General features: G+C 35.2%; 1 protein-coding gene and 2 non-coding genes across 5 annotated transcripts; all 3 read right to left on the bottom strand.

The window, feature by feature from the left end:
- Positions 1-30,929: 30,929 nt before the first annotated feature.
- On the bottom strand, positions 30,930-115,938 carry Slc30a9 (solute carrier family 30 member 9). 3 transcript variants are annotated; one of them, XM_046455732.2, is made up of 18 exons: positions 115,649-115,938; positions 107,512-107,679; positions 95,790-95,849; positions 93,341-93,440; positions 91,540-91,632; positions 90,763-90,845; positions 77,671-77,729; positions 70,828-70,895; positions 67,769-67,871; positions 58,309-58,364; positions 55,493-55,628; positions 52,583-52,622; positions 51,499-51,570; positions 50,943-51,050; positions 48,454-48,619; positions 43,687-43,816; positions 40,813-40,926; positions 30,930-32,380 (listed from the first exon to the last, which is right to left on the bottom strand). In XM_046455732.2, exons 1-18 carry the CDS (start codon positions 115,758-115,760, stop codon positions 32,336-32,338), a joined length of 1,713 nt encoding a protein of 570 aa, XP_046311688.1. In that variant the 5' UTR covers positions 115,761-115,938; the 3' UTR covers positions 30,930-32,335. The 3 variants fall into 3 exon arrangements, with proteins under 3 accessions (XP_046311688.1, XP_058438644.1, XP_058438657.1); XM_058582661.1 differs by having other exon boundaries at positions 95,790-95,846; XM_058582674.1 differs by lacking the exons at positions 55,493-55,628; positions 58,309-58,364.
- Positions 68,979-69,109, bottom strand: LOC124075264 (small nucleolar RNA SNORA38). The gene has a single exon (XR_006845992.1). It is a non-coding gene; the product is annotated as a small nucleolar RNA SNORA38 (small nucleolar RNA).
- On the bottom strand, positions 86,159-86,297 carry LOC124075322 (U11 spliceosomal RNA). The gene has a single exon (XR_006846005.1). It is a non-coding gene; the product is annotated as a U11 spliceosomal RNA (small nuclear RNA).
- Positions 115,939-137,327: the final 21,389 nt, after the last annotated feature.

Below are 137,327 nucleotides of genomic sequence, written 5' to 3'. Positions count from 1 at the left end.
TAAATGGGCAAAGGGGCTGGGGATGTGGCTCAAGCGGTAGCGCACTTGCCTGGCATGCGTGCGGCCCAGGTTCGATCCTCAGCACCACATACAAAGATGTTGTGTCTGCAGAAAACTAAGAAAAATAAATGCTAAAATTCTCTCTCTCTCTCTCAATCTCAATCTCTCTTTAAAAAAAAAAAATGGGCAAAGGAATTGAACAAACACTTAACAGAAGAAGAAACAGAAATGTTCAGTATCTCTAGCAATAAGAGAAATACAAATTAAAACTACACTGAGATTCCAGCTCTAGTCAGAATGCCAATTATAAAGAATACAAGTGACAATAAATGTTGGTGAGGATGTGGGGACAAAGGTACTCTCATATATTGTTGATGGGGCTGCAAATTGGTGCAACCACTCTGGAAAGCAGTAATGGAGATTCCTCAAAAAATTTAGAATGGTGGGGCTGAGGTGGTGGCTCAGAGGTAGAGCACTCACCTAGCATGCGTGAGGCTCTGGGTTCAATCCTCAGCACCACATAAAAGAATAAAATAAAGGTATTGTGTCCACTTACAACTAAAAAATAAATATATAAAAAAATTTGGAATGGAACCACCATTTGACCCAGTTATCCCATTCCTCAGTATATACCCAAAGGACATAAAAACAGCACACTACAGTTAAGCAGCACACCAATGTTCATAGCAGCTCAACTTACAATAGCCAACCTATGGAAACAACCTAGGTGTCCTTCAACAGATAAATGGATAAAGAAAATGTGGAATATATACACTATGGAATATTAGCCACAAAGAAGAATGAAATAATGGCATTTGCTGGTAAATGGATGGAACGGGAGAATATCATGCTACGTGAAATAGCCAATCCCACAAAACCAAAGGCTGAATGTTCTGATACGTTGATGCTAACCCAAAACAAGGGAGAGTGGGGAGGGAATAACAGAAATCCATTGGATTAGACAAAGGGGAACAAAGGGAAGGGAGTGGGGAGGGAAATAGAAAGGACAGTAGAATTAATCAGACATAACTTTGCTAGCCTTGTATTTGAATACACGACCAGGGTAACTCCACAACATGCTCAACCACAAGAATGGGACCCTAAATAGAATAAGTTATACTCTATGTATGATTTTCCAAAAGACATTCTACTGTTAAGTATAACTAAAACAAATTTTAAAAAAATATTGAATCTAAAAAATAAAATTAATTAAAAATATATATATTGAAAAAAAAAGTTCTGGTTCAGTCCTAAAGCTCCATAGAGACAGTCTCATTGTCTATGCCAACAGTCCAAGATAATCAGTCCTGATGTTAAAGAAACATGCTTGCATTTTATTTTTAGAAATAAAGTTGACATGAAAAAGGAAAAAAAATTGCTGCTTTAAGCCGGAAGTGGTGGCATACACTTGTAATCCCAGCAGCTAAAGAGGCTGAGGCAGGAGGATCCCGAGTTCAAAGCCAGCCTCAGCAACAGGGAGACGCTTAGCAACTCAGTGACCACCTGTCTCTAAATAAAATACAAAATTGAGCTGGGGATGTGGCTCAGTGGTCAAGTTGCCCCTGAGTTCAATCTCCACTACCAAAAAAATAAAAAAATAAAAAATAAATAAGTGGGGAGGGATAAAAGATACCTAAGATAGAATCTATTAGTTTTTGTACATAAAAATTGTCAGTTTTATCAAATTGGGTTAAACTGTGGTTTAAAAATAAACATAAACATTTTTAAAAATTTTTCAGACCAGATTAATTTTTGTGGTTTAAAAATAAACATAAACATTTTTAAAAATTTTTCAGACCAGATTAATTTGGGGTTCCCCCCTCTCTCATTTTTAGCATTAAAAATAAAAATTTATCAAGGCACAAAAATGTTTAAGAATATCAGTACTTAAAATGAAATCTAATAAAAAGTAGGCCAAAAGGTTTAATAGAAGAGAGACCAGAAAAATAGAACTATAGATATAGACTTCTTTCTCTTTAATTGAGGATTCACTTCCTAACAGTGTGGTTTAAAACAGACTTTTCACTGTCCACTGATTCTAGGGAGAAATCTGAACCCTGCTGAGATGCGAGGAGCCTGGCTATAAGAATATCTAGTCTGTCAGATATTTTTTTTCTCCTTCCTGGCAATACAGAAGGATTTTCAGCTCACTTGAAAAACATAATTATGTGTGATTGTGGCTTATGTTATGTTTTGAATTAACATTTTATGCTAAATAATCACCCTTTCAGTTTCTGGTGCATTTGGGGTAGACCTTTTCTGCAAGCACAGAAGAATGTCAAAGTCAAAATTAGGCATTGATGTGTGAAATGCATGGTAGCTTAAAGTCAGTAAAGACTGGGGCCTTTCCTCATCCTTTCACATTTTCCTGTAAAGATATGTCAGTGGAAGGAGTCCCCATGAATCTAAGCAAAGAAGTGCATAATCCTGGTGAAAATTATAAAGGAAACCTTTTTCTTTGCAGTATCATTAGTAATTGTGTGAGAAGTTGTGGGCAGAAGAAATTTGAAGATCTTCTAATTCAACAGATAACTACTATCACTTATGGGAAAGTAAGGCACAGAAAGTTCTAGTAACCTGCTCAAGTTTCTTATAAACTACCTATTTCTACATGGAAATAGTTGAAGTTGAGATTATTTCAGAATGCTTCCTAGAACATAAATTGTAGCAGTCAGATTCTCAAATTAACTTCAAAAATAAGACATATCTGCCTCTTCCTGCCACTCACCCGCAAGACGCTAGCAAAAACATTTCAAACTATTTCTTCCAGTGGATCCATCTGAAATCTATCTTGTTAGTCATGCTAGCATCTTCCCATCTTCTTTGCTTGCAGTAAGAATGAGTCTGATAAGGAAAAGTGAGGAACTTGCTTAGAGGTGAGGACCTGTGAAGTTTTAGACCTGAACCCTCCCTCTCTGTGTCCTCATTGAGAGCCTTTGAGCAGAGCAAGCTCTGAACAAATATTTGTTATCTAATGTAAGTTGGAAAGGGAAGTAACTATTTTGTGTGTATGTGTGTGTGTGTGTGTACTGAGAAATGAACTCAGGCACATTCAGAGCCACATCCCCAGCCCTATTGTGTATTTTACTTAGAGACAGGGTCTCACTAAGTTGCTTAGTGCCTCTTTGTTGCTGATGCTGGCTTTGAACTCACAATCCTCCTGCCTCAGCCTCCCGAGCCGCTGGAATTACAGGAGTGAGCCACTGTGCCCAGCTGGGAAGTAACTGTTTTTTTTTTTTTTTTAACTGTTATATCAGTTGTTTTTAGGAGTGATTTCCAGAAGTTGAAATTTTTACACATTTGCTTTTGTTATGGCTGAATTTCAATATTTCAAGAACTCTAAGGCAGTATTTTGTTTGTGTGAAAATTTTTTCTTCATTGTGCATATAGGCAATTCTTCGCCAGAGGAATGATAAGTTGTGCTCCATTTGTGTACAATATGTCAAAATGCCTTCTACTGTAAAATAAAAAAATAAATAAATAAAAGCAATTCTCAAATTTTTCTAGGGTTTGGAACCTAAAGAATTTTAAAAAAACAAATGTTCAACAACCTAATTCCTTCTGCCATGTTGAACATGTATATTAGTCAGCTATTACCACAGAACTCTTAAATAATTGTGTAACGATTTACCCACAAACTCAGTGGATTGAGACAATTACATTAATTTTCACAGGTCTGTGGATTGACAGAGGTGACTGAACTAGATGGGTGTGGTCGGGTGGTGCTGGTGGTCTTGAGAGTGAGAAGTAGCCGTGGTTTTAAGATACTGAGGTCTCGGAGTTAATTCATCACTAAGTATAATGTAGTCTATCTTGACAAACAATGTAAGAATGAACTTTTGAGTCAAGATCAAAACTAAGAACTCATTGCTCATAAAAAAAAAAAAAAAAAACCCTAAGGATTTTTCTAAGAAATTCCAAGTTCTTCAGTTCCTAAAGAATTGGTCTGTGAAAAAATACCTTACACAAACAAAGTAGAAAATGTTTATTTTGGCTTATAGTTTCAGAGGTCTCCGTGCATGGTAAGCAGACTCCATTGCCTCCGGCCTGAGCTGAAGTAGAACATCATAGCAGAAAGGTGTGGTAAAGGAAAGCTGTTCACCTCATGGCAGCCAGAAGCCGAGAGAGTTAAGTCCTTCCAGAGCATGACCCCAACTAGGTCCCACCTTCCAGCAATCCATTTAGTCAACAGTGGATTAATCCACCTGTGTGATCTGAGCCCTCATGATCCAATCATTTCCCAAGAACCCTGCCTCTGAACTTCACAATACTGAGGACCATGTTTTCAAAACGACTTTGGGGGACATTCTAGAACCAAACCATAACATTTTCCATGTTGAGAACTCCCACTACCCTCTTTGCACAAAATCACTTTTTCCCTAATGGTGTATCTTAATAGTTTTTCATTCTTCTTAAAACACTTGTCTTTATAGAAAAGCATTGTAGCAAAACTTATTGTTCCAAAACGTTAAAATGAAATGCTCACATTATTAGTCCAGAAAGAGAGTATCAGAAAAACAAAAGGATGAGCCTGTTCCAAAAATGAAAATTCTGCTATTAATAAAGCATTGTGCTATAATCAATGTTACAATGAAGCCGTTTGCTCCCCAAAATACCCCCAAAATTAATGCAAATGCCTTCTCAAAATTATGCCAAATTTTAATCTGGCATATTAAATATTTTAAAACAGTAACTAAAAAAACACTTATAAGGAGACATTTTTAAAGGACAATGGTTCTGTGCTAGAAGCAATCTTTCCCATTCTGCTAGCCAGACAAGCTTGCCCATTTATATTGCAAGCAGGCACATACTGCAGGCTCAGCCACCATCATTCCCTGCATGTCCCTGTCCTCCGCTCCCTCCCCTTTGGTCTAATCAGGAAAGCAAATGGAATTGTTTGAGTGTCTTTACTCTGTGCAAGGATATCTGTGCAGTGAGCAGATGTCTCTATTGCCTAGGTACAAAGTGCCTAACCATGAAAATACTTCCAGAGAATATTTAAAATGTGGCCATTTAAATTTGTTCCCAAAAATAAAGCTATTTTTATAAATTTAAGTGACCATAAAATAATCAATGGCTTTGTATTTCATTTTATTTTAAACATCTGAAGATCACTCCTGGGCCAATTAAGCAAGTGGTCACTCCTGGACCCTGACCCTGTGACCCCAGATCCCTATCACCAAGAAAAAGATGCGATATAGAGGAAGAGTATGAGATGATTTCCAAAGAGCAGCTAGGGCACATTTCACATCTGCTGCAGCTGGTCCCTGTGTTCCCACAAGTGGCCTCTGGTTGGAGAGAATCAGAAATAGCCCCTGTAAGGACAGGTCCTGGTGAAACAGGGAAAGGAATCTTGGTACCAAGCCCTGCTTGATTTCTCCCATGAACAGCTCACAATGAATGTGAGAGAATCTTAGTGTGCCTCGTAACGGGCTGTATAGGTTCCATGGGTTCCAGCTTATCTTATAGCTTTTAACAATGGTTTACATCCATTAAAAATTGGAGTGCCTGAAGAGTTGGTTGAGTTGTTTTTCCTATGGCAAAAGACTGATATAATGAAAAGTTCATAGTAAATCTTCATTGTTAAAAATCACTCTTTTAGAAATGCAAATCAAAACCACCCTAAGATACCATCTCACTCCAGTAAGATTGGCAGCCATTATGAAGTCAAACAACAACAAGTGCTGGCGAGGATGTGGGGAAGAGGGTACACTTGTACATTGCTGGTGGGACTGCAAATTGGTGCAGCCAATTTGGAAAGCAGTATGGAGATTTCTTGGAAAGCTGGGAATGGAGCCACCATTTGACCCAGCTATTCCCCTTCTCGGTCTATTCCCTAAAGACCTAAAAAGAGCATGCTACAGGGACACTGCTACATCGATGTTCATAGCAGCACAATTCACAATAGCAAGACTGTGGAACCAACCTAGATGCCCTTCAATAGACGAATGGATAATAAAAATGTGGCATTTATACACAATGGAGTATTACTCTGCATTAAAAAATGACAAAATCATAGAATTTGCAGGGAAATGGATGGCATTAGAGCAGATTATGCTAAGTGAAGCTAGCCAATCCCTAAAAAACAAATGCCAAATGTCTTCATTGATATAAGGAGAGTAACTCAGAACAGAGTAGGGATGAAGAGCATGAGAAGAAGATTAACATTAAACTGGGGTGAGAGGTGGGAGGGAAAGGGAGAGAGAAGGGAAATTGCTTGGAAATGGAAGGAGACCCTCAGGGTTATACAGTGGAGGGGGTAGAGAGAGAGGAGGGGAGGGGAGGGGAGAGGTGGGGAGGGGGGAGGGTGGAGGATGGGAAAGGCAGCGGAGCACAACAGACACTAGTATGGCAATATGTAAATCAATGGATGTGTAACTGATGTGATTCTGCAATCTGTGTATGGGGTGAAGGTGGGAGTTCATAACCCACTTGAATCAAAGTGTGGAATATGATATGTCAAGAAATTCATAATGTTTTGAACAACCAACAATAAAAAAATTTTTAAAAAAAAGAAAGAAAGAAAAAGAAAAAAAAAATCACTCTTTTAGGGCTGGGGTTGTGGCTCAGTGGAAGAGCACTTGCCTAGCATGTGTGAGGCCCTGGGTTCGATTCTCAGCACCGCATATAAATAAAGAAATATATATTGACAACTAAAAAATATTAAAAAGAAAAAAAATTTTAAAAATTCACTCTTTTAATAGTGTGGAAAGAATGAATAACTTTCAAAATAATTGCAGATAATGGCCCTTCCTGCTCAAGAGACCACCCTAGAAATATTTTGTGAAAAAATAAATCACTTGTTCCAGAAATAGATAAGTAGAATTTGACATTGAAAACACAATACCATTTATATTAGTAGTCCCCAAAATTACACACTTAGGTATAAGTCAAACAAAATATGTACAAATTCTATATGAGGAAAACTACAAAACCGGCAAAAGAACTCAATAAATGGAGAGAGATTCTGTGTTCATGAACAGGGACATTCAATATTGTGAAGATGTCAGTTCTTAATTAGATTTATAAACTCAACAAAATCACAGTCAAGACATTTTGTGGATATTGACAAATTGATGCTAAAGTTGACATGGAGAGACAAGAACAGAGTAACCCACTCAGTATTGAGTATTGAAGGATCAGAATAAAATCTGAGGATGGACACTAACTGAATTAAAGACTTCAGCTGCGCGACCAGCACGCTGGCTTCATACAAGAGGATCGTAGCATAGAAGTTAACTAGTGAGATCAAAATAAACACACAAAACTCAATTACCTTTTTCTTTGACCAGGTCTGAGACGGCCCTCCCTCTGGCTCCTGCCTCTAACCACCCCGGGGGGGCGGGCAGCAAGGCTTACTCAGGACTAGCAGGAGAGAGAGAGTGAGCAAGCCAGAGGATGGCCTTTTATTTGGGAACAAGAAATTCAGGGAAAATTCCATCCAGTGAAGGTCGAGGGGGACAGCATTCCAAGGTCAGGGTCAGTGATTGGTCTCAGGGTCAATGGTCAGTCACACCCCCACACGGAAGGCTCTCGCACCTAGAGAGGGTGGGGATTAGTTCGACACAGTTTAGCCAGAACGCCTCACACCCAATCAGGGAGGTGCCCAATCACGTGCAAGAATGGCTTCCCACAAAGACTCACTATAAAGTTTATAGTAATTAAAGCAGTGTGTTATTGGCAAAAAAAAAAAAAAAGACAAATACATCCATGGAACAGAATAAAGAGTCTAGAAATAGACCCACATAAATATAGTCAACTGCTTCTAACAAAGGGACAAACATAATACAACGGGGAAAAGTAGTTATTTCAACAATTGGTGCTGGAACAACTGAACATCCACATGCCAAAAAAAAAAAAAAATGAATCTAGAAACAGACCTTCCACCCTTCTTGAAACTTAACTCAAAATGATCAAAGAACTACATTGTAAAACTCAAAGTGGCAGTCGGGAGTGCTAGTTCAGTGGTCCAGTGCTTGCCTAGCACATGCAAAGCCCAAGTTTCAATCCCCAGCACACACACACACACACACACACACACAACTTCTACAAGATAATATTTAAGAAAATGTAGATGCCCTTGGGTTTAGCTGTGACTTTTTAGATCTGATACCAAAGGCATGATCCATGAAAGAAAGATTTGATAACCTGGACTTTATTAAAATCTTGTGTTCTGTAAAAGACACAGTCAAAAGAATAAAAATACAAGCTATAGAATGAGGAAAAAAATGCTTGCCAAAGAAAATGTTTGCAAGAATACACAAATTACTCTTAAAACTCAGCTATGAGAAAACAATCCAGTTTTTTAAATGAGCCAAAGACCTTAAAATATACCTCACCAAAGATACACAGTTGGTAAATAAACTTATGAAAAGATGCTCCCCAGGAGAGGTCATTATGGAAATGAAAACTAAAACAACCATGAGATGTCACTACCTACTTATAAAAATGGCCCAAATACAGGATACCTAGGGCACCAGATGTTGGGGAGGGTGTGGTGCAGCAGAAACTCTCAGGCATTGCTGGTGGGACTGCAAAGTGGCATAGCCACTTTGGCAAAACATTTGGAGTTTCTTACAAAACTAAACATACTCTCTGGCATTCATAGTCATGTTCTTGACATTTACCCAAATAAATGAAAACTTACCATCCACACAACCTGCACACAAGTTATACACAAATGTTTATAACAGCTTCTCTCTCTCTCCCCCACCGCCCCCCTCCACTAGAGATTGAATATAGGGGTACTCCATTGATGAGCCTCATACTGGCTCATCTTATTTTTATTTACTTACCAATAAATTACCAGGTTGGCCTTGAACTTGAAATCCTTCTGCTGATTTTGCTGGAACTACAGGTGTTTGTCATCATACTGGGCAGTTTTATTCTAAATTGCCCAAATGTGGAAACAACCAAGGTGTTCTGCAGTTCATAAATGGACCAAAAACTATAGTCTATTCCAGAAAATGGAATATTATTTAGCATTGAAAGAAATGCACTATCAAGCTATAAAAAGTCATGGAGGAAGCTTAAATACATAGTACTATGTGAAGGAGATGATCTGAACAGCCTATATGATATCAACTCTAATACATTATGGAAACAGCAAAACTATGGAAGCAGAGAAAGGGTGAGAGTTTGCTCAGGGGCTGGGAGTGGGGCATGGATAAAGGGAGCATAGAGGGTTTTTAGGGCACTGAAATTACTCTGTATGAAACTAAAATGATAGATGCCTGTTTATTTACGTTGGTAGTTTTGTGACACTTTCAGAGTATGGTAAAACAAGAAATAGTTATTTACATTAGATATGTGGATAACAATGAATAACCACAAGAAAATTCCAGAAATTTGAAAGGAAAACAGGTAACATAACTAGGGTCACCATTCTCTCAAATGTTTGTGGGGCAGGGGAATTCCTAGTTCTCCTCATGTTGTTCCAGATAGATTATCCTATTTTGTATCATGGTATTCCATTCCTACATAGAAAATGACAATGTTAGAATTTAATATATCTGTGTGGTTCTTTTATTTTTTAAGACAGGGTCTTGCTATTTTCCTCAGTCTGGCCTCAAACTCATAGACTCAAGAGATCCTCCTGCCTCAGTCTCCTGAGCAGCCAGGATTACAGTTGCTGTTATGTTTTTGATGTGAGGTGTCCCCCAAAATCTCATGTGTAAGACAATGCAAGAAGGTCTAAAGGAGAAATGATTGGGTCATGAGAGCCTTAACCCAATCAGTGAATTAATGGCATTCACTGAGTGGGAATTGAAGGCAGGCAGGGTGTGGCTAGAGGAAGTGGGTCATTTGGGGGTTGCCTTTGGGGTATATATTTTGTACCTGGTAAGTGGAGTCTCACTCTCTGCTGCCTGATCATTATGTGAGCTGCTTCCCTCCACCACACTCTTCTTCCATGATGATCCGCCCCACCTCACGCCCTAAGGAATGAAGTCTGCTGCCTGTGGACTGAGACTTCTGAAACCACGAGCCCCCAAATAACCTTTTTCTCCTCTAAAATTGTTTTTGTCAAGTCTTTTAGTCACAGAAGCAAAAAAGCTGACTAAAACAGGTGGCTCCACCCTGCCAGGTTTTGTGTGATTCTCTAATCTGTATCCCCCACAGACTCAGCTCTAGTCCTGTACTTGGCATATTGTGGAACTTATTATTGTTTGAATCTGGAATGTCCCCCAAAAGCTCATGCATTGAAAGCATGGTCTCCAATGCAGCAAAGTTCAGAGGTGAGACTTTTGGACAATGATTAGATGACCTCATTACTAATCTAATGGATTAAGCCATTCATTGCTGAATGGTCTACTGGGAGGTGGGGCCTACCTGGAGGAAGTACTTCACTAGAAGAAGCACTTCTTCTACCTGCTTCTGGGACTTTTCTTCTACCTGCTTCATCCTCTCTCTCTTTCTCTGCTTTCCAGCTGCCATCAGTGAGCAGCATTCCTCTCCCATCCCCTTCCACCAAGATGTTCTGCCCCACTTCAGGCTCTCAGCAACGGAGTCAGTCATCCATGGACTGAGACCTCTTTAACTATGAGCCCAAATAAACTTTTCCTCCTCCAAGTTGTTCTTGTCAGGTATTTTCATCACAGCAACAACAACAACAACAACAACAACAACAAAATGACTAACACAATGCTATAAAATATTTCTCACATTTTCATAGTATACTATACTCAAATATATGTATGTAAAACAAACAAAAAAAAAGGATGCACACAACAAAAAGCTTTTAAAGATCTGAAGAGGTTTGCTGGAGAATGACTTAAGACTGTTCTAGCTATGCTCCATGGGACAATGTGGTACAGCAGTGTTTCTGGTTCCTAACAGCATCTCACTCTAGTCCCTCACTGTGGAGAATCTAGGCATATCCTGTCCTGTGAAGACAGATGGGAAAAACACTCAAATAATTCTCTCATATAGCTTCAATGTAATTTGAAAAGCAAAAATATTTTAATTATATCAGCACATGCAAATTTAAATGTCAATCATATAAACATTCAATGAAGACAGGTTTCAATTTTTCTACACAAACAGCTAAAATTCACACTTATGCAAGCATGTGCACACGCACCTCCCCCCCCCCCAACACACAATCATGACAATATGTTCATCTTAAGGTGTGTAGAAGCTGAAAGACATGGAACCTAAATTCAAATCCCAGTCCTAGTACATTCTGGTGTATCATCTTAGAAAAATTATTTAAAGCTGTCTGTTTCCTTACCTGTAAAATAATTCCTACCTCTTCAAATTAATATGAGAATTAAAACAAACATCTTGTTATTGTGTTTGTCTCTCTGTTCCATTTTTTTTTCTTATTCATTGATTTGTTTTGGATTAATTCAAGATTATGATGATTCAGTTTCCTCTCCACTATTGACTTATTTACTCTGTCTGTGTGTGTAATGGTTGCTGCATGATTTGTAGTATACATCTTTAACCTATCCCAGTCTACCTTGAAATATAGTCATACCACAATGCCCTCAGGACTAGCACATGTGAGGCACTGGGTTCAATCTTCAGTGCCACATAAAAATAATAATGATAAACAAATAAAATAAAGTTATAACTTATAAAAGTTTATAAGTTTTGGCCAAGCAGATAGTCTTGTTTTTTGGCCAAGCAGATGGTCTTTATTGGTAGATATTTCAAGTGCCTTTCAAAAGATTGTTAATTCTACTGGTTTTGGAAGGAAGGTACTATAAAATGTCAACTAGGTGAAATTAGTTGATAGTGTTAAGTTAGTTGATAGTTGATAATTATTATGAAATGGTTATTTTGTGGATTTATCAATTTCTATTTTTAGTTCTGTCCCTTTTTGTTTTGTGTATTTTGAAGCTCAATATTTTGACAGAAAAATACTTAGGATTATTATGACCTAAAAACTTTACCTCTTAATCATGAAATAGTCTTTCTTTACCCCTGGTAATTTAAAAAATATATACTTTGATATTGATATATCCATTCTAACTTTCTTTTGGTGTTGGAATGGTGTAAGTTACTTTATCCTATTACTCTTAACTTATGGGCATCATTATAAATAATCACTATGATTTTTTATAGGCATTATATAATTGGGTCTAGCTTTTAAAATCTAATCTTAACAATCTCTGTTTTTATGTGTTTAGGCCATTTATATTTAGTGTGATTATAGATTATTGTTAAATTTAAATCTACCACATTGCTGTTACTTTCTATTTGTTCCATCTCTTTTTTTCCCTCCTTTTCTTATTTTTCTGCCTTGCTTTGAATTTTTTTATTATTCCATTTTATGTCCTTTGTAGGCTTATTAGATATACCTCATTTTCTCTTTTTAGTGGTTGCTTTTTAGAGTTCATAAGTTTAGAGTGTGTATCTTCAACTTATCACAGTTTGCCTTTAAGCAATAGCATGCTGCTATAGGTATAAAAGCTCTTTTGGTGTTTTTCTCTTTTTGATAAACACCACCTTCTATTGTTAGTTTTGCTAATAAGGTAATTTTTTAAATAAGAAAATATTTTTATAATTTAATTGCATATTTCAGTACCTTCATCCCTTCTGGTTTTTAAAGATATCATTCCATTTTCCTCTTGCTTGCAGAGTTTCTTTTCCTTTCCTTCCTTCCTTTTCTTTTTTCTCTTCTCCTTTCTTTCTCTTTCTCCATCTCTTTCTCTCTTTCTTGTACTGGGGATTTAACCCAGGGCCTCACACATTCTAGGAAAATGCTCTAGCACTGAGCAATACCCCCTATCCCTTTATATGTATGTATGTATGTATGTATGTATGTATAATTTTTAAATATCTTTATTTATTTATTTTTATGTGGTGCTCAGAATCAAACCCAGGGCTTCATATGTGCTAGGTGAGTGCTCTACTGCTGAGCTACAACCCCAGCCCCCTTTTTATATTTTAACAAGACAGGATCCCACTAAGTTGCCTAGGCTGGCCTGAAACTTGTGATCCTTCTGCCTCAGCCTCCTGAGTAGCTGGGATTATAAGCATGTGCCACTGGAACCAGCATGGCTTGTATAGTTTCTAATGTGAAGTGTGAGAGATAATTTTAGGTGTCAGTTGAATGAGGAGTGAATACCTAGGGGGCTGGTAAAGCATTATTTGTCCCTGTGTCTGTAAGGGTGTTTCCAGAGGAGAAGATGATTCAGTGGACTAAGTGGGGAAGATCTAGGGGGGTGTCAATCAGCTACTAGTCCATATGGAACAAAAGACAGAGAAAGATGAATTCTACACCCTTTCTAGCAGCTGGGATACCCTTTTCTTGCCTAAGACATCAGAAGTCCAGGTTCTGTGACCTTTGGTCACCAGCAATCTCCACCCTCCCAGGGTCTTAAGCCTTTGGCCTCAGACCAAGAATTACACCATTGGTATCCTTGGTTCTGAGATTTTCAGACTTGGACTAAGCCATGCAATGAGCACCACAGAGTCTCCAGCTTGCAGAAGATACGTTGTCAGAGTTCTCAGCCTCCATAACCATGTCAGCCAGTTTCCCCAATAAATCACATCATCTATATTCTATCATCTATCTCCTATTGGTTCTGCCACTCTGGAGAACCCTGACTAATACAGGAAGTTTCCTGTATTTCATATTTAAGGGTCTCTTTCCTGAGCTTCTTTGTACTTGTATCCTTTTTATCTCTGACTGCTTTTAAGTTTCTCTCTTTATCGCTGTCTTTCAAGTTTTTTTATGATGTATCTTAGTGTGGTTTTTCTTTACATTTCTGCTTGGGATTTGAACGCTTGAATTGGTAGATCTATATTTTAATTTTATTTGGAAAAAATTCCAGTCCATATTTTTTCAAATTTATTTTCTATCATGCCTTCCTTCTCCTCCCCTCTGACACTTTACTTACAAATTGGAAGGCATCTTGGAAGTCTCACCCAAGATGTTCACATGGGAATCCTTGCATCTGTGGCCATGTTAACATACAGAGAAGAGGGGTTGGGGTTATAGCTCAGTTGGTAGAGTGCTTCCTCGCATGCACAAGGCCCTGGGTTCAATCCCCAGCATCATGAAAGTAATAATAATTAATAAAATACAGAGAAGAGGACCTTAAAGCAGGGAGATTATGGTGGTGATGATAGATCTGGTGGTGGAAACGTGGTGGATTTGGTAATAGAAGGTTTTAAAAGCAGCAGAAAAGGGCTAGAGTTCTTAGCAGGAGAAAAAGCTAGTTGTTGTCAGGAAGGCTTCAGATTTCTTTGAGATGGTTGTTCCAAATATTAGGTGAACTGCAAAAATTTGCTACAGAAAGAATAATATTCCATAGTCAGAAAAATTACTGCAGCTTAAACAGGAAACTTTTTTTGTGCAGGATTGTCATAGCTAATCTACAAAAAGTGCAGCTATTGATTAATGCAATGTAATGTCAATTGGTGTATATTCCTGAGGTCCTTGATTAATTGTAGCTTTTTTTCTTTTAATTACATCATTTCATTTACCTGTACATAGTGGTAGTAGCACCAGGGATTTTTTAAAGGAATTTATCATTATTACTACTACTACTATTATTATTAATTTTGGCACCAGGGATTGAACCCAGGGGCGCTTAACCACTGAGCCACATCCCCAGCCCTTTTTACCTTTTATTTTGAGACAGGTCTCACTAAATTGCTTAGGGCCTTGCTAAATTGCTAAGGCTGGCTTTGAACTCGTGATCCTCCTGCCTCAGTCTCCTGAGCTGCTGGGATTATAGACATGCACCACCACACCTGGCAAAAAAGGTATTTTTGACTTAAAAAAAAAGCAGGAAATTTCTCCTGGAACATCTGGGTGGTCCCAATGTAATCACAAGGGTTGATGATTTGGATGATGGAGGAAGGAGTCAAAGAAAGGAACACAAGCAGCCTCCGGCCTCCAGCAGCTGGAAAAGGCAAGGCAATGGGCTCTTCCCTGGAGTCTTAAGAAACAAATGCAGCCCAGTGAAAACCACATTAATGAAACCCTCATTGGACTTCTCACCTATAAAACTGTATGACAATAAATCTGTTATTTTTTGAAATTTTTTTGTAGTTGTAGATGAACAGAATACCTTTATTTTATTTATTTTATGTGTTGCTGAGGATCGAACCCAGCACCTTGCACAGGCAAGCCACAACCCCAGCCTTTCTTGTAACTTTTTATGGTAACCATAGCAATCTGATTATTTCCCCACAGGTTACATAGATTCTGCCTTTTTTTTTCTATATGTGCTTGATTTTGGATAGTATATATTGCTCCAACTTCCACTCAACTTGTCTTTTGCAGTGGTTAATTTGCAATTAATTCCATCCAGGGCACTTTTTTTTTCAGACATGGTATGTTTTAGTCAGTTTTTTCACTGCTGTGACTAAGAGGACCTAACCAGCACAACTGTAGAGGAGGAAAAGTTTATTTGGGAGCTCACAGTTTCAGAGGTCTCAGTCCATAAGTGGCTGGCTCTGTTCCTCCGGGGCTCAAGGTGAGGCAGGACATCATGGCAGAAGAGTGTGGGAAAGAGAAGCAGCTCACGAGGTGATCAGGCAGCAGAGAGAGACTCCAGTCTCCAGATACAAAATATACACCTCACAGCCACACCCCCAGTGAACCACTTCCTCCAGGCATACCCACCTGCCTTGTCACCACTCAGTTAATCCCATCAGGAATTAATTCACTGTTTAGGTTAAGGCTATGACCCAATCATTTCTTCTCCAAGCCTCCTTGCATTGTCTCACAATGTGAGCTTTTGGGGGATACCACATCTAAACCATAACATGGTATTTTTTATTTCTTGGAGTTCCATTTTGAAATTGTTATTTTATACACACACACACACATACACATAACCCTATATATGTATGTATGTTTATTTTTTCACATCTGTGCTCATTATGTTCATGTTTTCATTTACATTCTTGGAAAAATTTGTATTTATATAGCTGTTCTAAAGTCTCTGCTAGTTCCTTCATCTCCATCATTTTGCTTCTTTCTATTGATTGCTCTTTCTCTTAGCTATGGATCATTTTCCCCTCTGGAATTATTGATCAGATCATAGACATTCTGAACTTTATGTTGTTGAACACTAGATTTGGCTGTATTCCTTGATAAAGTATTGGATTTTGTTTTGGCATGCAATTAAATTACAGATCAGTTTAATTCTTTGGATGCTGGCATTATGTTAGGAAGGCCCAAAGAAGGCTTTATTCTAAGGCCAATTTAATTGCACTATCATGATTCTTCCAAGGAATCTACTAAACATTTTCCCTCTTCTGATTGAAATAAAACAATTCTCAGATTTGTATGACCTCTGGAAATTTTTATCCACTAGTATTCAATGGATGTTTCCCAGTTTTGAGGAGTTTCACATCAAGACTCAACCAAAGACTCATGGGAATCTCTCTCCAAATACATAAAGCACTCTCTCTCTCTGTAAATCTCCTTCCTTTTTAATACTATAATACTTCCTTTCTAATACTGACAAATTCTCTCTCTTGAACTCCAGTATAATTTCCACTCAGCAAGATTTCTAGGCTCTGTTTGGGTTAGTCACCTTTATCTGTGCTGCAGCCTAGAAAATGCGTCCAGCAGCAGACTCTCGCCAGGTCCTAGTTACCTCTTCTGTTCTCCATCTTCTCCCAGGGATCCTGCACTGCCTACTGTTCAACATCTGAAAACAGTGTTTTACCTATTTTGTCTCATTTTATTGTTTACAGTAGAAGACAATTCAATAGAAATTCATTTTTCATATAAAGAAATGGAAGTATAAGAATTAAGATATATGTAAAAATGCCTAAGACGTGCGCAATGGCACACTCCTGTAATCCCAGCAGCTCAGGAGGCTGAGGTAGGAGGATGGTGAGTTCAAAGCCAGCCTCAGCAATGGTGAGGCACTAAGCAACTCAGAGAAAACCTGCTTCTAAATAAAATACAAAATAGGGCGGGGGATGTGGCTCAGTGGTTAAGTGCTCCTGAGTTCAATCCTTAGTGCCCCCCGCCAATTTCCTAGTGTGAGAAGGTACACATTAAGTGATTATATGAATGAATGAATGATTTGAAATACTTTCAATAATGATAATAATATCAGCTAAGGCTTATTGGGCTCTTATTATGTATATATAAAACAATATACTATTTTATATGTTATATATAATATATATGATCCTGGGTAATGTTATTATCTTTATTTACTAGCAAATTGATATAAAACAATTTAACTAAGGGTCACACATATAGAGTAGAATTTAAAAACAAATATGCCTTAAAGCCCTATGACCTTTATATATATGACCTCAAGAAGGATGTTTCTTTTTATGGTGGAAGAATATTTAAAATGAGCCAAGATGATAACATTTAAGACTGATTTCTTTAATCAACCCATCAGAATTTATATCTTCAGGTGAGTATTATTCTTAAAAATAGTAATCACCTTGAAAGAACATGAACTTATTTTAATAATGTTCAAGAATGATTAGGGCTCCTCCTACAAAATGAATTGATGAGCCACAAACATAAAATAAATATTGTCATAGTATTCCCTATATTTGACCCCAAATAATAGCCCGCTTACCCATCTACCATATTCATCAGTCTTAGATCCAACTCTTTTAACTGCTTCCGAAACATCAAATTTTTCTTCAAAAGATGAAGCTCTCAATCATTTCATTGATCCTCTTATACTCATACTTTAAGCAAGTAGCAAGTGTACCAAACATATCCTAAGGATGGTAACATTATTAGAATAATTTTAAATATTTATTAAAATACTATTGACATTATTTTTGTGGCCATACTGTGAATACAATTCCAGAGTTATTCTAAAGTAAAGGAGGTAAGAATATATTCCTTTACAGGAGAATTTACAATAACTTTTCTTTACAAAGCTGCTTCAGTTTTACCACCACAATCGTGATCCATACATCTTTAGATCTATTGTAAGATATGAGATATACCCGAGCCAGCACACTGCAGAGCCAGACATCTGAAAATAATCTTAGATCTTGGTACCCAAAGTGTGGTTCATGGGCCAGCAGCTTTAGAATCATCAGTAATCACCAGGAATACAGGGTCTCTACACCCACTGAACCACAAAATCTACATTTAACAGGATTCTCAAGTGATTTGTATGCATGTTACTATTTGAGAAGCAAAGCTCTAGAGAATCTTATGAAAAGACAATATAATTAAAAATGCCAATGAAACAATAATAATGAATTTATTTTTATTTTTTATTAATTTTTTTGTATTTGTAGATAGACAGCATGCCTTTATTTATTTTTATGTGGTGCTGAGGATCAACCCCAGTGCCTCACACATGAAAGGCAAGCACTTTGCCACTAAACTACAACCCCAGTCCATATCTGTCTTTTTAAATTCTTATTTTTTAATCCAGGAGCTTGTACATGCTAGGGACACACTCTACTCCTGAACCACATCGCCACACATTTTCATTTTTTATTTTGAGACAGGGTCTCCCTAAATTGCTAAGGCTGGCCTCAAACTTGCAATCCTCCTGCTTCAGACACCCAAATCGCTGGGATTACAGGTATGCACTGTTAGGTGCAGAACAGGCTGAACTATGTTATCTGCAGGACAGGCTGAACAAATGTTAGCTGCAGGATGGCCCACGCACTCAAACCCCTCTCTGTCTGGTCCTTTATCACCTGTTTGCGTCAAAGCTGAACATTCAACCCCCACTCAAGGCTAAACACTCAACCCCGCCTTGTGCCAACAAGGCAGCTTGCAGACCCAGAGGCCCCGTTAGATTTGGGCTATAAAAACTCCCTCCTGCTGGGCCCCTCTCTCTCTTGCTCTCTTGTTCTCTTGCTCTGTCTCTCTCTCTTGATCTCTCCCTTGCATGCATGCTCTCCCCTCCCCCTCTCTCTTTTCTCCTCTGTTGCACTGCTGCAAAAAGATCTCTTGGTCGCTCCGAGTGTTGTGGTCACTTTCCTTTCATGCACCACCTTATTTGGCAATGACTGTCTTTATTAAGGAAAAAGTTAATCCCAAAATTATTTTGTAATATACATCTTCAAAAGCATTTTGGCAAAGTGTAGTTGGATCAGAGATAGATATCATAAAATTTAGTAAATGAAACTCAATCTGAGACATGGCTAAACCTCAGGAGGGTTGGTCCTATTGCCATGCTAGGCCTGTTTTCAGAACACGGGAAGTCCCAAGGGCCTCAGAGAAGCAAGGAGGGCTGGAGATCCCAGAAGAAACTTGGCAAGTTTGTGGGCAGTTCTAGTCCCATGGAACAAATAAGGTGGAAAACAGCTGTGATATCTATTTCTTTCCTTCTGCAGGTCCAAACTTTTTCCACTTTAGAATAAATGGAGAAATTCTATATCAAATACAACTGCCTATAAATTTTTAAATTGCTTCAATCTTAGTTTAACAGCCACCTTGCCTTTCATCTCTTACCAAATCATCTTCAAGCTACAACTAAAATTCAATAAGAGAATTACAATAAAAATCAGTTTCAGAGTTTTCTCAGATTTATTTAATATTTCTACTGAAAATGAATAAATCACAATTCAGAACTACAGCAAGGAACAATATTTTGAAGCCACACTTAGAAGGAAACAAGTTAAATATGCTGAACCACCAGAGACACTATTTATACCATTTCAAAATGGTGTGAGACTCTTATCTATTGTGATTCTTTAGATCCAGCAGAAGTGTAGCAAAATGGAATTCATTTGTTATTGAAGGCTGAAGACAGTTTGTTTTATTTAACACCAAGGGAAGGGTCCTCAGGAATGAAAATGCATTCTGATACGCCTGTTGGAGTAAGATTCTATCAGCCTAATTAGACACAGCTATCAACTGAAAATCAGCAGCCATATTTTTATATATACACTGTCCCTATTGCCTAGAGCACTCTTCACTCCTGTCCTTTATCTGTGCCTGGCTTTTCAAGGGCACTTCCTCAGGGTGACTTTACTACCCTTAATGCTTTGGTAGTTATCAAGTAGAGCTGTCTAGGCATGGGCACTCAAAAAATTATGTTGAGTGAATTCAATAATTAAAGGCTAAGTTCAACTGTTATTTTTCAGTTCTGCAATTTATTAAGATGACTATCCTACTCTTCTTTGACAAATAGATCCTTTCACTTTTATGAGTCATAGTGAGATCCAAGATCATTTCAGATTAAATAAAGAGTTAAGCAAATGACCATGTCAAGTCTCAACAATATATGCCCTTATTACCAGAGTTGGAATTTACCATGGGAGGCTTTAAGTCCAATGGTATTAAAAACAAATTTTAAAGTTCTTTAAGGAAACCTGTTCTTTTTGTCTTTTCCCTTTAAAATTTTTGGTTCTCAATGTCCAAGTGAAAGGAGGTAAAAGTTAAGTCTGTAATTTATGGATTCTCACACCTTAGTTTATATACCTCTAATGTTTTTAATTATTTCAAGATTGAAGAATTCTAAGTCCTTTCAAATTCTTATTATAAAAAATAAGTTCATTGTAGGAAATCTGTAAATGGTAGAGAAAAGAAAAATTGCCTATATATGAGCATTATTAGTATTTAGTATGTTTTCTTTCCATGTGTTTCTATATGTATAACTGGGATTATTGTGAGTGTAGTAGTGTATCTTGTTTTTATACTTTTACTAAAAATGAATCTTGAGTACTTTTTAAAATTAAAAAATAATAACTGCTCATAAAAACTTTTCTTGGTGTCCCATTCCAATCCCAAAACTTACCAGTAACATTTTGTGAAATTCTTACATTTTTCTCTATCATAAGCATTTTGCCACAGTACTAAATGTTCTGCAAAACAAAAAATGCTTAAAAAGAGTATCATAGAGTAATCCTGCCTTATGTATAGGGGGTATGTTCCAAGACTCCTTGTGGATGCTTGAACCCTCAAATCATACCAATTCCTATACATACTGTTTTTTCCCATACATACATACATACGTGTCTTTGATAAAGTTTAATATATGAATTTGGCATAGAAAGAGAATAACAATAATAATAACATGAAATTTTAATAAAATAATTTAATAAAATTGCCAGCATTACTATTCCTGTGCTTTGGGACCATTGTAAAGAAAAATAGGATTTCTTGAACACAAGCACTGTGATACTGCGACAGTGGGTCTGATTAACAAGATGTTTGCTGACTAATGAGAGGCTATAGTGTATATGGCATGGATATGCTGGACAAATAGATGATTCACATGCCAGGTGGAACAAAGCTTGAACAGTGATGTCATTGTGAGATGGGATTTCATTCTGCTTCTCCCAATAACACTACTTAAAACTCATGACTTATTCCTGGAATTTTCCATTTAATGTTTCTGGTCAATATTTTTGGAAAAGAAAACCACAAATAGGGGGGACTATGGTATTCTCTCTTACCAATATGCCCTAATTTATTCAACCATTCTCCTAAAATTTGATATATTGAAGCAACTCTATCTTGTTAGGCATCATTTCTATAAGTGAATGACTAGTTCAAAGGGTAGGGCTATTTTCCAGGATCTTAATATCTACTGCAAAAATACCCTCTAGGCAGATGACCCCAAGTCAGCAGTGTATCAGAGTGTCTAGCTCATAAATCTGGTTTTACTGTGTGAAGATTAATCCACTTAAATGATAATCTGAAAAGCATGCTGTACTGTAATCATTTGTATGGTCCCTTCTTAAAAACTAAGGAGGCTCTGAATGCCTCAGTAGGCCAAGTCAGCATTTTTCGTCTTTATAACCCCTAGAGACTAGCATCATGCATGAACCACACAATACCTTGTTGAGTAGTTATTTATTAAGTGCCTACTATGTGTCTTGTTTCTAGCAGAGATAAACAGAAAATAAACAAAAGTATGGTATATCAGGTAATAAATGCTGTGGTCAAAAATAAAGCAAGGAATCTTCAACAAATGGTGCTGGGAAAACTGGAAATCCATATGCAACAAAATGAAACTGAATCCCTTTCTCTCGCCATGCACAAAAGTTAACTCAAAATGGATCAAGGAGGTAGGGATCAAACCAGAAACTCTGCGTCTGATAGAAGAAAAAGTTGGCTCTAATCTCCGTCTCGTGGGGTCGGGCTCAAAATTCCTTAATAGGACACCTATAGCACAAGAGTTAAAATCAAGAATCAACAAATGGGACGTACTCAAACTAAAAAGTTTTTTCTCAGCAAGAGAAACAATAAGTGAGGTAAATAGGGACCCTAATTCCTGGGAACAAATTTTTATCCCTCACACTTCAGATAGAGCCCTAATATCCAGAGTATACAAAGAACTCAAAAAATTAAACAATAAAAAAAAACAAATAACCCAATCAACAAATGTGCCAAGGATCTGAACAGACACTTCTCAGAGAAGAATATACAATCAATCAACAAATACACGAAAAAATACAAATTAAAACCACTCTAAGATACCATCTCACTCCAGTAAGAATGGCAGCCATTATGAAGTCAAACAACAAGTGCTGGTGAGGATGTGGGGAAAAGGGTACACTTGTACACTGCTGGTGGGACTGCAAATTGGTGCGGCCAATTTGGAAAGCAGTATGGAGATTCCTTGGAAAGCTGGGAATGGAACCACCATTCGACCCAGCTATTCCCCTTCTCGTACTATTCCCCAAAGACCTAAAAAGAGCGTACTATAGGGATACTGCTACATCAATGTTCATAGCAGCACAATTCACAATAGCTAGACTGTGGAACCAACCCAGATATCCATCAATAGATGAATGGATAAAAAAAAAATGTGGCATTTATACACAATGGAATATTATTCGGCACTAAAAAATAACAAAATCATGGCATTTGCAGGGAAATGGATGGCATTAGAGCAGATTATGCTAAGTGAAGCTAGCCAATCCCTAAAAAAACAAATGTCGAATGTCTTCTTTGATATAAGGAGGGCGACTCAAAACAGAGCAGGGAGGAAGAGCATGAGAAGATTACCATTAAGCAGGGATGAGAGGTATGAGGGAATGGGAGAGAGAAGGGGAATTGCACGGAAGATGGAAGGAGACCCTCGTTGTTATACAAAATTACATATAAGAGGATGTGAGGAGAAAGGGGAAAAAAAGAGAGAAATGAGTTACAGTAGATGGGGTAGAGAGAGATGATGGGAGGGGAGGGGAGGGGAGGGGGAATAGGAAGGGGATAGGAAAGGCAGCAGAATACAACAGACACTAGTATGGCAGTATGTATAAATGTGGCTGTATAACCAATATGACCCTGCAATCTGTACACGTGGTAAAAATAAGAATTAATACCCCATTTGAATCAAATTATGATATATGATATATCAAGATCATTGTAATGTTTTGAGCAACCAATAAAAATAAATAAATAAAGCAAGGAAAGAGGATTTGGAGGAGGGAGTGTTGAAATGGTTTGCTGTTTCATAAATGGTGGTGGGAAAGGCCTCAATGATAGGGTGATGCTATTTCGTCAAACAGATATTTGACAAAATAAGAATATTTCAGAAAATGCAAAGAGCCTGAGTTGAGAACAAGCGTAGAATATAGGAAAAGCAGAAATGAGGCCAGTCTGGCTCGAACAATAAAAGAGTAGAAAATAAGGTCAGAGAGCAGAGGGAAGATTTATCATGGAAGAGCTGGTAAGTCTGGCTGATACTTTTGTTATTCTGTGTGAGATGAAAAGCCATAGGAAATTTTTGAGAAATGACATGGTTGGATATATTTTCAAAAGATCATGATCTGCTGTGCTGAAAATAGAATATGTGGGCTAGGTTCATGATGGAAACCAGTTAAGAGATTATTTCAGTAGTTCAGAGAAGAAATGATAATAACTGGCATTAAGATAATAGAGATGACAAGAATTATTTTGGAGGTAAAGCCAGTGAATTTTGCTAAAGTGTCAAACATCCATTGCATGAAAATCAGAGAGGATCCAAGCATGAATTCAAGGTTTTGGGCAAATGAAAGGATGAAGAAGTCACTTATTAGGAAGGAAATGTTTTGGAAAGGAAGTGTTTTGGAAGGGGAGGTGAGAAAATTGGGAGTTTTGTTTTTGGATATGTCAAGTTTGACATATTAGTCTGCCCCAGATCTAATGCTCAAATGGCATTGTTTATGGGTTGGTCATTTCATGTCTTTCATTCAGCACCTAGTCTGAAAGAATAGCCCCTATGTAGAACACGGCATTCTCATAGAACTGCAAAAACACTAATCGTAGAATTATACAATAGCTCTTAAAACATCTGTTCAGATGTACATATGTCACTTATGCCCTCACTCTGTGGGACAAAGTCTGTTGCATGACTAAACCCAATGTCAGTGGGGCAAATAACTGTATTTTGCCCACAGAGAGTTAACTGCAAATCATATGGCAATGGAATGATTATAAAACAGAAGTACATTTTTACATAAAGGCAGTGAATAATTGGGAACAACCATATAATACAGACCCCTCCCAAGAGATGTCAAATAGGCAATGGGGTATGAGTCCCAGATTGAAGGTAGAGAATTCAATCAGTGAATGAATATAGACAAAGAAGAGAGAGAGCACCAGGACACTCTAATGTTTGGAGTTAGAGAGAATGAGGGACTTGCAAGAGACTAAAAAGGAGCATCCAGAAAAGTAGGTGGACAGTCCAGAAAACAAATTTCAGGAAACAAAAGATTTGCTATGTCAAATGCTGCTAATATGTCAAGCAGAAAGAGAATTTAAGATTGACCATCATATTTAATAGCAAGGAAGTCAAGGTCAGATTAGTGCAGGGACACTGACAAAAACCAGATTGGAGTGGGCTTCAGATAAAGTAGCTTGTGATGTCCCTGCAGAGATATCTGACATCTGTATTCTCACACACATTTATTATGTATATTTCCCATTCTATGAAGATGGCAAAATAAAGTACACATTAATCAACTTTGTAATTTACCTTGCAGTGTTGGGTATCAAATTCAGAGTATGGTCAACTCTTCTTTGAGTTTTGCTACAAGGTAAAGTACATAAATAGAAAAGTAAGTGAAAGACATTGTTGCATTTAAGTTTGCTTTGAAGGATTTTTTGTTCTTAGGTTTGATTTTTTTGTGGGGGGAGGTGATCGTCGTTTGCCTTTCAAAGATGTGAGAATTAAGTGTGTTTATTAAGACACAGGAATTCTGTGAAGATCTACATAATCAAAATTAGGAAGCTTAAATGATCCAGGAAAAGCACATGCATATTAGTTTTTTATGGGCATTGCCCAGGATACTTCCCAATAACTATCTTCTCAAAGTAGGACTGCAACATCTTCTGTACCAGAAATAGCCTGGCCATCTCTGGCTTGGTTTGATCCAGGCAGGTATTAGTGATCCTAAGGCCACAGGCATGAAGTAACACTGCTGATCAGTATGGGACATCCACCCCCTTGACTCTCAGGAATAACTCAGTTTATCTGGCCGACAGCTCTGCCTTCAGCTTCCTTCTTCCAGAGGTTTTAAACTGGCATCTAGAGGAAATCCCAGGTGGCCTATTATAAGTACTCAACAAATTTTGACACAGTTTTTTAAATACACACAGAGGGTGTTATAAGAAAATTGGATCAATTTTAGTAATTCCTTGGAAGTTTAAGTGGGGTCTCTGTCAGGTCATCTATCACCCAATCCCTTAATTCTTTACTGATCGCAATATAATCTAGTAGTTCTAGGAATAAACTAGAGTCAATTTCTTTCAAACAGGACTTAAAGCAGATAAAAGCATATTACAGAAAGATTTCTCTAGATTGTGAACTCCTCTTACCTTTAAAAATATAGATTTAGAAATACTTACACTGTTAGGTAGATGGCGGCGACTTGGTGGAGACTTAGTGGCAACTTAGAACAAAGCAGCCCGCGCAGGAAAAGAACATCAATCAGATGCCATTGGAAATGCCTGTCAATTAGCCAGATCTCCTGACTAACACCTGTCAATCAGCAGGACCCCCTGGCCAATCCTGGAGTTCAGCCAACTCCCCTGACCAACTCCAATGGGGCAAGGGACCCTAGAAACACCTTTTCCTGTCCCAAGCCCTTCCCTTCCTGCTGTAAGCTCCATAAAAGTCCAGTCCGGTCAAGCTTCCACGCGGTTTCTCCTCAGACCCTTCCCCTGTCCCCTCTGTGGGTCTGATCGAGTTCCCCCCGGGAGTGATATCTCAATAAAGCCTGTTCAGCGGCCCTTTTAAATCTGCCTCCTTTGGCCATTGCCTGCCCCGACTGATCTGACATACACTTCCAGGAATTTATATTTTGTGAATAACTTGAAGCTTCCTCCTTTCTCACCACCTGGGCCCACAAAGCCCATATTTTCATCTCTGAATTCTTTTGGTGATGAATGGTTTCATGCTTATTTAGTCATTTGCTCAACAACCTAGTAAGCTAACGTGAACACTCAGAATCACAAAATTTATCAATCTGGGTAAGAATTTTTAAAAATATTTTTTAGTTGTAGATAAACATACAGTATCTTTATTTTTATGTGGTGCTGAGGATTAAACCCAGTGCGTCATACATGCGAGGCAAGAGCTTTGTCCCTGAGCCACAGCCTCAGCCCCCTGGGTAAGAATTTTTGTTGGATCAATAACTTTTTTAGAATTGACTTCTTTCAGGGGCTGGGGATGTGGCTCAAGTGGTAGCGCGCTCGCCTGGCATGCGTGCTGCCCGGGTTCGATCCTCAGCACCACATACAAACAAAGATGTTGTGTCCGCCGAGAACTAAAAAATAAATATTAAAAAATTCTCTCTCTCTCTCCCCCACTCTCTCTTTAAAAAAAAAAGAATTGACTTCTTTCTTAATATTTGGTATGTTGATTATGAGAGATGAAGTCACATTCAAACACTTCAAGATGAGAAATTTACTTTTTACTAACCAGCTGGTAACCTTAAGTTAAAGCCCAAGTACTAATTATTTATATCAATACATTTCTGAAGAGCTAAACTATAATTTCTTTCCTTGTCTTCAGTAACAAAAATCTGGGCACTATTTTTTGGACACTATAAAGATGATCTCAAATATTAGATTAGTATTACTTTAACCTACCACATCAAAATAGTCCTCAATAGAGAACAGAAATGTTCTCTTATCTGCAAAGTCCAACATAGTAGACCCTAGCCATGGGTGGCTGCTGAGCATATGAAAATATGGTTAATGCAACTAAAGAAGTGGATTTTTATTTAATATAGCCCAACATTAATAGCGGCAAAGCATAACATTATAATGTACATCTTCTTAAATATTTAGTAATATTAAGTGAATGCAAAACTCCGGAAATTGTGTACTTTATGAATTATGAGACAGAGATTAGAGATTTTGCTCAGTGGAGAGCACTTGCCTCCCAAGCATGAGGCCCTGAGTTTGATCCCCAACACTGAAAGGTAAATTATGAAATTTATTAATGTATGCAGTATTTTGCCATATTCATAGAAGAGGGGAAATATACGTAACAAACGTGTGTGAGAATATTGATGTCGAATATCTGTAGGGATACATCACAAAATTACAATATCAGTTGTTATTAGGTAAAAAAATGGGTAGCTGGGGTCAGAGTTGGGACAATGTGAGAAGAATCTTAATTTTGAATCATGAATGTTTTATCTATACAATTTTATTTTTTTAAATTTTGGGGCTGTGGGTGTAGCTCAGTGAGCAGCATGTGTGAGGCCCAGAAATCAATCCTTAGTTAGCATCACAAAACTGCAAAATTTTTCGATTAATGCTATTCCACATTTTTCCTTAATTTTTTTTCTTCCTGGTTCAAATCAATGACTGACAATTGAACTAAATATAATCTTTAGCCTATGGTTTCTAGGATGGCCTATAAATAATTCTTAAATGACTGACAATGCCTTACCTTCTATTAACATTTCATTTCATATGCTTTGAGTGAGAACCACACTGAATTCAAATCCTGACTTGTCCCTTAACAGCTGAGTAGTCTCAGACACTAACTACTTTATCTGTTTCCTCATTTGCAAAAATGTGAATAACAGCCCTTCACTGGCTCTTTGTGAGGATTAAAAGTGTTGGTACACATAAAACAGGACCTGGCATAAAGAGCTTAAATTATCCTATTGGTAACTATCTTAATACAAACAGGTGTGTTTTTACTTTTAACTCTTATTTTAAAGCTTCTGTAGATACTTGAATACAAAGGATTCTGTATTTGGCTAGGCAAATTCTAAACTCTTTTGCTTCTATTTTCAATAGATTTTTTAATATAAAGAGGGAATTATACCCTCCCCAAATGCCAAATTACTTTGAATAATTACTCTTGTTTAGTTTCTCTGGGAAAAAAATATAGTTGGAATTCCTATAGGATTAGTATATAATTCAACTTGAACTGCAGTATAGGCTGGCTCTAGGATGTACCTTTTGGTGTTTTTATTTAAATATAAGATATTAAACACATCTCAGAAGAAATAGCTTTGTGGGCTGGGGGTGTAGCTCAGTGGTAGAACACATGCTTAGAATGCAAGGCTCTGGATTGATCTCTGGTTACATATACACACAGCTTAATTAAAATATTAAGCAATCTAATTTTGTCAAATTGCATAATACATATCACTAAGGGATATAACTTTTTAGATTTGTATTTTACCAAACATATGACATCATAGAGTATATTAATAATTAAAGTGTAGTTTCGAAAAACCAGGAAAACCTTACAAATTAACAAGCATACTGAATAAAAAAAAATCTGTTCAAAAAACATAGGCATGAGTTTTAGGGTAAAATGTACCATATAATACAGTTTAATTCTTAGTACATGAGGTAAAGAAACATCTATGTTTAACAAATCTTCATTTATGGGGGGCAGGGGGGGAAGTGTCCTAAATTACTGAGTTGTTCTTATTTACATATGATGTTTTATTAAGGAAAAAAAGCATCCTGAGGGACCAGTACCATCTTAATCTGCCAATGAAATCAGACAGATGAATTATAATGTAATAGAAATGAAAAATTTCTTTTACCATAAAACCAAGTCTAGGGATGCAAGTAAAAAATGCAAATATAAAGGCTGTCAGACCAATCTTCTTTATAAATGCCTTCCAAAGTTCCATTTTGAAGCAGGGATGAGGGATTTAGGGGAGACAATCTTTGAATCAACATTTTACCTTCAATTCCTTGCTTCACTGACTCCTGACAGTTTGGCAAATTGGGGGTCATCACATTTAAAAGAAATGCTGCCAAGGCTTGACAAATGCAATCTAAGAAGATAATATAAATTCCAAATGCCTTTGCAATTTTCTCTAGTTCCCAGCATTCTACCTCAAAAGTTATCAGATTTAAAACATAAGCCTTTCTTTAGAAGGTGTAATTTTAGCAAAAGCATTATCCAAATTATGAGATAATTATGAGAACAGTGAAAAACGTATGTTGAAAAACCTGACTTATGACATTTTGTTACTTTGGGTGATTTGGGGCAAATGAGAGAGAGTCTGTGTGTGTGTGTGTGTGTGTGTGTGTGTTCAAAGATTTTGTTTTTGAAAAATTAAAAAAAATCTCCAGTCTGATTCTCACAGATTCCTTAGTACATGTCCAGAACATAGCTTTCTGAAATTGAATGCTAATGACCACCAAGATGTTCCACTTAAAAATAGGTCCTCACTTCTTATCTTCCCATGGCCATAATCTGAAAATGTACTTATAAAGAAAGTTTGGGGCTGCTATGTCTAGTTGGCTAGAGATCCATTAATAGCCAAAGCTGAAAACAGATATATCACAACTTGGGTCCTTGACTGTTCCTCCATTCTGTCCAACATTAATTCTGTAATTATTCTCCAACAAAGAACATTTCCCTTGAAAACATTAAAATTCATATACTTAAGGCACATATCTGTAATCCCAGTGGCTCATGAGAACCTGGCTCTAAATAAAATACAAAATGGGCTGGGGATGGGGCTCAGTGGTTGAGTGCCCCTGAGTTCAATCCCCTGGTACCTAAAAAAGTTTAAAAAAAAATTTAGGGCTGGGATTGTGGCTTAGAGGTAGAGCGCTTGCCTAGAATGTGTGAGGCACTGAGTTCGATCCTCAGCATCACATAAATATAAAATAAAGAAATGTTTCCAACTAAAAAAAAAAATTATACACTAAATGTTCAAATGCAATGGAGGATCAGAGGAAGACTTAAAAGACAGAAACAAGAGACTGGTAAAACAAGATATTGTCTTAAAGAAAGAGGCCCCAAATCCCCTGGTTTTAAATTTGCAATGTGACTCTAGTTTAAAGGAAAAAAGAAAAAAAAGGATAAAACACATTTCCTGATTTCACAGCAATCCTCAAAATTTCTAGACATTTGTACTCCTTTGTGTCAAATTTATGTAAACAAACTTTAAAACATTAGAAGTAGAAAAAAACAGCAACATAAGTTTTCAATTACTTAAGAATAGTATGACCTCAACCAAAATCAGTTTAGAAAATCTGAAGACATAGTAGGAATTGGCCTTTTCTAGAGAATTCTTAAAAAAAAAAAAAAAATTGGAATAACTTCTGAGCATCAACTTTGATAGTCTTTTAAAAAACAAGTTAATTATTCTTATCTAACTGTGAAAAACCTAAGAGTAATTTTACTTGTAGGAAGTTGTATGTAATTTGGACTATCCCATGTAGCAATGACATATAGTAACAAATGGCAGGTGGGAAAGGGGATGGAGAAAGAAGGCAGAATGTATAGCATGGTAATCATAACAGGTAAATAATAAAGATTAAAAAAACTAGGGAGGAGGAATCAAAGTATAAGAACAGATAATCAAATGATAAATGTTGGATATATGGAAATATATGTGTGTGTGTTTATTTATTTTTTTCTAGTGCTGGGAACTGAACCAAGGGCCTTATGCATGCTAGGCAAGCACTTGACTACTGAGCTACATCCCCAGCTCAATGATTTTATATATTAAAATAAAACTGAATTGTTACCTTATTAAAATGTAGAGCATTACCAAAAGAAGTACAATGTCAATTCTTACAATCTTCCAGTAAATGACAGTACTAGATTAAAAATTACCAAAACAAACCCTTTAGTCAAAGATTTATTTTTTGTTTCCAGGATTACAATTTGCTATAATTTATAAACTTCCATATTAGCTTTAAGACCCTGACCTCACACAGGTAGTTAGGTCTGCAGGTCTCACTCAGCAAAGACCAGTAGCCACCATTCTGGCATGAACAATGCTCACTGTTACCTGGACATTTTAAAGTGCATATGACTTGTTTTGATGGAGACAGCTGTAGTTTTTCACTAAAATTTTTAATTACTTGAATTACATGTTTTCTTCACCTTGATACTTTATGGTCATTAGAAAACTATTTACTTACAATAATATGTTATAGCCCAATATATTATGCTGAATGCCCACTTGTAACTGCAAGAAACTCACAGATACACTGACGACTACCATATGATACAAAATCATGACATAAGTTTCAGTGTAAGAGATTTACTTCTCTCTCAAAGCAAGAAATATCCCACAGTTCAAATTTACATAAGTAGTGCCTCCATTTAAATAAATTAAAAATGAAATGCTGTCCTGTCTATAAAATTATAAATATTTCTAGTTCATTTTGCAGAATATTAAAATGCTTATAAATGCATTATCTCCCAGAAAATAAACATTACAGTACTGAAGCCGGTTTATCCCACCCCCCCCCCCAAAAAAAAAGAAAGAAAAAAAGAGAGAAAAGAAAAGAAACAACCATTACACTAACCCATGGAAATGTTTAGGATTACTTTATATCTCTTAACTTTAGAAAAATTAAACCAAATAAGGGAAAAAAAGAGAAATGAGAAATTTTTACAAAATGGCAACTTCTATGATATAAAAGAGTACTGAAATGTCTTCACTTAATTCAGTAATAACTAAACCACTTCTGGAATGAATATCTGGATAAAGAGTTTAGGTTAGGAAAGAAGGACTCTTCTCAATGCTCAGGTCAAAATAACAAGGTGCGTAGAAAGAAATAATTTCTACATTGTATTAGGAAAGACAGACTTTGAAAGAGAGTGACTGTTTATAAACCCTGAACCAAATTTAGCCAGAATAGTCAAGATTGGCAGATTTTGATGGAGTAAAATCTTCAGTAGGAACAAAATTAAAAGTTATAATCCTATGGATGCCACTTATTTTTTACCAATGTGAAGAAAGGAAACATGATTGCAAGGTATAATACACACTGACAGGCTAAAATGAAATTATGAACAACTGAAATAACCAAAGTGTCCCCTACTGAAGCACAAAAAACATGATTAGAAGAAAGAAGTTTTAGTTCTGTGGCCTGTTCAATTGCTCTTTACATAAAATATTTCCTCTGTCTTGAAAAAGGAAATGGCTTCTGAATGGCGCTGACTCCTTTAGTATGGGAAGAAGCAGGAAAACGTGCTTTGTAGAATGGCTTGACAAGCTCATTTCCAAGACCCCATCAAGGTTAAAGTATCTCCAAATCTACATGCCGAACTTCAGGATTTCGTTTCTGGAAAGAAAAATTATCACATTATTCAGTAAAATAAAACCTCTATTTTAAAAAAATTTCTTTTGATCACTAGAGCTACTGGAAACATTTGATCAAACTATTTTACTATAGCATACTAACCAGAGAAATATTTGCATAAGGAAAAAGGCAAAGAGGTGAACAGACACACTACAAACAGTACAGTAAATGGTTCTACCACCCTGAGTCTGTTCATGTCTTAAGAAATGCAAAATGCATTAAGGATCTTGTATGTGCCAAGCATTGCCAAAGCATTAGAAATATGCTGTCTTTTGTGATAAAAACGAAAATCACTGCAAAACAATTGTAATAAGAAACAATGAATTCATAACCACTCATTTGATGGATGTCAATACCAATCCGTTTAGTCTTGGGGCAGGTACTATGCTAGAAAGTGAAGCTATGATCATTAAATAAGACTGATATTGACCCTAAAGGACTTAGGTCAGCCATGAAGATAAGTGAAGCAATTCTCACCTATGATATAAAGTATTACAGAATAACATTTAATGTTTAGTGAGCACTTATTCATTTCAGTACTGTGCTACAGGTTTTATGTACAGATGTGTGTATTCTAAAATCCTTATCATAACATTATTATTATTTCCATCTTATGCCTAGAAAAACTGAAGTTTGAAGAAATTAACTAATGTAAGGTCAAATTCTTAGTAAATGATATAATGGGGATAGATTTCAAGCCTTAATACAGTCTCCTATTACAGTATACTAAACACTAGGAATAAAAATGAGAGTGCAGTTATTTTTGCTCATGCAATCCAGAAAGATTTAACTGAAGACATAATAATCTAAGTTAGACACGAATGTGGTAAGTCTTCTAGAGAGATGAGTAAGAGTGTTTGGGTAGGAAAAAAAAATTGTATGAGCAAAGGAAGAGAGCCCAGAAAGTAGATTGTGGCACTATGGTGGAGTTGGCACAGAGACTACAAGAAGGACTAAAAAGACAGGCAGCAACCAGATTGTTAAATTTTACCATATGCTAGATTAAGGAATTTCAATTCTATAACAAAAAACAGTATTTGTCTTCAATAGATTTATGTTTAGTAAGGGATCTGGATAAGTAAGCAGGCAAGTTAATACTCTGCTACTACAGAGTAAAGTAAAGGTTTTGGGCTTCTTTTTACTAAGGGTATATAAAGGAAGGACATATCTATTTGGGGGATAATGTCCCCCAATTAGACTAGAAGATGTACAGGAGTATATAAAAGGAGTATATAAAAGCTATACCCAGCAAAGAGGAAATAAATAATGTTAAATCAGGAGAAGCAGTATAAGATTTACATAGAAATATGGCATATAAACAAAAAGAAACACTACAAATATTAAAAACAGCCATCTCAGAGAGTAGAATTAAGGAATAAGCAGAATGAGGCAGGTGATTCTTATCTTTGTTACAAGCTTCTCAGTTCTGTTTGACTATGAACTTTGGGCATTATTTGATAAAAACTGTAAAACTAAATTAACGGGAAAAAAAAAACCTGCTCTAAGTGATCCCAATGATCAGTCAGGATTAATAACTTCTAGTTTAAAAACTAATATCCTGGGGCCACGTGTATTACTTATCCTAAAGGAATTAAGTTATAAAAACTGAAATCTGGTGTAAACACTAGAGTTTAGCTCTGCCACAGCATTTTATTAATTGTACACAAGAGGGCTGGAGTTGTGGCTCAGTGGTAGAGCACTTGCCTAGCATGTGTAAGGCACTGGGTTCGGTTCTCAGCACCACATAAAAATAAATAAAGGTCCACTAACAACTAATAAAACACTAAAAAAAAAAAAAAACAAAACTGTACACAAGAATTTTTCTTGTAACTAAGTTTTGTTCAAGTGTGCCAGGGGGTAATTTCTTCTTGGATCCTAGGGTGAGAGTGGTCAGGGCTACCCAAACACAGAGAACAGTTTTGTTCTCAATTTTTTTTTTTTTTTAACCTAACACTATTCCGTCTCCAGAACTTCTTAAATAGAATAAAAATTTTTTATTTTTTTCTCTTAAAAAAAAAGAAACCCTTACCTATCCCAGTATGACATCAAATATTTAGCTGTTCTTGAGAAATATGGTATTATTCTATTTAAAATCACTGTGATAAAAAATCTTATCTCAAGGAAAAGAACCCCAAGGTTAATTTTCTCTAATTTTTAAAATAGGTTTCAGATAGAAAACTAACAACATTTGTAAAAAAAAAATATGTGCACAATGCAAAATGTATGCACACACATTTGCTGAATGAATACATAAAAGAAAAAGTATTAATATCCTGAAAATTCAATGTTTACTTTATAACAAGACATCACGGGCATAGTAGAACTGGTATTTGTTACACAGAACTAACGAATCAATAATTAGTGCCCCACTTAAAATTTTCTTTTATTCAATAAATACTTTTGGAACTACTATGTCTCACATACTGCTCAATGTGAACTGGACCATTTTACTGATCACAGACAGATTTTATTTCAACAACTCATACAGAGATAAAAACCAAATCGTGTGATTTTATTTGCAATGCTGTAGGCTGAAGTCAAGAAAATGCCGTTAGGAGAATGCAACTAGAAGAGCACAGATAAAGAGCAGAGCATTTAACTGAAACATTACTTAAAGGAATTTACAAATGTTATGGCAGTCTCCCACTGAATTAATTCCAATGGAATTGTTTCATCTCCCTTGCAGGAAAAAAAATCATTTCAAATATAAAAAACTTCATGAAGGGATGGGAAGACAGGTCAACCCACACACTAAAACACAAAGGTAGAACAAAAGGAAAAAAATTAAAACAGATGGTTCAAAAAACTTCAAAATAATATTTTACAAATTGATACTTTTTACAATTTTATAAAAATTTTGTAACTTCCACTTTATAGTATCAGAATTTATAATTAGATTTTATTATTTTTAATATCTTTATATAAAATTAGGCAAGTTCTAGAATTTAAAAAATTTTTTTAGTATTAAGTGTACACAAAATCTTTTATTTATATGTGGTGCTGAGGAACGAACCCAGTACCTCATGGATGCCAGGCAAATGCTCTACCACTGAGCCATAACCCCAGCTCCAAGTTCTAGAATTTTAAGCCAAAAAAAGGAGTACATGAATAGAATTCTTTGTAGTCGTGAAAATAAACTGATTTTCTTTCAAAAACTAAAATTTTATATATTGGATAGTCCCTCATTTTTAAATATCTCATGGTGTTCTTCTTTTTTTTAAAGAGAGAGAGAGAGAGAGATTTTTTAATATTTATTTTTTAGTTTTCAGCAGACACAACATCTTTGTTTGTATGTGGTGCTGAGGATCGAACCCGGGCTGCACGCATGCCAGGCGAGCGCGCTACCGCTTGAGCCACATTCCCAGCCCCCTCATGGTGTTCTTCTAATTTTAGTTTGTAATTACTGTTGAATTACTTAATGTTATTGAATAATTAACAAATTACTAATTAATAGTTACTTTTGACTCCATGGAAAGGGGACAACTGAAGCTCAATGTTTGAACTTTAGGAATACTTCTTTTTAATACTATAATTCTGCATAGCCATTAGCCATCTCTTGAGTAATTTCAATGAGTTTTAGAATAGGTGATATTTTTGGCTTAAAATTCTAGAACTTGGGGCTGGGGTTATGGCTCAGTGGTAGAGCATTTGCCTGGCATCCATGAGGTACTGGGTTCGTTCCTCAGCACCACATATAAATAAAAGATTTTGTGTACACTTAATACTAAATAAATTTTTAAAACTTTTCATAGTAAATAATACATAACTAAGATGCTGCTATTTCCTATGATGGCATAAAAACAATGGTGGGTAAAACCACTGGCACCTTTGCACAGTTCAAGGCAAATGGAACTGTATTAGTTGTTAATGTGTTCCTTTACTGCTACATACTCAAGGGGAAAAAAACCCACTTTCACTTTAAAATACCCCTCATAAACTAGTAAAATGTGTCAATTTTATTAAACCTCACTAGACAGTCCACTTTTTAAAATACTGTGATACAGGGCTGGGGTTGTGACTCAGTGGTAGAGTGCTTGCCTCACATGTGCGTGAGGCACTGGGTTCAGTCCTCAGCACATTAAAAAAATTTTAAAAAATACTGTGATAAAATGGAGAAGTATATTTCATCAAAGGAAACAATAAATAATGTGAAGAGAGTGACCACAGAATGGGAGAACATATTTACTACATGCACATCAGATACAGTACTGATCTCCAGGATATATAAAGAACTCAAAAACCTTAACACCAAAAAAATAAATAACTCAATCAATAAATGGGCTAAAGAACTGAACAGACACTTCTCAGAAGATATACAACCAATCAACAAATATATGAAAAAATGTTCAACTTCTCTAGTTATTACAGAAATGCAAATCAAAATTACTCTAAGATTTCATCTCACTCCAGTCAGAGTAACAATTATCAAGAATACAAGCAACAATAAGTGTTGGCGAGGATGTGGAGAAAAAGGTACACTCATACATTGCTGGTGGCACTGCAAATTGGTGCAATCACTATAGAAAGCAGTATGGAGATTTCTTAGAAGACTAGGAATGGAACTCCCATTTGAACCAGCTATCCCACTTCTCAGTCTATACCCAAAGGACTTAAAATCAGCATACTATAGTGACACAGCCACATCAATGTTCATAGCAGCTCAATTCACAATAGGTAAACTGTGGAACCAACCTTTTTTTTTTTTTAATTTTTATTGTTGGTTGTTCAAAACATTACATAGTTCTTGATATATCATATTTCACACTTTGATTCAAGTGGGTTATGAACTCCCATTTTTACCCCGTATACAGATTGCAGAATCACATTAGTTACACATCCATTGATTTAAATGAATGGATTAAGAAACTGTGGCACATAATCACAATGGAATATTACTGAGCATTTAAAGAGAATAAAATTATGGCATTTGCAGGATGGAACTGGGAGAATATCATGCTAAGTGATGTAAGCCAATCCCAAAAAACAAAGGCTGAATGTTCTCTCTGATAAGTGAATGCTGATCTATAATGTGGGGGGAAAGCAGTGTGGGGAGAATGGAGGAACTTTGATTGGGCAAAGGGGAGGGAGGGAAAGGACAGGAACGATGGTGGAATGAGGTGAACATCATTACCCTAAGTACATGTATGACTGCACATGTGGTATGACTCTTACATCACATACAACCAGAAAAATGAAAAGCTGTGCTCCATTTGTGTACAATGAATCAAAATGCATTCTGTTATCATGTATAACTAATTAGAACAACAAAAAAGCAGTCTACTACTCCTGGGATTTTATTCATTAGCATCTCAGAAAGACTGCCTGTGTATGTACACATGTATATTTTTGTGCACATGAAATTGTGAGTGGGGAAAGTGCAGAGAAGACATTCCTAACACCTCAAAAGGTACTCATACACTTCATTTGTATATGAGGCTGCTTATTTATTAACAGATTTAAGCCCAAAATGAGCAAAAAAAAAAAAATTGAGAAGTATAAAGCCCTATATCATACTGAGGTACAATATCACAAGAAAGTACTCCTGTGATTTATTCAGTTGTGAGCTGAATAAACTGATTTTTAAAAAATAACGTGAACACCATTCAAAGGATCTGCATAAGTCAGTATACCAATTTATGTTATAGAATCATGCACAGGTAAAAGATATATTCAGAATACAAAGACAAACTGATAGATATTAGCATAGCATAGCAATGCATACTAGAGAATTAATCTTACCTAAAAAAAAGAACTGTTTTTTTTTTTTTCCCTTTCAATCATTGGGAGGTGGTTTCTAAACCCATGAAATGTCCTAAGAGTGTCTTTGTTTATCTGGAGAGTGTTGGCCACTTTGTAGTCTAACTATGAGACTTATGACGAGGAGTTTTGGTCCCACAGTTATCTACTACTTCTGGTAGAGTAGGAGTCAAAGGGTTTACTCAAGCAGTCAACCATGGTCCCCAATGAAACCTATAGACATCAAGTCTCAGATGAGCTTCCCTAGTTGGCAACACCCCATGCTACCATCACATTCCATTGCCAGGAAAGTAATGTCCATGACTCAACAGGAAAGGGACAACTGAAGCTCCAACTTTTGGAACTTTCCTGGATCTCTATCCTATGTCCTTCTTCCCTTGCCTAATTTTATATGTATTCTTTCCCTACATTAAACCCTAACAATGGGGATGTGGATATAAATCAGGGATACAGTGTTTGCCAAGCATACGACAGGCCATGGATTCTATCCCTAGTACAACTACTACCACCATCACCACCACAACGAACCCCATAACTATGAGAATTACACCATTCAATGAGTTCTGGGAGTCCTTTAAGTGAATTATCAGACCTTTGGGTAGTCCTGGCACTCTCAAAACTCACAATTGGAATTTGGAAGCAAGGGCAGTCTTTATAGAAAGTGTCCCCTAACTGCACAAGTAACTTGTGAGAAGTTCACTGATAAGGTTTCAGATTCCTTACTGGCTGCCAGATTTGGATATAGCATCAAAAGATAATATTCGAATTGTGTTAAGAGACTGTAAGAATATTCCTCCCTTTTCTTCATGTTCTTCAACCAAAATAATCAAATCACTACACATTAAATGCAGAGGCAGATACGGAACTCGATCTTATACTGGTAGGTATAAGGGAGTTTTTTAAAAAATGTAAAATAATATCACTCCTTTAACTATTTTTCTTCCCATTTTGGAAAAATTATTTTTCATTAAAATATTATATATAGTAACATATGCTTATGTAGAAAGGAATGGATAAATATTATTAAATTTCTCAGTTTTATGTGTGATTTGAAAATATCAGTAACTATAACTCAAACAAATAAAAGATATTGGATTCTCAATAATTTTTAAGAATAAAAAGACAAGAACTACGTAATGTTTTGAACAACCAACAATAAAAATTAGAAAAAAAAAAAAGAATAAAAAGAGTCCTAAGACCAAAATATTTGAGAAATGCTCATTTAAAAACTCCAAAAATTATATCAGGTAAGTTTTTGAACTATAATGCCAACAATATTAACAAAGTCTTCTTTACTATTAATGTAATCATTTATCTAAATTCACAAAGATAGTAAAGCAGAGTAGTTTTTTTTCCCTTCAAATTTTTAACAAAACTAAAGAATAGTCAACATCAACTGAAGAATGCACTGCCTTCACCAACTATATTATATATTAAAGGTCATTTACAAGTGTTTATGCACTGTGAACAAACAGAATTCAAATGTCAATAAATGGCAATTTAAGAACAGAGACATTTTTTAAGGCAACCTGATCAGATAGTTCAGCAACACAACTAAAATCTCCAAATTAATACAAATAAACATCAAAAAAATCAGGTGGACTAAAATCAAGGTGTCTGCATATTTAAAAAAATTTTTTTAATTGTAGATGGAAACAATACCTTTATTTTATTTTTTATGAAGTGCTGAGGCTCGAACCCAGTGCCTCACACATGCTAGGCACACATGCTCTACCACTGAGCCACAACCTCAACCCCTATATGTGTAAATTTTTGTTTTGTTTTGTTTTTTGGTGGTGCTGGGGATTGAACCCAGGGTCTTGGGCATGTGAGGCAAGCACCCTATCAATTGAGTTATATCCCTAGTCCCGCCTAAATGTGTATTTTTAAGGTCATATTTTATTTGTTTTAACTTTTGATCACATTCAAAAGTTTCCCTTTTATCTTTCTTTAGGAACTTTCAAAATGCTTATTTAAAAAGAAACAAAAAACCGGGCTAGGGATATAGCTCAGTTGGTAGAGTGCTTGCCTTGCATGTACAAGGCCCTGGGTTTGATCCCCAGCACCAAAAAAAAAAAAAGAAAGAAAGAAAAAGAAACAAACAATTTTGCTATTTTAGAAACTAAGCAAACAGAACAGTCGTTAGAAATACAGTATTTGGAACTGAATAACAGGTTCAAATCGTAATTCCCCTACTTCCTCAGGTCAGTTATCCAATTTGTCTAACCTAATCATTTTGCCTATAAATAGCTAACCATTATGGGGTTTCTGGGAGTTTAAGAGTGTGCATGTGATATATCTAGCCCAGAGTGAATACTCAAAAAACAGTTGCCATTATCAATATAATATTTTTTAATATTTATTTTTTAGTTATAGGTAGACACAATGTCTTTATTTTACTTTATGTGGTGCTGAGGGTCAAACCCAGTGTCTCATGCATGCTAGGCGAGCACTCTACCTCTGAACCACAACCTTCAGCCCTCAATACAATACTTTTTTTATATTTATTTTTTAGTTATAGGTGAACACAATATCTTTATTTTGTTTCTGAGAATCAAACCCAGTGCTTCACGCATGCTAGGCGAGCATGCTACCACTTGAGCCACATCCCCAGCCCCCTCAATACGATATTTTTATAATGAATGTATATATCTTACTTTCAGTTCCTTCTCAAGTCTATCTACTTCAGCTCCTAATGTATCAATAATATTTTCTCCATGTTTAAGCATAAAGGTCTCTAGCTCTTCAGGAGTTTTCACTTCTTGAATTTCCTGTAAAGAAAATAAAAGCAGAAAAACAAAATAAAATTTAAAAAAATCACAGTGGTACACTGATAATTCCTTTTAGAAATTTATGACAAACACTGATAAGTTAAATAAAAAGTTTAAAAAACTTTAGGATACAGGCAATGGATCACCTATTTCCCAAGAAACTCAGTTCAAGAAGATTGAGTACAATGCTACACAGAGGTAGCTCTATAAAATACTAAAGAGCTATAAAATATAAAAGAGTATTCACAAATCAGGGTTAAGACAATTTCTACCTCAGTTCTTTAAATAAACAACTCCAATTAGACTAAAGACCTAAGGATGGAAGTCCATAAACTTTTTAGAAGAAGAGAGTATTTTTGTGAAAATGGGATAATGAAGGCTTCATCATACAAGATAAAAAGCACAAAGGAAAAGAGTACTATAATAGCTGGGCGCAGTGGCACACTCCTGTAATCCTAGCAGCTCAGGAGGCTGAGGCACGAGGATGGTGAGTTAAAGACAGACTTAGCAAAAGTGAAGTGCCAAGCAACTCAGTGAAACCATGTCTCTAAAATACAAAAAATAGGTGGGAGGGAAAGGGAGGGAGAAGGGGAATTGCACGGAAGACTGAAGGAGACCCTCATGGGTTCACAAAATACATATACGATGGTGTGAGGGGGAAGGGAAGAAAAAAAAAAGAGAGAGAGAGAGATAAGTGTCACAGTAGAATGGGTAGAGAATAGTGATGGGAGGGAAGGGGAGGGGGGATAGGGAAGGCAGCAGAATACAACTGACACTAGGATTGCTGTACGTATAAACATGGATGTGTAAACAATGTGATCCTGCAATTTGTACACGTGGAAAAATGAGAATTCATACCCTATTTGAATCAAATGTACGATAGGTCAAGATCATTGTATTGTCTTAAGCAACTAATAAAAAAAGAAAAAAAATACAAAAAATAGGGCTGGGATGTGGCTCAGTGGTCAAGTGGCCCTGAGTTCAAACCCTGATAGCCTCCCTCCTAGAATGTACAAACTCCTAGAATGTACAAACAAACTGAAGAAAGATAATTCTGTCAATATAATCTAGTAAGAATGTGAAGCAACAGAAATGTTGGTATGCTGATGGTGGGAATCGAATCGACATACTTTGGAGAAAAATTTGGCAATACCTTTGGAAGTTGAAGACAAGAATGTATGCTCAGTGGCCCTCACCTATTTTAAACCTAGCTATCTATATACTAGCCTAAAGAAATTTAAGCATATATAAAGTACAAAGCATGTATGAGAATGCCATCATGGAATTTTTAAAAATAATTTAACACTGAAAAGAATATAATGCCTATTGACTGCAGATAGGACACATAAATTGCAGCATATTCATATAGCATATTATATAACAACATGCTGTTAAGCAAATTTTAGAGATACACATACAATATGAAATCATTTTAAACATCCAAAATGTTGCTTTATACTATACTAAAACATGCTGACAAATATAAAAATATGAATGGAAATGGTAGGTACCAAATTCATCATAATAATTAATTCTAGGAATGACGGAAGGAGAATGAGATTTAGGAAGAGAAACCGGTTTGAGCTGTTTTTGTAATGCTTTATTCTGTTTTTAAGATCTTAAGCTAACAGTACAGGTTGAGCCCCCCAGTCCAAAAATCCAAAATGCTTTGACATTTTAAGTGATGACAAAAAGGCAATTCAGATTTTCACATTAGGGATGTTTGATCCAAGTCTATGCAAATGATCTTAAAAACAAACAAAAAACAACTCTAAAATATGAAACATTTCTGAAATCTGAAATATTTGAGATGGGACACTCAACCCATATAGCAAAATATTAACAACTGACAAAGGCACGTGGTGATAATCTACACTGTTCATTATATTCTGTAAATTATCTTTTAAACTACAGCAGTCCCCTTTTTACAGTGATAAATTCAAGATCCCAGGAGATACATAAAACTATATAATTATACACACACACACACACACACACACACCCCTAAGATAAAGTTCAATTTATAAATTAGGCACAGTAAAAGAGTAACAACAAAAATTAACAATGAAATAGAACAACTGTAACAACATACTGTAATAAAAATTATGTGAATGTGGCCCCCTCCTTCCTTCTCAACTGCCAAAGTGGGGGTGGGCAGCATGGATAGCAAGGATATGCTGGATACAGAGACGATTCATGTCCGAGGAGGAGAGCACAAGATTTCATCACTTCTCAGAAAAGCAATTTAATGTTTATGAACGGTTTATTTCTGTTATTTTCCATTTAATATTTTTGAATCGTGATTGACTATGGGTAACTGAAGCATGGAAAGCAAAATTCAAATAAAAGTGGGAGGAGACTGCTTAATATAAAGAATAAAGCACACATTCTGGAGTTTGAGAGATCTAAATTCATAAACAAGACTCTGAAACTTCAGGCAAGTTAGTTAATCTGTCTTAATTTATCTATACTTTAAAATGAAAATGTTATTTCTTTACCTCTCAGGGTTAAGAGTAAATGAGATAAAACAGCTAAAATGCCTGGCATATAGCAAGCATGAATAACTTCAAAAGTCTGCTCTTCTATTGTCTCCTCCAACCTACTCTATAGTAAATAAAAGGCTCTCTGTCAAATTTTGGAATCTAAGATGTTGACAGCTGAAGTGAGTTTAAGATCAATAACAGAAAAAGTTTTATTTACTTAGAATTTAAGTTTTCTAAGCATAGGATATATAAGAAAATTACAGACACATAAACTTACTTGTAGCATTTGGTCAAAATCTTGTTTTTCCAAATATGATCTTGTAACAACTCGTCCATCAAAATCTACTTCTGCCTTAAATCTTACTTTACCTAATCCCAGATCTGTGGCTTTAACATCATGAATTGCCCTGCAATCAATAACAATGCATACAAATTTATATACATATACACATATATACTCTAATGGCAAAAAGTCTAGAATTCTTGATTTTTTCCTAACCATAATGAATAAGGACTAAGATAGCTTCAGAGAATTCACCACTAAGTATCATTTACTATCACTTACTAAATTTCACTAGATGTTTAGTTTTTTTGTGCATACAATGGTACAAATATAACAAATATTATTTTATTATTCCATACATGTAAGTTGTAAAGCTCATGTATTAAGAACACTAACTCTAAATTGTTTTTCTAAAATGTTGCTGTTATCTCATAAACCTTTTGTCCCATATATTCATTTAGTCATTTCCTTAATACCATTTACAAAAAATGTGTTGCTGATAATGGTGTCATAGAAAGCACACTAATTACTTTTCTGCCTGTATGTGGGATGCAGGGGATCTAAACCAGGATGTTGCATATACTAGGCAAGTGTTCTACTACTGAGGTACACTCCAGCCCTACCAATAACTTTTATATTCACAAACTTCTTTAATAGTCTTTGTACAACTCTGAGAAAAATTCTTAGAATGGGCTCCTGATAACTGCCACATAGGATTGATGAGGGGACTAATGAGCTAACACATATATAAAATGCTTAATATAGTACTAAACATAAGGTAGGCATTTAATAAATGACTTTTATAAAATAGGTAAGGTGATATCTTCATTTTATAGACGACAAAACAGTTCCAGAGGGGCATAAGTGACTTGCTCAAGGTAAGTCAACTAGTAACTAATAGAATAGGACTCCCTAACACTTTAGCTCTTTAGATATCCAAGCCTGGAGTCCTTATATTACACCATCTGCCTCTCAGAAAGTAAAGTGGATGCTCACGTATAACTACTTTTCATTCCTCCTGCCCTAACCCTTAAGAATTAAATCTTTCCTAGAAAACAGTTGAGAAATTTTCTTCTTTCAATTGTGATCCCATAATATCTTTTCTTCACCGGATATATAAGAAATAACAAAACACTGTGAATCTTGAGAACACAGAGATGTACTAGAGAAGAAGCTTAAGTGAGACTATAAGCACTTTGCACTTCACACTAATTTCTGAATGATCTTGAGCAAGTTATTGTGTCCAAAATTTTTTATCCAAATAAATAAAGAAGCTGTATTTATCAACTATCTAGGGTAAAACAAGGATAAATAATTTATAAAGTTATATAATCTCAGGTTAAAAATAAAACTTGTCCAGACTGGTAGGAAGTAATATGTAATTTATTCATTTATTTCAAAGGCACATCTACTTCAGTCCTCACAAAGTATTAATACATTTCGTTATTTAATTAAAACTTAAGTAGTAGCTAGTAAATATATTCTGATTCCGCCCCCACCCCCATGTTGTTGTTGTTGTCCTTTTTTTTTTTTCTCTTAGTGCTAGGAATTGAACCCAGGGGGTAACTCTACATCCCCATCCTCTCCTCTTAAATTTCTGAGACAGAGTCTTGCTAAAATTGCTAGTCTTGAACTTGTGACTCACCTGTCTCAGCTTCCTGAGTCATTGGTATTACAAGCATGCATCAAAGCACCCAACACATTTCTCATGTTCTTATATATAATTCCAGATGGGAAAGTTGGGCAGGTATTTCTGAGATGCTCCCCAATGACAGAACCCCACCTCCTGTATCCTGTGTGATCCCCCTCTCCTTGAATATGGGTTATACCTAGTGGTTTGCTTCGAACAAAGAGAATATGGCAAAGTGATGAGATGTCATTTCCAACAATTAACTAATCTGTGACTTTTTTTCTTGTTCATATTCAATTCCTACTGCCTTATCAGTCTGCATGCAGTGCTTAAGTAAGCTGCCATGTTGGGGAGGTCCATGTAGCAAAGAACTCAATCTTGCCAACAATTGTAAGTTAAATATGCTTAGAAGTAGCTCCTTCTCTAGGACATGACACTTTGATTATAGTCTGAAAAAGTCTGAAGTAGAGAACCCAAAAAAGCAGGGCCTGAATTCCTGACTCATAGAAACAGATAATAAAGGTTATTTAGACCATTAAGTTTTGAGCTAATTTGTCACACAGCAAAGTAACTACTATACTGTTTTAAAAATTACATGAATTTTCTGGATTACTTTTATTTTCTCAAATAATTTAATCCACAGATTTTCATTCTTGCAGAAATTTTCAGATTGGCCAATCTTTCAGTTTATAGTCTTTTAGACATTAATTGTAAATAATATATGAAAAATATAAATGCATACATGTCAAACAATAGGGCACCAAAGTAAATGAAACAAAAAAAGAAATGAAGGAAAAAACAAACAATTCAACAATAATAGCTAGACACTTCAAGGCCCTACTTCTAATGGATAGAACAAATCAGGAAGACCAACAGGAAAACTACAGTCTTGAACACTATAAACCAAATAAACCTAACAAACATCTATATATTCATTTTTCAAGTGCACATAGAATATGATCCAAGATAGAATATATATAGGTCATAAAATAAGCCTCAGTAAACTTAAAAGGACAGAAATACTATGAAGTATATTCTCTGATGACAACTGAACGAAATTAGAAATCAGTAATAGATAATTTGGGAAACTCACACATACCTAGAAATTAAAAATACATTCCTAAATAGCACCCCCAAACAAAATAAAAACAAAAAGGAAAAGCAGTATGTTGAAGATTACAGCACCTGCCATGCTAATAGTAGCACTGTTCACAACAGTCAAGATATGGAATCAACTTAGGCATCAATCAATAGTTATACAAAGAAAATGTGGTATGTATACATAGTAGAATATAAGTAAAATAAGCACACTCAGAAAAACCCACATGTTCTCACTTGTATAAGGAAACTAAAAAGGTCGATCTTATAGAAACACAGTAGTGATTACTAAATGCTGAGAATTAGGGAGGGTTGGAGAGAGGATGACCAATTGGTACAGGGGTGTAGTTTGATACAAAATAATTTCAAATGTTATAACACAGTAGAGTATCTGTAATTGCCAACAATTAATTGTATACTTCAAAATAGCTAATAGGTGTAGTAGACACAGAAGGAAATATCATACTGTGTTCCATAAACATATATAATTCTTATGTGTCAATTAACAATAAAAATACAGCCAGGCACAATGGTGCATGCTTGGAATCCCAGCAGCTTGGCTGAGGCAGGAGGATTGTGAGTTCAAAGCCAGCTTCAGTAATGGTGAAGCGCTAAGCAACTCAGTGAGACCCTGTCTCTGAATTTAGAAAAATACAAAATAGGGCTCAGGATATGGCTCAGTAGTTAAGTGCCCCTGAGTTCAGTCCCTAGTACCTAAAACAAACAAAACAAACAAACAAACAAACAAAAAAAAACATACAGTAAGAAAAAATTCAATTTTAAAAAAGGGAAATAAGAAATTACTTTGAGATGAATCAAAACAATGCAACTTATCAAAATTTCTGGATACAGAGAAGCAGTGTTTAAAGGAAAATTTATATCTAGAAATGTCTATATTAAAAAAAGAAGTAACATCAAATTAAAAATTTAACCTACCATCTTAAGACACTGGGCAGGGGGATAACAAATTAAATCTGGTGGTACTGGAAATGGAAATGAGGGCTCAAGAATGTTAGGCAAATGCTATACTACTGAGCTATACCTCAAGCCCCCCAAATTAAGATTTTAAAGTTTTGGTTTTCCACTTCATTATGAAACCACACTGCTGCTAAATTTCACTAAAAAACACCATGAGAATTCTAATATTTCTTCTAATAAAGATTAAAATCCTTATTAGACCATGCCTAATAAGGTGCCCAGACCCAACGAACCTGGCTGTCATACAATGGATTGCCTAAATAAAGCATGTAAGAAATCAGTGAATTAACATTTTCTATTATTTCAATGACTTTAGAGAGCAAACGATCGCAATTAATAAACAAAGGGATACAAAATTAATTCCCAATTCCTTTAGTCACCTCATTTAATGACTCCTAATAGTTTGACTAAACTACAAAATTGGAAACAGTACAACTCTTCTGGTTATCTCCTAAATCTTCAGTTCTTTGGTTAGTTTTACACAATTTAAAAGATAGGGAATGGGGGAAAGATCACTAGTAGACCACTTGACTAGTAATGTGTGAGGCCTTGGGTTCAGTATCTACCACTATAAAAGAAATAACAATAAAAAATAACTAAATAAATAAAAATATAAAAAGAATATAAGGAAAAAATTTAAATACATTAAAAGTTCATTTTCAAAACCAATATAAATTACATTTACTTTGGTAATTATTTCCCCATGAATAAATACTATTTCACATTTAATATATTCAACTTATCATTACAATACAAATATAAGGTAAATATAAATATAAAGGTTTGATTTTAAGTGGTTCCACATTAAGGATCCAAAACTTTCTACTTTGCAAAACTTCTATTCTCGTTTTATCACCTATGACTTATTTTAATAAAGACAATACAAAATTTAAAAGGAAACTAAGTGTTCTTGCTTCCTTCCAAGACAATAACTCTGAAAAGTAATAGATTAGAAAATTTCAAAGGTTAGGAATCCAAAACTTCCTTTGGAGCCAAACATTCCAGTCTTTCAATGTTTTTACAAGTCCTGACAACATTACTAGAATAAGGCTAACCTTACTGATGGGTCATTCTCCAGGAGTTCAGTAAGCCGCTGAACTTGCTCTGGTTGTATGGATCGTCCCAAGAGTGCTTCTGTGTTGGTGTAGATGAGGAATGCTGAGACCACGCCTAATAAGGTGCCCACACCCAACGAACCTAGGCTGTCATACAATGGATTGCCTAAATAAAGCATGTAAGAAATCAGTGAATTAACATTTTCTATTATTTCAATGACTTTAGAGAGCAAACGATCACAATTAATAAATAAAGGGATATAAAATTAATTCCCAATTCCTTTAGTCACCTCATTTAATGACTCCTAATAGTTTGACTAAACTACAAAATTGGAAACAGTACAACCTGCTTTATATTACCTAAGAGTGTTATGAGCTTAATTATTTAGGACCTGTTTCTTGTGTCTGGTCATTATATAGGTCAAGGTTAAGAGTATTTTCAGAAGACATACCATATACATAATAATATAATTAAGAGTCAATTTCTTTTAGATATATAGGTAGTACTCTAAAAAAACTGTTGTGGAATCAAAATCTGAAAGAAATAAAATCTTTTTGTGCCTCCTTCCAATCAAAATCCTGTGAAAAAATAAAGAACTACAGAATATGATATGGGTGATCTTATTCAACCAAGGATAATAATTAGCTAGTACCACAAAGTAGTGGTTCTCAAAGTTTGGTTCCTGTAACAGGGGTTATCAGTAACACTTGAGAATTTGATAGAAATAAAAATTCTCAGCTGTCATCCCAGACCTTCTGAAAAAAAAATTCTAAAGGTGAGGTTGAACATTTTGTGTCTCCCCAAGCCCTCCAATGTTTTGTTTTGTTGGCAGTATTGGAGATTGAACTCAATAGTGCTCTACCACTGAGCCATATCCCCAGCTCTTTTTTATTTTTTAAGACAGGGTTTCACTAAGTTGCTGAGGATGGCCTTGAACTTGCCATCCTCCTGCCTCAGTCTCCTGAGCTGCTGGGATTACATGCACCACAATGCCAAGCTACAGTTTAAATTTTTATAAAAATTTTACCTACATGGCTTTTATAATTATAAGTCTTTTTTATTCCAGAGAAAAAATGTCATCAAAATAATATTTAACTTTTAATGCTTGATAAAATATATTTATTTCACTAGAAATCTGAATTTATATACTAGTTTTATTAACATGTAGCCAAAATATAATATTTAAAAAATACACTCACTTATCTCTACTAAGTGTATAATCTATTGAGGGTTGTAGAACTCAAGATCAAATATGCTCTTTACAAATCCAAACTTAAATAATTTTTCACTAATAACTTATGTTCAAAAAAAAAGACCCCAAACTATAGGTTGACCAGAAAAACAAAGGGATATAAAATCAACACTTTTAGAAATACTTCAGATCACAGTGAACATAAGAAAATGCTCCTTTAGTCTCAAAAGGTACATTCAAAATGAGAAAGAACAATTTGTATTTCAGACCTCTTCAAGAAACATTGCAGAACTGGAAGCCAATCACCTAAAATTATTTGCAAGAACAAAGGGGAAAGAATGGAAAAAGCTCCATTCCAAGAGAATTCCAACTCCACATATTAAGCCTTTCATACCAAATGGTTCTTTCATTTTAGAAAATAAAATAGTTTTTCTGACTTATCTGTATTGTACTGGCCCTTGAAAAGACCTAACTAGCTATCAAAATGAAGATGGAACCAACTTAGAATTAAGGAAATATAAAGGCAACAACACTTACTATTGGACTTAAGAACAGGAAAAGACAAGTGAACAAGAGCCACAATATCTATTTATTAGAATTACTGGCTTTTTTTTTTTTAGTTCTCTCTCATACTATCTTAATAAACTTATAAAGTTACTAGGACAAATGTTATTTATACTTTTATAGGTAAAGTTATAGCCACAAGGGTTTAGAGTATTATAGAAATCTTCTACTAATACCTTTCCTTATTAATTTATTTTTTTGCTACTGGGAATGGAACCCAGGGATATTTAAGCACTGAGCCACATCCCTATTTTGAGATAGGGTGTCACAAAGTTGCTCAGGACCTAAGTTGCTGAGGCTGGCTTTGAATTTGTGATCCTTTTGCCTCGGCCTCCCAAGTCACTGGGATTATAGGAGTATGCCACTGCACTGGATTCCTTATTTTTATTTATTTATTTATTTATTTTTAGATGTAGATGGACACAACACTATGCTTTTATTTGTAGGTGGTGCTGAGGATCGAACCCGGGTCCCGCCCGTGCTAGGCGAGTGCTCTACCGCTGAGCCACAATCCCAATCCTAAGGATTCCTTATTTTTAAATTAGAGAAACTTGCAACTCAGAGAAACCTGAACACTTTTACTGCCCAAATATCTTACATAAATAATTGGTTAGCATGGAATTAATATTTAACAATTAGTTTAAAATTATTCAATGATATAAGGAAAAAATCCCGTATATTTGAGAAGTACGTAGTACAAATAAATATATCTGTAATTTAAGAAATATTTACCTGTTATAGAAGTAAGACCCATGCAAGTGGCTGCTATTGTCACTCCCAAGACTGCTGCAGTATCCTCCAATAATATAACATTTGTACTAGGATCACGACTTTCCATTACTTAATCATGAAGAAAGAGATAAGAAAATTTGTAAAAAATCTAACTTGTTACTATCAGAGGACATTTTAGTAAGCATCTATTTAAAATCAAACTATAAAGTAAGATAAAAAGGTATGACAGACCATAATTTTAAAAATTCTGTTTAATATAAACATAATTTTTAGGCTTAAATGTCAACAATAAATGCCATATAAAGTCAAATTACTTTTTCAGGTTATGTAAGCATATATAGAAATGCAATAGTTCACTTAAGTCAAATCCAAACAGAAAGTACCCACATGCTCCAAGTGCACATTTTTCCAAATGGCTGATTTATTCAGTAAGAGTCACATAGGGAAAACACTGAGATATATTTTATATCCATCTAAGTGGCACAAAGCAATAGCTTTAGATCATTTTAAGAAAATAAACAAGGAGACACTGATATCTGGCTTCTAAAACACATACCATATTTATAAAATGACATTCCTTTGGCCTGAGCACTCCTACGAAGTTCATTTACTGCAACAAGAAGTGTTGCTGAAAGAAAAGCACTCATATTAGCAAGGAAGAGGTTTCACACGTCCAAACTCTCAAAAGATAAATTAATAATAAGCACAGCACTTTAATGGCAGGGTTGGCAACAAGGAAAAGTTCTATATGAACTCATTATCAAGACTTCAATTAATCATTATAATAAAATGAATCTCATATTTCTAAACCATAATCATTAAATGAGTATAACAACAGACTTAATTTATTGAATAGCCATTATTTGGCAGGTACCACCTAAGCAGAGTCACTTTTTTGTTGTTACTGGGGATTGAACTGATTGGCACCCATTCCCCGAGCCACATTCCCAGCCCTATTTTGTATTTTATTTAGAGACAAGGTCTCACTGAATTGCTTAGGGTCTTGCATTGCTGAGGCTGGCTTTGAACTCATGATCCTCATGCCTCAGCCTCCTGAGCCACTACGATTACAGGTGTGCACCACCACACCTGGCAACACAACACAGTCAGTTTTGATCCTCCCAGTCTTTTGAAGCAGGTGATATCATCACCATTTTATAGTCCATCAAAGATGAGGGGCCCCATAAGTACATACAAATATGATCTGTCAATTAAAAATTATATAATTTAAAAACCAGACAAAGGGAATGCCACACATACAAAATGACAATGCTTCAGGGGTATAACAGTGAATTAAAAAGTTTCATTCCGTATTAGCAGTTCTATGTCATAATACAATTATAGGTGTGTATTTCTGAAATTTTAAAAGCTGAGTGTTTAAAACTCTAGTATGATTATATTTTTATATTGTATTCCAATGTTTTGTGCATTATGCAGTACTAAAGAACAAAACACACTTTCCTCTTGATACATCCATTACAGAAACAACCACAGTACATTATATAAAGACTTCTTTACCTAAAAATAGACAAACCTTAGATTCCTATTCCACAGTTTTCTTTAATCAACAGAACTTAAACTATAGCAATGGAATGCTCAATATATATCACTGTACAGTGAGACTTTGTGATGGCACATACCTCCTTCAGATATCAATGATCCTGCTAAAATACAATATGCCTAGAAAATAAATATTAAAACATACATTCAGTATTTCACTCAAGAATCACAATTTTTCATGTATAAAGTTTGTCATATCTAAAACAGAAAAATTCAAATCCAAGCTAGATGGTAAGGATCTTTGACAGGAAGCAATTCAAACAAGGGCAATGACAAACAAACACAAACACTGGAAATCTAGGGTTGTGGACCCTAGACACAGTTAAGATCCACACCCGTATTCAAATAACTTCTGGATTTTGTCTGAATGTCCAGTATGAAAAAACTCCTTTTTCAGAAAGGCAATTAGTTATAAAAAATAATCAATTATTTCTTTTGGTAGCAGTACTTCCTTGCAGTCCAGGACATACTTAAATTTTCTTAAAATTTTTAAATAAAATTTAAACCAAACACCTATAGAATTTTCAACATACCTTTCTAGACACCTATACTTTCCTGAAACAGAGGTTTTAAAAGTTTCAAACCTGGCCCCAAACCCGTATAATTCTGTTGTAAAAACTGGCATTTTCCAAAATTCAGAGACTTGATTGAGTATAAAGAAAATGATAGAATAAGAACTAGAACACAGGCCTCCCAGTGACAGATACAGGCTCTTTCCACTGAATCTGACTGACAACTTGAAATTAATTACTGCTACTATGATTAAAATAGTAGCTAAACTTCCTAATAACTCTTTTTAATCTTTTCACCTTTTTCTTGATTTGAGACATACTTATTACCCAATAAAATGAAAAAGCATATATCAGAGACAAAGATCTCAAAATAATTTCTAATAAACTGGTTTATGATATGTGGAACCTATTATTTATTTAACAAAGAGCCATAGTCTAATGCAACCCTGTTTGTTTACTCAGAGATACATAAGTTATTAGAAACTTAAAATTTATAAACAATTGAAAATTGATCTCATTAATCTCTAAGGATGTGCAAATTAGATATTAAGAGGCACTATATTAGGGCTGGGGTTGTGGCTCACCGATAGAGCGCTCGCCTAGCACATGCGAGGCCCTGGGTTCAATCCCTAGCACCACATAAAAAATAAAATAAATAAAGATATTGTGTCCGACTAAAAAATAAAAAAAGAGGCACTATATCTACAAAGTGGCCAAATCTTTGGAGGAGATATATGTTTGTTTACTTTCACTATATGAAATGTATAATTGTAAGAAACTGACCAATAAAAACTGTGGGAAACTAGTCAATAACAAATGTAAATAAGCGTAGTTTAATAGGCTTGCTATTATATACCATGTTTAATAGGCTTGTTATTACATAGATAAGATGTTAAGTGGGACTCTATCTTAGTCTATGACCCAAAACAGAAAACAAAATTACAGTACCCCTACATTCTAGAATGAAGTACTGTTAGTACCTCCAGTCTTTGCACAGAAGATAGATCCAATCTGAGACCTCTATTCTCTAGACTACACCCAACCCCAGCTCTATACCCACTTGACTATTTAAGAAGAGCTGGAAGTTAAGGATATCAAAAGTCAAGATTTCTTCAGTGCAAGCAGTTGAGCTGTTGAGGTTGCTCAGAAAGCTTGATACGTGTTCCAGGAGTTTGGAGATAGCATGTCTGAAGCTCCCTTGAACAAGAAATCTCAAGGCAAGACTGTGTCAGCTGTGTCAGCAGAGTAGGCGATTATGTTTGGGGAAAAATTTGCACTCCCACAGAAGGCATGTTAAAAGATGTCTAGCTGGGTGCAGTGGCATATGCCTGTAATCCCAGCAATTCAGGAGGCTGAGGCAGGAGGATCACAGGTTCAAAGCCAGCCTCAGCAATTTAGTGAGACCCTGACTTGAAATTAAAAAATAAAAAGGGCCATGGGTGAAGCTCAGTGGTAAAGTGCCCCTAAGTTCAATCCCCAATACAAAAAAAAAAAGACTAAACATAAGGCCCAGATATATAGCCCTGAATAGGACTCTTTTGGAAAAAGATAAACTGTAACAAAGGTATTCTTGCCAAGTGCAGGGCAACCTCAAATAATGTCTGAGTTAGAGGAAGTGCTATGAAATTTGTGCTTGTCAGGGGAGCTAGTCAGAGCAGCCAAGCATTGTAATCTCCAGGAAATGTTCATGAAAGACAAAGAAAGCTTTAAACATCTACAAAGGCCAGGGGAAATCAAAGCAAAATAAAACTGTTGTGTCAGTACTTTTTTGTCTCCTATCACAACCTTGGAGCTGCCTTTAGGGAAGAGGAGAAAGGAAGGAGACAAAGGCAGGGCCATGCAGAAGGTGACTGTCCTTCTATCTTTCCAATCCCTCAATGCAGGCAGGCTTCTTACTGAGAAAAGGAGATGCTTTAACTTTTAAATGCAGTTCCAATTTATGACTAGTAACATAAGAGTGGATATTTTAATTATTGACATGAGACTATTCTTAAAACTAAAAGAGAACAGAGGTGTGTTTGTTCTTCAACAGCAACTCAAAACAGAAGAAGTTAATAGAACTGCCAAAGATTCTAATCAACAAGGTCAGGCTTAAAAATTTTCCTTATGGGGCTGAGGTTGAGGCTTAGTAGTAGAGCACTTGCCTACTACATGTAAGGCACTAGGTTCGATTCTCAACACACATATAAATAAATAAATAAATAAATAAATAAATAAAGTCCATCTATAACTAAAAAAAAGTTTTAAAAAAACTTTCCATATAGAGATCCTTCTGTTTAATATCACAAAATATTATATAGATTTAGATGTCTTACTTTAAAAAAAAACATAGCTATAGATACATTATCCTACATCACACAATCAAGAAGGTATGTTATTCCTGTTCTTTAATACCAATATGACAAAGGCATTCTACCGTGCTTAAGTCATTATGTCATATTACTTCAAAAATGAGGGAAGAAAAGAAAAGAGGATTACCCATAGAAGGGATTCCATTGGTTGAGGATGAAGCAATCCCATAACTCCATGGTACCAAGAGAGTCCTGCACCCATCATGAAAATACCAACACCACTAATTAGTGAAGAAATATAGCGCATGTTTGAAAATCCATACCTGAAAAATTAAAAGAATACAATTTGCAAAACTAAAAGTGATTTCCTTTCAAAACATGTGTTTAATAGTTTTTTTTAAAAAAATTCTTAGAACATCAAAATGTTAAAGTTTTATATTTAAACAAAATGTTAAGTGCCAAATACAAAACAGAAAAGCTAAATATAAAATGGGGAAAAAAACTGCAAGATCTTTGAAAGTAATATAAAAGTAAAGATAATGTCATTTAAATTAGATATTTTCTAGTTCTTTTTCCATATAGTGTATTTTGATTTACTAGGACTTCTTTACTATTATGTTATCAAAATTAATTTTCAAAAAATACATTCAGTGGGGCTGGGGATGTGGCTCAAGTGGTAGTGCGCTGGCCTGGCATGCACGAGGCACTGGTGTTCGATCCTCAGCACCACATAAAAATAAAGATATTGTGACCACCTAAAACAAAAAAATAAACATTTAAAAAAATACATTCAGATGTTTAATGAATTGGATGACATTTAAATATCCTTGTAATCGAGCTTCTAATGGAATATTTTGGTCTTGTGATCAACCTGTGATTTATATTACCTGTAATTTGAGGCTCAAAACTAAACAGTTTGGTATATACAATTTATTGCTGCTTCTGAATAGTTTAGCAAACAGTAACTGTCAACTATTACTAGAACCAAGAGCTTCAGTTTTCTGGGTGGTTCTATGGCTAATTTCTTAAAATTGTAATTATTTTTCTAAGCATTTTGTTTAAAATGTACATTAATTTGTTTTAGTGTAAGTATCATACAAGGAAGTTAAAAATATATGAGAAAAACAATCACTTCTTCATAAGAATAATTCCTGGGAAGTTTACTCCCAAACCCAAATTCTACTATACCCTTTTGGCATATGCAAATTCAAACAAGAATTTTCAATCAAAACTACTCTTTTTTTAAAAAACGATTTAATTTTGCCATAGAAAAATTCCTCTTTTACCAGTTTGATTTAGAAAAACTTACTTCCAAAGTTTCCTACAAAGCAATATAGTATATACATATTTATTTAAGTTAAAGTAAATTAGGATCTAAATTAAATGGCATAACTTTTTTCCCCCTTTGGTACTGGGGATTGAAGCCAGGGGTGCTTAACCACTAAGCCACATCCCCAGCTTTTTAAATATTTTATAGACACAGGGTCACAGTGGGTTGCTTTGGGCCTTACTAAGTTGTTGAGGCTGGTTTTGAACTTGAGATCCTTCTGCTTCAGCCTCCCAGCGACTGGGATTATAGACCTGCACCACCACACCTGGCTAAATGGCATAATTTCATTTCAGTTGTTTTCAAGAAATTTTAGGCTCTTATTGAAAAATTTATCATGTAGATCTGCACTGTCCAATGTGCTAAGTCACTAGCCACATGTGACTATTCAAATTTAAATTAAAACTAAATATAGATCAAAATTTAGTTATTCATTAGCACTGGACTCATTTCCAGTGCTCAATAATCACAAGTAGTGGACAGATAAAAAATAGTTTTATTACTGCAGAAAATTCTATTGGGCAGCACTAAAGTAAATAACTAAAAATAGCCTAAGAAGAAATTTTCACAACATAAAATTGAAAATTTTTACTTTCTCATTTTAAATATTTGGCATATAACAATGGTCAGGAAAAATTTTTTTTGGAGATAGTAAAATGCAATTTTACTATTAGCTAATAGCTAATCTGCTATTACAATTAGCAGATTAGGGAACTAGTTGTTCTCTATATTAGCTGATTGATTATTATAGTATATTCAAAATGTTATTATTTATAACAGGAGTGCTTTCTTTCAAGTAAGAAAAGGCATTTATAAAGCATAGATACAGACACCTTCACAGAAATAAAAGTGCATTGTGGGGGTTACCGGGAATTGAACTCAGGGGCACTCGTCCACTGAGCCACATCCCCAGCCCCATTTTGCATTTTATTTAGAAATAGGGTCTCACTGAGTTGCTTAGTGTCTTGCTTTTGCTGAGGCTGGCTTTGAATTCACAATCCTCCTGCCTCAGCCTCCTGAACTGCTGGGATTATAGGTGTGTGCCACTGCAACCAGCCAAAGTGCATTTTTTTCATTCTAAGATTGATCAAATTCTATTAATAAAACTAGTAAACATAATGATGCATGTAAAATTCAAATATTTTATTTTAGATGGTTGTTAAAAGCAAAAGAAAAAACTATCAAATAATTGATATGGTTCAAAATAATATATTCTAAAATGTATACTCATTTTACAAATACATAATTTTAAATTATAAACAAGATATTTTAAAATAAAAATAAAAGGATTAAAATAAGTATATATTTAATGAAAGTTATCTACAAAACTTTAGACTGGGCAGCCTATTAGTCTACATTTGAAGTATGCTTCCTGGACCGAAATAAAACAGAACTCTAAGGTCCAAATAAGTGCTTTATTATTATCAAATGTGGAGAACAAAAGATCTTCATGCTGTGTTTCAAAGCATTAAAATAATTTAAAATTCATATTCAATTATACCTTAAATTTACTTAGGCACAACAGTTAGTCCTACATTTTAGATACTACAGTAGAAGAAATGGCCAGATCTTTTACAAATTGCAGATATATAAATTGCAGGAGGTTTCTAAAATTTAGTTCCTTTGATTTCAACAACTTGTTGCCAAAAAAAGAAACAAAAAGGCAATATTCTTACGGATGAGTAGAATCTGGTGTTTGAACAGACTTACTGATGCCCAATGCTAGTAAACCCTATGGAGAAGAAGGAAAAAGCGTAAATAATCATTAGCAAGATGGAAAATATTATATGATTAAGCCAATTTTGACAACAAGAAAACTCCATAACACATGTCCAATGGCCCAGCAATTTTAGTTTTCAGTACTCAGAAAAATAAATGAATCTCAAAGGGCTCAAAACAACACTATTTATAAAGATGAAAAACACAAAAGCAACTTTAAAATCCATCAGTTTGGGAAAACAAGTAATAAACCTTAAATTACTTTTACAATACTTTAAAAGAATGTGGATGGGGCAGAGCTTTTTATACTGACATGTAAACAGCTTCTAGACCTACTACAAAGTGGAAGCAGGTAGAAAAGCAAATTAGGTAGTACATAGAATATAAAACAACTCATGTTCTGTAGTTTTAATTAATTACTTATTAAGCACAAGAAAAGGTCTGAAGTTACCTATACTTAACTGTTTATAACTCAAGTTTGTTAGGATAGTCTGTAGTATCTAATTTTTTTACAAGATAAATAACTAGTATAGCTGTATAAACAAAAAGTAGTAAAAAGTTTTAGACAGTATGCACTGTGTATACGAATTTGTATATTTGTAGTAAAACAGCAAAACCATGCACAGGAAATACACACATCAATGTGCACAGGGCACTGATTATCTGGGGAATAGAAAGGAAGAAATAAAGATGAAAAACTTATAATAACTAAGATTATATATCTTGGCTGGGGGTATAGCTCAGTGATAAGAGTATTTACCTAGCATGTGCAAGGACCTGAATTCAATCCTCAGTATGCAACCCACACAAAATTTTATTTCTTTTTTCTTTCTTTTTTTTAATATTTATTTTTCAGTTGTAGTTGGACACAACACCTTTATTTCACTTGTTTATTTTTGTATGTGGTGCTGAGGATTGAACTCAGTGTCTTGCACGTTCAAGGCAAGCGCTCTACCGCTGAGCCACAACCCCAACTCAAAGTTTTATTTCTTAAAAAACAAAAATCTAAACATGGTAAATTGCTAACATGTGTTTAATTCTAATAGCCAGATTCCCACTTTCCCCACTTTCCTCCTTTCTTTCTTGCCTTCAACTTTCCTTCCCTTCTTTAATTTCTGAATTTTATACATTGTTAAAGAGTTATCCATTGGAATTTCTCAATATAAGTATGCTTGCTTGTAGTAAGTACCATCCATTATACTTTGATGTGAATTTAGAAATCTATAAAACTATCTACCTCATTAGAACTATTTGTTTAATAAGAATGCAAAGCCTCTACATGAATGCCCTATATAATTTTAATTGACTTATTCAGGACGTTCCTGTATTTCAGTATAATACCAAATAATTAGATATATAAGGCTTCCAGATAACCAAATTCCTCAAAGATGAGTTTTATTAAAAATTATAAAAAATTTATAGAGAATAAAGCATCTTAAAAATGGTCAAAACAAATAGATACTGGATTTTTACGTTTTGATATTGGAAATCCTACCATAAATACACAGAATATTATAAGTCCTTTTTTTAAAAAAAGACAGATTCCCAAGGAGGGAGGGTGAATTATCTAAATTACAGGTGGTGACTCTTCAGTGAATTAAACTAAGAAAATGGGAGTAAATTAAAAGGAACATATAGCTGGGCGCGGTGGCGCATGCCTGTAATCCCAATGACTCAGGAGGCTGAGGCAGGAGGATCTGAGTTCAAAGCCAGCCTCAGCAACTTAGCGAGCTGCTAAGCAACTCAGTGAGACCCTGTCTCTAAATAAAATACAAAATATGAGGCTGGGGTTATGGCTCAGTGATAGAGCACTGCCTACCATGGGTGAGGAACTGGGTTCAATTCCTCGCACTGCATATAAATAAATAAAGGCCCACCAGCAACTTAAAAAATATTTTTTAAAAAATGCAAAATAAATCTCTAGCAATTAGAGAAATGCAAATCAAAACTACTATAAGATATCATCTTACTCAAGTCAGAATGGCAGCTATTATGAAGACAAACAACAATAAGTGTTGGCGAGGATATGGGGAAAAAGGCACACTCATACATTGCTGGTGGGACTGCAAATTAGTGCAGCCAATATGAAAAGCAGTATGGAGATTCCTTGGAAAGCTGGGAATGGAACCACCATTTGACCCAGCTATCCCTCTCCTCGGTCTATACCCAAAGGACTTAAAGAGCATACTACAGGGACACAGCCACATCAATGTTTATAGCAGCACAATTCACAATAGCTAAACTGTGGAGCCAAACTAGGTGCCCTTCTATGGATGAATGGATTAAAAAAAAATGTGGCATATATACAAAATGTAATTTTACTCAGCAATAAAAGAGAATAAAATCATGGCATTTGCAGGTAAATGGATGGAGTTGGAGAAGATAATGCTAAGTTAGCCAATCCCCAAAAAACAAATGGTGAATGTTTTCTCTGACAAAGGAGGTTGACTCATAGTGGGGTAGGGAGGGGGAGCATGGGAAGAATAGATGAATTCTAGATAGGGCAGAGGGGTGGGAGGGAAAGGGAAGGGGCAGGGAATTAGCAAGGATGGTGAAATGTGATGGACATCATTATCCAAAGTACATGTATGAAGACAGGATTTGGTATCAACATACTTTATATACAACCAGAGATATGAAAAATTGTCCTGTATACGTGTAGTAAAAATTGTAACACATTCTGCTGTCATTTATTGTAAAAAAATCAATAAAAAATTTAAAAACAAAACAAAAAATACAAAAAAGGGCTGTGAATGTGGTTCAGTGGTCAAGTGCCACTGAGTTCAATCCCTAGTATCCTAAATAAATAGAAATATAGATCTCTTAAACTTGTACATTAAAATAGTGATGAACTCACCTTATGCTATGAATGTATATATACATGTATACATATGTATATGTTTATAATATTTATGAAATATTTGATGAGGATTTAATCATTTTAAAATCCTTAATATTCAGATTGCATATGTAATAAAGTCTGGGATATCAACAATATTTTTTTTTAATTTTGATTTTTTAGTTATCAAGGGACCTTTATTTTAGTTTATTTATTTTTATATGGTGCTGAGGATCGAACCCAGTGCCTCACACATGCTAGGCAAATGCTCTACTACTGAGCCCAACCCCAGCACTCAATAACTATTTTATAAATCAAAATTTGTGCCACATATATTCATATAAAAATCAGAGCTCATAGCTCATCCGTAATCCTGTTCTCCCTCAGAGGTAAGGTAGAATCACAGTTATGTTGGGTAGGTGTCATTCTAGATTTTTTCCTGCACATTTATCTTTCACACACACCCCACACTTGTTAATGTATATATAACCACTACAACACAGTACTAACATCTAGTGGCAAAGAAGCATCATCAGTGCTCACTGCTCCATAATCAAACCTTCCCTTTGACATTCCTTCATTACTATACATGCAGCTGTTAAATGCTGTCTTGGCAGATCTTTCTAGTTTTTGGTTTTTAAAAAATATTTTTAGGTGTAAATGGACACAAAACCTTTATTTTTTTAATTTAGTTTTTTATGTGGTGTTGGGGATCGAACCCAGTGCCTCATGCAAGCTAGGCAAGTGCTCTACCACTGAGCCATGACCCTAGCTCCTTTCTAGTTGTTTTAGTGCATATGACCTGCTTACAAGACAAAGGAGTATGTCTTCTTCTAAACACTTACTACATTGAAAACTCAAGTGTTCAGTAAACTCATGTGAGTTAATATTAAATAATGTGCTGTATATTATTTAGCAGAAAAGCTTTCAAAACAAACTCTCAAATTGTGAAACTAAATCATCATTAGAGATAAAGGTCAAATTTAAAGCTGGAAGTGTTTTGTTGCTCAAGAAGAAAAAATATGGCATTAAAATACTGCAAATAATTAAATTTTTAGAAATGTTATTATAGATCTCAAAAGGAACAGTTTTCAAAAGGATATGAGAGATACAATTTCCATCTACTGTATGAGGTCCAATTAAAATCTTTGTCATTGAAGCCTTTTTGAAAACTCTAAGGCATACTCTTCACTTAGGAGTTCTTTTTTTTAATATTTATTTTTTAGTTTCAGGTGGACACAATATCTTTATTTTATTTTTGTGTAGTGCTGAGGATCAAACCCAGTGCTTCACGCATGCCAGGTAAGCACTTTACCACTGAGCCACAACCCCAGCCCCTCAGGAGTTCTTAAAGCACTTAATACCACATGGTTTCAAACTTATTTTTTTTCTTATTTTGTTTATTCCTTTACAAAAATTCATTTCTTTTTCTAGTTACAAAACTAATACATGCTCACTTTAAAGAAATTTAAGTAATACAGGAGATGGGATTATTTAATAAGAGTCTGGAGTACATTTCAGACACTTTCTCTCTCTCTCTCTCTCCCCCTCTACACACACACACACACACACACACACACACACACACACACACACGTTTATCTTTATCTCTATGTATATTTTTAAATTTATCCATTTTTTTTTTTTGGTATTGGGGATTAAACCCTGGGATGATTTATCACTAAACTACATCCCCAGTCCTTTTTATTTTGAGACAGAGTCTTGCTAAGTTGCTGAGGCTGGCCTTCAACTTTTGAGCCTCCTGCCCCAGTCCCCTGGGTTCCTGGGATTATAGGTGAGCATCCAGCTTCTATATTGCTTTTGTGAATATGTTTGTGCCCTATTTCAGAAAGGGGTGTGCATGCTTAAATATTTTATCGCAATTTACATGTCTTTTTGCACTTTGCTTTTCTAATATACAGATGGGTGGATGGATAAAACAATTCAAAAAATCTGACAGACCATTTCAATAAACTCAACCCCTCCATTTCTAAGCATCATCAACCATAAATATATGATGATATCTATTTTATCTAATTCATATCTATTTCCTCATAAATGTTTTGAAACAAATTCCTAGCATCATACCATTTTGTCTTTAAATATTTTGGATGAATTTCTTTAAAAAATAGGCCTTTTAGAAAATAAAAGCAGAAGATTATTTATCAAACTTCTAAAAATTAATACTAATTCTAATATTAATGTTATAGAATTTCTACTCAGTAACATCATTTGTATATAAAAAAAGTTTTAGGGGGTACTGAGGACTGAACCCCAGGGTACTTTACCACTGATCTACATCCCCAGCTTTTTTTATTTCTTATTTTAAGATGGGTCTTGCCAAGTTGCTGAGGCTGGCTCAAACTTGTGATCCTCCTGCTTCAGCCTCATGGGTTGCTGAGACTACAGGAGTGCACCATCATGCTTGGCATAAAAATTTTTTTTTGAGAAAAAATTCACATGCAGTGAAATACACAAATTCTGAGTTTATAGTTTTTTGAGTTTTAACAAATGTACACAGCCCTGTAACATATTCCTATTAAGACAGAACCTTTCCATCATCCCCCAAAGTTCCCCTATGCCTCTTTTTAATCTTCCCCCACAAGAGAAACAACCATTTAAAAAAATTTAAATTATAGTTCAAATTTTATCATAAGTACTCTTTTGTGTTCACCTTCTTTCAGTATTGAGATGCATACATGCTACCAACTAGATAAGTAGTTCGTTCTTTTTTATTGCCAGATAATATTTCATTGACTGTTTATACCTATTGATGTTGATGGGCACTGGATGGACTCCAGTTTTCTGGGCATTATATGTAAGGCAGCTATAAACATTCTCATACAAGTCTTTTGTGGTCATTCATTCCATTTCTCTTGAGTAAATACTTAGGAGTACAACTGCTGGGTCAACGGGAAAGGTATATATTTATAGGAGAATGCCAAACATTTCAACAGTGTACCATTTTCTTTCTACCAGCAATGTCTAAGAGATCTGGCTGCTCTCTATCTTCACTAACATCTGATTGTCTGGCTTTCTAATTTTAGCCACTATAGTGGATGAACAGAGGGTCTTGCTGTGGTTTTAGTGTATATTTTCTGGTGACTAATAGTATTAGCACTTCCTCATGTGTCTACTGGCCACCACTCATGTATCTTTATTTGTGAAATACCTGTTCAAAACTTTAATCTTTAAAAAAATTGAGTTATCTTTTATTCCCGAGTTGTATAAGTTCTTTATTTTAGACACCAATTCTTTGTCAGATATGTTTTGTGACTAATTTTCTCCCAGTCTATGGCTTGCCTTTTTAGTTTCTTTCTTTCTTTTTTTTTTTTTTTCACTTTAGTTTGTAGATGAACACAATATCTTTATTTTATTTATTTATTTTTATGTGGTGCTGAGGATCAAACCCAGTGCCTCACACATACAAGGCAAGCACTCCATCATTGAGCTACAACCCTAGGCTGCCTTTTTAGTTTCTTAAGGGTGTCTTTTAATAAGAAAAGGTTTTTAATTTTCATGAAGTTTAATTTGTAAACAACTTTTATGGTATAGTTTATTTCCTATTTACAAAGTTTATGCTTATCCAAGAGTCTAGAAGATATTTTCTTATAGAATCTTCAGTTTAGCTTTTATATTTGAGCCTATGACCCACCTCAGATTTGTACACATATGGGTCAAGGTTCCTTTTGTCCCCATATGGATATCTAAAATTTCTAGTAGTGTTTGTTAAAAAAGGAAAAAAAGTTTTCCTTTCTTCACTGAACTACATTGGTACCTCCCTCAAAAGTCAGCTAGTGCTGGGCACAATGGCACATACCTATAATCCCAGCAATTTAGGAAGCTGAGGTGGGAGGATCACAAGTTCAAAGCCAGCCTCAGCAACTGAGCGAGGCCCTAAACAACTTAGGGAGACCCTGTCTCACAGTTTTAAAAACTGGGGGCAGGGGTAGGAACAGTGCACCCCTGAGTTCAATCCCCAGTAATCTCCCCCACCAAAAAAGTCAATGTAAATGTGAATCTGTTGGTAGAATCTCTATTCTGTTCTATTTGTCAATTCTTTCTGCCCCCCTCCCCTAGTAGTGGGTACTAAACCTATGAGTACTTTATCACTGAGCTATATCCCCAGCCCTTTTTTGAGACAAGAGTCTTGCTAAATTGCACAGGCTAGCCTATATTTGTGATCCTCCTGCCTGAGGCTCCCTGATTGCTAGAACAACAGGCCTGTGACACTGTGCATGGCTACTTATCTGTCAATTCTTATGCCAATATTTCATTGTTCTAATTATTAAGCTTTACCTGACTTGAAGTCCTCTGAATTTCTTTTCAAGATTGCTTTACATATTCTAAATTCTTTGCATTTCCAAATAAAATTTTAAAATTTATTCAGTTTGTCAATTTGTATAAAAAGCCTGTAGGGATTATAATTAGGATTGCATTAAATCTGCAGATTACTTTAGGAAAATTTTACATATTAATCCCATGGCATCCAATCCATGTGAACATAGTATTATCTCTCCATTTCTTTAAATCTTTTAAAATTTCTCCAAATTTATAATTTTCAGTATAAAGATCTTGTACATCTTTTATTAGATTTCTTATTTAGTATTTTGTGATACTACTAATGGAAATTTTTAAGAGTCGTATTTCTCTCATTGATTTTCTGATAGTAGAAATGCACTGGTAGCTGCATATTAACCTTCTAAACTTACTGATAATAAATATTAAACCAACCTTACATTCCTGGAATTATAGTCACTAGATTATACTTATTTTTACAGAGTGTTAGATTTGACTGTATTTTTAAAGATTTTTGAAGCATGATCATGAGGGATCCTGGTCTCTCTATTTTTCTTTATTCTTGTAATGATTTTGTAAAGTTCTGCTTCATTAAAGGAGTTGAAAAGAATTTCCTTCTCCATTTCTGAAAATCTATGTACTATTATTTCTTCCTTAAAAGTTGATCAAGTTCTCTTGATACTATCCTATAGGTTACTATGGATTTCTTCATCTTTTCCAGTTTTCTCTCTCTGGTTTTAGAATGTTTTGTACTGTTACAAATTCAAGACTAATTGTTTTCTTTGCATTATCTAATCTGGTATTAATTCTATACAGTGAATTTTTTATGACATTTTTCTTTTTAGCTCAAAAAACTTCATTCAGTTCTTTATCCATATCTTCCCTTTCTCTTCTCATTACATTCACATTTCTTTTCAATGCAAAAACATAGGTAATAACTGTTTAATACCCTTGTCTGCTAATTCTATCATCCATCAAATAGACTGTTTTACTCACTGACTTTTTTTCTGATTATGAGTGAAAGTTTCCTGCTCCTTGGACCATCTAGTAGGTTTTTTTAAAATTGTATGCTAAACACTGTGCATGTAATACTTGTTATACTGAATGTTAGGATTTCCCTATCTTCCTTAAAGAGTGTAGGGCTTTCTTCTGACAAGTTATTAAATTGTCTGCATATCAGTTTGATCTAGGGAGGTCTGTTAGGAAGGGTTCTATTAAAATAGCCTTTACAACTAAGGATAATTTATCTCCACTATTATGGTAAGAGCCTTTTGTTGACCTGGGTATTAATGGGGACCCTCTTATCTCACCTCTCAGAACTTGAATGTATTTCAGTCCTGTGTAAGCTCTAGGACTTACTCAGCTTATTGCTGCTCCATGATGGTTTCTTACCCAGACTAATGTCTACACCTTACACATGTGTGAATTAACATTCAGCAAAGACTCAACTCAAGGAAATCCCTATATAAGACTTCCACAGATTTTTGTCTTATTTAGTTCCTTCCTCTATTGAATTCTGCTTTGTAATGGAGTCACTTCAGATTCCCTGAACATTCATTTCTGTCTTCTTAACTCATGTGACTGTAATTTCCCACTATTTTATATCTTTACTCAAAAACTTAATTTACTGACTCTTAGAGTCATTAAGAACTCATTTAGACAACAAATTTCTACTCAATGTAAGAATTTCTTCTAGGAAAACCTGTAACCACTTCGTAACTGATAGACATACTTCACATTCCACTGCTGGATGTTCTCAGAGCCTAATGATCTGCTTTAAAATATAATGATAACCCTCTATATTATTGGGGAATTAATTCCAAGACAACTCAAGGATAATAAAATCCTTGGATGCTCAAATCCCTTATATAAAATAGTATAATTTGCATACAACTTACAAACATCCTCTCCTTTAAAAAATCATTTCTATATTATTTATCATTTCTATATTACTTATGCCTAACACAGTATAAATGCTATGTATATAATTACCAAATTGTTTAGGGAATGACAAGGAAAAATGAATATACATGTTCTGTACAGATACAATTTTCTTTTTTTTTTTTAGTAATTTTGGTTGAATCTTAAGATATGGAAACCATGGATGTAGAACCCACAGATATAGAAAGCCAATTGTACTTAATCACTCAAAAGTAAAACAATTTTCCTTTTCTACCATAAACCAACTATAGGAATCACTGTTTTTAAATATATCAACTTTCAGACTAAAGCTTAAATATGTATTTTAAAATTAGTAAGAAAAAAGCTTTTATCCTCACCTGGTTACAAGTATCAGATAATGAGTGTATAGCTTCTGAAAACATACTTGCTGAACCCGTATAAATCCAGGCAAGGAATTTAAAGAAGCAGTTTAAACCATTGCTAGGGGAGAGAGAGAACAATTTAGCATAGGTTTAGATTAAAAATTTTCACCAAAAGCTTATTTAATTGACTGAAGTCCATTAAAAGTAAATTTAAAAGAAATTATTACCATTCACATAACAAGAGTACAAATCTGAGAAATATAGTTTATGGTACCATTAAGTACTCACATAAAGAGGCACAATATATGTAAGCAATTACTTGACCATATTTTGAGAATGTGAGAGAAAAGAGGGTATTCTGCATTTGGACAAGATGAAAAGTAAAAGAGAATCTGCATTTGATATTGTCCAGGAGGCCAGCATTAAAGACAAGACTTTGGTAAACCTCTGTTGAGCAGGGAGATGCCAGAGTTGAGGACAAACCTAGAATTATATAGCCTTGGGTCAAAACTAGAAGACCCAAATGCTCAAATAAACAGGATTACCTCAGAGAAAAAGAGGGGCTCAGATTCCAACAGTAATGACTAACATGACTGATCTCAGGCACTGTGCTTGTCACCTACCATGCTATATTACAACTCCATAATACAAATATTAACACCCACATTTTGTAAATAAGAAAACTGTACACCTCCAATTATCCTTTCCCCTTCCCACTCTCCTTCACTTCAGATATTTATTTATTTATTTATTTATTTATTTGCAATAGTGGGGGCTGAACACAAGAGCACTCTACCACTGAACTAAATCCCTAGGCCTTTTTATTTTAAGACAGGGTGTTGCTAAGTAGCCCAGGCTGACCTCAAACTTGTGATCCTCCTGTCTCAGTCTCCGAAGTAGCTGGGATTACAAGCAGAGGCCACCACACTGGGCAAATAACTTATTGGGAAAAAAATCTAATTTATTTCTATGGTCTCAGTTTTCCTCACTTTATACTAAGTCTCTGGTTCACTACACAATGTCTCCTCCCTTCAACATCCTACTAGATTGTTCCTATCAATACTAGCAACTATTCCTTGTTATTAAAGTCCTAGAAATATTTTAGTACTTTCCTTAACCACTATTTGCCACTTTTGATACTCCTGGCTTTCTTCCTACCTTGTGCCTCACTGTTCCTCTCTCCGTTGAAGGCTCTTTTTCCTCCACTTTTTTTTTCTTCCCTTTTCTATGTGGGGTGACTGACCTTAAGCCCATGGGGAATGAGCTGCCCCCAGACTTTTCCAAATCTATATTTCTTTACCGCCAATTCTTATGTGTCCAAAGACAGAGAACCAAAGACACAACTTTGTAGTGGGGGTTCCTCCACCTACTTCTTAAATGTCAGCATTCTTCAAGGATTTCTCATGGAGGCTTTTCTTCACCTTATATGTACTATTCCCCATATGATCTCAAGTACTCCTGTGGCTTTAATTATCATTTGAATAATTAAATACTAATGTGAATACTGATAATTTTTGACTCTAAATATCTAACCTAGTTCTCTCTCCTGAGCTTAGACCAATATACATTAACAATAATAATTATTAAGTATATTTTATGCACCAGGTACTATACTAACCAGGTTATAGATGTTATACATATTCCTCTAACAAGGAGAGCTATAATTACTATCACTATTTTACTAGCAAAAAGAACTAATCCAGGCTGGGGCTGTAGCTCAGTGGCAGAGCGCTTGTCTAACATGAGTGAGCACTTCATTCGATCCTTAGCACCACATAAAAATAAATAAAACAACAACAACAACAACAAAAAAAAAACCCCATTCTGTCCATCTACAGCTACAAAAAAGAAAAAAAAAAAAAAAAGAACTAGTCCTGTTGATCACCTACATCTGACCTACAGATACCTCAAACTAAAATATTTTCTCTGTCCATACTTTGCCCTCCTTCTAGCATTTCTCTCAGTGAATGGAACAATATTTACCCAATGCCTAAAGAGAGAAACTTGGGTATCATCTTTGACCATATTTTTTAAGTACCCACTGAATCTGTCTGTGTCTCTCCATGTGTCCAATCATGACATCATCATCCCTTGTTTACATTATTGTAAATGCCCTTGCTCTAGTTTAGTACCCCTGCAAATCTTAAAGAATCATGCATTGTATCTTTACATATCCAGGTCTTCTTATAGTTTCTGATACATATTTTTAAGAAATAAAAGAACTAATGAATTATAGAATTAATGCTTTTATGTTGCTTAGGGCCTTGCTAAGATGCTGAAGCTCGTCTGGAATTTTCAAGCCTCCTGTCTCAGCTTCCAGAGTCAGTAGGTTTATGCCACTGTGTATGCGGCTGTGCCTGGCTATACAGCTTAAAATAGATTGATCAGCTGGGCGTGGTGGTGCATGCTTGCAATCTCAGCGACTTGGGAGGCTAAGACAGAAGGATCACAAGTTTGAGGCCTGCCTCAGCTGTGAGGACCTAAGCAACTTAGTGAGATCCTGTCTTAAAATAAAAAATAAAAAGGGCTGGGGAATGTATCTCAGGGATAGAAGTGTCCCTGAGTTAAATCCCCAGTATCAAAAAAAAAAAAAAAAAAAAGTGATTAGCAAAATGAATAAAAGGTAAACAATGTAACAGGAATCAAGAAGACAGACGGAAAAAGAAAAAAATCAATAATTATGTTCTTCCAGGTAAATGGGAGAAAACAAGCATGAATATATTCTTCAGTATCTGTAACCTAGGTTGGTTTAGTTATTCAAAAAATAAGCTTGGCTGATTTAACATTTTAAAAGATATTCTACCAATTTCAGTGAAAATAAACAATTTCAGGTAGCAATGCAGATCTTAACAATATCAAAAGTACATAGAGCACAAGTGTGAGTGCCTGCCTCTGTGGACTCCTACTCTTCCCCCACTGCTTTACTAACAATACAGGCTTATTCGATTCCTCCTAAAACAACATGAACCTCTAACTCTATAGCTCCCTACCAAGTAATAACTTTATATATTCAGGCATACACACATTAAAAAGAATATATTTCTATTTTTACAAGTTTATTTTTCAGTACTTACATGCAAATGGCAACCATCACCACTTTTCCTGGTCCCTTAAAGAACACTGATGCTGTTCTGGAACGTGGCTATAAAAACAAAAACAAAAACAAAACCTCTCCAAAATCTCCCACAAAAGCACTATAATACTCTGACACAGTAGAAAATTTGTCTTCTATCAAAATCTCTCAACAACTAGGCTTTACTTATTTCTTTTCCCTCAGAATTTCCTCTTAAAAAATGGGCAGAAGAAAATTAAAAATGTAGCTGGAAAAAGACCTTAAGTGTTTTCCCTGTAATTCATGTCATGCCTACTTCCAGAAAGGATCCAAATGGGCCACAAAGAAACTAGTAATAATAATAAAGTGATAAAAATATATTGAACTGAAATTCATATACTCTACAAATTTTGCATTTCTTAAGCAACTTCTTAACTTTTCAAAAAGAAACAGCCAAAGCCAATGACTCTGCTGTTCTACTTCAACTTCTGACTGTTCTCTCAAGACAAAAGACCTCAACTGAAAATAGTGTGTTAAATTCCAGAACAAAGCAAAACAAACGAAACAAAGCAAGTAGGGAAACATTCAGGGGAACTATATTCTTTTTCTTTCTTTCTTTTTTTTTTTTTGCCTTTCTTTGAATATATACTTCCTTGTGTTTTCTCTCATACTTTTTCCTTCTCCTGGATTTAGTTATTACCTTCTTTTATTATTATTATTACCTACTTTTTGTTATTACCTACTTTTTCCACTGCAATCTATTTATTCTCTTCTATGTCTAGCCAAGTGTCACCTTTCTTCCTTGATAGCCTTCCTTGATAATCAACACAGAAATACTCTACTATAAATTTATTATTGTACTTTACACCTTTATTAAAGTATTTTATGTTTTTCCTTCCACCATTTACTCAGGAAATACTTATTGTGCAACTACTCTATGCCTGGCACAGTTCCAGATGCTGGAACATGACAGTAAACAAGAAGGGAGTTCCTGCCTTCACAAATCTCATAGATCACAAATGCCTAACATCAAAATGAATATAATAAAGCAAATTAAAGAGAAGTAATATGGCAATGGGTGGGGAAGAGTTCAAGTAGTCAGGGAAAGAGGCTCAATTATGAGATGAGAAAGTTCAAAGACTGTAACAGAAATAAGCTTGGTTTGTACAAAGGACAAAAATAAGGCCACAGTGGCTGAAGCAAGAAAAATGGTAGGAACTGGGGCCAGTGAAACAGGAGCTATATCCCACAGGACTCTGCAGACTCCTTACTTACTTAGTTTGAATTTTATTCTAGTGGGAAAAAAAGAAAGTCACTGAATAATGTTAAGCAGAGACTTGACATAGTCTGATTTATGTTTTTAAAAGATACAGTTTATGATGTGGACAAAAAAAACAAAAGATAGAGTGATTAATTAGAAAGATGTTCCGGGTAGGAGAGAAGAATGGTTTAGACTAGGGTTTCAATAAAGGACACAGTGAGAGGCAGCTACACTAGGAATGTATTTTGGAGAAAATGCCAATGGAACTTGCTAATGGATTTAAAATATAAAAAAGGCCCTTAATGAATCTCTAATGTTAGCAGCTTGGATAAAGAGGAAGAGTTCTCTGCAAGGGAAACTGAGGAAGAGGGATTAATAAAGTAGGGGAAAAAATGCTGGAGAAAGGTTGTCTTAGGATTCTTGAGAACAATGTGTTCCAAAGAAGAATACCTGCTAGTGTATTTGATACTTCCTTACTTCTCTGATTTCCATGAAGAGGGATTCCCGCTACTCCCATATTGTTGGCATTGGACACTCCCCTATTCCTACTGGCGTCCTGAGAATGAGGTAGGTAAACTGATGAACTTGTGACGGAATGCTGGGCATGCTTAGTTAGTTCTCTCCTTTCCTTTAGGATTTGGTATACATTCTGTTCTGTTCTTCCCCAGCTCTACCTAAGAAGTAGGGGGGTGGGGAGCTGGCTACAACTTAATGAATAAGTCCAAGTAAGTAAAGTCTTTAAAATCTAAAGTACTGGGGCTTGGATCCTTGAGAAAAACAAATAGGGGACGAAATTTGAGGGTTTAGTGGGCTCATGCCAAGCAAAATTTGATTCTTACTAAGTTACCATAACTTATGGCAATTTTGTCCCCTGCAGGCAAGCACCAACAGGTCTTAAAGAGAAGGACTGGACCTCAATGAAATAGAGGTCCTGCAGGGCAGTCTATAACAACTTAAATTCTATAGATCCAAGTTGGCCTGATATTGCAGAAAAAAACTGAGAAAAGATTCTGATTTAGGCATTAGGGAAGCAAAATGTTTTTGTTCTGGGGGGTGTGTATTTGCTTGTTTTACACTTTTATGGTGTTTTCACCCAGTTCTGGAAGCCAGGATTTTAAAGAGTATTTCCTAAATTTCATATGAACACCAGAGCAAAAGGCCTTGCCTTGAAAAACAGTGTGAACTGTCTACACTTTATGAAAAATATACAGTATTCACCTATGACAGGTAGAGTTTAGTATTTTATGAGGCTATTTATTACTTTCCAATGTATCCACTTAAGACAAGTTAGAAACTGCTGCTTCTACAGTATCATGAGCACAGGCGCCACATTATGCAAGTGTGCACAGATGCAGAACATGAAAATAACTCCTTGTGGCTCCTTATTTATTATTAATTCCATATTTATTAATTAATTTTATGGTAGGGCTAGTATGGATACCTTTATAACAATTGTATGCTGTTAAAACAATAAAGATTCAATGACTCTGTTTTGAAGGATGTTTTCTCTATTAATGGTAAAATATATGAAGAAGTGAAGTCTTGATTAAATGACAATCACTGGACTCTATACGTAACTGTGTTTTATCACATCACTGCTAAATGTTATCCAGAAACCATCAACTGGCTGCACAGTGTTGTGTGATCCAAGGTATGTGTAGAATTCACTATCCTTCCTTTTATACCACTACTTGGCAATGGTATTCCAGCTTTAGAAACTTGACTCTTGAATGGCAAGAAAATGTTAGATGCAAAAGGTTTGATTTCATTTATAAGTGGTGCAAAGGTTCAACATTTTAAGTAAAAATACTTTTATACACTATTCTCTCTCCTCTTTTTTAACAAATTTTTTAATCATTGGAACTTTCCTCTGAGGGAAAAAATACTTCAGGGCTTGACTTTTGTATAAATTTTAACTGTAAAATACAGATTTATCTGGTATCTGTTCATGAAAATGAAAAAAAAAAAAAAAAGGAGAGATCAGTAGAGGAAAGGGCCCATGGAATAAAAGAAGGGTAGTGAGGGAGTGACGTTGGCCAAATTATACTGTTATATTGTGTATTGTGTGCATGTATGAATAAATAACAAATAATCCCACCAGTATGTACAACTATAATGCACCAACAAAACATGTGGGAAGAAAAAATTAAATTAAATTTAAAAACTAAAAAGAAAACAGAAAAAAAAATAAATTAAAAAAAGTGTGAAGTCAGGTACTCCTAGTTCTGTACTTCAAGACTAAGAGAAGGAATTATACAAAACAAAACTTGTCCGTGGGGTTTCAGTTTGCACTTAGTAAGCTATAAACTCTGATCATGGATCTAGATTTCTAAGTTCTACTGCTTATTGATAAATGCAGAGAGTGTGTGTTTGATTATAACAAGAATGTACTGTATCCTTTGGTTGAGTAGGGAGGAGAATGTTAAAAAATGCATACAAATAACAAAAACATGCTACCTAAGGTAGAAGATAAAGATTTCTTTAGAAGAAAGGTTTGAGAATTTAAGGGAGGGAAAAACCAAGAAGAAAGGGAAATGAGATCTTTAAGATCAGAATAGAATGCTATAATAAGGAAAAAAGAGATTTGTTGAGCTAAAGAATATTGTAGAAAAGGGGAAAATGTTGGCAGTAACAAGGTCAGAAAGAATAATAAGGAAGGGCTAGTATGGATACCTTTATAATAATTGTGTGTCTAACAGGAGAATCAAAATCTGAAAAAATAAAAGAGATTATAGGGAGCCAGGATTCACAACACTCTTGAGAAGCATCCTGTAAAAGCTACCTATAAATTCCATAATAAAAGCAGCTGGAGCTAGGTGTGACACATGCCTGTAATTCCAGTGATACAGAAAGCCATTTGGAAGGAGTATTGCAAATTGATTCAAGGCCAGCCTCTGCAACCTAGCAAGACCCTGTCTCAAATAAATAAATAGAACTGCTCTTTTTCAAGATCAAGATTACAAAATGATGGTAATTAATGAATATCTGATATCTCTTTTTTTCTATTTTTTGTTTATACTTGAAAAATTTTACAATTAACAAGTTTCTTTTGGATTGAGACAAGTATAGAAAATTAGGACAGATTTCAGAGAGGACTAACAGGAAAAGTGGCACTTACTCATTTAAGCTGGAGATAAATGTACTTCCAGTGTTCTAAAGGACTAACTTAAGAAACTCACAGAATTAGGATTCTAAGAGAAAGCACAGGAAAGTAGAACATATTAAAGAGAAAATGAGCAAGGCACAGTGGCATATGCCAGTAGTCCCAGTGGCTTGGGAGGCTGAAGCAGGAGGACTGCAAGTTCAAATCCAGCCTCAGCCACTTAGTGAGGCTCTAAGCAACTTAATGAGACACCCTGTCTCTAAATAAAATATTAAAAAAGGGCTGTGGCCCAATGGTTAAGCGTCCCTGGGTTCAATCACTGATACCAAAAAAAGAAAAAAAAAAAAGAAAAGAAAATGTTTTAAATGGACAATATACAACTGGATTATCAGAGGGTTAGCTATTGTTTTGGTACGAGAATGCTTTTGGCAGACCCAGAACACTGTGACTTCGTATATCTTATTCTTGAAATTACTGTGAGACAAAGAATAATATAATGGAAAAAGAAGTATCTGGGGCAGAAATAAAAAAATAAAGAGATATTTAATTCTAACAAACAGAACCTTATATGTTCTAGTGTAGGAAAGCAACAACCTTAGTGTGAGAGTGAACGTTCCTAAAAGGAACAGGGGAACCACTGAGGGAATTGGTGTACTAGTTTTATCCACTTACCACACTCAAAGGTGTGAGGGGTGTAACTGAAATGAATTCTATTCAAAACCTGGCGTTTTCAAATACTGAGGCATATTAAGTCTTCAAAAGACCTCTGGTGACACAAAAGTCAACAGCTACTTTAAAAAAAATATGGTGAGGATGATAGTTCATGTGAAACAGGCATAAGAATATAAGTCACTTCCCAGGAGGCAGGTGTCTCTGGCTTAAATTATTTATTCCACAGCAGAGAGGCAGTGGCATCAGCCCTTGCAGCACAGGAATGACAATGTTGACTCATAGACACACAAAGGCTCTACTATTAAAGAAAATCTATACCCTCATTGCATCGCTGGGGTGCCAGAAAAACAGGGTTTAATTGTCATCATTGTTAAACTGTAAACTTTGCAAAAAGGGAGCAGTGTCTCAAATGCCATTAAGAAGGAAGACAATTTGCATATGTAGCCTTTTCCCCAGATATGGCATTAACTTCTTGACAGGAGATCCCTTCCAGCTAAGTTTAAATGGAAAGTGAGCTCTGGGCACAGACTGCTTGGCATCTCGATGACTTGGGAAAAGCCATTTCAGTGGAGTGATGGGAAAAGAGTCCAATTAGATTGAGTTCAGGAGAAAGGAAGAGGTGGGATAAGAAAGGCAAACTTCCTATATTTGTCCCAATATTACTTACTTCTAGTAGGAAAGAAAGCTTGTTATTTTGACAAGGGTGTAGATAAGTCAGTAAATTTTGTGATGAAAAAGTGAGGTACTTTGCTGGGTGTGATAGGGCACAAACCTCAGCAATTCAGAAGGCAGAGGCAGGAGGATTGCAAGTTCAAGACCAGCTTCAGCGATTGGGTAAGACACTTTCACAAAATAAAAATTATCTATGGGTATAGCTCAGGATAGAATCCCCCTGGGTTAAATCCCCAGTTTAAAAAATGATATATTTTTATTAATTTTCAGATGATCTTTGATTTATGATGGGGTTAATTCCTGATAAACCCACTGAAAAGCATAAAATAAGTTGAAAATGCACTTGACACACCTACCCTACTGAACATCACTGCTTAGCCTAGCGCACCTTAATGTGTTAGCACACAGTTGAGCAAAATCATCTAACACAAGGCCTATTTTATAATGAAGTTCTGCATATCTCATAAAATTCACTGAATAAGGTACTGAAAGAGAGGAATCATATAGGTATGCTTCTACACCATCATAAAAATCAAAAAATTATAAACGGAACCATTTTAAGTCAGATCATCGGTACATCTGTTTTTCAGCAGGTCAAAAGCTTAAGAGTGAACAGTGAGGCTATAGGGAGTTTGAGAAGAGAGAAAAAGGTATGCAGTAGGTATTTCACAGAGCAGAAGAATGAATGTACTATGAAAGTTTAGTAAGATTGTTAAATAATATTGAGATCCACTGATTTTGCATAGTCAAACAATAAAGAAAGAACAATCAAATTGGCTGAGTAATTTTCTCCTCCAAGGATTGAGATTCTTGGGCAAACTCAGAGAGTTAATAGTCTGACTGTTCAACCAGAGTTAGGGGTAGAAAAATAGACAAAAGAAATTAAGGATGTATATGAGAGATATAAATCTTGTTACTATCTGGGAAAATAAAGTCACTTTTGTCTACATCTGCATGCTTAGAAAACTTATGTCCAAATTTAGTTTTTTTTTTTTTTAAGTTCAAGAAAATAAGCCAGAAAGGAATACTTATTAAATTACAATGTGCTCAAGAAAATCTTGGATTAAGATTACAGACATGCTAAAATTTCATAATGGACTAAAATTAGTATTTTACTGTGTAATACACACATATAAACATTGGAAAAATATCCTTACCTTGGTGTTTCCCAAGAAATCTCTATATTCTTTTAATATCTTTTGATTTCTAAACAGCCCTGAAGGAATTAAGAAAATAAATTTAGGTCATACATATTCTTACCAGTTTAGATTAACACAACTAACTATTTAACTATGTTAAATATGCTCTACTAGCTGCTGGCAATAATATCAAGTTATCATAAGAAATTGGAATTTGCAATCTGATTAAAAATTGGAGGGCTGGGGATGTGGCTCAAGCGGTAGCGCGCTTGCCTGGCATGTGTGCGGCCCGGGTTCGATCCTCAGCACCACATACAAAACAAAGATGTTGTGTCCGCCAATAACTAAAAAGTAAATATTAAAATTCTCTCTCTCTCAAAAAAAAAAAAAAAAAAAAAAAAAAAAAAAATTGGACAATGGACTAGCAGACATTTCTCCAAGGATGAAAAGATATTCAACATCACCAAACATCAGAGATATATAATGAAAACACAATGAGAGATCACCTTATATCTAATAGGATGGCTACAACTGAAACAACAATAGGAAACAAGTTCTGGCAAGAATACCTAGAAACTGAAATCCTTAGGCATTGTTGGTGGGAATATAAAACATCCCTCTGGAAAATATGGATGTTCCTCAAAAACTTAAAAAGTTATGCCACAAAGCAAGTCTTAGCAAATACAAAAAAATAGAGACAATATTTTCTATTTGACCACAATGGAATGAAATTAGAAACCAATGATAAAATAAAAAATAGAAACTACTCTAACACCTGGAGACTAAATAATATGCTATTGAATGATACATGGATACCAGAAGACATCAGGAAGGAGATAAAAAAAAAATTCTTAGAGGTAAATGAGAACCCCCATACAACTTATCAAAATCTCTAGGACACTATGAAAGCAGTACTAAGAGGAAAGTTCATTGCATTAAGCTCATTCATTAAAAGAAGAAAAAGTCAACAAATAAACAACCTGAGATTACATCTAAAAGTCCTTGACAAAGAACAAACCAAACACCCAAAGTATAGAAGACAGAAAATAATTAAAATCAGGGCGGAGATCAATGAAACTGAAACAATTCAAAAAACTGACAAAACTAGAAGCTGGTTTTATGAAAAATAAATAAATAAAATCAACAAATCCTTAGCCACCCTAACAAAAAGAAGAGAGAAAACTCAAATTAATAAAATTCATGATGAAAAAGGAAATATCATGATAGACACTATTGAAATACAGAAGACAATTTAGAAACTATTTTGAGAATTTATACTCCAGTAAAATAGAAAACATCAAAGACACTGACAAATTTCTAGAGGCATATAACCAACCCAAACTGAGCCAAGAGGGCATATACAATTTAAGCAGAACAAATTCAATCAAGAAAATAGAAGATGTCATCAAAAGCCTACCAACCAAGAAAAGCCTGGGACCAGACAGATTCCCAGCTGAGTTCCACAAGACCTACAAGAAATAATTAATACCAATATTTCTCAAATTATTCCATGACATAGAAAAGGAAGGCACCCTTCCAAACTCATTCTATGAAGCTATATCATCCTGATACTGAAACCAAGCAGAGACACATCAAGGAAAGAAAATTTCAGACCAATATCCCTGATGAACATAGATGCAAAATTCTCAATAAAATTCTGGCAAATCACATACAAAAACATATTTTAAAAATAGGATCAAGTTGGGTTAATTCCAGGGATGCAAGGTTGATTCAACATTTGGAAATCAATACATGTAATTCATCACACTAATAGACTTAAAGACAAAAATCATATGATTATATCAATTGATGCAGAGAAAGCATTTGACAAAATACAGCAGCCTTTCATGTTCAAAACACTATAAAAACTAGGGATAGTAGGAACATACCTCAACACTGTAAAAGCTATCTATGCTAAATTCAAGGCCAACATCATTCTCAATGGAAAAAAATTGGAAGCATTCCCTCTAAAAATGGGAAAAAGATAGGGATGCCCTTTTTCACCACTTCTATTCAACACAGTCCTTGAAACTCTAGCCAGAGCAATTAGATCAAAGAAATTGAAAGGATACAAATAGGAAAAGAAAAACTCAAACTATCATTATTTGCTGACGACATGATCCTATACTTCGAGGATCCAAAAAACTCCACCCAAAAACTTCCAGAACATGAAAAAATGCTCACCATCTCTAGCAGTCAGAGAAATGCAAATCAAAACCACCCTAAGATACCATCTCACTCCAGTTAGATTGGCAGCCATTATGAAGTCAAACAACAACAAGTGCTGGCGAGGATGTGGGGAAGAGGGTACACTTGTACATTGCTGGTGGGACTGCAAATTGGTGCAGCCAATTTGGAAAGCAGTATGGAGATTTCTTGGAAAGCTGGGAATGGAGCCACCATTTGACCCAGCTATTCCCCTTCTCGGTCTATTCCCTAAAGACCTAAAAAGAGCATGCTACAGGGACACTGCTACATCGATGTTCATAGCAGCACAATTCACAATAGCTAGACTGTGGAACCAACCTAGATGCCCTTCAATGGATGAATGGATAAAAAATATGTGGCATTTATACACAGTGGAGTATTACTCTGCATTAAAAAATGACAAAATCATAGAATTTACAGGGAAATGGATGGCATTAGAGCAGATTATGCTAAGTGAAGCTAGCCAATCCCTAAAAAACAAATGCCAAATGTCTTCTTTGATATAAGGAGAGTAACTAAGAACAGAGTAGGGTCGAAGAGCATGAGAAGAAGATTAACATTAAACAGGGATGAGAGGTGGGAGGGAAAGGGAGAGAGAAGGGAAAATGCATGGAAATGGAAGGAGACCCTCAGAGTTATACAAAAGTACATACAAGAGGAAGTGAGGGGAAGGGGAAAAATAATATAAGGGGGACAAACGAATGTCAGTAGAGGGAGCAGAGAGAGAAGAGGGGAGGGGAGGGGAGGGGGGATAGTAGAGGATAGGAAAGGCAGCAGAATACAACAGACACTAGTATGGCAATATGTAAATCAATGGATGTGTAACTGATGTGATTCTGCAATCTGTATATGGGGTAAAAATGGGAGCTCATAACCCACTTGAATCAAATTGTGAAATATGATATATCAAGAACTATGTAATGTTTTGAACAGCCAACAATAAAAAATTTAAAAAAAATAAAAATAAAAAAATAAAAAAAAAATTTAAAAAAAGAATACAAATAACAATAAGTATTGGTGAGGATGTGGGGGAAAAGGTACACTCATACATTGCTGGTGGGACTGCAAATTGGTACAACCAATCTGGAAAGCAGCACAGAGATTCCTTAAAAAACTTGGAATGGGGCTGGGGTTGTGGCTCAGAGGTAGAGAGCTTGCCTAGCATGCTTGAGGCACTGGGTTCTATCCTTAGCACCACATAAAGTAAAATAAAGTCATTGTGTCCACCTATTAACTAAAAAAAAAAAAAAAAACTTGGAATGGAACCACCATTTGACCCAGACATCCCACTCCTTGATCTATACCCAAAATATAGCATACTATAGTAACATAGCCATATCAATGTTTATAGCAGCTCAATTCATAATAGCTAAACTGTGGAACCAACCTAGATTCCCTTCATCAGATGAATGGATAGAAGAAACTGTGGCATACATACACAATGGAATATTACTCAGCATTTAAAAAGAGTAAAATTATGGCATTTGCAGGCAAACGGATGGAGTTGGAGAATATAATGCTAAGTGAAGTTAGCCAATCCCAAAAAAACCAAAGGCCAATATTCTCTATGATAAGTGAATGTTGATCCATAACTGGGGGCAGGGCATGGAAAAAAGGAGGAACTGTGATTGGGCAAAGGGTGGGGAGGTGAGGGGAGAAGGTATGGGGGCAAGAAAGATGGTGGAATGAGACGAACATCATTACACGAGATAAATGTATAACTGCACATATGGTGCGACACTACATTGTGTACGACCAGAGAAATGAAAAGTTGTGCTACAACTCTGCACAATGAATCAAAGTGCATTCTGTTGTCATATACACCTATTTAGAATAAATAAATCCCTTAAAATTAAAAAAGCATAGATAAAAAAGTTATTTGAAATAATTCTATTTTCCTTTGTTATATCATCAATTTAATATAGTTAATTTGTTTATTTACTGCAAAACAAAACAAAACTTAAAAACAGTTGGCATAATGATGCACACCTATAATCCCAGTGACTTGAGAGGCTGAGACAGTCCAGATCAGAAGTTTAAGGCCAGCCTCAGCAACTCAAGTGAGATCCTAAGCAACTAAGCAAAAACCTATCTTAAAAAAAAAAAAAAATTAAAAGAGCTGAGGATGTAGCTAAGCAGTGAAGCACCCCTGGGTTCAATCTCCAGTATCAATCAATCAATCAATAGGATTACCATATAATCCAGAAATCCCACCTCTAGGAATATATATAACAGAATACTAAAGAGGGTCTTGAAGAGCTATATGAACAAGCATGATCATAACAGCACACTAGTTATATTTCCCAAGAGGAGAAGAAACCCAAATGTCCATCAGTGTACCAGTAGATATTATTCCACCTTATAGGATGTATCTAAATTAGTTAAATGCACAGAAACAGAAAGTAAATGATGGTTGTCAGGGACTTGGGGAAGGGGAAAAGGAGTAGTGGTTATTTAATAGGCACAGAGTTTGTTTTGCAAGATAAAAAAAGCTCTGGTGATATTTTACAACAATGTGAATATATTCAATACTTATGAACTATACACTAAAAAATCGTTCAAGATGGGAAATTTTATGTTTTTTACTGTAACAAAAAAAAAAAGGGGGGGGTGGGGAGGGCCCTGGAATTGCAATAACATAAAGACACTTTTATAAAATTCTCTTCTAAATATTACCTAAAAATATATAAGTTACTTAAACCCAAAATAAAAACAAATTCTTCACTTTTACCTTAATGTTTAACACTTCAATAAAAAATAAATATGCTTTCTCAAAATTTTGTATTTTAAATATATCTTTTAATATAAATACAAGGCTATTTATGTTATCATTCTTTTAATAGTAAAGGACTAGAAAGGACCTATGGGGAAATAAGTGAATTAATTATAACATATCCACAAAATAGAGAATTTAAAAGATCTTGAAGCCAGACATGATGGTACATACCTATAATGCCAGATACTTGGGAGGCTGAGGCAGGAGGATTCCAAGTTCAAGGCCAGCCTCAGAAACTTAGTGAGACCCTGTCTCAAAATTTAAAAAGGGGGACTGGTGTTGTGGCTCAGCAGTAGAGCGCTTACCTAGTACATGTGAGGCTCTGGGTTCAATCCTCAGCCCCACATAAAACTTAAAATAATAAATAAAATAAAGGCATTGTATCCAACTGCAACTAAAAAATAAGTTGTTTTTTTTTTTTTTAATTTAAAAAGGGCTGGGGCTGTCTTATGTAGCTTGGTGGAACGCCTCTGAGTTCAATCCCCAGTATTTAAAAAAAAAGAAAAAGGGCTGAGGTTGTGGCTCAGTGGTACAGCGCTTGCCTAGCACATGTGAGGCACTGAGTTCAATCCTCAGCACAGCATAAAAATAGATAAATAAAATAAAGGTATTTTTTAAATAAGAAAAAGAAAAAAATTTTAAATGGGCTAGGGATGTAGCTCAGTGGTAGAATAAGTACCTGCCTACCATGAGCAAGGTCCTGAGTTTAATCCCAGCACTTCAAATAAAGAAATAAAAAAAGTCTCTACACCCTGGGGCTTACTGCCAAGGAAAAAAGCAAGAGCACAAAGTATTTATAGTATGCTTTATCTGTGTGTGTGTGTGTGTGTGTGTGTATAATATGTACATTTTATTTTTAAAAAGGTGAAAATAATTATTGAAAAATTTAAATTTTAAACATGGTTACCTATGTAATAGGGAGGAAATAAAGTAGATAGGACAGGTATGAAGCTTGATTTCTCTATAATATTTTACTTTGTAGATTTGACTCTGGAACCATGTAAATGTTTTACACAATTATAAAACAAAAATAAAATTGCCTCTAAAAACCACAAGCAAAAACAAATAAATGAGCATAATTTTATATCTAATTGATAATATATTCACATAAAGGAGAAATTTCAAGTGACTTTAAAACTGACTACACATCCCTAGTGGGATATATACTAACTAAAGACAGAAATACAAAAATCTTAAATCACTCTGAAAGAAATATTACTATTATTTTGAAACTGTATTATACTCTTTGGGTGTATATATACACTCTAGAATAAATCAAATATAATTACAATTATGTTAATAAATTAGGAAACAGTATTTTTAGTACAAAAGATAAAAGTCAAAGGAAAAAAATACCCAGTAAGTTTATTCTTTTCCAATTAATAAAAAAAAAAATTTCAACTGTATTCTCCTGTAAAGGTGAAAGTGGTTCCGTTTAGAAATGGGTGATTCCTAACCTGGGACAGGAAATATACAAAGATGAGCCTGCAATATCATACTGTAACTGAAAGTAAGGATGTGATGGTACAAGAGTTACAACAAAAGGACTTCACAGCTCAACCTGAGGTGCTTCCAGTGGCCAACAAGGGAGCAATCCAAATACTGTTACTTTGCCTACTTTGTTTTTCCTTACATGCCATCTCTCTTTCCTTCTCCTTGATCTCCTTACAGTTTAATTGTTCCCCCCTTGATAATAAACTCCCACATTCTCAAGAAACTTTTCCCCTTTTTTATATTTCATTTTATTTTTTAATTTGTTCTTTTTAGATATGATACATGAGAGTACATTGTATTTTGACGTATACTCCACATACGTGGAGTATAACTTATTCTAATTAGGCTCCTACTCTTGAAGTTATACATGGTGTGGAGTTTCACTGGTCATGTATTCATATACGAACATATGAAAATTATGTCTGACTCATTCTACTATCCTTTATATTCCCCATCTCCCCTCCCTTCCCTTCACTCCCCCTTGTCCAATCCAATGAACTTCTATTCTCCCCCCAATCCTTATTGTGTATTAACACCCACATATCAGAGATAGCATTCTGCCTTTGATTTGGGGGGATTGGCTTATTTCACTTAGCATGTTAGTCTATTAATTCCACACATTTATCAGCAAAAGTCAGAAATTCATTCTTTTTTATGGTGAAGCAATATTCCATTGTGTCTATATACCACATTTTCTCTATCCATTCATATGTTGAAGGGCACCTAGGTTGGTTCCATAGGTTAACTATTGTGAATTGACCTGCTATAAACACTGATGTGGCTGCGTAACTGATGCTGTAGGATGCTGATTTTAAGTCCTTCAGGTATATATCAAGGAGTGGAATAACTGGGTCCAATGGTGGTTCCATTTCAAGTTTTCTGAGGACTCTCCATACTGCTTTCCAGAGTGGATGCACCAATTTACAATCCCACCAGCAACGTATGAGTGAACCTTTCCCCCCACATCCTCACCAACATTTATTGTTATTTGTCTTCTTGATAATTGAATTATCAAGATGGAATTTCAGTGCAGTTTTAATTTGCATTTCTCCAATTGCTAGAGATGTCCCTTTTTTTTCTGATGTTACTAATCGTATGAATTATTTCATAATTTCCACTTAGAAATTCTGACAGCTCATCTGGGGAAGGAAATATTGTCATTTTTGAAGCCTCAATTCTATGCAGAAATGTAGTAAAATCCTCCTAAATATTCTTTGGACCTTCCAATTTTATCCTCTTGTCAAGTTACTCCTTCAAAAGCACAAAAACAAAGTGGGCTAGAATTCTAATGAAACTATTTAAATAGAGTAGGTAAACTTTTTTATATAAAGGGGTGTATAGCAAATATTTTGTGCTCTGGAGGCCAAGAGGTAATGTAAGGCGCTGGGGTTATAGTTCAGTGGTCGAGTGCTTGCCTAGTATAGGTGAGGCCCTGGGTTTGATCCTCAGCACCACATAAAAACAAACAAACAAACAAACAAAGTTATATAAAAAAGACACAATGTAAAGGATACTATAAAGATAATTACACAAAAATAAAAATAAATTTCCACTAATTTTTAAAAATAAATGTTTGATTTTTTTAACCTTTATTTTATTTTGCTTATTTTTATGTGATGCCAGGAAATGAACCCAGTGCCTCACACGTGGCAGGCAAGTGCTCTACCACTAAGCCACAACCCCAGCCCCTCCACTAACTTTTTGACAAAAATTTAAAATAAATATATGTGAGTAAAAATTTTTTTTGGTAATACAAGGTCTACTAATGAGATGGGATGGGAGTGAGATAACATTTTACTTAACTGAGATTTAAAAAGTTAATGTATATAGAGCTATATACATAGCTCAGTGGTAAAGCACATGCTTACCATGCACAAAGCACAGAGCATGCTTTTTGATCCACAGCACCAAAAAGGAAAAAGAAAGTTAGTTCTCCTTATCGGTTCTTTATCACCCAAATTGGTTGCAAATGTTCATGTGTAATAATGATCTGAGATTTCATACATGAAAAAATACTACTATCAATCCATAAGCATAAAATTTTTTTAATCAATAATCACCAGCTGCTCACCTACCAAAATATTATGCTTCCAAAATCTCTTGATGTGGATTTTGCATAACGAAGAGAGTTGCCCTACATGTTCCAATCATGACAGAACCCTTTTTTAAAGCATATGGTTTTAAATGAGCATATTCACTGCTTTGAAAGCACTTATAGAATTTTATTAAATTCTTTGATATTTGCCTTTTAGCATGTCATTATACAGCAGTTCAATCACTTCCAATTAAAGGTTATGTGGAAGCTCTTCAAATGCACAGTTCAGTGGATTCTGAAATATGGAAATCTCCTTTGCACTTGCAACAAATAAAAACCGAAAAACATTTCTGGAACTATAGGTTGGGCTTGGAAATTTTAACCACTACACATTTCTTTTGTTTAGCTTTAAACAGTATAGAAGTCCATAAAGCAGCTTAACATTACATATAATTTAAATAATGAATCAGTTGTGAAATGACTTTACTAACAAATAAGTTTCATATTTAAGAATTGTTTTACCTTAATGCATTTACAATGAATGCATTAAGAAATCTCAAGACTGTCGCAAGGCTAATTTTCAAAGTTTTTCAGTGATTGGTAATAGTGATGAATGGGTGGGCTTTCTTTTTTCTTTTTCTTTTTTTTAATATTTATATTTTAGTTGTAGTTGGAAACAATACCTTTATTTCACTTATTTATTTTTATGTGGTGCTGAGGATCGAACCCAGGGTCTCACTCTATCGCTGAGTCACAACCCCAGCCCCGTGGGCTTTCTTTTATTTTCTTTTGGGTGGGCTTTCTTATTTAGAAAAATTTCAATCTTGAATATTTAATCCCAAGATCAAAAACTTGAGGTTACTCTGACAAACCACTGAAATGCCAAGGGTAGGGGTAAATCAGAATAATGAGCTAATGTGATGAAAAATTCACAGAAGAGTGACAATAGCTAAGATCACAAGAGTGAATGAAATTCACAGTTGATACTGCTGGCCTAATAACAAATGAAAGATTTAGGTATTTTCTGCAAAGTACATACTAATGACAAATACTTTATGCAAACCTAGTGATAAATGTAAATTGGTTCAACTAAGGGTTTTCTTGCTCCACACAGGCTTTTATCAACATCAGCTATACACATCTTGGCACATTCTACTTCAGGTTTACAGAATTGGTATTTTAACATCTTTAAAAATAGTAATGTCTATAGTTCCATAAAAATCATTCATAAAGATAATTCTTCAGATGCACTTAGTATTGACTTCTTAAATAACAAAGATAATAACAAAGACTAAGCAGCACCTGTAACCATCTGTAACATCTGTCAACTTATCAAGAGACAAGGAATCCACTCAAAATAATTTATTTGCCTTGTTTTTTAAACAATTATTGATGCGGTTCCCACATCAAACAACATTTGATCATATCCCATGTTAGCTCAGTATTAAGGTAGGAGTTAAGGGATGTCAAGATGGTGGAGATGGGGGTACAAGAAAAAATGCTGGCTGGAGTATAAGACCCGATGAGTCATCATGACCCTGTTTAAGATACATCCCATTACCACAACAACTCCCTGCCAGTAAGGGTTTACTGCCAATGGCAATTCCTGCAACAGGTTCTGTATTCTAATTAGGTGAAAATAAAGTAACCAAAGGGAATAAATGGGACAAGTACTTCAACCAGGTCTGTATGGAAAGGACATAGAAGCACAGCTCAGGATATAAGACAAGGCTTGCCCAAATATTGGGGTCTTGAGCCAGTCTCTTCGGCTGAGTCCACTCCACTCACTCTAATGAATATTAACTTTCACTTTCACAAAATACATGTTCTGCCTGTTACTTCTGCAGACTTGCTCAATTCTTTGTCCTGGATGCCAAGAACCTGGATCCCCTACTAGACACCCCACCAGTATCAATAGTACCTATTTAAAAAATCCCAATAAGTGAAGAGTATATCAAAATTTCTGGTGCTATCTGACCCCAATATGTATTTCTTCCACTGAAATTAAGTGTTTTACTTCTGTGACTGTTAGGTGCAGCATACTTATGGTAGTCAACAACTGTTTGCTTCTTCTGAAACACCAAAGCTCTTAGATACTAGGATTTACTTATTCCTTTGATACTTTTTAAAATGCCAAACCAATGACTTAAAGGACTTGGATTTTGCAAGAAAATCTACATTCAATATGTAGATAAATGACTACTACATATTCCAGTCCACAAGTACCTCACATATATTCCTTATTCCTCCCAACTGGACCGGCTAAAAAAATACACAAATGTTTTCAATTTTGACAAGAAAAGAAATCAGCTGCAGAAGGTCACTCACTTTCTTTGACAGAATTAAAGCTATGAGAGTACCTTGGAACTTCAACCAAGGGCCAACTGAGAGGATTATTTAGACTGATAGGTTAGCAAGCAGTGGGTAAACTTTGTAAAACAGTTCAACCATTGCCATCACACAAAGTGACTAAAACAAACACCCTGACCTTTAGAGTTATATACTGAAATATTTACAGATGAAAAGATACAGTTTCTGGAACTGATTTGAAAGTAATCCAGTAAGATGAGGGCTCATAAGAGAGAAACCAAGTTGGCCATGTGTTGATAACTGTAAAGCTAGGTTATTAATACTTGAAGGATCACTATACTTTCCTCTGTACTTCTGAATATATTTGAAATTTCCCCACTAAAAAGGAAAAGGCAAAACAAATTTTGAAGTCAGAATATTTCATATTTAGAACATTTATAACTGTGTTAAAAGCCACCAAAGCTCGCTAAAAAGATTTTTAAAAGACACACAATCTAATAGATAAGTGAAAAGAAAATGTAAACAGATTAAAAGATAACCAACCTCAATAGTAACCAGAGAAATTCAAAATTAAACAAGTGTCATCTGCTACCAATCAATGCACAAAAAGTTAAAATACTGTTAGTACATAGCATTGACAAGGGTACAATAGGCACCCTAATATTCTATGAGTGTGATGTAAACTCAAGAATAATTCTTCAGGATCAATCAAATTTTAAAATTTCCATATAAAATTTGACCCTAAAAATTCTGTTATTAACAGTTCTATATAAATATTCACAATAGTCTCATGTGTAAAAAAAGAAAGTGGAAGTTGGGGGAGATAGATGGGCTAGGGATATAGCTCAAGTGGTAGTACTCTTGCCTAGCATGTGCGAGACACTGGGTTCAATTCCCAGCACCACAAAAAAGAAAAAGAAAAAAAAAATGGAAAAAGTCAGATGACATTCAATAATTCACCAATGTATTCATATTCTTTTTTTCTTTTTGGTACCAGGGATTGAACTTAGCTAAGTATGCTTAACCACTGAGCCATGTCCCCAGCATCCTCCACACCCCCCTTTTTATTTTAAGATAGGATCTTGATAAGTTAGGACGGGGCTGGAGCCGTGGCTTAGTGGGACAGCGCTTGCCTAGCATGTATGAGGCACTGGGTTAGGGCACTAGGTTTGATCCTCAATACCACATAAAAATAAATAAATAAAGGTATTGTGTCCATCTACAACTAAAAAAATATTAAAAAATAAAAGCTGCCACTGTGATTACAGACATGCACCACCATACCTGGCCATCAATGCCTTCTTTATAAAGTTAAAAAAAAAAATTGTAAAACATGAATCCCACTCAGCTTTTTAAAGATAAATAATATATATTTCTAAATATAGAAAAATAGTTATTACACTGACATCTATAAAGAATAAAATGCACAAGCATAAGTATATATTAATTTAAAAATGCAATGGAAATAGATATACACCAGTCATCTCCAGGCAGGAAAATAAAAGAATATTATAGAAAATGAAAGGAGTCATCTTATTCTTTTTGTTTCTTTATTCATTTTTAATCATACTTGTGTCCCTTTTATCATTAATAATACATATTTATGTAAATTAATCAATTCTCTAAGACATATTTTACCTTATCCTAAATCTAAACTCTAAAGTTATTTTGTTACTAAACTACTACATTGTTAAGTAACCTCAGAGTCTTATCTGTATCTGTATCTCAAGCACCAAGCACAGCTTCTTGTGGGTGTTTAATAAATATCTACTGAATGAATTAATTAACGTGGTAGTTAATAGACCTTTCTGTAAGAAAGCAGGTATCTTCTATTCTGTTACATCTATCACAAGTATAATCTTTAAATCAAATAAGTTTTAACAGTCCTTTAACTTATGAAAACCACAAACTGTGGCTTCTCTTCCTCTCATCATCTTTAAAAAGCTACCAAGAAAAAAAAATAGATCCAGTTTTTCATAAATTAAAACCCAAAATGAAAACAGGTGATTGCTGGAACCAATAAAGCCAAAGACACAGGATATACCAGCACTAAAGAGTGTAGAGTTATCACAAACATGATTCTTACCAACAAATTACTTTTTTAAAAAATATATATTTTTCATTATAGAGGGACACAATTCCTTTATTTTATTCATTTATTTTTCTGTGTGATGAGGATTGAACTCAGTGCCTCACATGTGCTAGGCAAGCACTCTAACACTGAGTTACAACCTCAGCCCCCCAAATTACTTTTTAATTAACTTAGCTTTAAGTTGAATATACTTACGTTCTCTGTATTCGATTTCTGCTTCCTTACGAAGTTTCTTCTCTCTGGCAAGAGCTTCAGGGCTTCCCCAAACTTCCAAGGATCTGTTACATAAAAACATTGTCATCACCAATTAACTATTTTAAGGGCTTTATTGTAATTATATTTAAATCTAAATAAACAATATGAGAATCTTTCAACAATGCATAAGGTCTTTTTGGAAAAATACACACTTTAGGAACTTTTCTAATTAAATATAAACAATAAGAGTAACCTCAACAACAAATTTTCTTATACATTCTGTCATATATTTAGGTAACTAGTACGTACTAGTAAAAATTTAGGAAATATAAAATTCTATTCCAAAATATGTCATTTAAAAAATCCTGAATTTATCTGAAATGTGTTTTTATTAATCCCAAATTTGGCTTCATTTTTATTCTAAAAGACATATGATCTTGTGGATGTGTAACCGATGTGATTCTGCAATCTGTATTTGGGGTAAAAATGGGAGTTCATAACCCACTTGAATCTAATGTATGAAATATGATATGTCAAGAGCTTTGTAATGTTTTGAACAACCAATAAAAATAAATAAAATAAAATTTCTCAAAAAAAAAAAAAAAGACATGATCTTGGGCTAGGATTGTGGCTCAGCAGTAGAGCACTCACTTAGCATGTGCAAGGCCCTGGGTTCGATCCTTAGCACCACATAAAAATAAATAAATAAAATAAAGGTATTGTGTCCAACTATAACTAAAAAATAAATACTTAAAAAAAAAAGACACATGATCTTACTTTGCCTCCACATCTGATCTCAAGTACACAGTAAAGGACTCAGTATCTTCATGGGGACTTCGTCGTCTGATTTTTCGGAGCTGTTCTAGATCACTGAAGAAAGGAACATGTTGAATTTATTTAAAGTGCATATTGTTTATAGATTAAAAGGATTACTATGTGTTCTCTCATATGCGGATGCTAGAGTGAAATAAAGGAAAGGGGGAGGAAAGAATAAGATCACATAAAGAACCAATCAAAGAAAGTCTAGTAGAGGAAGGAGAAAGGGAGGCAGGGGGGAAGGCAGGACAGAAAAGGGGAGATAATGAACTGAAGCTGATTTCTATGTATGTATGAGTTTTTCTGCATGAACCCAACTACTATATATAACCATAAAGCTCTAATTAAAATAAATAAATAAATGGAGGGAGAAAAGGATTACTAAGAGCAGATAAAAGCAACTATACTTCTCTTCATCTTAAAAGAATATACTTCATAGCTTTGAAGACAGGTTTAAAGGTGGCATTTGTATATACAAAAATGGTCTTTAGACAGTGAAAAGGAAAAAAAAAAAGAATTATTCTTGATGATCAGTACAGACATCAGAGCATAATGTGTAGAAATTCATTTCCCTTGTAGGTGTTTGTATTTTTTTGTTTATGGGCACACCACTGCTAATCTTTAATGTATGAAAAAAAAAGTTAAAAGTGAAAAGAATATGGCTTAGAGTATCATCCTGTAAGAATTTAAATTAAAAATTTACAAAAGTACAAATTTATTTGATGAAATTTACATATTCATCAAGTCACTGTTAAATATTTTATATTTAATCACTGGTCTTCCTAAGGAAATTTTGTAATAGCAATGGAAAGACCTACAAATAAAAATTGGTGACGAGAGAACGTCATTAAGTTCTAGAAATTAAATCTAGATTTAAAACAAATGAACAACCACAACATGTTAGTAAAAATATTTGGGCCAGGCATTGAAAAAATATACATTCTAACTCACTCTCTGTTACTGATTCACTAAATAAGCTTAGTCTAGAATGTGTGATAGCAATACCTGATTCATTTAATTCACAAAATTTCTGTGAGAACCAAATGAAATATTCTATGTGAAAAAATATAGTTTTACATCAATGTTATAATCAGTTATATTAATGATTATGAAAGTTATGAAATGTATTATAGGAATACTTATTTCTTGATACTATACCACAGGGGATGGAAAAGGGATATATCATCTTGTTTCTCCAGTTAGCCCACAAAGGAGGGAGAAATTTTGAAATCTGTGACAAATACAATTTCAACAAACCATAACAATAGATTCTTTGGTGATACAGAGGTTCTGAAAAACTTGCCTTTGTGAATTTAAGAAGCTGAGAAAGTCTGAATTTGCTCATGCTAGGGCAGAATTCAGTTTAGTAAGTTAATAATTTTAATTTTTGTTGTTGTTTTTGGCAATAGAGATTGTGCCCAGTGGTACTTAACCACTGAGCCATATCCAAGCCCTTTTTATTTTTTATTTTGAGACAGGTCTTGCTAAGTTGCTTAGAGCCTCACTAAGTTGCTAAGTCTAGCTTTAAACTTGCAATACTCCTGCCGTAGCCTTCTGAGTCGCTGGGATTACAGGTGCGCACAACAATTCCTGGTGCTAATAACTTTAACATTTTTGAAACAAAAATATTTTTTCAATTTAGGACGAACCAAGGAGAAATTTTCCACATATGGATAGTAGCAGGTAACACACTATAAGAAAAATATGGCCAGATTGTTTAGATAGGGCACAATACTACATTTAAAAAAAAAAAATATTGTACCTGGGCTTAAGGCAGAACTCATTCATTGCTCTGACTCCAGTGATGAAATTATTCTGAGTGTATTTTGATCCATATTCCCTTTTTTTAAGGACTGCTTTGACTAAATCAAAAACATAGAAAAATATGTAAGTATGCACATTGAAAGTCATATTTGAAGAATACATGTTGATTCTTAAGGGGCCTCACTAATAAATTCCATAGGAAGTTATCATTTTCCTGATGCACCAAATGGCATCAGAAAAAAAAATTATCCAAGTGCAGAATAGGATAGAATTGCACTTGTAGCCATCCAGTTTTTATCTCCATAGTTCATTTGTAATTTATGTTCAAATGCCCACCTTTTTGTCTAATGAATACCTTGTAGCTGTGAAACTGAACTGTCTAAAACATGGAAACAATTAAGTTATTTAGGGTCTAACTAAAAATAAAGTTTCAATTGAAAAAATTATAATCTAGTTCAGTGTTTTCAAACTGTGGGACAAACCAGCATTTTATAAAGTCAAAATAGAATGTAAATGAAGAATATTTAATATATTTAAGAATAAGTACTTTTGTGAAGTTTGATTCAGTTATGTATAAAAATCTGTCTTCTAGGTTAAGGAGTAGTTTGACTTGCAGTCAAAAATGTTTAAAGACACTGGACTATTTCACATACTGTAAACTGTGAAAACTGAAGTAAACTAAGGAACAATTTTATCAATTAAAACTTATGGTAAATTTCCTATTGTCAAGTATTAAAACTGCCATAAAAAGTAAAAAATGGCCAGAGACATCGATAACAAGATACCAATCTGGCATTAATTATATATGGTTGGTGAGTTAAAAATTACACATTCTTCTAAGTTAGCAAGTTCTTAGAAAGCAAGACTTTTATTAGACATGCGACAAAAATAAATAACTTAAGCAAACATCTAAAAAAGCCAGAACAATACAACAAAAACTCCTCATAAGCTCCATTTCAAATTGTCACCTATTTACTTCATATTCTATGCTCTTATCTAGTGATTCCTAGTTTTCTGTTCTACTTCCAAATTGAAAGAACACAATCAAACCTAAAATTATCAATCACTTCAGTGAGCAAAAACACTCCTGTAATAATCCATTAACTACTAAAATTAAATTTAAAAATAAGAATATTTTTAAAAACAAACAAACAAAAACCCAGAACCTTACCTGAGAAAAGTATATAAGGAAATTTAGATTTCTTTTTGCCTAAGTTCCAGGTGTCTAAGCTGCTTTGCTCTAATAACCCTAAAACTCAAAATCACATCTCAGTTTAGAAGCTTCATTGTTTTTTTTTTTTTAATTGTTTTTCTAAATTCCTTCAAAATATCTAGAAATTCCTGTTGTTTATCATGGCCCAAATTACTGTTAATGGGAATCTTGATACCATACCATGAAGGATGTTATTATGAGGGAGGAGAAAAGAGAAACATCATCCCATTGGGATACTGCTATTTTGATACCGATTATTCATTTTCCCAAGTTACCCTAAAAAAGAGTTCTCTTATTTATTTGTTTGTTTGTTTATTTATTTATTTATTTTTCTGATACTGGGGATTAAACCCAGGCTCATTTTACCAACTGAACTACATTCCTAGCCTTCTTTTGTTTCTATTTTAAGCCAGGGTCTCAGTGAGTTGCAGAGAGTGGCTTCAAATCTGCCTCAGCCACTCAAGTTGCTAGGATTATAGGCAAGCACCACTGTGCCCAGCTAGATCGATCTCTCTCTCTCTCTTTGGCACAGGGTACTGAACTCAGGCATTTGACCTCTGAGCTACATCTCCAGCCCTATTTTGTATTTTATTTAGAGACAGGGTCTCACTGAGTTGTTTAGCACCTTGCTTTTATTGAAGCTGGCTCTGAACTCTCAATCTTCCTGCCTCAGCCTGCCAAGCTTCTGGGATTACAGGTGTGCACCACCATACCCGGCTTAGAGGTCTCATTTTTTATTGCCATCTTATAGGAGGGAAAACTAAGGCTCAAATAAGTCAAACTTCCCAAAGTCAAATAACTAATAAACTCAAGAGTTACAAACGGAACCAAGTTTTGTTTGACACCAAAACCATAGTGCTCCTAATCACAAAGAGATACCTCCACAAAACAGCTGCTTTGGAGATGGGAACCAACAGTCTGTTTCACATAACAGAGCTGCAAACAAATTCCTCAGAACTCAATTATTACTAGAAAAGACATACAAGAATGGCCAAACTCTACCAGGATTTGAAAAAGATGTAGCTGAAGATGTTGGCCAACATGCAAAATAATTAACTTCTGTAGAAAATAAGTTTTTAAATAGAATAAATTCTTACGGTCAATCTATTTAAATAAAAGCAAAATAGAAGTATTGCTCTTAAAATAATATAACTATAAAAATCTCCATAAGTTAATGTTATATATTTAATTCAAATCATCAATAAAATAAAAATATAGAATAAAATATATTTACCTCTTACTTGGAGAGGTTCTTGCTTAAGTGGGGCTTTGAGTTCTGCGCCAATATTTTCTGCTGTAAAGTTTATTAAACAAGTTTACATTAAAGGTACTTTCATACACAAACCTATAAGCATAATTAATATTAGCCCAATGAATCTAGCAATATATAAAAAATATCTTAGACTGTGTTAGATTTATTCTAAGACATAAAAAGTAGTTAAACATTAAAAAGCTATCTATTCCCCTCATTAACAAAGAAGAAAAACTATAAAATCATTTCACAAACTAAAGAAAAAGCACTTAATAAAATTCAGTATCGTACAAATATCAAACCCTATTAGAAGATAAGGACAAAAGAAATTTCTTTCAAGCGAAAAACAAACATATAACACTGTATTCAATGGTAAAAGTTTACATGCATTTCTATAAAATAAGAAACAAAAATACAGAGTTTTTCCACTTAAAACAGTTCTAGAGACATTATTCAATGTAGAAAAGATGACTAATAAAGTTTTGAGACAACTGTTTAATCTTCCATCACTCATTTTTATGAATGAATTTTCTTTTAAATGAACTGGAATCCCACCATAGACAAAAGGAAATTCCAGGTCAATTAATTACTTAAATATTAGTGCATTAATAGCCTCATGGTGACAACAGAGAATATTTTTTATCATAAATGGACACATACTGCTAATTAAAATTCAGAAATCTATTCATCAAAGGATTCCATTAAAAATAAGAAAAAAGAAAGAAAAAAATCTCAAACTGGAAGAAGATATTTCCAACAAATAGTACTGACAAGGATTAGAATAAAGAATGAGTTTTTTTAAAAAAATATTTTTTTAGATGTTGATGAACCTTTATTTTAATCATTTATTTATATGTAATGCTGAGAATCAAACCCAAGGCCTCACATATGCTAGGCAAGTGCTCTTACCACTGAGCCACAACTCCAGCCCCTAGAATAAAGAATGTTTAGACTTACCCAGATCAATAAGAAAAAGACAGCACACTAGAAAAAAATGTGAATAAACTTGCACAGAAAAGGAAATACAAATAACTAGAAAATTTATTAAAACCTGAGTGTTTCATTATTAATAGAATCCAAATGAAACCACAGAATGTCATTTTACAACCACAGATTAGGAAAAGTAAAAACATGACCATTAGGGTTTAGAGATGAGTTGCTGCTGTTAATGCAAGAGGTGAAATAATTAGATTATAAGAGCTATAACCTAACCAATGGACTAATCCATCTGATGAATTAGTAATTTGAAAGGACTACTATATTGGGTGGTAACTATAGGTGGATAGGGCATGGTTGAAAAAAGTACATGTCTAGGGGTGTGCCCTTAGGGATTATAACCTGTCCTCCTGGATACTCACCTTCTCTCTCTGCTTCCTGGCTGCGATAAACTGACAACTTTCCTCCACCAAACCCTTTTGCCTTGATGTTCTTCCTCAGCTTGGACCCACAACAAAGGAGCTGACTGACCATAGACTGAACCTCTGAAACCATGAGCCCATGATAAATTTTCCTCCTCTAAGGTGTTCTGGTGAGGTATTCTGGTCACACAGCAATGAAAACCTAAGTAATACAATGATACTACCTAATGTCAGTAAAGGTAGGAGGAAACAGAACCCATTGCTGATAAATTTATAGGCACAATTACCTTGGTTTAAAAAAAAAAAGTTGGGGCTAGGGTTGTGACTCAGCGGTAGAACGCTCACCTAACACGTGCAAGGCCCTAGGTTTGATCCTCAGCACCACATAAAAATAAAGGTATTGTTTCCACTACAATTAAAAAATATTTACTAAAAACAAGTTGGCATTGTCTAATATGATTGAACACAAGCATTAGTTATAATACAGCAATTCTTCTAGGTCAATATATCTGGCTTCAAGAAACCCTTGCACAAGGGCACAAGAGGTATGTGAATGTTCAGAGAAGTATTCTTTTCTGTGTTAAACAGCCCAAATGCTCATCCATAAGAGAATACACAAACAAATCATGTTATATTCATATATCACCTCATATAGCAGTGAAAAATAATAAATATGATATAGTTATCTTTCTTTAGGCCCTTACTATGTACCAAACACTATCTAAGCACTTTACAAATACCAACTCATTTAAATCACACTATGGACCTGAACAGTGCACGTTATAACCATCTCCATGAAAATCAATAAACCATACACATACACCAATAGTTAGGATAAATCTTAGCAACAAAATTTAATGAAAAAATCATACAATAAATAAGTTATCACAACCAAGTTGAAAACAGACAAAACTAAATAGTCTGACATGCACATAAATATGCAAAGCTATATTCTCTGCCTTTTTAAAAAAATAATTTTAGTTGTAGATGGACACAATGTCTTTATTTATTTATTTTTACATGATTCTGAGGATCAAATTCAGTGCCTCAAGTGTGCAAGGCAGGGGCTCTACCACTGAGCTATAGTACCAGCACCCCCTTCCCCCCTTTTTAAATCAAGGGACTGAAACACAAGAATCAGGATGGCAGAAATACACAGGACAAATGGAGATGTGAGAAGAATGTGATCAAATAGCACATGCCTGTAATCCCAGTGTTTTACTGCAAGTTCAAAGCTAGCCTCAGCCACTTAGTGAGGCCCTAAGCAACTCAGCAAGAACTGGTCTCTAAACAGAATATAAAAAAGGGCGAGGGGGAGGGTGCTGGGGTTGTGGTTCAGTGGTAGAGTGCTCGCCTAGCATGCGTGGGGCACTGGGTTCGATCCTCTGCACCACATAAACATAAAATAAAGATATTGTGCCCACCTATAGCTAAAAAAATAAAATATTTTTTTAAAAAGGGGGAGGGACTGGGGATGGGACTTAGTGGTTAAGTGCCTTTGAGTTCAATCCTCAGTACCAAAAAAAAAAAAAAAGGGAAAGTTGTTAGGCTGAGTGATAAATTATAAGATAATGATTTTATTTTCTGACTTACAAATAAAATAATATTATAGTATACCTGTATCAAATATTATACCTGTAAAAAATTTTAAAACATTTTCCTTTATTAAAATTTATATCCTGAGGATGGGAATATAGATCAACAGTAGATCACTTGCCTAGCATGTACAAGGCCCTGGGTTTGATTCCCAGTACTGCAAAGTAAAATAAAATGGCTAAAATTATATTCTCATTCAATAATAAAAAAAATTTTCAGAGTTTAATCACAGCTAACATTTACTCAGCATGTAACATGCGTCATGTGTTTTCCTGTGTGCTTTATGTGTATTTCATTTAACCAGCAGAAAATCATTTTGACATAAGTCATAAATCAAGAGATAAGTCTTGTGAAGAAACCAAAGCACAGAGAGGTCATAACTTCCCCCCAAAGACAAACAGGTAGTACTTTAAATACAAGACACAGTCAGGATTGAAAACCAGGTCATTTTGATTAGACTACACTCTTAACCACTTTCCTATATTTATGTTTAAAATAATATTTGATTTAAGCTGGCATAGTGGTACATAACTGTAATACTAGCTATTTGGGAAGCTGAAGCAGAAGGATTTTCAAGCTGGAGGCCAGCACAAGCAATTTAGCAATCCTCAAGGGATTTAGCTCAGTGGTAGCCTCAGTGGTAGCTCGCCTACTTAGCATGTGTGAGGCCCTGGGTTTGTTCCCCAGTACTAAATAAATAAATAGATTTATAAGTAGGTATTTGTTTATTTTTCTCATGGGAAAAAAAGAAGAGGTTGGGGCTGGGGTCATGGTAGAGCTCAGTGATACAGCAATCGCCAAGCATGTGTGGCACTGGGCTCAATCCTCAGCACCACATAAAAATAAATAAATAGGTATAGAAAATCTATTTTAAAAAAATAAGAGGTTAGAAGTGAATCGTGTTAATAGTGACAAGAAGATCATTGGAACTTTTTGATAAGAGTAGTTCCCTTGGAAGAGTAGGAATAAAAGAAGTATCTAGACTTTCAACAGGAGAGGAAAAAAGGAATCAAGAAAAGGTTGACTGTATTTGACGTACAGGTGAGAGTGATGAAGTACAGGGGGATAAATGTTGGTGTATATAATACATTAAGACGATAATCACATGAACAAAATCCTTGAGCTGATGAGCTAACATGGGATCCAGAATATAAACAAAGTCTCTGAAAACATGTAACGAAATAAAAATTAACTCTGTTAGGGTTTGGATATGAGGTGTCCTCCAAAACTCCTGTGTTAATGTAGGAATATTCAGAGGTTAAATAATTAAGATAGCTGTAATCTAATCAGCATATCAATAATTTGAAATTACCACTATACTGGGTGGTTAACTATGGGCAGCTGGGGTATGGCTGAAGGCAACAGAGGTCTTTGGGGGCGTATCCCTGGGGATCATGTATTGTCCTTCTGGCTACTCACTCTCTTCTGCATCCTTGCAGTCATGAGATGAGCAGCTTTCCTCCTTCCTCCTGGCCTCAGGCTCAGAGCATCAATGTCCACCAACATGGACTGAGACCTCTGAAACCATGAGTCCAAAATAAACTTTTCCTCCTCTAAGTTGCTCTTGTTGGGTATTTTGGTTTCAGTGACCAAAAGTTGACTAAAACACTAAAAGTTGACTAAAAAATATACATATTTATAACATGAGTGTATTTAAATATGGAACACCATTAAGTCTGACCACTTGATTGTGATACATCTATACTTGTGATACATCTTACTATTTTCAGTTTACCATCCCTTTTTCTTTGCTTTTATTTTTACTTCGACTTTGCCATTTGTTAGATTGATCAAATTTTCAATATCTTCCACCCACCCTATCCCCACAATTGCTGGTTGGAATTTATAAGGTTATATTTCTACTATTTAATTGAACATATTTTCTAAGCAACTACATACTTATTCAGTATCTCTACCTTTCTCTGAAACAAGAAAAAAAAACTTTACCACTGAACACTTCTTTCATCTTGGGGGGTAGTTATATAGAGGCAGAATGCCTTTATTTATTTATTTTTATGAGGTGCCCCAGCCCAGCCTTACTACTCTGGATTAAAATTTTGGTATTTAATATTAAAAGAACATTTATTATTTCTATTATCAATACTTAACCTTTTCAACACATTTTATCCATTTCTTATTCTTCATTGTTTCTTTTATATTTCCCCCTGGATTTATTCCACCTCTTAAAGATATATATGCTTTAATAGTTTTCTAATGTGTGTGGGTTGGTCAGTAACATTCATCTTTATATGTGTGATAATATGTTGATTTTGCCTTCACTCTAGAATGATTATTTAGATCATTATAAAATTCTATGATAGCATTCATTTTTCCTCTCTTTCATGGATAATACTCCAAATCATTCCCCCTCTTTTGTTTGCTGCACACTGTTGCACATAAAAAGTCTACTTGAAAAGAGCAACAACTGGGAGAAAAAAAAGAGCAACAACTATACACACACCATTCTCAACTTTTCTCTTTGGCAGTTTTTGTTTTGTTTCTTGTTTGGGTTTTTAAGTTGTGATTATTCTACAAGGTGCCTAGTGTGCATTTCTTTTTACTTATCCTGCTTAATATTCAAAACATACTTTTGGCCAGGCATGGGAGTGCATGCCTGTAATCTCAGTGACTTGAGAAGCTAAGCCAGGAGGATCACAAGTTTGAGGCCAGCCTCAGCAACTTAGTGACACCCTAAGCAACTCAGTGAGACACTGTTTAAAAGTAAATAAATATAATGAAAAAAATAAAAAGGGCTGGGGATGTGGCTCAGAATAAACTGCCTCTGGGTTCAATGCCACTACCAAAAAAAAAAAATAAACACGCGTATGTATGTGTTTGTATAGATATATACGCATACACACATACACTTTTGATTAAGGATTTGTTATTCCCAAATTCACAAAAATTTTCATCTACCAATTCTTATTCTTTCTCTGAAATGCCTATTAAATATAAACTAGAGTTTCATGCTTTTTTTTTTTTTTTTTTTTTTTTGTAGATGGACAGAATACTTTGTATATTCTTATGTGGTACTGAGGACTAAACCCAGTGCCTCACACATGCTAGGCAAGCACTCTACCACTGAGCCACAATCCCAGTCCCTCTGCTTCTTAAGTACTCTTATTTTTTTGAAAATTTTTTTGCTTTTCCCTGCACCTTCAAGTGAATTTTAATTTACTAATTCTCCTATTGACAATAACTATTTAATCCACTTATTTTTTATTCAGTAACTATATTTTCATTCCTAAGATTTATAGCTGTCTCTTATTCATATTTATCTGTTCTGGTTTTATTTTGACTAGTTAGTGTATCAAAACTTTTCATTCTTTTTAATGAATGAGTCCTTCATTTATACTGAGGATATTAAACTTATTTTAAAGCAATTCAGGCCATTATTTTTTAATTTTTTAAAAATATTTATTTCTTAGTTGGGCACAATACCTTTATCTTATTTATTTATTTTTATGTGGTGCTAAGGATCGAACCCAGGGCCTTGCACATGCAAGGCTAGCGCTCTGCCGCTGAGCCACAACCCCAGCCCGCCATTATTTTTATTTTTTTTTTCAGTTGTAGATACAAACAATACCTTTATTTATTTATTTCTATGTGGTGCTGAGGATCGAACCCAGTGCTAGGCGAGAGTGCTCTACCACTGAGCTACAGCCCCAGCCCCTGCTATTATTTTTATTTCATTGAGAATTAGTATATATCTGTTCACCCCCTCTTCATGCTGTCAAACTCAGAACTCAATCTGATCTCTCTCTCTAGAACCAGATCACATATCGCCTGTTTGATAGTTTTACCCCTGGGCTGGGCCGGCAGTGGATAGGAAGGTAGCTCTGTACAAGAGCACTTGATAAGCATGTGTGAGACCTTGGGTTCAATCCCCAGTGCTGGGGGATGTCCTATTCTTCAATTCAGTCTCCATTCCAGCAAATAGCAGGTTTCAGTTAACAGTCTTCTTTCTTCCTCCCTAGACCTGTATCTTCTTATATGACACAGCCTCTGTGGTAGCAAATGGAATAGCCTCCTTGTGTATAGGGATACATGGGTAAGTTCAAATAGTGTGACTCTGGTACTTGGCTATTCATGCAGCACTTGTAGATCCATCACCCTAAATAAACCAAATTCCTAGCTACCACTACCTGCTTACAGACCCAGAACCCAGATACTTCTGTTCAATTTCTTGGATATAACATGAGGTTTTTGCTGCTGTTTCTTTTTAGCACAGAATATAGCTTCCATTTTCTTTTTTTCTTTTTATATTTTACCTATCACTCTAGTGAGAAATAGGATGAGTGCCTCAAAGCATATACTCATATTTTCATCAGAAGTTCTACCTATCCACTGACTTACCTTCTTTCAAGACTCATATGAAAGAATTAACAGACTAAGCACGAACAAAGGCAAAACTGAAATAAAAGCAAAAACCTCTTACATGTAATTTTTGGTATATTTCTTGGCAATTATTTTTCAGTAAAAATAATAGGGGAAATGACTGTATGTAATATGTTTCAATTACTAAAGCATGTTCAAAAAAATCTTAAAAGGTTTTAACTACTGACTAAATCTTAAGTGGGTTATGATGGCATATTTGGTTAATTAAAATAGGCTTAAGCCTACTTTAAAAACACTTCTACTTTCTTAATAACTGAAGCCCATAACATCTGACATTAAAGAATTAAATAATTATTATGACTGTTATTGCTATAAAGTTATAAAACTTTAAATAAAGCACCTTTCTCTACAGAATCTACTTATCAATTTTTTAAAAATTTGTTTTGGGAACAGAGAGCAAGGCAGACACAAGTAGAGGGAAGAGTAAAGTAGTTAAGTTTTCAATACATTGGTGTCTGAAAAACTGAAGTCTATCATCAAAGGTTTCAGAAAAGTCCTCCTTTTCACAATAATTAACCAAATCACATAAAATAAAATGAGTTGCTCTAAGCTGGATACTTCTGAATATTTTTCTCACTGCAAACTGTCTAGATCTTACTGAATATTTAGTGTTATGAAGCACAAATAAGAATGTTTTATTTAGTAAATGGCTCAAACACAGGTATGAATACTTATTTTGCATACCACCATCTTAATAAACTCATGCTGTATCACTAGAGTAGAATCTGTATGATTTCAATAAGTAACCAAATAGTCTATCCACGAATATCTCCAGACATTTGTTTTAAGCTCAAATCCTAGCTGTTCAACACACATCTGCTGTCATTAGAAAAATTAAAACTAATTTTACTAAAATTTAAAACATCTCAATGATCCTTAAAAATTTAAGGATGCCTTAGCAGGTCTCTGCTTTTTAATGAGCTGTTCCTAACTTTACCATGTGCTTTGAATTATTCAAAAATCAATCTCAAATCCTTAAATATACAAATTATCTTTCAATCAAGCAATTACTTGGTGCCTATGTGATGGCTAACAAGGTCTAATTTTGCCTTAGCAAATCTTGAAAAATAGAACCACAAATATAACCATCAATAAACAATTTACTTTTAATATAAGAAAATAATGTAACATTTTTATTCCAGTACAGAGTAAAAAGAAAACTAGTCATGGATGTCAATTTTAAAGATTCTGTACAGTGGAATCAACACTTAATATTTTTGTCTGAGTCTGTTTACCTGAGAAGAGCATTATATTTTACCCCTAATTATATTATTTCATCATCTGTTTCTTCTTTATTCACTGTGTTATAACTACTTAATTCTAGAACTTAAGAGACTCATTACATTCTATACTCCTTCATCTTATAATACCCAACTATCAAACAATATTTATCCCAGCAGTTCTGTATTGCAAAAGAAAGAAGAAACTGGCTTAAAGTGTACAATTAAACCCAAAGGGAATTTTCCCTTACCACAGTACTTATCATACAATATCTTTCTGCTCAATTTTCTGCTTTAGTAATAAAGAACACATAAACTCAGAGTTACTTCATTTGTTGCCATATAAGAGGTACTCAATATTTCCTGAGTGAATTAATGAATAAATCAATAAACAAAGTACTTTCTTTTAATGCTGCATGGCATACTACATACCTGGAACAAAACCTTTTAAAATGCATCACTAATCTAGCAAAAAATAATCCAGAAAAAAGAAAAATGAAATAAAAGCAAGATCTCTACAGAATAAACGAGTAAGCAAAACTACCTTTTCTCCTGGTTTCTACTGAATCTTGTACTCTTTGAGCTTCCACAGTCATTGCTGTAGAAGGGATGCAGAAGGCCAAGAATAAGACTAGGTTCTGCTGAAGACGGGGTTGGGTACTGGGTACAGTGGCACACACCTGTAATCCCAGGGACTCTGGTAGAGTAAGGCAAGGGGATCACAAGTTTGAGGCCAGTCTCAGCAACTTATGAGGCCTTCAGCAACTTAGTGAGACCTGTCTCAAAACAAATATTAAAAAGGGCTAGGGATAGCTCAGTGGTAAAGTATCCCTGAGTTCCATTTCTAGTACCAAAAAGTAAAAAAATAAAATAAAAACATGAAAGTGGGGGTCAAACAGGAAATACCCAGATATAAAGCTACATACATAATTTAACTGTGAGCCAGAAATAAATAGCATACACAGAAAGCAATAATAATTAGGCTTATCTGTACTTTGGTGTTAAGTAGTATGGGAGGAAAAAAAACAAAAACTCTCCTGAAAATCCTAAGAACAAGCAATCCTAAACCTTCACATGTGCAGTCTGAATCTGCGCCAATAATGGAGTCTAAAAGATCTAAAGCAGAGAATCTAACTTAATATTGTCCCAAGTTGTGTACCCAGCAGCTACACAGAAGCAGAAGCAAAAATAAACATTCTAGTCAAAGACAGCATCTTCTATCCAGGTAAAGATCATATATTGTTTCAAAATAAAATAACTGCATGGAAAATAAGCAAATCACAGTTAAGAAACAGATACAAAATGAAAGCAAGACAGAGAGGAAAATGACAATATAGTGAGAATCAGAATTTTACATAGCAATTTTCAGTCACATTTGATAAAGTAATAAAAAGAGAAACTTGAAAATATACACAAGGAATGACAGATCAAGCAAGGTGAAAAACTTTTTTTCTAGAAATGAAATACATAGTCATTGAAATTGGAAACCTAATATACATAACTAACCAGTAGATTAGAGGCAACTAAAGAGGAAATCAGCCTGGCACAATAGCGTCCCATAATCCCAGCAGCTCGGGAAACTAAGGCAGGAGGATCAAGAGTTCAAAGCCAGTCTCAGCAACTTATAGAGGCACTCAGCAACTCAGTGAGACCCTGTCCCCAATAAAAATATTATAAAAAGGGCTGAGGATGTGGCTCAGGGGTTAAGCATTCATGGGATCAATTCCCAGTGCCAAAAAAAAAAAAAAAAGAGGAAATTAGTGAACTCAGTAGACCTGAGGAAATAATCTAGAATGCAGGCAAAAAGATAAAGAAAGAAAATATGAAGAAAGAATTTAGAGACATAAAAAACAAGTATAAAAATCTAACTTTTTTTTTTTTGCAGTACTGGGGTTTAAACCCAGTACCACTACTATTGAGCCATATCCCTAGTCCCTTTTTTTTTAAAACAGGGTCTTGTTAAGTTGCCCAGACTGGCCTCAAACTTGTGATCCTCCTGCCTCAACCTCCCCAATCACTGGGATTACGTGTGTTGTTCCACTGCACCTGCTCTAGAAAATCTAACATATTTCTAATTGCAGTTCCAGAGAAAGATAATAGAGAAGTAGTAAGAAATAATATCTGTCAAAACTTGTAGAAAGTGTACAGCTTATGTGCCTACTTCAGAAAAGGAAGGCTCATTACTAATAAGCAAAGTATTTTATTGTTAATAAAAGAATGATAGAATAAACCTAAAGCAAGCAAAAATGAGGCTATAAAGAGTAGAAATTATGAAATAAAAAATAAATATGAGGGGCTGGGATTGTGGCTCAGTGGTGATGTGCTTGCCTTATATGCATGGGGCAGTGGGTTTGATCCTCAGTACTACATAAATAAATAAATGAATAAATAAAAGTATTGTGTACTACAATTAAAAAAATTATAAAAAGAAATAAATATACAATATGATGGTTCAGAGTAAAAAAATTAATACTTGAAAAATAATAAAAAGGGCTGGGGTTGTGGCTCAGAGGTAGAGCGCTCGCCTAGCACGCATGAGGCACTGGATTCGATCCTTAGCGCCACATAAAGTAAAATGAAGACATTGTATCCACCTATAACTAAAAACTAAATATTTTTTTAAAAAAGAAAAATAATAAAAAAACAAAGCTTTGACACAATTTATTTAAAAATAATAAGATAGATATTGGGAATGAAAAAAGAACTATCTGTGCAACTGAGGATGAACAGAATATTATGAACTTTATGCCAATATATTAAAAATTTAGTTTAAATGTAAAAATTCCTAGAAAAAAAATATAACTTACCAAAACTGAATCAAAAATAAATAGAAAAACTAAAGAAATTAAAGCAGCAGTTTAATAGATCCCACAAAGAAAATACCAGTCTAGCTACTTTTACAAACTCTATCAGATATTCAAGGAGCATATAATTTTTTTTTTTTTTTTTTTTGGATTTTGGCGGACACAACATCTTTCTTTGTATGTGGTGCTGAGGATCGAACCTAGCACTGCGCGCATGCCAGGCAAGCGCGCTACTGCTTGAGCCACATCCCCAGCCCCCAGGAGCATATAATTTTACACAAACCATTCAAGCATACAGGAAAAAAAAGATCTAAAAGTTTATACATACCTGATTCATCTAATGATGGTACTTTTTCCACTCTGAGAGTTTGTGATCCCTGTCCTTCTTTCTGAACATTTGTAGAGTACAACTTTACTTGACTCAGTACACAAATATGTGGGTGACTATAGGGAACCATGTATGCAAAACTTCCAGTTGTCACTAAATTCCGCCATTCTAAAAGAAAAAAAATATATTTTAATTTCAAACCAACTCCTAGGTGCACAATAACAACCTGCCTTCACTGGAGGTATCTCCCTAAGTATAGAGGAACATTTTGTAAAGAAAAAATACATTTTAAATTTTTTCCCTCTAATTTGTAAATTTATGTGGCAACTTAAAAAACACTTAAAGGCAAAACATTCATATTTGGGTATTCTGAAAAAAATTATCTATCTAGACAGATACTTTTTTTTTTGTATGCTGGCTGCATACTAAAAAAAAGTTGGCATAAATAGTAACACAAACAGCACGGTACTGGCACCAAAACAGACTGGTAGACCAACGGTACAGAATAGAGGACACAGAGACTAACCCACAAAATTACAATTATCTTACATTAGACAAAGGTGCCAAAAACGTGCATTGAAGAGAAGATAGCTTCTTCAACAAATGGTGCTGGGAAAACTGGAAATCCATATGCAACAAAATGAAATTAAACCCCTATCTCACACCATACACAAAACTCAACTCAAAATGGATCGAGGACTTCGGAATAAAACCGGAGACCCTGCCTCTAATAGAAAAAAAAGTAGCCCTAATCTCCATCATGTGGGATCAGGCCCCAACTTCCTTAATAAGACTCTGATGGTACAAGAATTAAAATCAAGAATCAATAAATGGGATAGATTCAAACTAAAAAGTTTCTTCTCAGCAAAAGAAACAATCTGTGAGTTAAATAGAGAGCCTACATCTTGGGAGAAAATCTTTACCACTCACACATCAGATAGAGCACTCATCGCTAGGGTATATAAAGAACTCAAAATGATAAACACCAAAAAAACAAATAACCCAATCAATAAATGGGTCAAGGACCCGAATAGATACTTCTCAGAAGATGATATACAATCAATCAACAAATATATGAAAAAATGTTCATCATCACTAGCAATCAGAGAAGAGCAAATCAAAACTACTCTAAGATTTCATCTCACTCCAGTCAGAATGACAGCTATTATGAATACAAACAACAATAAGTGTTGGCAAGGATATGGGGAAAAAGGTACACTCATACATTGCTGGTGGGACTGAAACTTGGTGCAGCCAATACGGAAAACAGTATGGAGATTTCTTGGAAAATTGGGAATGGAACTACCATTTGACCCAGCTATCCCTCTCCTCAGACTATACCCAAAGGACTTAAAAATAGCATACTACTACAGGGACACAGCCACATCAATGTTTATAGCTGCATAACTCACAATAGCTAAACTGTGGAACCAACCTAGATGCCCTTCAATAGATGAATGGATAAAAAAAAATATGTGGCATACACAATGGAATATTACTCAGCAATAAAAGAGAATAAAATCATGGCATTTGCAGGTAAATGGATGGAGTTGGAGAAGATAATGCTAAGTGAAGTTAGCCAATCCCCAAAAACCAAATGCCGAATATTTTCTCTGATATAAGGAGGCTGATTCATAGCTGGGTAAGGAAAGGAAGCATGGGAGAAACAGACGAACTCCAGATAGGGTAGAAGGGTGGGAGAGGGAGGGAGGGGGCATAGGGTTAGAAATGATGGTGGAATGTGATGGATATTATTATCATGTATGAAGACATGAATTGGTGTGAATACATTTTGTACACAACCAGAGATATGAAAAATTGTGCTCTATATATGTAATAGGAATTGTTATGCATTCTGCTGTCATATATGAATAAATTTTTTTTTTAAAGTTGGCATATTTTTCAAAATAGAAGACTCCAGGGAGGTGGTAGGGTGTCAAGAGAGCTTTCTACTCAAAATTATTCCCTGCCCTCTTTTCACTTGCTGGAGATTCATTAATGTAATTATAATTACATTAATTAATTATAAACATTAATTAATTCATATTGTCACTTATTTCTAATCAGATAATTAGATCAACATTTGGTGAGCTGTCTCTGTATATGGATATTTTAATTGAGGAAAGAATAAGAAAACTAATTATGAAGTACTTCAGTTGTTGCATCTGGGTTGACCGTGGGCTTTGCAGGACTAAAGGAGAATATAGTCCACTTTGCACTAAAGTGATAGAAAAGCAATGTCTTTACATTCTGGCGACTCTCTTTTTTACTATGAGTACTTAGAATTCCCCTTTTAGAAAGAACTCAAAAATTCTGTCTAGACACAATTCATATTCTTTGAAGTTTTAGATGAAGTCATATTATAGTAATCTAGTTTTTCTAAATGAAGGGTTGAACAGTTCAGAACTGAAATTTTTAACTTAATAATAACCATGCAAAAATCTTAATTCATGTATGTGTGTATGCAAATATTTACCTTCTGAAATAAAGAAAAACCTTTTCTTAAAGGCACAGAGAATACATCAGAAATACAGTTTATTGTGAATGCTGAAGATAATTTAAAGAGCACAAAGGACATATGCAACATTATTCACTCAAGTTTTGGGCTTGGAATTTATTTTCTTGGAAAATATATTCCACAATGGCACTTTCACTTATTTGGCAAATTGCTGGAGGTCCAGTATATTTTCAGCCATTTGCATCTATTTCCTAAATGCTGAGCAGACAAAACATAACTGTGGAAGATTCCTGCACAATGTAACCAGCTAGCAAAAATACTTTAGTATATATATCTAAGAGGCATATTAAGATGTTTTTTAATTCTCTTTACAGTTGCAGAATGTCTTTTTTATGGGTGTGGATGGGGAGGTACCAGGGATTGAACTCAGGGGCACCTGACCACTGAGCCACATCCCCAGACCTATTTTGCATTTATTTAGAGACAGTGTCTCACTGAGTTGCTTGTCTTCTCACTTTTGCTGAGGCTGGCTTTGAACTTGCAATCCTCCTGTCTCATCCTTCTGAGGTAATGGGATTACAGGCGTGCACCATGGCACCCAACAGAATGTCTTTTTTTTTTTTTAACTGAACATTTATGTTGAACCAGTTGTCTTGAATTTTTGTCCTGGTAGTTTCTTAGAATTCAGATCCTAAGGACTGAATTCGTAAAGTGGTGTTTAACCTATTTGATATATTTTAATCCATTTCAATCATTATCCAGAGTAATGCTAAAATTGTCCCATTCCTAGCCAGTAAGGGGTCTCTTCAAATCTTTTGACACTATTCTAGTAATCTTAACTTCCTAATGAACTATTCTGAAAGTTCTTAATTTTTACCCTCAGTAGAAATTCAGGTATCTGCAACTTTAAAAGTATATATTTGGCATCAAGACACAAAACTGATTATATTTTAAACTATACAGGACCATATATGAGTCAAACTATCAAACAAATGTAGTTAGTAACCAAGCAGTAGCAGCAGCAGCAGCAGAACCAACCATTTGTTGTAAGAATTATGAACTAATTAATTCTAGTACGCAGTAATGTAGTAAAAAATACTACCACTATCATTGCCCTTTCTTGTAGGTGACATCTAAAATAAGCTATGCATGGAATATCAGTCCTTAATTTGGCACTCAGTAGTCTACCAAACTGGACAAGGCCTTTCTTATTGCTGGATATGTAAGGGCTATTTTTCATCAAGATTGTGGAATATCAGTCCAGTCACAAACATCACAACAATTCTCTGCTTTTATTTTACTGTTATTTCCTCCATAGCTTCTGATGACCACTGCTACTGATCACTAGTTGTCCTTTCTTTCCAGTCTGGTTTGTCACCCATCACTTACTCCAGGTTTCAGGGGAAAAAAATTTGGCCTTTGTGTTTAGACTGCAAACAACAACAAAAAGAAATTCCTTTTTTCCCAAAGTGACAATCTATGGTATATGTTGATTCTACAGAAACACTAGCTAAAAACAAAAAGATTGCTTGAAGTTTGAGCTTATTTCTGGCTAATTGCAAGACAAGAATCAAGCTATTGCTTGGAGTTTGAGCTTATTTCTGGGTAATTTCAAGACATGAATCAGGCTTGTAGCCTGTTTTCCAGATGTCAGTCTCCTTACTGAAGAAAACTGGTTCAGTAGTTTTTTTACCCCAATGAAATCACTGACATATAAAAATTAAATAATTGTTATAATTCTTATTAAAGAGGTTACTAAGTGTGAATTTGAAATACATACAGAATGCAAAGACTATTCTTCATGATATTATTTATTATAGAAGAAACAGAAACAACTTAAATGTTCCCTAGCAGAAAAATGATCACATAAGGCAGGTCCCTATATTTTCATTAAAAACTTCTAATAAGAAGGAAAAAAGCAAGAGACTAATACACTATGATTTTGACTACTAAAAATGTGACTAGTTAAATATTGTGATTATGTATAATTTTTACTTTATACCTTCTACTATTCTGTACTAAAAAATATCTATAGTAATAAACTAAAAATATATCCATTGCTAAATTATCTAGAAATTCTTCAAGGTCTTAACATCATCATCATAACTTATAATACCGTCTATGATGTGACTTCTCTAGGACACAGTAAGGAACAGGTCTTTTTTTTTTTTTTTTTTTGAGTAAGGAAACAACATGTGATGCTAACAAATTCCCGTACTGCATCTTGGCATGCATCGCTATTATCTTAATTCTTCTTGACATTTAGAAAAACTAAAAACAATAAAAAACATCTACCATTGAGGATTTACCAAGTACTATACATCCTGCTAAAGGCTTTTAACATACTATCAACTTAATTCTCCAAAACATATCTCAAATCTATTTCTCTCATCTCCATTGCTAACCAGCATCGTCCTAACACAACCCTGCTTGCCTCAATAACTTCATAGTCCCCTATCTCCTCTATCCATACTCCACCCTTTCCAATCCATTCTTCACCCAGTAGTCACAGTGTATTTTTATAACACTACCTTTTGTTTTTAAACTAGTGGCCTAAAAGGGTCTAACAACTCTCAAACTTCATTTCATTCCACCTACCTTATACCCCAGGCACAGCAGATTTCTTCTTGCTCCAGAATAGTACTCATGGTTCCACATTGCTTTCTGGTCTGCTCACTCCCCTAGATTTTAACCTGGCTTGCTTATTTTCATCTTTCACGAAATGAAAAGTCCAAGGCCAGCACTAACAAAATGGCCCCTCTTGGTTACTTTCTAGTCCATCATTCTGCTTTTTTTCTTTTACAGCAGTTTAGATTTCATATTTTGGGTATCTGACCAATAAAGATGGAAACTGTCTTGCTCAGGACTAATACTACCTACAAAAACAATGCCTAGCATCTCTCTGCAGAATAATCCCTACTCAACAAATACCCTATGAGGTACATACTAGCCAATAAGTAGTAAATTCTTCAAAGGTATATGTCTACATTTTTCAGTGTTTGGAGCATTTGTACATTCCTATCGGCCGATAAAATTTCTTTACTGATTTATTATTTTCTTTGACCATTTTTCTACTGGAATGTTCACAAGTTTCTTTTATTTTATTTTCTTTTTTTGGTACCAGGGATTAAACTCAGGGGTGCTTATCCCTAATTTTGAGACAGGGTCTTGCTGTGTTGCTGAGGATCGCTTTGAGCTTATGATCCTCCAGCATCAGCCTCCCACGCAGCTGGGATTAAAAGTATGCACCACCATGCTCGGCTGTAAAAATTCTTATAAATTAGGGATACTGACTCAAGAATACACTATCCAATAGTCTCTGTGTATTGAGCATTTGAAGTGTGGGTTAATCAAAACTGAGAATTGTTGGAAGTGTAAAATACTGGATTCTGAAAACTTAATATAAAAAGAAAATGAAAACAGCTTAATAATAATTAATAATCTAGAGGAAGGGGCTAAAAATGCTTCTGAATGTGTAAAGTATACACAGAACCCTTTAAACAGCTGACTTAATTTTCAAACTCAGAGTAGTGACATCAAGTTATTGAAGAAAACTGGAGTTTCCATTCTCTGTAACTCATGATTCAGATACTTTTAAGTTTATAAAGGCTTCAATTGCCCTTTGATTTCCTGCAATCTCCCATGCCTGAAATGAGAACTGTCCCCTATAACTCAATTTTAAAAATGATTGTATGGTTGAAATGTTTTGAACATACTGGGAAATTTTATTAATTTAATTTATATTTACATTTTTAAATGTGGCTACCAGACAATTCAGAATGGGGTTCTCATTGTTTTTGTATAGGAAAGCTCTTGAATACTATTTTGCCTTTAAAGGAATGCCTCATCTTTTTTTTTTCAAATCAAGCAACTGTTTTCCTCAAGGTTTCCTCCTCTCTTTACTCTCTGCCTCAGCAACATAGGCACATAGGCACTTTCGAAGCAAAAATTGACTTTGTAAAACATCTGTTTTTGGATCCCTTCCTCCCAACCAAAAAAAAAAAAAAAAGGTTCTTCAAATAGTCTTTTCTTCTCACAGGCATCCAGTTCAAATAGTATTTTTTCCCAATGGTCTTTTTTTAATACTTTTACTTATTTATTTTTTATTTATTTATTTTTATATGGTGCTGAGGATTGAACCCAGTGCCACACATATGTGAGGCAAGTACTCTGCCTCGGTGCCACAATCGCAGCCCATGGTTTTTAAATTTTATTATAATTATGGTTCCCTTTTAAAAAGTGTTTCAGTATTAAACTAAATTCCCACAAACATGGTTATATTTAAAACCCAGTGTTTTCAACCCACTTTAATTGTTGTAGTACTAAACATTTCAAAGAACTTTGCAAAGTCATCCTGACTAGTTAGAGTGGTAATTATTATCTATGTTTCACAGATGGATGAGACAAAGAGTGTACATAATTTCCAGCTAAACAGAACAGGGATTTCAAATTACACTATTTCAATATTTTACCAACACTAAGTTTAGATTAAATTTAACAACCAATAAATGTAATTTCATTGTAAAATGCCAAACTGTTTGATTAATAGAAACAATTACTTGAGGACTTTTGGAGTATAGTATATAACCAGATGATTCATTATGTTCATTAGCGAGTCAGGTATATTGTCACTATAAAAAAAACTCAATAGTTACACTTTTCTATCACTAACAAAGTGCACCAAGAACTATACTGTTAAAATAAATCCGTTTAATATTTTAAGAACTAGGTTTTACATTTATTACATTTGTAAGACAAATATATTCTAATTTATTTTCACAGCATACAACTTAAGCCAATTTACAAACCCAATTACTGCGACTTCCATCTTCTATTGGAAGGTCGCAACATGCTACACATTTTCAAACATTAATTTTTTGAAAATGTTTTTGTAAATAATTCTTGCATTCCCAAGTATCTGGAGGATTCTATTAGGGACAAATTTAGTTCTATCTTCTCCCTCAGGGTTCCCATCTGTTCCTGATGTCAAGCTACTGCAAAAACAGGGTATGACTGATTGATTACAAGCTCAATGTTCATTTGAAACCTCTCTAACAAATTTAAGTAAGAAAAAAAAAAATCTGAACCACCTTTTCCCTCTCCTAGGTTACTACTGCTCCAGGAAACATTTCACCAGTGGGACTGTTAGATGAACTGAGTTCTTTTGTTTTGCGGTCCAAAATGGGATTCATTCAATGCCTGTGGGATGCCCTCATACTTCTTAATCCGTAATGTTGTGTGACATCCCCCACTTTTCTTTTAGGAAATTTAAGAAAACAAGTTGAGAGCAGCGAAAGAATCTCTCAGTCAAAAGTGCTAAGTGAAGGTGAGTCCGTGAGATCAAAAAGCTCAGGAACTGTGCGGATCCGCCATTTCCCACTGACTAGGGGCTCATCACCCGACACCACGAAGAGCACCTTAAGCTTTTGTTTATTACAAAGTGGTCAGCTTCAGGGACCAGGCCGGCCGGGGCTGGGGCTGCAGGCGGCACCAGAATCAGGAGTACCTGTCATGTCCGTTGAGGGATGGGCAGGCTGACCACTAAAGGCGGAGTCCGGAAAGAAAGGTTCTGGGGATGGGAAAGGGCAAGGTGATCACTGCCCGAAGTGACGCGCCGAGCCTAAGTCCGGCCCGGCCCGGCCCGGCCCGCGGAACCAGCGGCCAGCGCGGGACACTCACCGTGGCGGTCGCTGGAGCCACGGGCCGCTGCCGGGCAGCGCAGATGAAGCCGGCAGAAAGAGGACCAGCTACATCTGCAGGCCGCAGCGGCGGCGGCCAAGCCCGGTAACATCCTGGCGGGGCAGAGGCCCCTACTCGGACACCGCCTCCTGCCTCGGCGCCGCCGCCAGCACCAACTGCCTCCATAGACTGGACACCAGCAAACACGGATGCCTGCGCCGCCGAAGGCGGCCTCAACGACCCGGAAATCGCAATGATATTTAGTGACGCCCGCTTTGGAGACAGCGGAAATGACGTAACGCGCTAAGCGCGAATCGCGAGCCTTCCGGATGTAAACCGCCCGCTCGGGAGGGCGTGGCGATCGTTGGAAGTGGGCGTCGCCCTGTATTCTGTTCGTACCAGTGCTTTTGCTTGCGCTGGGCTGGAAATCATCCCTCCCCTTGTTTGCGTTTTAGCGCCACGAAAACCGTGAAAGAAGCTACGGCCTTTGGGAACGATGCCTTCTTCTTTCTTTGACTTTCTTTTAACTGGGCTTTGTAGCCTGAGCCATGGTGTTGGAAATGGGAGGAAAGGTGAGAAGGAGTCTTCCTCAGTACTGCCCTCAGAAGTCCTCAAACTCATAGTACTTCGTTCTCCTTGTAACACCATTGTGTAATCAATATCAAGAAAGCAAGAAGTACGCACTTGGGAATTACTTGCCTAATTTGTGAACCTGAGATTCTCGTCTGTAATATAATAAAATTAGAGATTTTATGTGTTTATGATAATTTGGGATAAACGAAGGTGTGGACATTTGGAAACAATCTGGTCCCAAGGAGAAAGAAACCTGAACAACATTCAATACAAGCCTGTTTATTTCTGATATGCTTGTTTAGGGCTTTAGCTCAAATTCGAGAGAGGTCTTTGATGACCCAACCTGTAACTGGTGTCGTCATTCTGTACCTCGTTGCCAAGTGTACTTTTCTTCAAAACGCTATTTGAAATTATTTATTATTTTGTTTTCTGCCTCCTAGAGTAGAAAATAAACACCATGATATTGGAATTCTCCGTTTCTACATTGCTGTTTCCAAGGGGCTAAAACAGTGCCTGGCACAAACTGAATGGACTGCATTGATGGTTTGTTTTAGTTTGAGTGGCTCAACTGTATTACTACAAGATAACTATTTAGAGAGGAAATTAATTAGTATGTTCCTAATTTAAAGAGATTCAACATAGTCTTTTATACCAATTAAGTATAATCAGGTGAATGAGTAAATCGTTACAAGAATGGAAAGTAAATTTAACAGAAATTCAACTTTCTGTGTGTGGCCCACACCTGTAACCCTAACAACTTGGGAAGCTGAGACAGGATTATCACAAGTTAAAGGTCAGCCTCTGCAATTTAGCGAGGCCCTAAGCAACTTAGCAAGACCCTGTCTCAAAATAAAGAAATAAAAAGGGCTGGGGATGTAGTTCATTGGTAAAGTGCCCCTGGGATAAATCCTCCATACAATTTTTTTTTCAACTTTATGATAAAAAATACACAAAGGCTTCTAACTTTATAGTAAATGTATGTAAAATATTCATTAACATTTATGAATAATTCTTTCTGAACAAAATTAACCCAACGTTTTGCATTGTTAAAGTGGTCCTGGTTTCCACTGTCATTTTAATGACCAAAGTAAGTACTTAAGTTTTGTTTTGTTTTGTGCAATGGAATTTTATTCTTTTTAATCTAGTTCTTAATCTTAGAGGAATACACTTACTTTTCTGATAAGAAACTTTTAAGATATATTTTGTGTAGGTGTTAAAATAATTTTAATAATAGCCATGTGATGTGAAGAACTTAATACTAATATATAGTAAATTTTCACTATGTGTTTTTCCCTGCCCTCCTTTTTTTTTTTTTTTTTTTTTTGGGGGGGGGGGGTACCAGGGATTGAACCTAGGAACACTCAACCACTGAGCTGCATTCCCAGCCCTACTTTGTATTTTATTTAGAGACAGGGTCTCAATGAGTTGCTTAGTGCCTGGCCACTGCTAAGGCTGGCTTTAAACTTAGAATCCTCCTACCTCTACTTCCTGACCTGCTAGGATTTTAGGCATGTGCCACCATGCCTGGCTCTACCCTCCTTTTTCTTGGTATAGGCAGGTGTAGCTTGATGTAGACAATTTTTACAAACCTCCAGTAGCCTTGATTTGCCAAATAAGTTTGAAAAATAATGGATCATGCTGTTATTTTATTTAACCCTGCACAAGGCTTGAAATACTTCTGTATTGCTCTTTACACCCACATCATATACTTGTCCTGCTAGATAGTCTTCAAAATTTTCCCAAGTCTTGAAAAATTAATGTCAGTTTGAGAGTTCCTTAGGAAATTTTCCTTTTAATTCTTTGAGAAATCCCATCCTTACTAAGAAATTTTACTTTTATGCTCCTTGACACACATTCAGCATTTGCCTGTATGTATTAAACAGGTAAGATTCCAGCATCATAGAGTTTATTTTCTGTTGAAGGAGGAAACAAATTTTTTTGTGGGGAGGGGTATAACAGAGATTGAACTCAGGAGTGTATAACCACTGAGCTACATACCCAGCCCTTTATTTTTTTGAGACAAGGTCTCACTAAATCCTTAGGATTTAGTTCCTGAGGTTGGCTTTGAACTTGCAATCTTCCTGCCTCAGCCTCCCAAGCCACTGGAATTACAGGCATGTGCGAACCCAGCTGATACAGAAAATTTAAACACATAATTTTAAATAATGATAGTAGTAGCAACGTTGATTATTTACTGAACCTTTAGGTCCATTACACCCTTCCTAACACCTTATCAAATTCTAGATGAAGAAACTAAGGCACAAAGACCTTTCTCTTAAACACCACTCTTTACTTTAGAGTCAGTGGGTACTATTCTTTCAAAGATTTGAATGACAATGTGATCTCATTTTTTTCTGGAATGTAGATGAAGAGTGAGAATTTTCCCAGAAACTCTTAAACATCATTTTATGTGTGATCAATGTAATTTTAGTTTGTATGAGTTTCATGAAGATTCCTGATATAAAAAGATGCCTAAATATAGACAACTGTTATGTCAGATAGAAGGAAATAGATGCAGGAAAGAGGTCAGGTGTCATTTTGATTTCCATACACTATAACTCCTATAAGGTTCTCTATTAACTCTGAAGTCCCAACACCTTTCAGAAACTTGCTTCTAAAACTGAATCGACTATTCCTTGGTTTCATCCTGTTGATAGCTTTGGGGAAATGATGATTCAGATCATGAGACAAACTTGGCTGGTTACCTGGAAAACTGACTTAGATAATCCATTAGAAAATAAATCCAGTGGCTATCCTAAGGCACATCAGAAACACAAATTTAACACAGATATATTAGTTGCCATCATGTTTTTTTCCCTCAGGCGAAAGAAGGAGCTGTCCCATGAGAACACCTTTATCATAAAATGCGGATAAAAATGACAATCATGGCTACCAAGAGTGTCACACTCTGCCGTGGTCAAAAGTAAAGTGGATTTGCATAGACACATTTTGTACATATAGGCAAATTTCTCCTGCATAAATAAAGGAAGGGCAACTTGGAGTTGATATGATTTCAGACCAGGTTGCTAATCCTCCCTTTCATTTTCCAGAAGTTGAGATTTTTTCCTCCCATTTCATTAAGCAAGAATGTGATAGGAAAAAAAAGAAGAAGAATGTGATAGAACATGGAATCAGACTCTGTTCCTTTGACTCCAAATCTCTATATGTGCTGAGTAAGGGGGTGGGGGAAAAGGGTAGGTTGTTCTCACAGATCCTCCACCTCTGACATTCTAAGTTGCTTGTGGGTTTTTTTTTTTTTTTTGGTCACAATTTTTTATAAATACACACACACACTTTGTTCAGAAGTTAGTAAGATTGGGATTACAGTTGGGGAAAGAGATACTAAATATGCTTGGGGGCAAAAGAAACTGAACATTTGGGTAATATTTGTTGTGAGAAAAAAGCTGGGGACGGAACATGGAGATTTGGTACTTCTTGAGAAGACAATATTTGTGGAGTCATTTTTTTCCCCTGAAACCACAGTTAGACACACCAAGAGAAATTCTCATTCAATTTTTTTTCTTTTTTACAATTTAGCAAGGCCCTAAGCAACTTAGCAACACCCTGTCTCAAAATAAAAAAATAAAAAGGGCTGGAGATGTAGTTCATTGGTAAAGTGAAAATAAATCCAGTGGTATTTTTTGTTGAGGTATATTCAGAAGATGCAATTCTTAAGGGTACACATTTTCACTAGTGAACAAACTATAAAACCAGTACCCAGCAGTGCCAGCTTCCCAGAAGCCTCTCTGGCAATCTCCTACCCTGAAAGTGTACCATTAATCCTGCTTCTAACAGAGTAATTTTGCCTATTTGTGGACTTTGTATGCACGAATTGTATGCTACATACACTTTGGGTTTGGCTTCTTTATCTCAACATTGTGTTTGTGGGATTCATCTATATTGTGTTTTTTATTTTTGCTAGATAGGATTCTATTGTATCCCACAATTTATCCATTCTACCACTGATGAGCATTTTGGTGATATCCAATTTAGGGCCATTAACAAATTATGTTGGACACATGTGTGCATTTCTAATGGATACATTCCTAGAACCAAAATTACTGGATTACAGAGAAATGCACACTTCCAGCTTTAGCAGTTACTAACAGTTTTCCATAGTGCTTTTATCTGTACATACTCCCATTGGCAATTTTTGAAAGTTCTGTTTGCTCACAACTGCATCAACATTTGTTATTCTTTTTTATTTTAATCACTGTGGTGAATTTGTAATGGCATGGCATTGTAATTTTAATTTGCATTTCCTTGATGATAAATGAAGTTGGACACCTTTTAAAAAATAAATATTGTCTTTTTGGATCTCCTCTTCATATTCTATTCAAGACTCTTGCCCATATTTCTTTTTAGTGTGTTGTTCATCCTTATTAAAAGCTCTATATGTTTTCTAAAAGCAAGATTTTCTTGGATATATGTATCACAACATCTGGATGATGGTTTTTGTTTGTTTGCAGAACTGAGAATGGAACCCAGGGCCTCATGCAAGCTAAGCTAGTGCTTTACCACCGTGCTACACCCCAACCCTCTGAAGTCTTAAAAAAAGAAGTACTTGGTGTTAAATTATTTGTTTGTTTCATTAATGGTTAATACTTTTTCTGTTTTGTTTACGACATTTGTGAATATCACATGGTACTAGTAGACTTTTTATATCTTCAAGACAAAAAGACTAGTGTCAGGTGTGTGAGCTCCTGCCTGTAATCCCAGCAACTCAGGAGGTAGAGGCAGGAGGATCCCAAATTCAGAGCCAGCCTTAGCAACTCAGTGATATCCTGTCTCAACAAATAAAAAATTTGATTTTTTTTTTAAAGTTGGGGTGATGGACAGGGAATGTACCTTAGGTTCAATCCCTGATACCAAAACAAACAAAACAGGAAAGAAGACTGGTATCTCCATTCCCCATTTGGATGTTTGCTTAGCCATCAAAATTGCCTGCCCCTATGCTATGAACCTGGAGGGATTTTTTGAGCACTAGGGAGAAATAAGACTAAAGAGAATTTCTATGGTATAACAACTATGGATCCTATCTTGTGGGAGACCAACCTTACACGTGACTGAGTTACACTCCCCAGCTGGGTACTGAGGCGCTCAGTCGCAGAAATGTGGCAGAGCTTTCCCCACCCTTCTTGGGTGTGAGGGTCGGTGGGTGTATCTTGCTACAGCCCCATGGGTGAAACAATGCTCACCTGTTCCTTTGCCCTGTTTAGGATAGAATCTTCCATGGAAGTGCCTTGTGTGTGTCCCCTTCTCTTACTGTGCCCTTGGGTGTGGCCTACCCAGGTGTCAGTCAACCTGCTGACAGTGGACATCATGAAGATAGACTCAAAACCCTGAAACCTGACCCCTTGCCTCATTTGAATAGCTTCTCCTCAGTAAAAGGGGTCAGCGCGTGCTCTCGCTCTCTCCTTTCTGTGGACCCTTAAAGTCAGAGGAACCGTCACAGCGACCCCAAAGAAAAAAGTATTTGTGTCTCTTGTGTGGTTATTTTGCACAGCCCAGTTAGCCCAGTTTAACTGGAGTGACCCCTAAGCCTTTTAGTCGCGAGAACAGAAACCCGGCACTATCTGATCCAACAGACTTCAAAATTGGGATCAGAGAATAAATAAGACTGAGGCCTAGAGTCTTGCTATAGAACAAAGCACAGGGCCAGAAGTATGTATCAGAAGAATTCACTACTGCCAGTACGGAGTCAGCTGACAGATATAAGTCTTGTAAGGGGGCTGCTTTGGGTTTGAGTTTCTCATGAGGCCTGCTGGGATAACCATGTCTCTTCACTAGAGTAAACTAAATAAGCTACTATGACCTACACAACCACCTTATTACAGTCCAGTCCTTAAGATATTGCCTGTTTTCCTTCCTGAGCCTCCTGACCTCACCACTAAAAAAGCAGGCATGCGGAAGAGAGGTGTGTGCAAAGAAAGCTGGAACACAGATCTAGTTTTCTCCAGAGGGTAGTTGAATTTTTTTTAACTAAATATGAGATTGTTTTAAATTTCAATACCTAAAATGAAAGTTATAGTAACTTAAGGAGGCTAATATATAGAGACACTGAAATTGTAAAAAGTGCCAATTATATAATATAGATTATGTTTTTTTTTTTGAGTGGAGGCAAGTACCGGGATTGAACACAGGGGCACTCAACCACTGAGCCACATCCCCAGCCCTATTTTACATTTTATTTAGAGACAAAGTCTCACTTGAGTTGCTTAGCGCCTTGCTGTTGCTGAGGCTGGCTTTGAACTCACCATCCTCCTACCTCAGTCTCCCAAGCTGCTGGGATTACAGGTGTGCACCACCGTGCCCAGCTCGTGCTTATGCTTTTGGAGTTGAGATTTTCAGTAAAACTAGCTTCAAATTTTTGTTTTGTCTAATATACAGTAAATACTGTATAGGGAATGTTTCTTCATCTTTTTATTTTTAATTTTCAGTTTATATTATAGCACAGGGGACACATGATGTATGCAAATGATGGGAGGAATAAAAATTCTAAGAACTACATAACTGCATTCTCCTTCACTGAGAAGGACAAGGGATTCAGTTTACTTTTGTGACATCAATCCAACTTTAAGTAGAAAGACAGCTTTCAAGGCACTTCCACTTATCTTTTTAAAATATTTATTTTTTAGATGTAGATGGACACAACACAATGCCTTTATTTTTTTTTTATGTGGTGCTGAGAATCGAATCCGGGTCCCGTGCTAGGTGAGCACTCTCCGGCTGAGCCACAATCCCAGCCCCTCCACTTCTTTTTCTGATCAACTCTTCTTTCCTCTCAGTAAACAAAACTTTCTAAGAGAAATAAGTCTATCCCCTTAAATGTTACAACTACTGACCTACATTTCTGAAAGACTCTCAGCCTCTAAGATCCTTTCTTTTTCTTTTAGGAATCTACATATGTCGTCTGTCCCAGCATTCCATTCAGTTTCCTTCATCTACCATCTCCTTCCATTTCTCCACAGGTATCCTTACAACCCTCACACTTCTGCCCCTCGGCCTTTCCAGCCTCCGTGCCCGAGCTCAAGGCTCCACATCCCCCATGCCCAAACACAAATTGCTTCTGCAGCAGTGATTCTCAACCAGGGGCAGCTTCTGGCAATGTCTGGAGACCTTTTTTACTGTCATAGCTGGATGCTACTGGCATCTAAAGGGTAGAGCCCAGAGATACTGCTAAACAGCCTACAATGCATAGGGCAGCCTCTCACAACAAACAATTATATCCCCCCAAATGTCAAAGAGTGCCACTACTGAGAAACCATAACAGTTTGGCACTATATAAAAGCAATGATCATCAGCTTCCACCAAGTGTGTTTGTATGTGTGTTTATTTTTAGATTTCTGAATCTTCATGTATATATTGTAATACAGTTTTTCCCACCCACCACCTCTCTCCATGTCTAAAGCCACTTCACATTATCAGCATCACTATTGGGAATCAAGGAGAAAGGAATAGGGAACAGTATTCTTCATAATTTTGCATCAAATATTTATCTATACTAGAAGAGATATGAAGGTAAAAAGATAAACAGGGCTAGATTCTTAAGTCTATTCTATTCTTACACTCTTCCTTCATCTTCAAGGAAATTCCATCTTCCAGATATTTCAACAGCATGGACACACATCATTACAGCTTCTTGGTTCACATCAATTTTACTACATTTTTATCCCAATACTTCCAACATTTCTTATCTTTTGGTAGCTTGCTGAAAATACTTTTATCTGACATCAATCCAAATATAAAGAGATTTCTGTGAAATTTTGCACCATTTGCTCTAAAAACATCTAGATCTTTACCTTTTTTGGTCTTCTTTTCAAAAAAGTTGAATATAGCTCGCTTGGTAGAGTGCTTGTCTTGAATGCACAAGGCCCTGGGTTCAATTCCCAGCACGACAAAAAAAAAAAAAAAAAAAAAAAGTTGAATTGAGTCAATTCTGGTATTAATTTTAGCTATGTTGTGTCTACCTTTGGATACAAGCAACTATACAAAAATTTGAATGGGAAGAAAACCTTGGCCCTTCCTTGTTTTCTGATTAGGAAGAAGACAAGCTTAGAAAAGGGAAGTCAAAGCATGGTTTGTAACAGGCAGAAAATATGACCTTAAAAGTTGAGGCCTCAACTGTGCCAGTAAAATGGAAAACAAGCTTTGGCTTGGTTACAATAAGGAACAAATTATTGGAAGTATTCACATTCCTCTGCACAGCAGAAGTGAACTAAAAAGTCCTGAGGCTTTATAAAGAGTTAAGATAAATGTAAGAATTTAAGAAGTAGAAAATAAAAAATAAAAGCAAATAATAGAAGCAAAATGCCTTTTAAAAAGCCAACTTTCTATAAAGTGTCAAAAGAATAATTACTAAACCCACATCTGTGACAAAGGAATTGCAATCTGAGGCTAGAGTGCAAAAAAGAACCATTTATTAACTTGCACTGTAGCATCTGCAACTGAATTGTATAATAATGACACTGGATTCTAAACTCGAATATCTAATAATTTAAGAGTAACTCCCAATCCCTACTTGAAAAAGAAAAACAAAAGAAGATGGTTACAGAAAAAAATGATAAACTAATATCAATTCTATTCATAGAATTCAATCTAGCATTTGACCTCGTCAAAGCATGGTTTGTGAAAAGCAGAAAATATGCCCTTAAAAGTTGAGCAGTCTGATATTTTACATGCTTTAACACATTTTCTGACAATGGGCTCACAACCTGATTCCCTTTTTAATGAATAAAAGATGCAGTTTTTTGTTCATCCCACCCTAGCCAAGGCCTACCAGTCACAATGGAAACTATACTCTAGGCAGTAGGCTTGGTCTTATTACTAAGAGGTCAAATGAATATATGAAACTAGTAGAGAATAAAAGCAAGGTCAAGAATAAAGAAAATAAAAAGGGCTAGGGATATAGCTCCAATGGTTGAGTGCTTGTCTAGCGTATGTGAAGCCCTGCCTGAGTTCAATCCCCAGTACTGCCCAAACTGCCAACTAAAAAATGAAAAAACAAAATTGAAAGAAGGAATTGGGCACAGTAACTTATAGCTGCTTAGTAGGATCACGGGAGGCTGAGGCAAGAAGATCACTTGAGCCCAGAAGTTGGAGGCCACCCTGGGCAACATCAGGAGACACTGTCATTTTTTTTTTAAAGCTATTTTTAAACTGTTGTTGCTGTTGGAAACAAATTCTGAATTATGTTTAGTCCTTGAGCTGCAAGTTTTATTTTTAATGACAGAACTTGGTCCCATGGAGGGCATTTATCTGATTTCATGCCTGATGGTATATTTTGAACATAACTTTCAATATCTGGGAAATTTCCTATCTTCCTCCTCAAGGTAGAATGCTGGATCTTGCTTTCTGGGCTCCTTTGCAGCTAGGGCCCATGCATTGTGACAGAGGCTCCAACTAACTATCAGAACATCTTTGAGAGGTTTCAGTTTGAAAGTAATGAAAAAAAGCAAGGCATCTCGTGGAGTATACTCTGGTGAAGGGTTATGAAATAAATTATACTCAGGTCTCAGGGATGGTAAGGACAGAAGTCTAGGGGAGTGCCCCAGCAATAGCAATGACTGTTCCCAATGGAAACTGTATCATTCTCAGTTATACAGTTTCCAATCCTGATTCTACACTCCTTCCAACTTTTAACCACCAATATCTTTCTCAGAATTCCTCTTATTTAACTGACAGGGAGGGTTTCAAACATTGTGTAAGAGTAAAAGAAACTGAAGTTAAAGTGTAAAAGACCGGGTATTGTAAAGTTTCTAAGCTGCAAAGCCTGAGTTAAAATGTAAAGGACCAGGTATTGTTAAGTTCCTATGCTACACCCAAAACCTGAAATTCCTGTAGCTGTTAGGACAATTCCCGGGACTGCCCAGTAAATATTCCCCCTGACCATCTAGTTGTTTAATAACCTAGGACCCTGTGCAGCTTGGCACGTAGGCATCTCAGGGCCTAAACCAATCAGTTTGAATGTGTACCCCGCTTTAGAACTCACCTATCACTCCCGCCCGACCTGTTCCCGCCAATGAATGAACTAATCATGTTTGAGAGTTGTTGTTTGATTTTCCCACGCCTCATGATGATTTGCATGTATGCAGAGCCCCCGCCCTCCCCAAAAAGTGTACTTAAGCACTGCTCAACCCCTGCTCGGGGCTCTGGGACGCTCTCCCTTGTTGAGTGAGCCTGGAGCCCCAGCACGTTGGATTGGATCCTCAATAAATCCCCTTTTGCTGTTGCATGAGCCGGTCTCTTGGTGGTCTCTTCCTCCAACGTTCGCCGGACCCTTACAATTGAGCTTGTATTTAGTGCCTACTGTGTTCTAGCAAGTGGTTTTTACAATGAGGAAAACAAAATGATTCTTATTCTAATGAAGCTTACACTCTGGTGAGGAAGACATGATTAAAAAAAAACGTGTATGATAATTGTTATCTGTAAGTGCTGTAAGACTATGACAAGTACTAGAGAAAAAAATAAAACAAGAAAGACTACTGTAGAGGTAAGAACAATATATTTAGATAGATCAGTCCAGAAAAGTCTCACCAGGTGACATTTGAATAAAGATCTGAAGCAAGTAATGAGTGAAATGGATATCAACTACAACATTCTAGGTTGGAGCAATTGTGTGCTCAAAGCAGGAGTCTACTTGGCTTATTCAGAGCAGAGCAAGAAACCAGTGTGGCTAGAATGAACTGAATGAGGGGGAACATAGGAGATGATCAAGAGGTGCTTGAAGATTTGGAGATGGAATTCAGTGTTAAAAGTGCTTTCCTAGCATGTGTGTGACTCTGGATTTGAACCCTGGGGGCACATATGCACTGCAAGGACTCTGAGACTAGAAGCCACTGGAAGGAAGTTGTTGTTTTCCTTCAGGAGACAGATTCTGATGGATGATTTCACAGAATCATTGTGGTTGCTACAACAAAAATAAAAACTAGGAAGAAGGGAGACAAAAGCAGAAGAAAGGGTAAAATAAGGAAGCTGTTGCAATGATCTAGGTGAGAAATGAAGATAGTTTACTCCATGGTGAGAACTGAAGCAGGCGAAAACAGTCTAATACTGAATATATTTTGAAGGTATAACTGACACAATTTGTAAACAGACTGATTTTGAGACATTCTGATGACTTAATGCTTCTGACAACTGGATTAGCATATGTATTCTCCCTCAATGACAGAAACCCTCTTAAAAGCTCACACTATCTGATGCATGTAATAAAATATATTATCACTGTGTTGAAATCATTTAAAAAACATTTTCAGTGCCTACTATGTGCAAGTCACAGTAATGTGGCAACACCAAACATTTTAAATAGCAAGTTTAAAAAGCACTTTAATATTCACTACTTAACTCACAACAACCCTGAGGTTAAGTATAGCTTTTTATAGAAAAGGAGACTGAGAGCCACAGAAGTAGGTAACTTGCCTCAAGTCACCTACTAGTACTAGTGAGTACAAGCGCCAGGTTTGAACACCACTGGATCCTTTAACTCACAGATCAAAGGACCATTTATCACAGATACACTCAGAAGTGGCATTCCATTATCTCCTAAAATTTCTCTTTTTTTTTCCTAGTTATATTTTCTACACATGTCTACATATGAACACTAAAGCTCACACTATAAACTGAATTATGGACACACACCCAAAGTATATGTTGAAACCCTAATGAATATGACTGTATACAAGATGGAGTCTTTAGGAGGTAATTAAGGTTAAGTCAGATTATAATGGTATCTTAAACCAACAGGACTGGTGGCCTTAGAAGAAAACAATCTCTCTCTCTCCATGCATATTCATTAAAAAAAATAAAGGCCACATGACCGTATAATGAGATGGTAGCTGCCTGCAAACTAAGAGGCCTCAAAATGAAACGTCTCTCACCACCACCCTGATCTTGTACTTCCCAGGTTCCAGACTGAGGGAGAATGAATTTCTGTTGTTCAAGTCACCCAGGCTGTTAACGACTTTGTTATGGCACCACAAATGGAAGAGAAAGGTAGTTTAATCTACAGCGAAACAGTCTTAATTTGGCCAATTAAATACACACAGAATATCCCAAAAATGTTTAAAAATTTCATTTTCAGGTCATATCATTCAAACCACACAGTGTCCACCAGCCAGTGAGATTAAATCACTTTTTAATCTATTCAACTTGTTCTAAGTGTTATTTAGAGCCATGAATGGAACTTAGCTCTAGGCTCTGTGGAAAACAAGTGGTGGTTATACCATGCTCACCAGATAATCACTGATGGTTTCTTTCATATGAGATGTGCCACAAAATAAAATCCGTGCCAGATTTCAAACACTGTACTAAAAAAATAAATTCATTAATAACTTATATACTGTTGAAATAATATTTTGGATATGTTGAATTAAATACCTCACAAAAATAATTTCATCTGTTTCTTTGTTCTATGTTTTGGCTTCTTGTTTTGTCAAAAGCAATTGAACTCAGGTCCTTGTGCATGCTAGGCACATGCTTTATTACTGATTTACATCTCGAGTCCCTTTTTTACTGTTTTTAATCTGGCTACTAGAAAATTTTAAACCTCATAGGTGGTTGTTATTTGGGCCTTGCATTGTATTCCCACTGGACAGTGCTGCTATACAGTCTCTTGGTCCTTTTAATATACTCTTTCCTTAAAATGCCAGTCCAACTCCCCTTGGATCTTGCCTCCAAAGGATGCTTTCTATCTTTTTGTGCTCTATCTGGTTGACAGTGGGGAGGTTTCAAAACTTGCCAAATGTGCCATGAGGCAGAGGGGGAAAGTCCTCATGGGACCTGACTACTTGGTAAAACATCTAATGCAGGGCTGGGGTTGTGGCTCAGTGGTAGAGCGCTTGCCTCACATGTGTGATGCACTAGGTTTGATTCTCAGCACCACATACAGATAAATGAATAAAATAAAGGTCTATCAACAACTGAAAAAAATTTTTTAAAATATTTAATGCAGTTAGATTTCTCATTACACTGATACCTTACGTAACATTTTAAAACCATTCTTCTATTAAGGTAGTCTTCAGAGACTCAACATTTTAGAAAATAGGAGTGGCAAGGAAGAAAACACCATCCCATCATCCATGCAATTAATGATTTGGGTCCTGTATCTCCCTATTTTCCAAGTGAAAGCAGATGTTCATAGTGGTTAAAAAATGTTACGCAACCCTACATAGTTACCCTACATAGTTACTACTTAAGTCTGAGTGCTAATCCCTATTTAAAGCTCTTACCATTAAATCACAATATCTTGTATGTAACCTCTAAAATTTTAAACTTTCTCTGACAATTCAAAAATTTAAAACTCCGGTATAGGGTAAAATGATGGGCAGTCATCATTAAAAGTATCAATTGTTACTATACTATATGTCATTTGGAGAATCATTATAGTTTTAAATTATTAATGATGATGATGACTGCCAGAATATACTGAGTCTTCATATGCAAAGCACTATGATAATATGTACTTTAGGTCATTTTATACAGGGTGTTGGTATTTTGTCATTTTACAGAAGAGAAACAGGCCACACAACTAAAAAACTGAAGCCAGGCCTGTCAGACTTCAGAGCCCTATAGACAGGCCAGGTTTTACTGCTTTGAGATGATAAGGTTTTATCTGTGCTTCCTAGAAGCTTCATTTAGGATAAGAATCAGGGAACTCTCAATTTCTGGCATATTCTCTAATGAAGACAGAATTGTAATTCTGGGCCACATTCTCTACACATTACAGATAAATTGAGCTTTGAGTATTTCATAGACTATTTTTTGCCTCCTTATGTATTAATTTGGGATAGTTTAAAAAGAGTATACTTTGGAGAGGACTTCTAAATCATTTGCTGATCTTGAAGATGTACTTCTGGAGAAAACTTCTAAAATTATAGAGGTGGATCTGATTTTGATAAGTAATAGCACTTTTACTTGTCTCCTGCATAAGCTCTGGAACTTTGATGATAAAGAAAATCCAAATGTTGACATAAGGCTTTGTCTTTTTTTGGTCTTGACAGGTCCAAAGTTTCATTTCTTTGTTTCTGTACCAGGGATTAAACCTAGGAGTGCTTAACCACTAAGACCCATCCCCAGTCCTTTTTATCTTTTAGACAGGGTCTTGCTAAGGTACTAAATTGCTGAGGATAGCTTTAAACTTGGTGATCCGCCTGCCTGAGCCTCCCTAGCCTCTGAGATTACAGGCAAGCACCACCAGGCCAGGCTAATTTTTTTTTTCCTTTGGTGTTGAGGACTGAACCCAGGGCCTCCTACACACTAAATATACACTTTACCACTAAGCTACATTCCCAGGCTTCAATGTTTTCATTCTTTCTCAGAAAGGTAGTGACTTACAACATAGTGTCACAAAATTTAACTGACACTGACTCAATAAGTATGACTTTGGGGGCAGTTCTTTAAACTTCAAGAGTCCCAGAATTTCCTAAGGTAAAAATGAGACCATAAAAGAATGTAAATTGGGAGTGGGGATGTGGCTCAGAGTGCTTGTGTAGCATGTGTGAGGCACTGGGTTCAATTCTCAACACCACATATAACTAAATGAAAGTTCATCAACAACTAATAAAATCTTTAAAAAAAAGAATGTAAATTTAGCTGTTTGTATAAATCTTTAGTGTACACTTTCACATACACTACCTCAAATAAACCTCTAATATAATTTTCTACTGGCTACATTCTACAAATAAGGAAACTGAGGCCCATAGACGAATGTCCAAATACTGGAACTACTATTTCTGGTGTTACTCTTGATGCTATATATATTTTTAACTCCTTGATAATATTAACGTTTGGGTCATTAATTAGGTCCACAGTGTGTAATTGGCAGTGTTTAAAAAACAAAACTGGGGAGGAGGGGTTGATGGGGATTTAACCCAGGACCTTGTGCATGCTAAGCACTCTCTCTACCTCAGCTCCTAAATTTTTTAAACTGAAATGCCTTTAAATTAATCAAGTACTTTCCAGTTCAGTCTTTCCAATATTTTTAAGTGCTTTCACTGGCTAATTTACTTATTTTTGTTAGGGCTCCTAAATTCATCTGTGTGACATTATCTTTTAGGTTTACTTTCCCTGTGTAACAGTAAGTATCTAGTTGAAAACTTGGTCAACTGTTCAATAGCCTTCATCAACACTCAATAGCAATTTTTAAAAATCTTCAAAAGATTCTGTGACTTTATACCTTGACTTACAAGATTTATTAAGTAGTTGATTATGGTAACCCAAACTTGTTTTGCACCCTTTAAATGGATTTTTTTTTGGGGGGGTGGCTAACTAGGTATTGAACCCTGCCACATCACCAGCCCTATTTTATTTTGAAACAGGGTTTTGCTAAGTTGTTGGGACTTGCCTTGAACTTGCATCCTCCTGCCTCAGATTCATGAGTTGCTGGGATTACAGGTGTGTGCCGTTGCACCTGGCCCTTGTTTATGCATGTGTGTGTATGTACATACATACATACACAATACACATATGTATACATATATATATATTTTGGAGGGGGGGGGGGTACCAGGGATTGAACCCAGGGGTGCTTAATCGCTGAGCCACATTCCCAGCCTTTTTTGATACAAGGTCTTGCTAGTTGCCTAGGGCCTTGCTAAGTTACCAGGGCTGGCTTTTTGAACTTGTGATCCTCCTGCCTTAGCCTCCTGAGAAAGAAACCCCTCACCTTTTTCATATTTTGTTGTAGATGAACTGAGCTATCTACCTATCTATCTATTACATAGTGCTGAGAATTGAACCCAGTACCTCACATGTGCTAGTCAACCACTCTACCACTGAGCCACAACCCCAAGCCCAAGAAGCCCTTCTTAACACTGATTAAGTGATTTAGTGTAAAAAACAAAAACAAAAAAACCAAAACCTAGAAATACTATGAAGTTGAGCTATATGTCTTCCCGCTGTTCCTGTTTTTTATTACAAACAAAATGAGTTACTAGAATTGCTTTTCAGAAAACTTACCACCAGAATGAAGTTTGCTTACAATTAAAATAAGATTATACTTTAAGTTTGAGAATGAGATAACTATTAGTATACAGAAAATAATGATTTTATAAACCCGCTTTGAGCTCATTTCTGCATTTTAATATAAAGGGTGAAGAGATTTTGTTACTGAAATCATATCAGTTGTATATAAATATACAAGTGTAGCTGCCACAAAACAATTTTAAAGTAAGTATAATAAACATAAACAAAAACTCAAGAGTCCTAATAAGTCTCCTAAGAGAAACTGACTTTGATGCAATATTAATAAGCAAAGGAAAAGAACCCCTTTGGCAAATTATAGGAGAAATGTCTAATTGCTTTGAAGAAAATATTTTTATTTCTAGCCATATAACTAAAAAATATAAGAGCCAAATTAAAATGTTTCCTAAAAAATGTTCCAAATTTTAAGAAGTTTTGTTTTTTGTTTTTTTGCTTTTATTTTGAAACTGAGGACTACCATCAGGAAAGGAACATACAATGTTCATACAAAAACCATTAATTCAAAATGAGTAAAATAGCTTGAAAAAGTTTAGTCTTCTAGGTAAAGTAGTAAAACAGTAATTTCTAAATATTTCAGAAGACGAACGACAGTAAAAAATGTTTATTACTATACTTAACTGCTAAATATGAACCTGATACTTCAAAATATCAAGAACCATTATTTCGGATCACAGAATCCCTATTACATGATTGTGTCTTTCATCAGTTAATGATAAAAGACAGACCTATTTTATTCTAGATCACTGCCAGTTTTATTTGTCCTGAGACACCTTGGTATCACTTCTAGAATAGTAACAATTATAGAGCTTCAAAGAATTTAAAGAAAAACTAAAATTCTACAAATTAGTTTTTAAAAAAAGGAAATACATTTAAAAAGTAAAATTGGTTAAAAAAAAAGTAAAATTGGTAATAAATTTCCCTAAATTCTACAATCTAATAATTTGAAAATATTTGTTTTAAAGGCAATTTAATTTAGTAAGAATAATGCTTCTAATACTAAATTCTTAATTCAGTGGCAGAGCCCCAAATTAACCCTTTGTTTGGTTAGCGGCACTCCCTTCCTTTTGCAGAACTGACTTGCTCCTTATTCTATTTTTAGTGAGACTGCCAATCAAAGTTCCACATTCACGTTTTCAAAGAAAAATAACTGGATATCCTATCTCCTTTAGAATCAAAATGGGTCTGGCTCAGTGGTGCACGCCTATAATCACAGCAACTCAGGAGACTGAGGCAGGAGTATCCCAAGTTCAAAGCTAGACTCAGCAATTTAACAAGGCTCTAAGCAACTTGACAGGACCCTGTCTCAAAATAAAAAGGGCTAGGGGTGTGGCTCAGTGTAAAGTACCCACAGGTTCAATTTCTGGTATCAAAATAAAAGGTATTAAAATGGAAAAACAGAATTTCCCTACCACTTTCCCAAGAGGGTACAACTATTGGTCTGTGTCCTCCTCTGAGGCTAGCAATATAGGTGAAGAAGTCCTCCTAATTATTATTTTCTCTTTCCATCCTAATATACTTATTGTTATAAAGTCACATAAGCCTTCTATAAGGATATTACTCTTAATCACTTCTAGTCATTAACCTAAAATCTAAAAGGCATGTTGATTGTTTATTAATTTTTTATACTGATCTTAAAAAGGATCCTTCTCTTTTAGAGACACAGAAGAGAATTTTACTGATAAGCAATGTAAAATGTGACATGCTTTAAACCAGAAGAAGGGAAAGTGAATGGGGATGAGAATGAATTTTTTTCCCTCCAGTTTTGTTTCACACCTTATTTTTCCAGTTTCCTGTTAGACCTCACAATCACAGCGTTTATATTATTTGTAATGGACCGAGAATAAAAGGGCTCTAACAATAAGGCAATTAGGCTCAAAGGAAAGCTGAATTCTAACTGTAAATGTATTTTTGCAACATAACATTTTAAAATCTGCTTAAATCCAGAGAGATTTTTATTATACAATTTGATTTTTACATCAATAAAATCTTAGATATAACAATATAGGTGAAGAAACAATTTAATTTGTACTGAAATAAATATTGGACATACAAAGCACACACAGTGAAAAAGGGTCACAATAAATTACAAGTGGAGACATTACTTTGCTCAATCACCAAAGAAAGCCCTTGATACTTCCAATTTCACACCATCAAATTTATCATTCTTGCTGATTTAAGCAGAACACAAAACAAATATGGATCCCAGGGCTTACTTTCACAGGTACCTGCATGGATAATTTACTACAGTGATCCAATTTGGAAATCAGTAGGGACCAGTAAATCGCTGCATAAAAGAAAGAGTGAATGAGGTCCTTTTTCCTTAGTGTCAGCAGGCTATGATTATTATGTTTATTAGATTTTCTTGAAAGAACTTCACATTTTCTCAAATATGCAGGAGACCTATATTTCCCCTCTGAGCCCTACATTAGCATTATGTGTTTTGGTCCTGAATACAGGGGAATGATGAATTTTTCAATTTATTTTATAAATTTCTACAGTGTGGATAGTATTGGCCTGAAGAGCTTAACTCCCCAACCTGTACAATATTAGATATTAAAAACAGATTCAAGAAGTTACTAAGAAATGCTGACATACTATATATACAAAATTTATATATAGAGAGCACCAAAAGTAATGCATTTATAAATCAAGCAGTTTATTATGACTCTGTTTCTAACTTTTCGTGACCCTTTCACATTTGTTCCAATATAAACACACCATAAATGTTACCTGTCCAAGACTTTGCTCATTTGGTCTCCAACTTATAAACACATGTAGGTAAAAATTAATGTCAAAAGGAATTGTTCTATCTTAAAGTTACAACGGAAAAATAGTAACAATTTAGAATTAAGCTATCATAAACAAAAAAAAAAAGAAAGAAAAAGAAAAAAAAAAGGTTAGTTCCAAAGTGATGAACATATCAAAAAGTGTCTGTAAATGGCTATAAAATAAGTAAAATGATTCATGGGCCCTTCTTTTTCCTAAGACATGAGATAATTCCAGCAAAAACGTCCATCTGTAAGTTTTCTTATTGTTTTCAAAGAAAAACAATCAGCTTTATATTAAAAAATACTGTACTTTTCTTTCTCGTCATATCAACTCAAACTCAGTGCAGATCAATTTCTTATATGAACTTCACAAGAGGGAAACGACTATAGATAAAATACCTCACATGGGAACATGTTCCTCCTATTATAAAAATTTTGTAGATTAATTTCTACCAAAAAGCCTCCCAAACTAAGCAGCTCCTTTTTTTATCTTTAAAACCAGATCTAATAACTTCCCACTAGAATATAAAAGAGGAGTGCTCACTAAAACAATCTCTAGTAATAACTCCTGGATTTTTAAAGGAATGCCTTTGGTATGCTATCTGTTGAACTATACTATCATATAGTCTCACTAAAATTCTCTAGGATTAGAATTTCAGTGAAGTGCTACAAAAAACTAGTAGTGTCTCTACAACTCACACTTAATTTTCAAATATAGGTACCACTCCTGATATAACATCACAGAAGTTCAATGTTTTTATATTACAATGAAAAGTCTAAATTTTAAGAGGTTAAACTGGCTGTATCTAAGTGTACCTACAAAATGGTGATGAAAAATTTTAAGTTGCATATTTCTACACATCTGAAAATGAAGAACAATTTTATAACTGATGTATTTAGGTGATTTAGGCACTTTGAATGGAAAAGAAAAAAGAGAGAGACAATGATTTGTATGCGACTTCAATTGTGGCCTATTTTCCTAAAAAGCACATGTTTGACAGGGTATTTCTGACATTTCGGGATTTTTAAAATGTTCACATAGGCTCAATGATAAAACATGAGGCTCCGGGTTTAAGAACCAGCACTTAAAGTACTCATGGTAAATGCTCACTAAGTATTTGTTCAATATTGAATTAATACACATTAAAAAGGGTCATGGAATTCAGATCCTTAGTTTTATGGCTGACTCAGCACTGTTCCAGTGGCATTTAACCTTCCAATATAACATGTGAAAATGGGAAGCAACTTTAGGAAAGAGTGACACCTACTGTTATAAACATAACTGTCTGTGGCTACTTTCTCCCTTGAGGTTTTCATTCTATCAAAACTAAGTGACAGCTCTGAGGCTTTAGAATAGCTGTATTAATAGCTGTTGAGGGTGTTTATCACAATCCCTTAAAATTAATTTACTAACTGTCATCTGAATGCTTTAAAAACGGAATCTCTCAGTTCCATTTGTCTCATTACATATTCATTTTCGTTTCCAGAATAAATAATATCCATGCCCTAAATTTACAAACCCTAATCTGAATTTTTGATCCTGATTCTTACAAAGTAAAGTACTAATAGTTTTTCAATTCCTACTTAGATGACAGAATGTATTAATCTTTCATAACTTCTGGTTTATTATAAGCTTGGCCTCATGTTCTCTGTAAGGGACATTCTTAAATATGCAAACGTGATGATGATGATGATGATGATGATGATAGCTTGCTTTCTTGCTTCCTCCCAGAAGCACTAATCTTGGTGAATTTTATTCCAAGAAAATTTAAATATAAACTATACCTGAGACTTTTTAAATTAATGAGAAACCAAGTATACAAAACAAATGTAATATAGAATGCTTGCTAGAATAATGTATTTTGTATGAGGTGTCCACCTGTCCAAGAGGTTCTAATAAATAATGGCACTATACAATTTCCTAAACAATGAGATATTCTGGATGTTAAATCAACTTCTTTTACACCTGTAAGAAAAAATTAGTTCAGTTACGCAGTAAGAGTTAATTTTCCTACTGCATTCATTCTATATACTGTTTTTAGATTTTCTTAATTTCAGAGGTGTACACGTAACACTATAATTTCAGATACCAAATAAGCTATACTTGTACAAATAATTTCAAGCAAATCAAATATCTGGTAATGCTCAAACTGTAAAATTAAGTTTCTCATAAATTTGACTATTATTTATATATTAAGTCTTCCTTTAAGAAATAAAGCTATTCTTTCCATTCAAACATGAGCATATCAGAAATATTATAATCCTACTATGTGATTTAAAAGCCTTGATTTAAAGCACAAGTATCTGAAATTACAGAAGTTTTAGGTTTAAAAATTTTTTAAAACCACTGTGGATTACTT

This window comes from Marmota monax, unplaced genomic scaffold (assembly GCF_021218885.2).
Source record: "Marmota monax isolate L192 unplaced genomic scaffold, Marmota_monax_Labrador192_F-V1.1 WCK01_AAM20220418_F8-fsc00025, whole genome shotgun sequence".
Classification (NCBI taxonomy): Eukaryota; Metazoa; Chordata; class Mammalia; order Rodentia; family Sciuridae; genus Marmota; species Marmota monax.
The sequence above is the reverse complement of the archived record's forward strand: the minus strand, read 5'-3'. Positions and strand labels throughout refer to the sequence as shown.

Excerpts from the sequence above, each read along its gene's own strand:
- Slc30a9 (XM_046455732.2), bottom strand. The coding sequence starts at position 115,760 with ATGTTACCGGGCTTGGCCGCCGCCGCTGCGGCCTGCAGATGTAGCTGG. Across the intron at positions 67,872-70,827 it reads GTGATGGTTGCCATTTGCAT|CAATGGTTTAAACTGCTTCT; the intron begins GTAAGTACTGAA and ends TCTCTCCCCTAG. Across the intron at positions 51,051-51,498 it reads AATGTCATTTTATAAATATG|TAATGGAAAGTCGTGATCCT; the intron begins GTATGTGTTTTA and ends TTCATGATTAAG.